The sequence below is a fragment of the Bos javanicus genome, chromosome 17 (assembly GCF_032452875.1).
Source record: "Bos javanicus breed banteng chromosome 17, ARS-OSU_banteng_1.0, whole genome shotgun sequence".
Taxonomy (NCBI): Eukaryota; Metazoa; Chordata; class Mammalia; order Artiodactyla; family Bovidae; genus Bos; species Bos javanicus.
Genome location: NC_083884.1, coordinates 45,125,361 through 45,230,983, shown reverse-complemented (window position 1 = coordinate 45,230,983; position 105,623 = coordinate 45,125,361). Strand labels below are relative to the sequence as shown.

Here is a 105,623-nt window from a genome sequence, read left to right as displayed (position 1 = left end):
ATATGACCGAACACCAGCTGGAGGCTGGCCTCCTGCCCACCGCTCAGCGGAGCCACTGGGCCTCTGCCAAGGGCGGCCCTGGCTCCTGTCCCCTCCCCTTTGCGATACAGCCTGGAAGGAGGACATAAGCCTCTGTTTGGACTTCAGCACCAAAACCTCCTGCTGAGCTATCTCAAGCCAGTCGCTTTGCCTCTCTGGCCCCCATCTTCAGCGTGAGATGGGAGCAGCGCGGCCAGCCATGGGGGCATCAAGAGAGCCGCGAGGTCGTGTGGATGAAGTGCCATAGAGCGCCTGCAGTCGGTCAGACGTTTCTGTTGTTATTCTGATGACCACCTGGTGTTAGATGTTTTCTCCTGGAACAAAGGCCATGTGGGGGGTTGCTATTGTTCAGTTTGTAAGTCGTGTCCAGCTCTTTGGGACCCCATGGACTGCAGCTTGCCAGACTTCCCTGTCCTCCTTTATCTCCCAGAATTTGCTCAGACTCATGTCCATCGAATCAGTGATACCATCCAACCATCTCATCCCCTATCATCCCCTTCTCCTCCTGCATTCAATCTTTCCCAGCATCAGGGTCTTTTCCAATGAGTCGACACTGCATCAGGTGGCCAAAGTATTGGAGCTTTAGCTTCAGCATAAGTCCTTCCAATGAATATTCAGGACTGGTTTCCTATAGGATGGACGGGTTTGATCTCCTTGCAGTCCAAGCGACTTTCAAGAGTGTTTTCTAACAACACACTTTGAAAGCATCAATTCTTTGGCACTCAGCCTTCTTTATGGCCCAGCTCTCACATCTGTGGGGGGTGAAGGAGGGGAAATACCTGTCGAGAGACAGGCCACACCCACGGAGACAGGCCACACCCACGGAGACAGAACCAGGTCCTACTTCCAGGCCCTGAGTAAGGAGCAAGATGCTGGGAGGGGGCCTGCACCCTTGAGAAGAAGAGGGTGGGAGGAGGGCTGGGCAGAGGAGGAAGTCCAGGGGAGTATAGCTCAGACACAGGAGCGATGTAACCACAAGCCAGAGACACCTGGAGCCACCAGCAGCTGGAAGAGGCAAGAAGGGTCCTTCCCTGGAGCCTCCAGAATGAAGGAGTATGGCCCAGCCCACACCTTGATTTCAGACTTCCAGCTTCCGGAATGGAAAGAGAATGCATTCCTGCTGTTTCCAGTCTGCAGTGCTTTGTCACAGCAGGCCCAGGAAACAAGTACAACACCCCAAACCTGCCCCTCCTACAGCGTCCCCCACTTGAGAAATGACTACTCTTTCCTGGTTGCTTAGGCCGATAGGAGAACCTTCTCACCTTCCCATGTTCTTGTCTTCCCATTCACATCCAGTTCATCGGCACGTGCTGGCATCTCGGGGCAAGTGCATTTGACCAGGAAGAGGACTCAGCCGGACGCACCTCCTCAGCCCCACCTCTGCTGCCCAGATTTGCAGTGGCCTCAGCTGGCCTCCTGCTTGTACTCAAGCATTCATTCATTCATTACAGGAATTGGCTCACGTGCTTCTGGAGGCTGGGAACCCACAACCTGCCATCTGCCACCCAGCAGCCCAGGTCAGTGGATCGAGTAAATCAGTCCGAGTTCTAAGCCCTGAAAACCAGAGCAGCTGATGGTGTGAACCCCAATCCAAGGGCAGGAGGAGCGGCAACGGATGTCCCCGGTCACCAGCGAAGCAGGAAAAAGAGGCACTCTGCACTTTGGGCTCTATTCAGGCCCCACTGGGTTAGAGGGGCCCCCACACCAGAGAGGTGTGTGCAGCAGAGGCCGCCACTCAAGATGCCAATCTCGCCCGGAAATGCCCTCACTGACCTGGAGCAGTGTTGCTTGTGGGAGCTGATGGCCAGGCAAGCTGACAGGCGTGGTAGCCACGACTGGCTCTGTCCCTGCCTCTCCTGCCTCCCGAGTCTCACGTCCTCCCCTGGAAGGTGGTATCACAGCAGTGACAGGCGACAGTCCCCGCCACATGCCCCAGAGCGGCCCCTCCAGCCTCTCCCCCCACCGCTGGCCCTGGGCAGCCCGTTCACCCCCGTCAGGTAAGGCACCTTTTCAGCCAGCCCCGCCCTGCCCTTTCGATACCTTTGTTCCCTACCCTCTTCCTGCCTTATTTCTCTGTCTGTGCCCGACAAGACACATAGCAGGCAGCTTCATGTAGCTGCACCCCAGGCCCAGAACACCAGCACGCAGCAGGTCCCCGAGCCGTGTCACCTGAGTGACTGAGAGCCGGAGCCTTAGCAGCCCCACACCACGTGATCACTGGATGTGTCCCCTGCCCCACCTGGCCCAGAGCATGGTGATGGGCCCCAGATAGCACTGTTGGCAGTTATAACTGTGAGTCTCTGCCTCGTGGAAGGATGTTGAGAGGCAGGCACTGCATTCTGACCCCTGCCATGGGACTCCTCAATCCGCTCCAGCCTCAGACCCTGAGAGATGCCCACAAAATCAAGCCAGCTCCACAGAGGGTGTAGAGTTAACCCCCCGCCCCAAACCCCAAACTGAGGGCTGGCCTGTGTCAGGCTCTGGGAGGGACCCCAGGTTCCGGTGTCCTATCTACTGGGAGGACTGTTTATGGGGCCAGGGCCCATCAGAGCCCCTGATGGGGTTCACAGCAGGGTCTTCTCCCTCTCCAGAGGGGTTGGAAACTGATGGCAACCATGTGGGCCCTGCAGCCCCGGTAAAGACTGGACGCCAAGGTAAGGTGCCCCTGGCTGGCAGCGCCCCATGAGTGCTGCCACACGCCAGGGCCGGGGAGTCAGCTCTGCCCACAGCCCCGCAGGAAGGACACCAGGGGCTCATGCTCGGGGGTCTCTTGGGTCTGCCCCGAGCCAGTCCTTTGGCTGATGATAATCCATGCCCCTTGCCTACAGCTAACCTGGACAGTGAGAACAGGGCCCTGAGGGGTCGGGGAGGCCTCCCAGGGGGTTGTCCAACTCGAGGGGATCTTGGGGACCTTGGACTTGCAGGTGGTGTCAGAACTGGGGGACTTGTGTGCCCTGGGCTCCCCCTAATTTTGAGGTTTGCTAACTCTCACAAAGGGCTTCCCTGGTGGCTCAGTGGTCTCCTGCCTGCCAATGCAGGAGACGCAGGTTCAATCCCTGGGTCGGGAAGATCCTCTGGAGAAGGAAATGCCAATAGTCCAGTATTCTTGCCTGGGAAATCCCATAGACAGAGGAGCCTGGTGGGCTACAGTCCATGGAGTTGCAAAAGAATCAGACATGACTTAGCAACTAAACAACAACAACTCTCATAGAATAAGCAGCACAACTGCTATCCAGACTCCTGTGGGGGAACCTTCTCTGCTTGGCCTCACTGCACTCTGGTGATGAGAAAGCACCCAGCACAGAGCAGGCGCTTCATCAATCAATACCACTTGGAATCAGTGAATTACCTGGCAGGATGTGAGTTTGGAGGAGAAACGGGGGCACCTTCCAGATTCCAGGGGTGCTGTCCGGGCCTAAGGAGCCGGGTACTGGGCCATGACATGGGCTGACCCCCTCTTCTGGCACCTGGTCCCTTGCTGCCTCCCTGGGAAAGTGCTGGCCCTGTGGGAGCTGAAGGTGACCTTCCATCACTTCCGTGTGCGCAGCGGGTCTTTCCTAGGCTGCCGGGGCTTCCTGCTCCTGCTCTGAGGGCTCCATCCCAGGCCTGGTGTGCCTTTGATGAGCCAAGGGTCCCTCAGTGCATGGGTCTGACCTTGACCCAGGCTACAGATCACACCCAGGGGACATAGGGGACATATGCTGGGCCCATGGGGTCCTGGACCGTCTGCTTGCACTCTCAGCCTCTGCTCCCAGCCTAGTGGTGACCACGTGTGCGTGTGCTGGTCCCACTGGCACAGCGGGACCACTCCTCGGGGCTTTACCCAAGTTTTTGCTTGAAGCCTCCCCGCCCCGGCCTCCTAAGCTTCCTGGACTCTGTCTTTGCCAGCCCTCACCATCGACTGTCAGCCATCCGACTCACTGTGTCTCGTTGGGGTGGGGGCTATGGCCTGACTTCAGGCGGCCCTCAATAGCGGGGTCCAGCTGGGTGCCTGAGTCCGTGGGGCAGACATCCTCCTGGGGCACCCTGCCAACCCCCGACCCCCATGAGACCCCAGGTTCCTGACCTCCAGACTGAGAAGTGCCTGTGTGGTGGCCCTCAGTTACAGCAGCCAGGAAACCACACACTGGGCGACAGTTGTGAGAGTACATCCACCCCACGGGCTTTGCCAAAATCAGTCTTGTTTAAACAACAACCCGAATTCACCCTCCGACAGAGCCCTGGAGGGGCTGTGAAGGGGCTGGGGGGGTGAATCAGATGGAAGCGGCTGTCACCAACAGCTGGTGGGTACCAGGAGCCTCCCTGGTTCCCCCCACCCCACAGCCCTGAGAGGCCCAGGGCTGTCCCCATCCAGCTGGCCCCAGTGCTTCCCTACTGCTCCTGGCCTGTGGTTGCTGGAGGCTGTGGGGTGGAGGATTGGATTTGTCAGATGAGTATCATCACTGATTAAATTTGCTGGGTTGGCTGTTGGCACACTGCCGCCGTCTCTCCCTGGTGGGCAGAGAATCTGTTTGAGGTCGTTAAAAAGACGGTAATTGAAACATCCTGAGGACTAGATCCAGCAATGTGAGAGCACAGCCTCTAAGGACAAAGTCCCCGCCCATCACTTAGGTTCCAGACCCCCAAGGTCGGGGGCGGGGAATTAAAGCCCAGGAATAGAAACAAGCATCCTAGCAGCTGGGGTCGGGGGGAGGGGGGAGGAAGTAGGGGGCAGCAGGTCACCCATCTGTGCTTTTCCTGGAATTTCTCTGCCCCAGCCTTCACCATCCTGCTCTGGGCCCGGAAAGGACAAGTCAGAGGCTCCCTGCTCTCTGACCACCACTGAGTCCAGCCACGGGAGCGCCAGGAGGAGAGCAGGGCCAGGGGCCAGAGAAAGAGGGCCCCTGACTGTGGCCCTCCACCTACCTGGACCACAGCTCCTGCAGGCGCCCTGCCCAATGGGATCCCCTCCTTTCTCCCTCTCATGTGTCTGTCCTGCTGTCTCTGCTTCTGCATCTGTCCCCTCCCCTCTGCCCTTCAGTCTCAGATGGGACCCTCCTTCCTGTCTCCTCCGGGGACACCCATGCCCCAAACACACCTGTGTCCCTGTGCAACACAGCAACTACACTTCTTGTTAAAAAAAAAAAAAAAGTTTAGCAGTTGCCCTAGAGTTTGCAATGTACATTCACAACCAATCCAAGTCCGTTTTCAATAACACGGCAAGCAGCACCTTTTCAATAACACTGGCTGGTTTCTGCCTCCTCTCTGGGGAACACTGCCTTGTTCATGTCCCCATGACCTTGTTCATATCCCCATGAACTATAATCACCCAATATACTCTGCTGGTATCATTTTGAAGAAACTGTTACCTGTAGGACAATTAGAATAAGAAAAAGCAAAAATTTTATTCTGCCTTCATTTATTCCTTCTCCAACCCTCTTTCCTTCTGCAGACCTGAGTTCTGACCTAAATTATTCTTTGTCTGCCTGAAGGCCATCGTCCAGCATTTCTTTTGAGGCCAGTTCGTGGTGCCTGTCTCTTTCTACACCTTCCTCAAAAGACCCAGGTAGAGAGTGCCTGATTGATTTTATTTCATTTAAACCTACAATTTTCAACAACTCTATGACATTGCTATTCAGTCCCTCAACCATGTCTGGCTCTTTGAGACCCCATGGACTGAAGCACAGCAGGCGTCCCTGTCCTTCACTAATTCCTGGAGTTTGCTCAAACATGTCCATAGAGTAGACGATGCCACCCAACCATCTCATCCTCTCACCCACTTCTCCTCCTGCCTTCAATCTTGCCCAGCATCAAGGTCTTTTACAATGAGTCAGCTCTTTGCATTAGGTGGCCAACATATTGGAGATTTAGCATCAGTCCTTCCAATCTGTTCAGGACTGATTTCCTTTAGGATTGAGTGGTTTGATCTCCTTCCTATCCAAGGGACTCTCAAGAGTCTTCTCCAGCACCACAATTCAAAAGCATCAATTCCTCAACGCTCAGCCTTCTGTATGGTCCAACTCTCACATCCATACATGGCTACTGGAAAAATCATAGCTTTGACTATACAGCCCTTTATTGGCAGTGATATTTCTGATTTTTAATACACTGTCTGGCTTTGTTATAGATTTTCTTCCAAGGAGCAAGTCTGTGAATTTCATGGCTGCAGTCACCATCCTCAGTGATTTTGGAGCCCAAGAAAATAAAGTATATCACTGTTTCCATTATTTCTCTATCTATTTGGCATGAAGTGATGAGATCAGATGCCATGATCTTAGTTTTTTGAATGTTGAGTTTTAAGACAGCTTTTTCGCTCTCCTCTCTCACCTTCATCATGTCCTACAGATAAGGAAACTGAGGCCCAGACTGCTGAGCGCACAGCATTTGCGGTCATTCACCCACACGATGTCATGCTGACTTCAAAGCCAGGCTCTGAGCCACTGCACCCGAGCCCAGGAGACCCTGCAGGATCAGGGAAGGTGAGCTGGTTCCAGCCCTGCCTGGCCCTCCGTGGAGTCCCAGGCCTCCTCCTGCCTGCTGGCAGCTGTGTCACCAATGCACGCCTGGAACGTGCCCTCAAGCCTGGCTCCCTCCCTCATCAGCATGCAGGACACGGCCTCACAGCCTCTAAGAGGCTCGTGAAGTGCCTGCTGAGCTGCCAGCTGGCCCAGCTGTTGCCATGGAAAAGCCCAGAGCATGTGGGCCTCCTGGCAGCCTGACACACCCGCTCCCCTGGGACCCCCCATCCAGGCTGCGGGCACAGCACCCAAAGTACACACGTGAAGGGGACCTGCTCCCAGCGGGCCTCAGTGAGAACAACTGGGGCCCTCCCTGGGAGGGGCTGAAGATGCCAAGCCCCACTGCATCTGTAAGAGCCAGGGGAACCCCATTGTGGGGGTGGAGCTCTTTCTGCCTGCCCACATCCATTCTTCCACTTTTCGCTAAAGTCACCTCAGCCTTCTTTGAAGAACAGCCTCCCCCTGTGAGTACAGTCTCAGGGGACCCACCCTCACCTTGGTCAAACGCAGATCTGATCTGTCAGCAGGTATCACTCCCCCTCCCTCTGCCCATGTCAAAGATTGGTCCAGGTCTGGGCAGATAACCTTAGTCAAACCACTGATACTCCTGGATCTGTGCCAACACTCAGCAAAGGTGAATGGCTGAACATAGAGTCAGGGACACCCAAGATATGTTGGCCTGGGTTGACCTCTTGATCAAGCCATACCTGAAACCAGTGTCCCTGGCATCTCCAATTGCCTGAGGTAGCACAGTTCCATTTTTATTCATGCCTCATTGGGTTGGGTTTCTGTCACTTTTGATGAGAGCCCTCCCTAATACTCTTTGGCTCCTAAAAAGATTCCTACAAATGGGCTATGTTCAGGCTCCACCCTAACCTACTCTGTGTGACTTTGAACATCTCCACCTAGGACCTTTGGTCTCTGTGTCATGGGAACTGGTGCCCACAGTGGCCCCTCGCTCTGAGAATCCCCCATTTCTGTGCCATCAGGGGGAACGCCAAAAGAATTTATTTGTGATGTCAGCCTTTCTCCATTTTCAGAAGTGTCAGGGCACACAGAGAACTAGGAAGGGCTGAGTGTCATCTCTTTAACGGAAGTTTAAGCCTCCTGAATTGCCGGGGCAAGGAGAGCCTTATCTGTGCATAGCCAGCCAAGAAGCTTTATCTTATGTCCACCCTTGTGTTCCAACTTGTGCCCAGCTGTTTGCCCTGGGACTCTTTCTTTGCCCAACCCTGACCCTGCAGATGGAGCCTTCTAGGCTGGCTTCTGCCTGGGCTCAGCCAGAGTGAGCCTTGGGTGGGAGCCAGGGTGTGTCCATCAGCCTGGATAGGTACTCATGGCCCTCAGCACTCCCTGTAAGGCCTGGTGTGGGTGTTCCAAGAGGGGTTTGAGGGACTGGGAAGAGGTTATCCCCACATCCAACTCTGCCTTCTTGTAGGAAAATTTCACAACTTAACCCAACTGTAGGCAAGTCCTCATGTCCCCCCAGCACACTGCATCTGTGAGAAGAGACCCCGCAGAGGTGAGCCTGAAGCCAATATATTGATCCTTCAGTAAAGGCTGGTCCTGGCTCTGATCTTTCCAATGTGCTCCCCTGACTCTCCCCATGCAGGCACACCCCACTCTTGCCTAACATCTGGGCTGGAGACCCTGGTGGCCAGAGAACTCTTCCCTGCATCCCTCACCACTGTCACCATCTCCATCTCCACTTTCAGTATTGGGGTGTTGATGATGGTGATGGTGACAGTGATGATGAGGAAGAGGAGGAGGAAGATGGTGAAATAGGTGATGAAAAGGTGAAGGTGATGATGGTGATGATGAAGGTGATGGTGGTGATCTGGGGTCAATAATACCTGGTTCAGGGCTTCCTTCATAGCTGAGTTGGTAAAGAATCTGCCTGCAATGCAGAAGACCCTGGTTCAATTCCTGGGTTGGGAAGATTCGCTGGAGAAGGGATAGGCTACCCACTCCAGTATTCTTGGGCTTCCCTGTGGCTCAGCCGATAAAGAATCTGCCTGCAATGTGAGAGATCTGGGTTCTATCCCTGATTTGGGAAGATCCCCTGGAGAAGGGAAAGGCTACCCATTCCAGTAATCTGGCCTGGAGAATTCCATGGGTTGTATAGTCCCTGGGGTTGCAAAGAGTTGGACACGACTGAGCACCTTTCAGTTTCACTCTGGCTGTTGATGAGCACTCAATAACTGCTAACTATTATTGTCAATGTCACCATCCCCCTAGTCACAGTGTTTGATCGTGGATAGGCAAATAACCCAAGTGAGTCCAATCAAAGTGAACCCTAGGATTTTACAAGGACCGTCTCACTGGGGTCACTGCCCTGGTAGAGTGTGATCAGGGAGCTTCCGTTTCAAGTGATTTTGCTCCCCATCCTGCCCCCTAGGGTGTGAGCCTGGCCAAGAACAGGGCCAACACAGGGGACAGCAGAGCTGATGGCGGGAGGTGGAATCCTGGTAGATTATCTGAAACCCGAGGTCAAGCTGTATCTGTCCTTTTCAGCTACAGGAATAAAATCCTTTCTTTCTATGTATGCCAGTTGGGTTGGGTTTAGGTCCTTCACAACAGAAAGAGCTCCAGTGGATTCTGTGAGTCTCTGCAGAGCCCCAAAGGCAATGGCAAGTGAAGGATGAGCCATGCAAGGTCTGAAGAGTGAGAGAAGGAGGGAAAAGAAGACCTGGCCATGGGCAGTGGCTTGAGCTTCCTCACAGCATGGTGGCCAAGTTCCAGAACTGGTTATCTCAGTCTGTTCCCTTTCCCACAGACCAGGGTCTCAGTGTACATCCACACAGGTTGTACACTGCACAACTCCAGGAGATGCCAACCTTCAGCACTCAGGCTTTCCAGTCTGTATTTGGAGTAAAATTGTTCAACCTGAATTTCTAAAGGTCAGCCAAAGTCAGGCCAAGTCATCAATTCTCTAGAACTATCTGACACTAGGCTTAAAGAGTAACTTGAACAAGCAGATAAGGAAATCCAGGGCAACAAATATCTGTGGAGACAGGCAGGAATCCGATGCATGAGGCATGTGGATAGAAGGGAATAGGGAATGGTGGGGATTGTAGCAGAGGAAGCTTGGACTCTGCCTAAAGGTGTTCAAATGCCTCGACCTTCCACCTGCCAAAAAAGTGAGCCCACAACAGAATTCAGATCAAATTTGGAATCTCTGAAATGGAGATGCTGTGCTTCAAGCAGGCATGGTGTCTTACGTCTCCCACAGAGAGCCTGGTGCAGAGTGGGTGCTCAGTAATAATGCTGACCTGGGTTAACCTGAGACTCCAGACCTCATGAGATCTATGAAGGACCAGAAAATAGGGCTTCTGCGTGTGAGTCCAGAGAGTTATAACAGCTGGTGCGTAGTGGCTCCTGTCTATACTCCAGTGCTAGTAAACACTGTTGGAGAAACATCTACTGCTTATAAATACCTGTGAGACCCTCTCACCCCAAGCCGCCTCTTGTGTTTTGGGGCCCCAAGTGTCTGTCTGCCCTGTGTGACTTCAGGGCCACCACATGATGAGTTGGCATTCCCTCTCAGCTCTCTTACATGACTGGGGCAACCAACAGTGTTCCGGGCAGCAGACCCTCCACCGGCCTTGGTCCCTGAATGATCACGTGGAGCAGGAATACGATATAGTGTGGACATCCCTGGAGGTCCAGTGGTTAAGAACCCACCAGCAAATGCAGGCAACATGGGTTCAACCCCTGGTCTGGGAAGATCCCACATGCCACAGGGCAACTGAGCCTGTGTGCCACAACTACTGAGCCTATGCCTAGAGCTTGTACTCCACCCGTGCATTGCAACAAAGAGTAGCCTCTGCTCGCCGCAACTAGAGAAAGCCCACACGCAGCAACAAAGACCCATCGCAGCCAAAAATAAATAAATAATTAATTAAAAAAAAAAAAGATATGGTGGTAAGCACTGCACTTCCAGAGCTCATCTTACACTGTAACCTAGCCTGTTGTGACTAAGGTCTAGTGTTTACAAAGAGCATGAGGTAGTAGAGAGGGAAGCAGCTCTGAGAGCAGCCACCACCCCTCGGAGCGTGGACGTGCGCCTGATTCCCCATTCCAGAGGCTCCTGAACACCCCACCCTACCCCCCATGTCCTCCATACACTCCTCCTGCCCAAGTCAGTAGAAGCTGAACTTGGGTGTCTGCCACTTGCAACAATAGCCAATTAAAATCTGACAAATCCAGCGCTGTCCTGCTCATCTCTGGGTTCTCCAGGCACGTGTGCTAAGTTGCTTCAATCATGTCTGGCTCTTTGTGACCCCATGGACTGTAGCCCACCAGGCTTCTCTGTCCATGGGATTCTCCAGGCAAGAATACTAGAGAGGGTTTTGCTATTTCCTCCTCCAAGAGATCTTCCCAACCCGATGATCGTACCCACGTCTCTTACATCTCCTGCACTAGTACGTGGGTTCTTTACCACTAGTACTACCTGTGAAGCGGGTTCTCCATAACTAAAGATAAACTCTGGAGTTCCAAGGAGCTCAAGAAACATTTGCTGGATAAACAAAGAAGCCAAGGGAAGCATGGTGTTTGAAGGCTGCTGAGAAGAGACACCTCAGGGGCCACTTCCTGCCTGAGGAGGTGGGGGGTGGCATCAGCCCTGACTGAGGGGTGCGTGGGCTCAGTAGTGGTGGCACGTGGCCTTTAGTTGCCCCAAAACATGTGGAATCTTCCCGGACCAAGGATCGAACCTGTGTCCCCTGCATTGGCAGGCAGATTCTTAAACACTGGACTACTAGGCAAGTCCCTTCATGGGCTTTTGACAGGTAACGAGGTCATTTCAGATGGGCACTTTCAGTAAGATGTGATTGTGGCAGAACCACAACTGGATTAAGCAAAAAAGAAATATACTGAGTCGTGTGTATGTGAAGTCCATGCATAGATACTGCTTCAGGTACAGCTGGATCTGAAGTTAAAAATGTCATTAGGTCATAGTCCCCTCAGTCTCCTTGCTCATCTGTCCTCCATGTGGGGTCCATTCTCTGGCAGGTGCTCCCCTTGGATGGCGAGACTCCAGCTGACACCTGCCTGCCTCTGAGACCTGAGGGAAAGAGGGAACCTCCCTTCCATGATTACCACCATGGTACTGGGTCATATGCCCACTCCCGGACCAATCACTGATGACAGAAATGGGTGGTTCCAACTGCAAAACATGACTGATACACTCACATCTGGAGTCAGAGATGGAGTTAACACTCCTTAATTTCATGGACTGAGTACAGAAGAGTAGGGATTTCCCAGAGGAAAATCAGGGTGCTATTACCAAAGACATGATGGACAATGTATGATGGGCTGTGCTCACTGTCCACCAAATAGCCATCCATGTCCCTCTTCCCAGCTCACAGAGCCCCACTTTGTCCCATAAGAAGCAGAAACCCTGGGACCACAGGAAAGTCAACCCCCTAACACAACCTTATAATGAATCATATTTGGTCACAGAAAGTTAGTAAATCCACCCCCTTTTCCAGATTTTCACTTTCCCAGCCTCCTTTATAACAATTAATGACTATGAAACACTATTCTGATAATGAGAACTCCAGGGATTGGTACCACTGTTTTTTTCCTCTCCTCCTGGAGTACTGGAGTGAGGGCATGATGGCTGGAGCTGCAGCAACCATATTGTATCAATAAAACATCAAGTAAGAGAAATAAAAGCCAATGCTATGATTAATATTTCTTTTCTTGACTGTTACACAAGTAACATGGAACACATAATATTTTGTAAGAATTCCCTGCGCTTTTCTGGCTGGGGACAATTAAGAATTGCAATTAAGAACTGGAAACCTGTAATAAGAACACCTACCAACTAAGAGTCTTGTGTTAGCTCAGCTAAGAAATTAAATAAGTTAACACAGGAAAAGTATTTGAAACCACATCTGATAGATAAGTTTTCCAAAAGTGATGGTTGTTAGTGTCTTCATCACCATCACTACTGCTGCACCACCGCATGTTGCTTCCTCCATGGGGAACTTCTCTTGGCCCCAGCTTCCTCTCTAGGTATGGTTTCCCCCTCCCATGTCCCCCTTCACTATCACGCTTATTGAAAGAGGTGCCTATGCTTCCTAACCCCACACCCCCAGCCAACTAGCTATGGCAGAACCGGGTAACTTGAGGTGTAATGACTTGCTAACTACCCACCTCCACTGCTGACTGCAGGCCCCAGCAGACGAGGGCTGTGTCTCTCAAAGTCACCCACCTCTGCTGCACAACTGTAGTTGTCCTGACAGTCACTGCAGAACCAACAGCTGGTTCCCACAGGCTGGCAGAGCAGAAATATTTCCCTGACTGCTGGGTTCATCACAGTTCCTGCCTGCCGCACCCAGCTGTGACTGAGTAGCTATGTGAGGTCTTTTCTGAGCTTGGGTTCAGATTCCACCCTCCTCATCCTTACCTGTATCAGTCAGCTAGTGCTGAGTAACACACAGCCCCAAGATCCCAGTTTCTTTGGACAATAAGTATTTATGGTTCATGTGTTTGGAAGTTGGCTGAACTGCTTCCTCTGAAGGCTCTGAAAAGATCGCCTCTTTGCTGTTGACCTGAATTTAGCAGCAGGAGGCTGCTGCACCCCTCTCTTCCCTAAGAGAAGCCAGCCTGAGTCCAGTCTGATCTGAGGCCCAGGAGCACATCTGAAGCTCCATAGCAGAGGAAGCCAGTCCAGATTTGGGTTTCTGATCCCTTCAAATGGAAAAGTCCAGAGGCCCCTGTGGCCCTGTCCTTCCTCCCACAGGCTGTCCCCTCACCTGTGGTGCACACCGCTCAAGGCCAGGTTGGGGACACAGGGACTGCTCAGACAGGACCTCACTGCCTTGCAAATGTCCCTTTCTTGCACAGGCCTCCCACTCCTCCTCGAAGGCTGGACCTGTTGGAAGACCTCTAAGGAGAGTCAGGAAGCCAGGACTCCTGGGTGCCTCAGACAAAGGACACTCAGGGGCCCAATGAATGCCATCACTGAGTTAGGCTCACAGCTGCTCTCCCGGAGCTGATGAGCCCATGAAGGAGAGAAGACCAAGAAGGCACCTGTACCTGGAGAGGCCTCAGGCCCAGAGAGATGCACTGTCTGTGTGATTGAGCACCGAAGCTGGGCCTTCCCCGATGGGCAGATGAGTTGGCAGAGACAGCTCTACCAGGTGTTGTCTGTGTGTCTCTAGGGTGGTCAGAAGGCCTGGTGGCATCCATACAGATGCAGAGTCTGGACACACCTGAGCTCCAGAGGGACCGCCCACAAAGCCAACCCTGCCTCAGGACTCTAGCGGGTGGCAGGAGATGCAGGAAGCCCCCGGGGCTGCAGAAGGAGCTGTCTGAGCCTTTCCGATCCATGCATGAGGGATGGTGGTAGACCGGGCACCTTTAGGGACCCTGGAGGAGAAATTAGCACTCTTGCTGTCACTTCTGCCTGCCAGAGCACACGAATTCTCACGTGGGCCATCCTGACCAGCCACACAATGAGGGGAATTCTGAGAAATGTTCCCACTCTCTGAGTCAACCCAACACGGAGCCGCCAACTGGACTTTGGGGAGAAGAGACATCTGAGTTAGGGCTGATGAAGAGAGGGGAAGTAGACAGAGCAGGCAGGTGGGGGTCAGCCCCCGGAGCAGCAGGGGGCTCAAAGCTCCAGCACAGAGAAGATCCTGAGGTGCAAGAATTAGGGGGAGGGCACACTTGGGATGCTGCTGCTGCTACTTCTAAGTCGCTTCAGTCGTGTCCGACTCTGTGCGACCCCAGAGACGGCAGCCCACCAGGCTCCTCCGTCCCTGGGATTCTCCAGGCAAGAACACTGGAGTGGGTTGCCATTTCCTTCTCCAATGCATGAAAGTGAAAAGTGAAAGTGAAGTCGCTCAGTCATGTCCGACTTCTAGCGACCCCATGGGCTGCAGCCTACCAGGCTCCTCTGCCCATGGGATTTTCCAGGCAAGAGTACTGGAGTGGGTTGCCATTGCCTTCTCCGACACTTGGGATGAGTATATCCCAAATTTCAATTCCTTGGATACCCAGCTTAAGACAGATTCTAGGGAATCTCCTGGCAGTCCAACGGTTAGGACTCTACACTTCCACTGCAGGGGGCACAGGTTCGATCCCTGGTCAGGGGGAATCAAGATAACACAAGCTGAGCAGCATGGCTCCCCCTTCCCCAAAAAAAGATTCTAATTTCGGCACAGGACATTGAATTGGTATGTGGGCCCTCTATTGTGACAAATGGGAATATAGTCCCCAGTCTTTACCTCCTCTCTGAAGCAAGACTCCACACCTACCCTCTGCCACATGACTACAATGCCACCCTCCCGCCTTCCCCACAATGGACTAGAAGGCATCAACTTCCTTCCCCATGGGTGACAGTCTTGGCCAAGTGACTTGCTTTGGACAGGATGCAAGCAGACACAATAGGCTTAAAGCACAGACTTCCATCCATTGTGCCTTGAAATATGGTTTGGCCCTGTGAGTTTTGCAAAGAAAATGCCTCAAGTAGCTCACCTCTTGCAGCCTGGGTCCCAGAGAGAGACCCTTGGAACAGACCTGAACCTGACCCACAGTCTGAAGCAGAGCCCTTCCAGGAACCTGCAGCCTTATCAGCAAAACAGAAATAGTTCATGTTCTAAGTCACAGACATTCTAGGGCTGTTTGTCACACAGCATTGTTGCAGAAACTAGGACACCTGCCTCTTTGGTTAGGAGAGAGAAAAGCTTGCAGTGAGCTGTCTGCCCCTCCCAGACCGCATCCACTGAAATAGGCTAAGTGTCCAAAGAACATTGAAGTGCTGCTGCCAGAAGGAGGTTGCATGGATACTGGAAAGGCTGAAACCAACATTTCTCACCATGGTGGAGCAAACAGCTGTTCACAGATGGTGCACTAGGGGCTGGTCTGTGAGCCAGAACTCATTTTCTGGCTGTCACCCGACAAACTGAAAGTGTGTTTGAACCCCGAAGGAGCAGCTGACTCTGATGATTTATAGGGCCTGAATGGATCTGTGAGGGCAAATTCAATTTTGAATACAATTCCATGTCAATTAACATTGCTCAGAGCCTGACAGAAGAGCAGTGACTCTAAAGCAAAGCCAAATAGCAAAGACTGATGGGGTTGAGCTCCAGGCCACCCTGGAAGCAGATAATTTTCATCAGTGCCTCTCAGAAATCTTCTGGGGAGGACGCTCGTGTGGTGACCAGGTGAGGACTTGACTCTGGGGGTGGGATCTGGTGAAGGCTGGGATTGAAATCACACAGCACTCGGCCAGCAGGCTGGGGGTGGGGCAAAGCTTCTTTTGGCAGTGTCTAGCCTGTAATCCCAGGGATGGGGGAACCTGGTGGGCTGCCGTCTATGGGATCGCACAGAGTTGGAAACGACTGAAGTGACTTAGCAGCAGCAGCAGCAGCCTGTGGGAAGGACCCATTTCCCCTATTGTACTGGAGGAAGGATGAGTCCTCAGGGATGGGATGAGGTGGAAGGAAAGACCTGGGCTGGCTGTAGCTGAGCCCCAAGGGCCCCAAGGGGGCTAGTGGGAAGGCAGAGAGGAAGGAGGAAACCTAGTTCATCAGGATCCAGGTCCAGAAGGCAAATACCTCTCTAGAGAGGTGGAGCAAGGGGCGAAGGCGCCCATTCTCTGGGACACTGGTAAACACGCAAACAAGAGGGGCTCACAACCTGTGGTCTGCAGACTCGCAGCCCCAGCTTGTTGGAAATGCAAATCTCAAACCCCAAGTAGGACCAGGAACAGAAAGGTCTCTGATATGTTGACAAAACCTGTGGCCCCTGAGTGATTCTAGGTGAATGTTCAGACCACCCACCACAGGAAGCATGTCATCAGCACCCCACCCCACCCCACTCCAGGTTTATGGAATGGACAGCTGAGGCAGAGAAGTTAGACCATCTGCTCACAGTCGGAAGAGAGGAGCTGAGGTTAGAGCTTAGGTTCTTGAACTGCTCTGGCCAGCATGGTAGCCACCAGTCACAGGGGTTATTTCATTTCAGATTGAAGTTAATAAATAAAATGCACAGTTGAGTTTTCTAGTTGCATGAGCCACATCTCAAGCTGGTGGTTTCTGGGCTGGACGGCATAGATCTAGAAAATACTACTAGTGTGGTCTTGAAGCTATCCCTTAGCCACTGTTGGTGTTTGCACTCCAAAAACCCCCCATCCTCCTCCAGGAAGAAGAGAACAAATGTGTGTGCAAGAACATATGGAAAGTGAGCAGAACAGCAGCCCTGCCACCCCTTATACCAGCAGGAAGTGGAGGTGTCAGCGCTTAGCTCTGCAAGCTCCTGCAAACCCTGAGGAGCAGGTTTGGAGCCCTGGGAGAGGTACCCCATGGACTCTAGCCTGCCAGGCTCCTCTGTCCATGGAATTCTCCTGGCAAGAATACTGGAGTGGGTCGCCATGCCCTTCTCCAGGGGATCTTCCCAACTCAGGGATTGAACCCAGGTCTTCTACATTGCAGGCAGGTTCTTTACCATTTGAGCCCCTATGATGTGCATAGGTGGGGGCAGGGGGGATGAGCACAAGGCAGGCAAGCAGGCTGCGGCCTCCTCCCACCCCACTCTGCCTCTCCCCTGAAGGGAGGTTTCCTGTGCCCAGGATCCTGTACCCAGGAGATGGCGGCTGGTCCCTAAGACACTGGCCAGCCACCTGGAAATGAATCGAAGGACGGAAAATCCCTGGGAGGCTTCTCCCCAGGAAAGCTAAGAAACCCAGAGAGGAGTCCCCACAGGGAGCCTACAGTGATCCCATCCTTCACCCTGAACACATCCAAGTGTCTTCAAGGGGAGATGAACAGACAGTCATTCCTACACTTGAAAACCTCAACGCCAAATCCTGGGCCTTCCCAAGCATTGTGCTAGAGGTAGGAAAGGGGTGACGAGAAAGGAAGCCCCCTGCAGTCCCCAAGATCAGCTCAGCAGAGCAGGCTGCAGGTCTCTGAGGACTCCGGGCCTCCGGAGCAAGTATGGGGCCTGGAAGCCCCACTGGGGATGGGCAGGCAGGCCCAAGGGCCTGTTTCCCAAACGAAATCCTTAAGTATTACCCCTGGGACCACCCCCACCTCCTGCCCCTGCAAATACAAATTTCAGGCCTTCCATCCTCAGAGGAGAATTAGGGTAGGAGGAATGCCCAGGAAGCTTTCCGTCTTTCTAACAAGGCTCTTAAAATCCAAAGGGGATGCTGGGGAAGTCAGAGTGATAATAAAGTCTGGAATGGGAAAGGGAGAGGGGGATCCTGCTCCCACCCCCAAGGAGACTAGGAGAGGGTGGAAGGAGGGCCCAGAGCAGAGAGAGCTGGACAGGATGGGCCTGGGTGAACTGGAGGCTGGCAGCTTTGGGGGCATCAGGATGTTTGGAGTACTGCCTTCCCCACTGTCCCCAGGGACAACCCTGTCAACAGCCTGTGACTACCCAGACCACACACCTCCCTGCCCTGCTCACACTGGGGCCCCGGGCTGGCTGGCTTCTCATCTGGCAGGTCTCAGCTCAAATTACCACTCCTCTGAGAGGCTTCCGGGACCACCCCATGCCCACTTCCTATGACAACTCCCTCTTCAGTCATCTTCAGGTTACTCTTCAACATTATGCTACTGGGCTCTGTGTTCAGGTTCTCACTCACTTCTAAAAGGGCCTTTTGTCTCATCCACTAGAGCAACACAGTGTCGGTTGCAGGGCATTTAGTAAATAGGTGTTAAATGAATTAATGATATTAAGATTTGAGGAAAACAGCGGTCCCTCCCCACCCGCAGTGGGTCCTTAACCGCAGTCTCCCATGGGTGAAAGAGGAAGTTCCTCCTTATATTTTTCAACTCTCCAGCTGCCCCCTCTCATCCGTTCCTGCCACCATGCTGCCCTGGAAGGGGAGCAGCCCCCGCAGCCCAAATTGCTGTCTCTATGCAAACGAGGCATCCCTGGGGGGCTTCCCACCCAGAGGGTGAGGTGGGGAACTTGACCCAGGAAAAGGTAGAGGGAATGCACTTCGTGTAGAACTTCTCCCTCCCCATAATAGAGCCCAGAGGTCAGGTGCCTGGGCAGGGGGCGGTGGAGAGCACGGGAAGCCATGGAAGGACAAGACCATCCTGCAGGAAGACCCCTTAACGAGAGGCAGGAGACACGTGAAGAAGTCCTAGACTGGGGCGCAGGATATGAGGGAGTGAATAATCCTCATCTTTAACATGCCCCCTCTCTGGGCTGAGATAGTCTGTCCTCCTTTTCGAACCGAATAAATCCCTTACCCGCCCCTGGATCTGAAAGGACGTCGAGGACTACCCACCCCTGGGCCTCCCATCGCGGGTGGGAACCTGGACTCCCCAACTCTGTTCACGCTCCCCCAGCTGCGGGGGCGGGGGAGGGCGCTGACGGTGAGCGTGCCCCTCCGCGCATATGTCTCGCTTGGCTGGAGAGGCCCCCCCCTTTTCCGCTTAAGAGCTCCCATTGATAGATTCTATCGGAACGAGGCCGCGGCTGGGGAGGCGCAGTGGTGAACCCCCCGCCCCTCCCAAAACAGGCAAACAGAAAGTCACGGTAGCACTTCAGCTCCCTACACCTCCCACGTGCTGGGACGCCTGCCCAGGTGCGTGCGGAGGGGCGGGAAGGGGCGCGGCCCCGCAGCTCCCTCCCCCAAGGGGCGAGGTAAGGGCGGGGCGGGCCTGTGGGGCGGAGCGGGCCTGTGGGGCGGAGCGGGGCTTGGGTGGGGCGGGACCGGAGGCGGGGCGGTGGGGTCAGGCTGTAGGGGCAAAGCGCGGCCTGGGCGGGGCCAGGAGGGGGCGGGGCGGGGCGGGGCTCGCGTCGGCTCCGCTGAAGCGCCCACTTCCTCTGGCGCCGGCTGCCTGGCGGAAGTACGTCAGTTGTTATCCGCTCGGGGCGCCGCTGCCACCGCCGCCTCACGAGCCCCGGCGCCTCAGCCCCGGTCAGCGCCCCGCCCGCCTGCCCGCCTGTCGGGCCTCAGCCCAGCTTTCGCCCGCCGCCAGTCGCGCATGGGGCGTGCCCTCGGGGCCGCGGCCCACGGCCGCTGAGCGCCGGCCGCCCCGCCGATGCGCGCGGCCTCCCGCGCCGGGGCGCCCAGGCCGCGCAGGGCCCGGGGCTGAGGCTACCCGCGCGGCATGTCCGGCCCGACCCGCCGCCCGCCGCCGCTCAGGGCCCGAGTCCGCGCGGACCGCAACAAGCCCGGCGGGGCCGAGTAGCGCAGCGGTAGCGGAGCGGGAGCCCGACGGCGCGGCCGCAAGGTCACCGCGCGCCATGGAGGCCAAGGTCCGTCAGAGCCGGCGCTCACGCGCGCAGCGGGACCGTGGCCGGCGCCGGGAGGCGGCCCGCGACGCCCGCGACCAGAGCGCGTCGTCGGGGGACGAGCCTGAGCCCGGGCCCGGCAAGGAGAACACGGGCCTGCCCCGCGCGCCCCCGCCCCGCGCCGCCGCCGCGCGCCCTCCGCGCCGCCGCCGCCGCGAGTCCAGCTCGCAGGAGGAAGAGGTCATCGACGGCTTCGCCATTGCCAGCTTCAGCACGCTGGAGGCCTTGGAGGTAGGTGGGCCCCCGCGAGCATGTTGCCGCGGAGTCGCGAAAAAGAAGCCCCTGGAGCATGGGCACACCCACCCCTTTAGGGCTCCCAGGGCTGCGTGGGCCCCACGCGCCTAGAGGGTTGCTCCGAGAGGACCCGGCCCCCCCGCGGGGGGTGCGGGCCTGTTGGTCTTTCAAGGAGCTGGGGAGAAAAATCTCTAAATTATATTGTCCAAACTAGGGGCTGCCTGGCTACTCAGTCTTTTTCAATTGTGTTTATGTTGCCAAAATATCACTTGATTCAGTTCAGGATGTGCTAGGGAGGTGAGCATTGCTGAACTTGCATGGAGGCCGTGATAAAATGGATACTTGAGGGTTCTTCCTGTTCTCCTCCTCCCTCTCCTCGAGGTTTCTGTTCACATGGGGAAAGGGAGGGTCATATTTTAGCCCCCTCTCTCTGCCACCGCTGTGTGCTGCGTGGTTATTAGGATGGCAGAAAATATTGCTTGTCTGGTTGAGTTATCGTGGACAATATTTGTTGAGCAAATAACGTCCCTTCTCGCTTGAAACCAAGTGAGTGGAGAAGGAAATGAATGCTGTCAGAGCTGGCAAGTGGACTGGTTGGGAGCTCTTGTCTCCTAGAACTGGCCTGGATAGGAATGGCGCCTGGCCTGGGAGTCCTGTGAACCCCAGTCAGCTAGCCAGCCCCTTCACCCTCCAGGGGCCCTAGACAGCACGTATTTTGGGGGACCAGCGTCTGTGGGGTTTGGGGTCCCAAGAAATGCTTAGTTAACAGCTCCCCTTTTCTGAGGAGTTGGGGGCCAGTGGCCTAGGACTCCCCAGTTTCAGAAGCTAAGCTTTGGGGGAGGGGAAGTCCCCACACTGCAGGTCTCTGCGGTAGTCCCCTTTCCAGGGGTGCCCCGCCTCTGTAGAGAGCCTCAGGGTCGGGTGCTGGCAGCCAGGGACAGGTGGCCCAGGAACAGGTTTGCCACTTTTTGTCTGGATGCGTGGATGCACCTGTGTCAGACCCTGTGCTAACACCCTCCCAGGTCCTCTGTTGTGCTCATCTGGGAAGCCTGGGATGGCTCCTGGGCCTAGGGGTCTTCAGCTAACACTCTCTGTCGGGGTGTGGTGGCGCAGGCCTAGGCTCTTATCCTGGGGAGAGGAGGCCCCAGGGCTGAGTTTTCAAGCCAGGTCCTGCCCTGCGGCCTCTGAGAGTGGATACACCAACCACCTTCCAGATGCGTAACCGCCCTGTCAGGTGGGGTAAAGACAAAAACGCTTACTTTGGCCTCCAGGGCCCTGCACCCCATCAGCTGGCCTCTGCCACCTGACATCCTCTTACACCAGCGTATCAGCCCCTTGCAGGTTCTGCCTCAGGGCCTCTGAACTTGCTGTTCCCTCTTTTGGGCTGTTCGGCGCCTTCATGTCTCAGCGCAAATGGCACTCAGAGACGCTGTCCCTGGGCATGGCCTGAAGCAGCATCCCTTCCCCCCAGCTGTGCATCTCCCCTTGTTATTTCACACACTCTCTTTGCCGCCAGTTCCCACTCTTTCTGAAGCTGTCTGCTGTTTTGACGCTCCAGAACTTGTAGTTGGAAGAGAGCAGGCACAGAGTCTGTGTGTTTCCACTGAGGATTATAGTGCCCCCATGTTCCTGGAGTGAACCAGTGAGAGGAGAAACGGAGGTTCAGGGAGGCTGCGCCTCGGGTCACTCAGCGCCCCACACACTGCCTGCAGTGGCTCTGGCTGTACCCTCCTGCCTCAGGGGATACGCAGTGTGAGGGGGCTTCTGCAGGCTCAGACCAGCCCCAGCCAGATCGTGGTGAGAACGAGCTGCTTTCTGCTTGGCATTCACGCAGCCGCCTCACGCAGGGCCGCTCTACACAGCTTTCTCTGCCCTTCTGAGCCAGGGAAGGGTCTGCCTGTCTTGGAAAGTACGGGGCTTCTGGACAAGTCAAAACTTCTGGATCAGCCTGCTTGTTTGGCCTCATTTCTTGCTAAAGTGTAGTGGTTTTCCCCCAGAGTTCAGATAATTCATAATGAGGCTGAGTGACAGCATGCAGCGAACGAGTGCTCCCTCTACCAGGTGCTGTTCTGAACCTGTTTGTCCCCACTGCACAAATGGGGACACTGAGGCCCGTCGCTTGCCGTGTCAGGACCTCAGCGTGCCCAGACTCAGAGTTCTGCCAAGCCCTCGTGAGTCTGTCTTATAGCCTCCATGTGGATGCAAGCTACCACCCTTGGAGCATAACCTAATGTCAGCTGTGGGGGCCTGTGCAGAGTGCCAGTGTCCCTCAGGGCCTCCTTACCTTTGTCCTGAGGATGCAGGCCCCCACTCCCAGTCCTCCTTGGGCTCCCTATCCCTCTATGTCCTGGGAAGGCCCCCTCCACCCTGAGTCCTGGGCGGGTCTCAGGCCCCCTCACCCTCTACCTGGTGTCCCTGTGTCTGCTCCAGAGGAAGGGTGACACAGGTGCCTGCCTCTGGGGCAGCTGAGAAGACCACTGGCCACCTCTGTTAAGTGCTGTGGACCCAGCAGGCCCTTCATAACGTGGTGGGGGTGTTGTCGACTGAGGAGGGGCCCCAAGTCTGTCTGGCTCAGGACGTGTACACAGTCCTGGGGGTAGGGTTATCTCCACTGGAATCCAGTGTCTGAGCTGAGGATGTGCAGAGGTCACGATCTGGGCGCGGGGTCGCACACCTAAGCCCTCGTCCCCTGTTGGCTTTCCAGTTTTCCATTTATCCAGGTGGGGACAATGAGCAGGTTGCCATGGGATAGGGGCCCTGTGGTTGGGGCGGCACAGGGCATCTTTTCCCCAGAGCTTTCCCTCAAGGCAGCCAGCCCTTGCCCTCCGTGTTCCTTCGTGTTTCTCCGGATCTGGAGAGAGCGTTTGGCAATAGAACCACTCTTCTGGTTTGGCATCCTTTGTTTGATTCTTTGTTCATTTGCTTTTCAAACAGCAGAACACTTTTACCTGGATCGAGTCAATTTTTATGAAAAGGTATATTTTGAAAAAAGTTAGCACCAGACTCAGTCTTCTTCAGTAACTACTGTCCCCAGCTCCTGGCCTTTTCAGAGCATGTTATGCAGCTATAAACACACTTGTAGTCTTGCGCCTCTCCATTTTGCAGAAGGAAAAGGTTATCTGCCGCATCTGTACATGTCTGGGACGTGTGTGTCCGGGAATAGAGATGGAAAGGAAAACACCCAAAATTATAGCTGTGCTCACAGGCGACTTCCTTTCTCTAATTCTCTGTTTCTTACGTTTCGATCAACATGTGTAGCTTTTATAATCCACAAAACGTACACCTGAAGCCGTACATGACCTGCTCCACTTAGAGTCACGCTTGAGAAACCCTGCTCCCGCCTCCGACACATCAGCAGGTGGACAGTGGTGTGTGGGCAGCTGGTTTTGGCCCGGCTCCGCTGCTCCCAGATTTTGGGGCCGTCCAGGGGCTCGCTGTATGTTTCCCCAAAAAATAATGGAACCCTTCCCAGCTTGGGATGTGAGCCTTATGCCCGCTGAGGGGTGGGTTTAGGCCTGGATGTGGCCCTGTGGGGGTGGGAGAGTCAGTGCAGGGTGCCAAGACACCCCCTTTCCTGGGCCACATTGGGGAGGGTCAGTAATGGTGATCCCTCTGCGATCCAGGTTCAGTCCCCGCTTGGGGCAGAGAGCTGGTGGTCTGTGCTAGCTCAGTGCTCAAGGCCAGGCGTGTGAGTTGGGATATAGCCCCCGCAGCCCATGGACAGAAGCCCATGCTGTCGGTTAACCTGGGGGGCCACGTGCTCAACCCAGTCCTCAGACAGGGACAGTCAGGGCTGAGAACACACAGATGATTGGGTGCTGTGAGGAGAGCCAGCAGCCAGAGAAGCCTTCAGCATGGAAAACGTCCAAGTCTCCAGGCCAGAGCACCTCCTCCAGGCTGCCTTTTGCTCTTCAGATGGGGAAACTGAGGCCTGTGGTGAGTGGGTGGGGCCTTGCCTGCAGTCATAGGCTGGAGTTTGGAACCTGCCTAGGATGTGTTAGGGTGCTCCCGCTGCCCCTGCTCCACAAGGGCCCACAGCTTGTTGTGAGGTGTGCAGCTTCCAAGGGGGACCCTGGCAGCCAGTGAAAGCACAGCCACCGCATGGACCCTCGGCCCACCTGAGTGTCCACCAGCCCAGGGCAGCACCGGTTTTGCTAATCGTGGGGTGGGAGGGGCTCTGGGCCCAGCCTCAGTCAGGCCTGGCGTCTCTGTACCATCACTGTCTCCTGTTGTGGGGGAGACGAGCTTTGTGGGAGCAGTTTTGACAATAGCAGCTGCTGAGCGCCTGTCTTGAGGACTTCCCTGTCCTCACACACCCACTTTGTAGAGAAGCAGATGAGGCCCGGGGAGGCCAGATCTTTACCCAAGATCTGCCCGCCGCCATCCCAGGCCACAGAAACTGCAGATCTTCCCCTGAACTTGGCTGCATTTTTCGGACACTCTTTGGGAAGAAGCTGAGCTTGAGCAGAGGGTGGTTCTGCCCAACATGTGAAGGGTCAGCCTTTTCGTGGGCTGCAGGAGCAATGCTGTGGCTGGGGCCGGCTGCCTGACCTCTGGGGAAGGGCCGACCCCCTGAGCACCGTGGGGATCTGCGCCGGACTGCAGAGCCTGAGGCTGCACTGGGCTCCGAGGGCTCAGCCGCATCCCCCAGTATCACCCTATGTCCATCTCGGGAAGTAGGGTCACAGGGAACACTCCGTGACACACAGCAGTGGTGGCAGCCGAAGTCCTGATGGACGGTGGCCTTGTCTATGCTGGCCAGCGTGTTACCCTCGCCTGCTCGCGAGCACAGGTGAGGGTCTTGAGCCCCTTGTTGGGCTGGGCCGTTTCCTGGGCTCCCTTACGCTGGCTCACTCCCTTGTTCCCCCGTGACTGGGGCTTGTGTGCATGGCATTTGTGGCCTCAGCACCTCAGGCTTCCCTGTCTGTCTCACCTACACTGTGCCCAGCCCCTGTGAAGGCCATGTGGAGCTGATGACAGAGAGAGTGGTGGGTACCTGGAGGCTGTGCTCTGCCTGGGGGAAGCATGGCAGAGAAGGGGTTCCACAGCCTGGAGCCTTCCCTTCCTGCTAGTCAAGTTTGCCTGGGATGAGCGGCAGCCTGGGCTGTGGGGCTCCTCCATGGCAGCTGCAGCGGCTTTCTCTCCGCCCTTGCTCTGGTTTCAGGGCCGTGTGTGCACGTATGTACAGTCGGGAGGGTGGGGGGTCCGCAGCCCAGGTATGTGTATGCAGCAAATTCTGTTCAGGTGGGCAGTTCGCTGCCTTCTGGAGGAAAGGTGCTGGAGTCTGGAAACTACACCCCCTCCATGGGTGTGGGGGTCACCGAGCTGGGGGCAGCCAGAGTGACAGCGGTGGCATACACTGAGACACCTTGAGCCACGTGGTTCTCGTGCTCTGTGAGGAGCCCTGGGAGTTGGAGACCCTGTGCAGATGGGGAGACTGAAGCATTCACCTGGCCTCTCGTCTGGGGCAGAAGTCCAGCTGGACGGGGGCCAGGCCCAGGTGCCTGCTGTGGTCACACTTCCTGGGCCATGCTCCCTGCCCACACCCCTCTGCCAGGAGTCCCTTTCTGCACATCTTCGGTGACTGGGAATCTGCCTCCCTGAGGAGACATCCCCAGGTTCAGTCTTCATGAGGCCTCTGGGGAGCCAGGCCACTGCCCGTACAGAGGTTTCCAACACTGTGAGTCGTGTCACTGAACCATGGGCCTCCCTCACTGGACTGTGCTTGGGATGGTCTCTCGCTGCTCTCAGTCACTGGGACCCAGGCAGTGGTGGCCCCGAGGCAGGCTGCGTGAGGCTCACGTGGGTCTCCCAGGCCTCTGGAAGTGACTGCTGGCCACCAGGGAGGGCTCTGAACCGTCCTGCCCTCCTGACTCATTGAGCACTGGCTGCATCTTGTGCCCCATGCCAGCTGTGGGCTTGGCTCCAGGCAGAGGAGGCGGACAGGTACCTAGACTCGCAAGAGACTGGAAGGAGGTGATGGGCTGTGATGACAGCATCTGCCATGAAGGCAAGGCAGGTGCTGGGGCAGGTGGGGCTTTCGGGTTAAGAGGCCGTGGAAGGTCTGTGAGGCCAGGATGACTGGTCACCGAGGTCACCTGAGACGCTTTCTCCTTCCGGGAGCTGGAATCTGAAACCTGAGTGGAATCGAGTGCTTTGGGGAATTAGGGCAAATGTGGTATTTGGTTCCACTTCAGTGTGGAGAATCTTCTAGGACCCTGATTTGCCACAGTAGTTCTGGAAAGAAGTCTCACTGAGTTTCCCCTTTTGTTCAGCTCACCAGGACTCCATGTGTGTGTGGGAGGAGAGCTGGTTTGGATCCTGGTGTGCACGTGGGGCTGGGGGGTGGGAGGCCGCTGTGCTGTGCATGTGCGTATGTGGGGAGGGACCTTGACCTGGGAAAGTGTCTCCAGTGGCCCCGGCTCTGCTTCTCCCTTGGAACACATGTTTAGGGCGGTCACCGCCCTCTGGACTCTGCACGGAGCTGCACATGTTGACCTGGCAGCTTGTGCTAGGGGAAGCAGAGCAGGCATCTGTGCCCGGCACCTGTGTGACCCTGTCAGGGGACCCCCACTTATGTGCCATTGCCAGGGAAGTACTAGGGGGCCAGAGCCCGGCCCAGTCAGTGGTGATACCGAAAATCACAGCGACAGGAACGACGACAGTCAGGGCCTTGGCTCACCTCATCCTCCCAGCAGCCCCTGCAGCAGGTGCGTGCTGCTCCCATTGTCCTCAGTTTTCCCCTCTGAAAACTCAGGAGTTAAGTCACTTCTTAAATCTGCATGGCTGGCAAGTAGCAGAGCAAGATGAGAACCAGGCACAGGACCTAGGTCTGTGCTGTACTGGGGAGGGGCAGGGGACGGTGGGTGGAGGCCATGTAACCAGAGAACGGCAGGGCCCCCACCTGTCCAGCCTGGGCTTCACCCCTCTGGCCCGGGGCTGCATGTCTGACCACCCTGCTTTTCCTGTCCTTTGGAGGGAGGGCCCTCACAGTTTCACACTGAGTCAAGAGTTGGCCCTGTGGGGATCAGGTGGGACCTCCAGACCAGCCACCACAGGAGCTCCAGCAATGTGTGGCCATCAGCCATGTCCTGATCCTCTCTCCCTGCCCTGTCCCACTGGTTGCTCCAAATCTGACATCTTTTGCCACCTTTGGTGCCTGGCAGTTGCCCCTCTCCCTGCAGACACTCTCCAGCCTTGGGGGAGGGCAGGGGTGTTCATGGTCCTGGCCTCAGGTCTCCCGCCTCTCATAAGAGCCAGTCCCCACAGGGACCCATAGGGTCTGCCACAATCCCATCACTTATCTGACCTCACATACCATAGCTATCCCCTCTGGCCCCCAGGCTCGGCGCTGTGTGCTAATCCTCAGACCCTGGCAGGCCCCTGGCCAATGCTTTTCCCACATACTGCTCAGCCTGCCCTCACCTCAGTCTTGGCTCCACCTGCAGCCCCAGTGAGGATTTGTCAGGCAGGAATGCTCATAGATTCATCTGGATAAAGCCAAGGGACCTTGACTCCTGGGATCACATCTCTGCCTGACCCAGATTCCCCAGGGATCCCCTGTCTGATGTCCATGGAATGAACCCATGTTCCGCTCGAAGCCTGGCCCTGCCTACCACCTCACCTCGGGCCCTGCACCCCAGGAGCTCCTGCGCGGGGCCCTGCCCAGCTCGCGTCATCACCCAGGACCTAGCTCAGGATGCTTCTTCCGAGGCCCTCCCATCAGTTGGGGCAGCCCTGTGCCTGCTCTGGGTCTCACTTTCCTCATCTAGGGGTGATAAGGTGGAAGTACCTACTAGTGGTCCTGTACCTCCCTATCTCTTCTCTGAGCTTGTTTTTCTTCATCCCCCACCCACACAGAACACGAGCATGAGATGGTTCAGCAGCAGCCGCCCTGGCTGCTCCCCTGCTGGGCCGGGCTGCAGCTGTGCAGATTCCAGGGCCAGAGGGGGAGCTCCCAGGACCACGAGCTTGAGAGGAACTGTGGCAGTCCTGGTTGAGCACTGGGTGCACTGTCTGGCTGTGGAGGAGCGGGCGCTGAGCCTCTCGGGTGGGGCTCATGGCCTGAGGGGCCCTGAACAGAGACCAACCTCATGTCATTGTCAGAACAGTGGTTTGTGACCATTAAATCCCAGTGTAGTGCAAGTCAAGGGTTGGCCTGGGTCACGGGGGGTACCCACGCATGGACATGGTGTTGGGTGGTGACTTAAGCAGATCCAGTGGGTGCAGACCTGAGCAGGTGGCTATCTTTGTCCACCGTCACACCTCCTTGTCCACCAGGCGCTTCCAGTTTCCCCAGACCTCTGTCTGCGTCGTCAGTCATCTGTCTGGCTTGTCTTTAGCCACAGGGTGGGTGGGTCTGCGTGTTCTGTTTCCAGGTGACTCTTCTCTGTCCTGATGGCAGAGGCTCAGTCAGTGGATATGGGAAGAGATGGGTACCTTCACAGGGCCTGGGAGGGGGCGTCCCTCTGGGAGGGGCTCCCTGCCCGTGTGCCAGGAGCTGGGGCCCGGGAGGCACTGGCCGAGGCTGCGGTCATCCTGCTGGAGCCGGGCTCCTAACTCCGTGCCCTTGCCCATCTGCCCTCCGGTCATGCCCACCTCACCAGGTGCTCAGTGCCCTGTGCGCACTGTGGGCGGGTGCTCGGGGTAGGCACTGAGGAGGAGCACAGTGGGACCAGGATGCAATGAGGCAGGTTCTGGAAGCTTCCAGAGCAGCAGAGGTGTCAGTGAGGACTTCAGGAAACAGCCCTCAAGGGCAAGGGGACCCTCAGGGAAGCCTTGCCTAGAGAGTCAGCGTACTGGGTGTGGGGCTGGAGCAGTGTGGGTGTGACATAGGCCGGGGACGGGTCAGAGAGGCAGTTCTGACCAGGTGGCGCGGCTGGAGGAGAGGCTGGACCTGGCCCCACAGAGCAGCCAGGCCAGCTCCCAGTTCAGCGTCTGAGCCCAGACAGGTCCCAGGCTGGGGGCTGAAGTGCCTGTGGCCTTCCTGCACCTGGAGCAGGGCCCAGGGCAGGGCTTAGGGCAGGCGGAGGACCTTCTCAGTCCCCCATCTGGCCCCCAGCCCCCTGTGTGGGCGGGGAGGGCCTCTAGCAAAGCCTGTCTAGATGGAGGCAGATTCTCTTGTGGTGGTTCACAGGGCTTTGCTTCCCTGTCTCTCTAGGACTTCCCTGACTTTGGCACTTAAGTCCCATGTCCCCAGAACCCTCTTAGTCCCAGGCAGACATGGAGAGTTGGTCCCTTGGGGGTTGGGAGCATCGGATGCTGGTGGTCAGTGCAGAAGCTACCTGCTTTCTGGCTGGGGGGAGGGGAAGGGGTTACCTCCTGGGGAAAGACTCTAGCAGTAAGCCACGGGCTCCCCCGTCACTGGGAGGAAGCACCTGCACGTGGAGTCTCTGCCCCAGCGTGTGAACCACAGCCTAGAGGAGCAGGGTGGAGGGGCTGCGGTTTTACTGAGGTAAGCGGGTGCGGGAGTGTTGAGCCAAACTTGCAGGTGAGGGGCAGCGAGCCATGTGCATGCCAGGGCAAAGGAAGCAGCTGGGCCAAAGCCCTGGGGCAGACAAGCTCTGATGGGAGATGACAGCCTGCCAGGTGAGCCGGGGGTGAGGCTCTGAAGGTAGAATGGGTGGGGCCCACACTCAGACTGCAGGCAGGTGGGATTTGACCTGAACTCCTGGAACCACAGAGAGCAGATGCCTGAACAGGAGTCGGAGAGTGCTGCTGGGGCCCTCGAGTCCAGGAGGTTCTGGGAGACAGGCAACCTCAGCCACCCTACAGCCCCCTGGCCCTGTCCCAGGGTGACATGGCCATCCCACAAGGCCTCCCTCCAGGAAGTGAAGGGGCAGGTGGGGTGGGAGGCAGTGGTGAGGTCTTGTGTGGGCCGTCCACTGGGGCCATCTGCGTTCTCACCCTGCTGAGGGGGCCGTGAGAGTTGCCCAAATTTGGTGAGGAGGGGTGAGCTCTGTGGGGTTGGGGTCCAGGTATTGGGGAACAGACCCCAACGTGGTTCACAGAATGTGGAAGGGGGCTCCTGCCCAGTTGGAGAGAGGTGGCCACGCCTTTGCCTGCAGAATCTGTGGCCTGGAAGGGCCTGATCCACGTGGGAGCAAGCAGCCTTGGCCCCCAGCGAGGGGAACAATTCTGAGTCTGTGTTTGCCAGTTTTAATTACTTTTATTTCTTCATGGTTGGTTTACTGAAGCACAGTTTGAAATTTTATTGGTGGTGCATAGTATTAATGTTTAGGGGAGTTAAAAGTATTCACATGAAATTGCCACAGGAAAACCTAATCTGTGATTTCATAGCAGCTTGCCCCCCACCCCAGTGGTCCGGGGAGGGTCCGAGGGCCTGGTCACTCAGGGGCTTCACTGCTGGTCCGTTGCCTCAGGCGGCCAGGGATTGTGCACCTCCGTGCCCCGCAGCGCCTGCTCTGAGGGCCCCCTGCGTTCGGGCGAGGGTGCCAGGGCCTGCATGGCCGCATCTGCCCGTGTGTGCTCGAGGATGCAGCCCGGAGGCTCCGTGCTGACGGAGGGCTACCTGGACACCCCTCTTGGGTCACCTCACTTGTCACCTCTGGTGATGGCAAGGGCTGGCCACTGCCCAGGCTGGCTAGAGGTTCCTGGGTCGCTGGTGGACATGACTGGAGACCCTGGAGCACTGGAGTTCGTCCTGGCTCACCCTGCATCGTCACAGCCTTGGCAGTGCCTCATTGCCCTGTTTGTACTCGGGAGCACTTGTAGTAGCATCATTGTGGGCCTGCAGTGTGGCTCCAGAAGCAGCTGTGGGTAAAACCCCTGTGCCTGGGCACAGCTGCTGCTCCAACCTCCAGATGAGGAAATTGAGGCCGGCAGGGCAGTGACCCTGCATGTGCCCAGGCATGGCTGAGCCTTTTAAAGGGGCCCAGACAACTCCCCCCCACCACCACCAGACTGGCCTCACAGGCGAGGGCAGCCCCAGCCTTGGATACCAGGGGCAGGGCTGGCTCGTGCTCACCAGCTGCACGCACAGAACAGAAGCCCGGGGAGCTCTGGGAGCGTTCTCGGGGCAGTGACTCGCTGTGGGAGCAGCGTCTGGACCCCGGTGAGCCCTGCTCCAGAGAAATCCTGCTGAGATGGTGCGTTTCCTTCCAGGAGAGGAAACTGGTGGGGCCGTTGGCTTAGAGTTCATACTCTCGAACCTTCAGGCGGGAAATGCTGTGGGCCTCTCTTAGAGCCAGGACGTGTGTGGCACGAGGCCGCCCGCCTGTGGAAGCCAGGGAGCCTCTGCACAGGGCCCACGCCGGGCGCATGGCAGCTTGGCCAGGGCAGGTGGCTTTCCTGCTCCCCCACTCCTTCCAGACGCAGAAGGTCCTGTCCTGGGGACCCACGTGCCACCATGGGCTGTGGCTGGGATGGAACTGGACTGAGTCCAGTCCTGGGGAGAGAGGCATGGGTGTTTCAAGTTTTCTGACAGTCTAGTTGTTTTTTAAAGAAAAATAACAGAAAAAGTGACAAGTTAGAACAATTCGTGATTGACATGTGTCTTTTTTAGCACCTGAATGATGCAGTGGCCCTATATGTCTGGAGAGATGACCTAGAGTTTTCCTGAGGCCCTGCCAGAACCTGCAGAGGGGCTGGGGCTAGTGGCAGAGGGAGGGAGGGGTCCCAGCCCGGGGGGGTGGGGTCCTGGAGGAGGTTCTATCTGCAGCGCCCACCACATAAGTTACTCCCATGCTTGCTTCCCTTCCCTGTCTGTCCAGCCCATTTTGTCTCCTTGGTTCACAAATGATTGTTAGAAAGACAGATCCCTGCCCCCGCCATGTGACCCCTTAGGGCAGGTTGCCCCTACAGGTTTCATGGTTAGTGGTGGACTGTCCACACATTCTCTCCCTTTGCTCAGACTTCCATCACAGACAGCCCTCTTCTCTTTCTGGGGCTCAGACGTGACAGCTCAGAGGTTATCCCCTGGACCGGAAACAGCCTTTGTGACTTTGGCCATGTAGGTCAAAAGTGGCCTTGGATGGCCCTAAGAAGGCCCTGAGGTGGGTACTTGCTCCTTCCTCCCTGTGAGAGCTCAGCCCACAGTGACGCGTGAGGTGCGCACCTCAGGATCAGGACACACGGGCAGGAGGCTTACTCTTTCCAGGATGAAATGGTCCACGGGAAGGTGGGGAGAGAAAGCTTGCCACTTCGTGTGGCAACAAGAAAGTCACAGTGCCTGTGTTGGGTAGGAGCGGGGCTCCAAAGGATGGGAGATTGGGCCCAGGGGCCTGGTCAGTGCAGCTGCAGTGTCCTGCGCGGAGACTCCGCCCCAGACTCCTGTCCAGGCTGCGGGGTCTGAGTGTGTGCACGCCTATGTGTGGGGGGGTTGGGGGGGAGATGCCTCAAAGCCCCGTCTCCTTATATCTGTGGGCCCACTTATATCTGTGGGCCCATTAGGTGGTGTCTGCCCATGCCTTCTGCGTTGGCGAGTGCCGCGTCAGCCTGGTCACAGGTGCTCGGTCAGATGGGAGCGTATGTGAACAAGCCTGCATTTCCGTCTGTAGACTGAGTGTGGCAGGCGGCTCCGTGCATGTGGGCCAGCCCAGTCCCGTCTGCCGAAGACCTACGTGGGACAAAAGCCTCTCCCTCCCCTGAGGAAGCCTTCTGAGTGGGGTTACGGCCTTTTCCACCTTCAGATGGGAGGCTGGGGGGAGGCGGGGACCCATGGGTGGTCAATGAGGTTCTGAGGGGACAGACCTGCAGCCTGGCGCCGGTGGACAGGTGGGGGTTCCGGGGGCCTCGCTGTTTTCCAGGGCCTGGGTGGGAACAGTTGAGTGACCAGGAATCTCTCTGGACTTCTCTGGGCCTTGGCCTCTGTCTGTAAAGGGGTTGGCATTCATGTGTCATGGGCACACCAGGAGTCCATATGTATTGAGTATCCTGCGTGTGGGAAGCAAGCTGCTGTGTTCACCAATGCTTTCTGTCAGTGGAGGCACAGCCTCAGTGTTGTTCCCCAGGGAAGCCCGTGGCCATATGCAGGGCCAGCTGCTAACTGCTGTCAGACGTCAGAGCCTCCTTTGGCCTCCCTCACATCCCCAGGAGACAGGCATGCACCTCTGAAGTGGCTCCTTCCCTTCCACTTGCTTGTCTGCATTAGCCTTCCCTCTTTTTGGGAGTCGTGACAACTTGCCTGATGGGCCCACTCCCTCCTGATCTGATCCCAGGTGCCTGGAGCCGAGCTGGCATACAGTCGGCGCTCACTGCCACTGTAATGAGTTGGCCTGATTCCTATGGGAGGGGCAGGCGCGGAGAGTCCTGGGATCAGCAGGGACTCTTGTCGGCAGGGCATGAGGTGGGGAGCAGCCCCTTCTGACTGAGACAAGCTGGTGCCCTGGGGGGTTCCAGAGGTGGCTGCAAAAGTGCAGGTGATCTGTGGGTGTCTCTGGGGTCCGATAGCCCAGAGTGTGAGCGTGGGAAAGGGCTGTTCTGCACCCAGCAAGTCTGGGTCCCCCTTGCTGCTCAGGCAGAATCTGCCTGTGGAACTTTGGTCAGATCCACAACTGTGGGCCTGGCAGGTCATCAGTGGGGACCTGAGTTCCAGGCTGGCAGGACTGCTGTGTGGCATGGTGTCTGACCTTACGGATGTCCCAGGACAGGTGCCCCACCTGTGGCCCCCACAGCTCAGCTGACCTTTAGGAGCCCCCATCCCCACTGGGACACCATCCTTGTCTCTTCCTGGTACTCCTGAGTTGACATTGAGGATAGGGCAGGGGGGTGCAGAAAGGTGAGCGTGCGAGCGCTTGGTGAGGGGGCAGGCGTCACAGGGTGCGACATGCTTCCTCTTGAGAGGCTATGGATGGCATTTCACTCCCCACATCCTGCTTAAGCTCCAGGTCTGCGTGCCTGTGGGTTTGGGCCTGGGAGAGGGGAGGGATCTGTCACCACTGCCGTGTGCAGCCGCGGAGCAGGGTGGTCAGTCAGCCTGCAGTTGGATGTGGTTGCTCCCAGGCCAGGCCACAGGCCACACCGGACAGGGCAGTCAGGGTGCCTGGAGGGACAACTCCCAGTCTGGTTGGCCTCATCGGCGCCCCTGGTGAATTCTGGAAAGTGTGGGCCCTGCTCACTGGGTGGGAAGAGGGACGTGGGGAGTCTTCTTGAGGTGGCTGCGGACCTTGAGTTGGAGGACCCCACCCGCAAGCACAGCACCTCCTGTTTCCTGTCTTCTGTCCAGGGGACCAGAGCAGACTGGGATTTCGTTCTTCCTGCCATCTGCTTAAGTGCCTGGGGACACTTCTTGCAGGGCCGTGGGATAAAGTCACCGTTGCGCTCATTCAGGCTTTCCTCCTCGTCTCTTCCCTGGACAGATGCTCTTGGAGTCTGCTGAGTCCCTTGTTGGCGTTTCCTTACCTCTCTCTTACGCAGCCCCGTGGTGCTGGAGCTGCCTCCAGCTTCCCTGTGGATGCCAGCGAGAGGCACCTCACCTGCTCAGTACATATCAATGCCAGGTCCTCCTGGGTTCTGGGCACATGGGCAGGGCTGTGTGTGTTGGGGACTGGGGGAGCGGGGCATCCAGACCTCTGCATAGTTGGAGCTGTGCAGGCAGTGCAGAGGCTTGATGGGATGGGAGACCACATTGTCGTTGTCAGCATTAGGGTAACACATGCTTGTTAAACACCCACTGTGCATCAGGCTCAGCTCTGGGTGCTAGGTACAGCTGTGAGCAGGGCTGGCCCACATCTCTGCTCTAGGGCTTGGTCTTGGGTCGCTGAAGCCCTGCACACCTGGCTGAGATGGAGACTGCTTTCCCAGGACGGTTCCCATCCGGTCAGGATGCCAAGCTGCAGGGGATTTGGGCTGATAGACCCACAGGTGGCTCAGGACCAGAGGAGGAGGCAGCTGGAGTTGCACCATCTCTGCCTTTGGCCAGCTACTGTGCTAATGGCCCTCAGCCCAGGGCTCACCCTGGTTTCAGACTGGGAATCTGAGGGCCACTCCCAGGACGGGCCATGTCTCACAGAGGCCAGCACAGCCACCAGTCTCAGTGCCTGCTTCCTGTGAGCTTGGTTGAGACGTCACACTGGGCCAAGAATCAGGGCACCCTGTTACTGGCTGGGCTCCTTGGGAAACACCCCAGTCATACTCCCCAAACCCCTAGTCCTGACAGGCCCGCCCATACTCATCTGACCCATGTATGCACTACCCGTCCCTTCATCTCCCTTCACTCCCCTCACGCGGCCCTCCCAGGATGGGAGGCTTCTTTGCAAGCTTAGAGTGGTAGGCTGACAGCCCGCTGTGGAGGGCGGCATGGGCTGCGGCCCCTCAGGTGGGCACTGGCACGTGCACAGGGCCCCACCTTTGGCACAGCATAGTCTCTCATGGTGCCACAGGTGGGATAGCTAACACTCCATGTGTCACCACCGATTAACTGGCTTTGTTCCTCCTCATCCCGCAGAAGGACATGGCCCTGAAGCCACACGAGCGGAAGGAGAAGTGGGAACGTCGCCTTGTCAAGAAGCCCCGGGAGGCAGAAAACTGCCCATCTGCAGAGCCAAGTGAGAACGGGCGGCCCCTGGAGGCAGGCAGCTCTGAGCAGGACCTGGAGACCCCCTGTGACCGAGGGAAGAAGAAGGTCCCTCTGCAGCCCACCAAGCAGGTGAGCCCCGGGCCCCTCCCACTCAGAGCCATGGGCTCTGTGCCTTCTGCCCCTGGGCAGCCTTGGGGCCACACCAGCACCTGGACACCACCCATCGGCAGCTGGGCCTCCCTGGCAACGTGCTCCATCGTTGTCGGGGGTGAGGTATGGGGCACATGTGGACTGGGGCCAGGGGCACCCGTCCGCTGGAAGTCTGAGGGTCCTGAATAGAGGCAAGAGGCACCTCGGGTGGGTCACAGCCAGAGAGAGGCCATGCCAGGCCAGGAACTGGGGGCGGGGGTGTCTCGGCTCAGGCGGGACGGGAGGGTGCACCGCTGATAGGCTGGCCCCGTTTCCTCATTGCGTCTGTCAGGCTCCGCCGACTACGGGGTGTCCAGCGTGTCTGTAATGCGTGGGGTCCAGGCTCATTGCTCCGTGCTCTCCATGTGCTAAACTTAGGCGAAGCGCAGTGTCTGCAAGATGGGGGGAGTCACATCACTTGTTTGGTGGCCCAGGCGCAAGGAGCAGCCCCGCTGAGAGCAGGCCCTCAGTGGGGGGTGATCCTTGCTGTCACCCAGAGCCCAGCTGGCATGGGGCAGGGAGACTGGGGCCAGGGGCTTATCTCCCAGAGCATAGGGTTCTGTCCTAGGTGTCGGCTCAGCACTGCAGCTGCTTTCCTCTCAGGGACTCACTGGTTTGCGCCTTCTGTTCAGAGAGGGGGTTCTTCTTGGTGTTTCACACTCCACTTTCAACTCCCTTGGGGATTGGAATGCTGGTGAGGGGGCAGCATGTCTCAGGGACCCGGGCTGGATGGGGGGTCTACAGACACACCTGCCCAGGTGGACACGTGCTCTTTCTTCCATGCAGGTGTGCTCCCCAGAAGGGGGGCCGCTCCCAGCCAACCACTGGGACCAGAACGGCCCGGCCCAGCGCCAGCAGCAGCTCCAGCCCAGCCAGCCCCAGGGGTCACTCCCAGCCCCGTGTCAGCGCTGCCAGCCCCGTCGGGCTTCCCCGGACCCCGGGCAGCCCTGCCAGCCCCAGCGGCCACTCCCGGGTCAGCGCAGCTGGCCCCAGCGGTCACTTCTGGGCCCAAGACAGCCCTGCCAGCCCCGGCGGTCACTTCTGGGCCCAGGTCAGCCCTGCCGGCCCCAGCAGCTGCTTCCAGCCCCAGATCAGCCCTGCCGGCCCCAGCGGTCACTCCCAGCTCAGCCCCACCAGCCGCGTTGGGCACTAGCCCCCAGGCAGCGCTTCCGGCGCCTGCGCTCCCTCCTGGCCCCGTGGCAGCGCTGCCGGCCCCTACGGTCCATCCTGGCCCCGTGTTACCTCTGTCGACCCCTACGGTCCATCCTGGCCCCGTGGCACCGCTGCCGGCCTCTGCGGTCCATCCTGGTCCCATGCCACGTCTGCCGGTCCCTGCTGGCCCTCTGGCACCGCTGCTGGCCCGTGAGGTCGTGGGTGGGCCCGTGTTTCCGTGGCCAGCCCAGCAGGGCATCCTCAGGACAGCGGTGCCGGCCCCTTCGGTCACTGCTAGCCCAGTGCCAGCGGTGTCAGCCCCCTCAGTCGCTCCTCATGCTGCGTCCACGTCGCCGGCCCACCAGCTCACCCTCAGGCCAGTGCTGCTGCCCCCGGCGGGCATTCCTAGCCCCATGCCAGCCCCGAAGATCCCTCCTGGGCCAGCCCAGCCGCCCCCGGCGGTCACTGCTTGGTCTCAATCAGCCCCAGCAGTTAGTTGAAGCCCCAGAGCAGCCTGGCCCCCCCAAACCTTCACTGCTGGGCCCTGGACAACCATGCCAACAAAAGCGGCCACTCATGGACCCAGAACAGCCTCACCCACCCAAGCGGCCACTCTTGGGCCCAGAACAGCCCTGCCGACGAAAGCGGCCACTCTTGGGCCCAGAACAGCCCTGCCAGCCCCTGCGGTCACTTTTGGGCCCAAGCCAGCCCTGCAAGCCCCAGCCGTTACTCCCCTTACCTGAGCGCCCTTCACTCCTGGGTCGGCCAACTCCACCCCGGCGGCCTCTCCTGGGGCCCCCGAGCCAGCCACGGCAGTCCCTGCTGAACCTGGCGCGGGCCCATCAGCCCCAGCTCTCCCTCCTGGCCCCAGGCCAACCCTGCCAGCCCCTGAGGTCACGACGGACTCGATCCTCCACCCCTGCGGTGGCCCGCCAGGCCCCGTCCGTGAGCCCTGGAGCCTGATGCCCGTTCTCCCAGACCACCCCAGGTGTGGCTCTGCTGAGCCAGGCCAAGGGCCCCCTCACCCTGCAGCCTGAGACGTGTTGTCAGACTGGTCAGAGGCCTTCTCCAAACAGGCCAGGCTGTTTGCGGTTGGAAGCTGAGGCTCAGCAGAGGTGGGAGCCCCCTGCAGGGCCACCACTAATCTGAGGCCCCCCTGCGTCAGGAAGAGAGGAGATGACCTCAGCACCTTCCCACCTTCCACAGGCTCACCCCCACTGTGCCCACTGCGTTGTGACATGCACGCCCCCAGGAGAGGGAACACAGCTACCCCCAAGGGCTCAGGCTTGGGGTTGGGGGGCGGTCCTTCAGCATCTCTCTGTGCCTCTAAAGTGCCCACGTGTCCTTCAGTGTTGAAGTTCCATGCCCAGGTGTACTGTTCAGAGAGAGAGTTTGTGTGTACATGTACACAGCGTGTGGTCTGCAAGTATGCGCGTGTCCATGGAAAGAGAGAGAGAGAGTGTGTGTCTGTGTGTGAGATTTTGGGAGGTGTGCCAGCTGTAGGCCTTGCTCTCCTTGAGCCCCTCTCCATCTGGCCAGTGTGCATTCCCTACGCCCCTCACCAGGCAGAATGTGGGCACAACCAGAGCCTGGCCTGGGCCCTTACTTGCCTGCCCTCTGGCAGAGGGTCACGTTTGTCCAGCTCCAGGGTCCTGTGACTGTGGAGAGAGGACCTGAAGGATGCTCAGGGCCGTCCATGGTTGAGTGGGTCTGCTGGTGCCAAGGAGGGTCCCCTCGGGAGTCTGTTTCCACCCTGATGGCTGGGCAGTGAGGCGGAGGGCAGTCTCCCACCCGCTTCCCGAGCTTTGGACCAAGAAAGCTTGCAGGGCCCAAGGCCATTCCCAGAATGTCTGCTCCCAGCCTCCCACTTGTCCCCTACAGCTTTCTGGCTCCCCGGCCCCCCAGGACGTCCCCTGTCAAGACAGACCTCACACTACAAGGCTTTCTCTGCTGCACCCCCACCCTGCTACCAGACCCACATCTGCACTCAAGGGTCATCCACCCCTTGCCCCTGGAGTCCCAGCACAGGTGGGAGAGCAGCATCGGCCACCAGGGCTCTGCTTTGTGCGCCCGTCTTACCCGGCTGTGATGGTCACTTCTAGTACTGACCTGGTTCACGGAGGCCACAGACACACACACCGCACCCCCACCCCACCCCACCCCACCCCACCCTACCCTGGTTTCCAGGCCCAAGCCTTCCTCCCTGCTTGGTCGTGAAGACCCTGACACTCCGGGGTCCTGACACCCAGGGCAGGGCCTGCAGATACCTGGTCTCCCTCCCAGAAACATGGGGCTTATTTTTCTGATTAAAGAAAATAAAAAGTGCTGTGCCATTATTTTTATAATAGCATCAGTGTTTGTAATTTAACAGTTTGTGTCGTATGGAAAGTGATTTATTCTAACAAGTGGTTTTCTGCACATCTGGACTTGCCTCTCGTTTATTCCATTTCAGCTGAGTTGCAGGAGAGCAGCCAGGGGAGAGGGTGCCCAGGCAGGGGGGCATCTGGCCCGGACATGGCTCACTGTGCCACATGGTGTGGGCCTGGGGGCATCAGCTCACCGTAATGACCCTCCACGCCCTCCTGGCAGCCTACTTAATGGACCGCTCCTCCTGTCCTGTTTCTTGGAGCCCCAGCTGTGGAAGGGGTCTTTTTCTCGATGCCACTGAAGGCGCTTCTCAAATCTTGTCATTGACTCCCACGTAGTGCCACTATCCCGGTGTTGTGCACAGAGGGTGGCAAGGCCACCCTCTCCCTCCCACTGCCCTGAACTCTCAACCCAGATGCAGTCTGAGCATCTCTGCCTCCAGGCCCTGTGCGTGCTCTTGTCTGGGCATGTCTCAGGCGGGGCAGGCCAGGACTGGACAGTTGGTCACCACCTTTCTAGGCCTTTGTGCTCTGGGAATGTTGGCTGCAGTACATGGGTGCCACTTAGTTGGGGAAACACAGCTCTTGGGGGCAGCATCTCTGATGGCAGGAGAGGGGCGGGGAAGAGGGCTGAGCCCACCCCGCTGTGGGTGAACTCCATGGTGAGTTGGGGTGGGGCTGTTCCTTGTGTGATCACTGCCGAAGAAAGGACTTAGGTTCCATCTGGACTTAGCAGGGCTTTTTAACCCCAACATGACTCTCTGTGGCCACAGCTGGCCTCAGGTCAAAGTGCCAGGACCCTGAGGGGTGTGCACTGGCCATAGAGGGGACTGGATCACATGCGTCGTGTCCTGGGGGACCCATGTGCATGAAAAAATACAGGTGGTCCAGTGTGACCAGATCAGTGTTTCTGAGAACAATGGGAAACCTGGGTTTTTCTGTGGATTCAGTGGGTTTTTTCAAACATTGGTGGCTAATTCTAATTTGATGACTCACCTTGCTGGCCAGAGGACACAGCTGTGTGGGCTTTGCATGGCCTGGTGGCAGAGGTTTGGGCCCTGGCAATTGTCCTGGCCCTGAAGCCAAGGGTGTGCGATGTGGCCCACCTCGTTGTGGGGAGAATGGGGCAGCCTGGCCCGATGGGCAGAGTTGGAGTCTTTGGAGGGGGGTATGCCTTGGGGGTCTAGGGTAGGCCCTGTGCTGCCCCAGGGAGCCCTTGGATGGAGACTGGAGCCTGGGTACAGTGCTCTACTGGGGCCTTTCTGGACCCTGCGGCCCACCTCCTCTTCTGCAGACTGGGCCATGGGGAGGGGACATGTGCCTTCTGTACAGGAGCCCCTGATGCAATGCCTGGTCACTATTAATCCTTTGCTGTGTGTTGGCTGTTGTGGTTTTACTGTCAGGTTGAGTAAGGGGTGACCAGGTGGTCTGTCCAAAAGCAACACAGAGATGAAACCTACCTACTAAACAGGACCCCCTTGGGATCCACCCAGTGGGTGGGGAGGGCCATGAGCACGGGTGACCCCGCTGAGTCCGCAGGTTCCCAGCCCTTTAAGGGGATCGCACGCCACCTTCAGCGTCCACCTGGGACACCTGTCCAAGCTGGTGGTTTCCGGGGGGAGATTGCTTGTCGGCTGCCATGCACAGGGCTTCCCTGCGTGTGTGTGCACAGCTGTCTTGAGCACAGAGGTGCTCCCCAGGTGAGCGCCTAGTCACTTCCCATGAGTTCTGCTCCTTCACGGGGGGGACACCCTGGGGAGGATGGGCCCCTGGACCAGCCACTCACTGCACGACGACTTTGTCAGCACCTAAGGCATCAGGCACACGATGCATCTTGACCAAGGCAGATCACCCCTGCCCCAGGGAGCCTCTGATGGGGCAGACATGGAATGTGACACAGTCCCTTAATGTATTAGAAGAGCCAGGCCTACATCTGTGTATAGAGACACTTGGCTGGGCAGGGAAGCTGGTGGCCCTCCTTCACCAGCCAGAGGCTGCACTGACCACAGAATATCCTTAGCAGTTCACCAGGTCGGGAGCTGGGGTGTCTGAGGAAGGTGATGTCCGTGTCCAGCCACCTGCTCCTGCCTGGGGGGCTGGACATGAAGCCTATCCCGGGGGTGGGACTAGAGGGCTTGAGACTGAGAGGGGCACCACCCAAACTCCTGGAGGGGTCCCAGGGGCCTTGTTAAAAGGCAGGTTCTAACCCTGCAGAAGCTTAGACTAGCTCTCTTTGCTGGGACTATGATGGGAGCCACATTAAAAACATAAAGAGTCAAAATTAGCCCTAACATATTTTAACTCTGTATACCATCAGCACCGTGTATCCACGGATATAGAGGGCTGACTGGGGCTGCATCATTTTATATAAAGGACTTGAGCATCCATGGAGTTCTGGTATCTGTAGGGGGCTCCTGGGGGGCTTCCCCAATGGCTCAGCGGTAAACAATGTGCCTGGAATCAACCTCCCATGGACACCAAGGGACAACTATATTCTAAATAGTATCATTTCAATATGTAGTCAGTGTGAAAATTAACAGTGGGATATTCTACTTTATTTTTGCACCACGTATCTTTCTCATGCAGCCCTTCTCAGTTGGCCTCAGACTGGTCCAGTGTGCTTCAGAGGCAGAAAGGTGTCTTTCCCAAGTTCACTGTCTCCTCACACTTGCCACTCTTGTTGGCTTTCTCATTCTTGCACTCAGCCAGCCCTTGGTTTGAACCCCTACCACTTGGGCAGCAAAGCCAAGCACCTGTCAGCCTAAAACCTCCCCTGTGAGCATCAGGTCCGTGTATCCAGGGCCAATACCCTCCACCTCAGAAGCCACAGCCCCCTCACTGAGCGAGAACGAGCCAACACAGCTCCAAACCTTCCTTCACCTCAGTGGGGAGCTTGGCTTCTGCCCCGGGGATTGGGCCAGGACCGGGGAGCCATCTTCCACTGCTCACTTCCCCACCCAGGCCAGCCCTTTGCTTCCACCTCCTAACTCTCCTTCTGAAAGGATTTCACTAGAAAATTAAAGTGGAAATAAGAATTCATCATACAGAATGCATCTCATAGGGTACAGCCAAAGCAGTGTTCAGAGTGAGACATCTAGCTTCGGTGCTCATGTTGGAAAAGAAGACGAGTTCAAGATGAGTGACCTGAAGAACTTACAAGAGCGGGGTGTCATATAGAAGAAAGGGAGGAATCCGAATGAGAGCGTAATTAACGAGCAAGAAAGCAAGCAATAGGAAAAGTGAACAAAATCGAAAACTGTTTCCTGGAAAGCATCAACAAAATTGAGAACTCCCCTGTACTTAGACTGATCAAGCGAAAAGGAACACAGATTACCAGTGTTAGGAACTAAAATGGAAATACCACTGCAGGTGCTACAGACATTGAAAGAATGGGGCATAAACAATTTTATCCCAGTAATTGAACAACTTAGCTGAAATGGACAAAGTTTTTGAAAAATACAACGTACCAAAACTGACTTAAGATGCAATTTCCCATCGTTTGCTCACTGAGTCGTGTCCGACTCTTTGTGACCCCATGAACTGTAGCCCACCAGGCTCCTCTGTCCTTCACTGTCTCCCAGAGTTTGCTCAAATTCATGTCCGTTTGATGCTGTCTAACCATCTCATCCTCTGCCATCCCCCTCCTCCTACCTTCAATCTTTCCCAGCATCAGGGTCTTTTCCCATGAGTCGGCTCTTCACATTAGGTAGTCAAAGTATTGGAGCTTCAGCATCAGTCCTTCAACGAATATTCAGGGTTGATTTCCTTTAGGATTGACTGATTTGATCTCCTTGCTCTTCAAGGGACTCTCAAGAGTCTTTTCAAGCACCACAGTTCGAAAGCATCAGTTCTTCAGTGCTCAGCCTTCTTTGTGTTAACTCTCACATCCATACATGACTACTGGAAAACTGTAGTTTTGATTATATGGACCTTTGTCGACAAAGTGATGTCTCTGCTTTTTAATCCAGTCTAGGTTTGTCATAGCTTTGCTTCCAAGGAGCAAGCGTCTTTAAATTTCATGGCTGCAGTCACCATCCACAGTGATTTTGCAGCCCAAGAAAATAAAATCTCTGCTTCCACTTTTTTCCATTCTATTTGCCATGAAGTGATGGGACCGGATGCCATGATCTTGGTTTTTTGAACATTGAGGTTCAAGCCACTCTCCTCTTTCACTCTCATCAAGAGGCCCGTTAGTTCCTTTTCACTTTCTTCCATTAGACTGGTATCATCTGCATATCTGAGGTTGTTGATATTTCTCCCAGCGATCTTCCTTCCAGCTTGTGATTCGTCAAGCCTGGCATTTCCCATGATGTACTCTGCATAGAAGTTAAATAAGCAGAGAGACAACATACAGCCTTATCATACTCTTTACCACTGAGCCACCAGGGAAGCCCTAAGATGAAATAGAAGATCTGAATAGTCATGTGTCTGTTAAACTGACTTTGTAAACTGGATGTCCGTGTCTACCCCTCACTGTTAGCCTGCCACCTCTTACCAGCAAAGAAAAGCTGACCTTTCACAGCCGGCCCAGGCACTGTCTCCAGTGACCACACCTGTGAGGCAGGATATTGCTAGTACCATTTTTCAGAGGAGGATACTGAAGCCAAAGAAAAAAAGCATCTGAGTAACTTGTCCGAGATAGGCAGGGAAAGTGATGGAGCCAGGGTTCAAACCAGGTGGCTCAGCTCCAGAATCTGTGCCCCTGACCCTGACCTTTGCCTGGAAGACAGCCAGCACCAGTTTTCCTGCCCATCTGCAGGTGGTGAGGTTCCTCTAAAGGGCCCATTTGAGCACGCCCTCCCCTTGCTGAAAGCACCCTGGAAGTTCCCCTCCACCCTCAGGAAGTCTTGGTTCCTGGACGTGCCCCATAAGGGCCTTTGTGGTCTGAGTTCTCCCTCCTCCCCAACCTTCCTGCCTTCCACCCCTCCTCTGCTCCCATGCCCCCTCTCTTGGGCACACCCCTCTGCGGTGTGGGGATTGCCCATTTCTTATCTGCACCCCCGAGCAGGCCTGATAACCCCAAGCCTGGCAGAGGGCTGGGCCCCAGACGCTTAGTCAACACAGGGAGTGAGACAGAGCGGGGCAGAGTTCTGGATGCGATCCACATGGCCTCTCGTGCTCCTCACCATCACATTGGTCTGCCGGGTCCATATTTGCCAGTGTAGGGGTTTTCTAATCACAGGTTTTCATACTGGCTTGGTGGAGTCCTTCCAGAATATTCCCTTGCTCTCTGGAAGATGAACCTCGTGGTGGGTGAACCCCTCGGTGCCTCAGTTGTCTCATCTGTACAGTGGGACAGGGGCACTCCCTCAGAGTTTTGTGTGGGTCAGTTAAAGTTCAAACCGCGCTGGGTCCTAGCTAGCCGCTACAGTGCCTGGCTCCCATTAACACAGACGGTTTCTCCCACTTCCCTCTCTTCTGAGGCCTGGGCTGCAGCTTGGGGGTGGCCGAGGTGGGCTTCCCTGGGACGCTCTGCATCCTCACCCCACCTCATTGTGAGGTCATCTTTGGCTCTGTGGTGGCCCCAGGCAAGTGCTCCTCCTTTCTGGGCCTATTTCCTCATGTGTAAAGTGGAGCTGTCAATACTGCACGCGTCTCGGGTCGTAGAGATGAAAAGCTGAGTTGACGTGCACAGTTCCTGCTAGATGGGCATGTATGCCGTTGTTACCGCAGTTACTGCTTTATCATTATCCCTTATAGAATGGTTTCTCCTGCTTCCTGGGCACGGCCTGGACAGGTGAGTCTCGTCTCCGGCCTCCTTGGCGGGCTCACCTGGTCCCCTTGGGGGCAGCCATCCTGGCAGGACCCATGGGCAGAGTGCTTGGCCATTCCCTGGCTTTGGCGCAGCCAGACGCCCACTCCAGATGTGGCCCTCACAGAAGCCTAACACGGGGGACTTGCAGGGGGCCCTGTTGGGAGAAGGGTGGAGGGGAGTGGGTGCCGAGGGCACGGCCCGCTTGGTGTGTGCTTCTCTGGGCTTTGTTGGTCCCTGTCTGGGCTCAGTGACTCAGACACCTGCTGGAAGTCCAGATGTGACACGAGTGGCGGGGGGATTGGGGTGACAACAGACCTGCCTGGAAACGAAAATGGGGCTGCTTTAGACCAGCGGATCGGGGAGGCCTCGCCTAGGAGGTGACCCACCTTGAGGCCTGAGGACAGCTGGCAAGGAGTGAGCTGACAGAACCCCGGGGCGGGGTTGGCGTGGGGCCTGGGCGAGCGTGGCCGCCACTCACTCGCAGAGGGGCCACTGGGGGTTTTAGGCTGTGCAGTGACTTGAGCTGGGGTATGTTTTTCAAAGCTCGCACTGGAGGGGGCCTGGGCACCTGCAGGGAGGTGCTTGTGGCTTGAATCAGCTGGACAGGTGGGGACAGCAGTGGCGCAAGCTGAGTGGCTCAGCTAGAGAGTAGAGGTCAGATGGAGCCCAGAGTCCACTGGCCTGACTGAGGGGCAGGACCTGGTGCACTGCCCCTGCTCCTCAGCCACAGGGACCACACTCGGGCATAGGCAGGGTGTCATGTCACTCACAAGGCACTTGCTCACGTACAGCTCGTGTCCCCAGAGCCTGCTGGCCGTGTGTCTCCTTGGGTTGTGGCCTCAGCTCAGCCAGCAGCCTCTGTACAGTGTGTTGTACGTCTCCATGCTTCACTCACCCAGCTGGCCACGCGGCCGAATCCCAGGGGAAGGATGTGGAGCAGTGGGAGGGGAGGGCCAGCCTCCTAGGGCAGCAGCTTGCTTCCTCACCCTGTGCTGGCTGTGGGACCCTTCCTCATTGTGCCAGGCCCCTGCCAGGTAGTGGGAACAAAGGACAGCCCCTACCTACTGGGCATTACCGTCCAGTGACCCTGCTTCACTCAGGGACACCTGGGGCCGTGGGAGCCTGAGGGGCCTCACCTGGCCTGATTGTCACAGGAATGGAGTGAGCATCGGAAAGGATTCCTGGGAGAAGTGGGGCCTAGAGCCACGGTCGCCTTACAGTGGACCCCATCCTTCTGGAACCTCCACCTGGAGTCACAGCCCTGAGAACTCCCTCTCACCCTCTGGTCACGAGGTGGCTGCAGTACCACACTTCACCAGCAGGTGCTGCTGTCGGTCGGGGGAAGCTGGTCTGCAGTGCTGTGCTTGGGGTACCATCCTCCACACTGACCTGGAGCGGTGCACTGAGAGCAAGCAAAGGAGAGGCCGTGCAGGTGGCCTCGTTGGGTGGGGAGGGGGCCCTGGCCTTCCTTGCACACCCCAGCATCTCACCTGACCACCAGCCCCCTCATGAGTGTCTTTGTATGGTCTGCGTAAAGGTTCCCCTCCCTGGGCCAGCCATGCTCTGTGGCCTTCTTCCGAAACCCAGGTTCTGCGCAGAGCTGGAGGCAGAGCACAGGCTTGGGGCTCAGGGTGGGGCTCTGTTGAACAGAGTAAAGTACGGGCTGTCCTCACGGCTGTCATGTGCTAGGGAGGGAGGTGGCGGGTGTGAGGTCGTGTGGGGGTGCAGGTTCAGTGGGGTCATGAGGTCCCACTGAGCATCAGGGAATGTTGGTGGACAGAGCAAGGGGCTTCCTGATCAGAGCCTCATTTATAGCCCTGGGGCGTTGAGGTACCAGGGTGACAGAGAGGCCAGGGGCTGGGGCACCCAAAGGGGAAGGGGGCCCCTATCCCCAGGACAGGCGGGGCCTCGGGCCCTGCTTCAGTCGGGGCTTCGGGTAGACAGGACAGTCTCTCACTTTGGAGCCTGTAGAACACACTGGACACCAGGGATCAGCTGGAATGAGCAGGGACCAGAGTGGGGGCGAGAAGAGTAACACGGTTCTCATGGATGAACACAGCTCATCCTCCCAGTCCAGCCGGCAGGGGCCCAGTCAGGGCCATGTGACCTATGGCTGCCCATTCACCTTTGGGGTGCACTCAGGAGTCACCTGGGGGGCCTAGGAAGGTCTCTGAGACCCTGACCCACAATGTTTGACCCCTGAGGAGGCCCAGTGGTTTTAAAGCACCCCAGTGGGGGCATTATTTGTGCAGGAGTCCCTGAAATAAGATTGGGGTGAAGAGGGAGGGGTCTCTGCCACAGGCCTGGGTTGCCATATGGCCCCAGGGCTGGGTCGCCAGGCGTGTGCACGTGCGTGTGTGTGTGTGTGTGTGTGTGTGTGAGTGGACATGGAATAGGGTGCCTTGGCCGTCGGGAGCCTGTGCTCGGTCTCTGTAGGGGCGTCGTGAGAGGAGTCTCATGACTCCCTTCTCACCGGGACAGCAGGCTGGCTGGCTGGCTGGGGGCTGAGGGGCGGGTACTGATGCTTAGTGGGTACCTGACGCTCGCCTCACCCTACCAGGCCATGTCCTCCCGCTGGTTTGAAGGAGACCGTGGGTGGCCTCAGCCACAGCCCCCTTCTCAGGGTTCCCCAGGGTCTGCAGCCAGGCCATCCCTGCCTCTTCCGCTCCCAGGCCTGTAGGTGTGGAGGCTAAGTGGGCCTCTCCTCATGCTGGAGGCCAGTACAGACTAGCCGTGGGTCAGAGGGCACCTCCCACCCCTGGGCTGGGCTGGTGGTGTTGGGGCGGAGGTGGGAGAGGCATGGGGCAGAGCCCAGCGCTCCTGAGAATGTGTGTGTGTGCTCGTGTGCATTCCTGAGAGCTCCATGGGATGACACTTGTCTGGGGGTGAAGCCATCTGGTGGGGCATGATCTCCTGCAGGGCCGCCACATATGGCTGTTCAGGTTGCGCACTGCACAACTCTAGGGCCACCACTCCCACTCTCGCCATGGATGGATGGCATGTGCATCTGCAGGTGTGCAGCAGTTGAGCATGCTGCACAGGGCGCCTCTGCTCCATCTGCGTGGCAGAGCTCTAAGGGTGGGGGAGCCTCTGCATCCTGCTTCAGGCGTGGGTCTCGGTAACCCACGTGGGTCTCGTGGTGAACGCACACATCATCGGACAGATATCAGGAGCAGGCAGGCGCAGTGTTGGGATGTGGGCAGAAGAGGCCTTGTTGAGTGCCTCGGGGCAGGGACTCCTGGTGCTCTTTTGTTTCTGTGTCCTGGTAGGAGCTGGTCTGTGAAGGGTCAGGAGTCCCAGTGAGTCTTCTCGCTGCTGGAGTGAGGGATTCTGGGGCCCCCGATTCAGCCCTGCGGTGTCTCGGGAGTTTCCTGTCCACCATAGGGGGAAGGCACCTGGTGGCATAGCCTGGGGACACTGCCAGGTCCCACCTCTTGGACCCTTTCCCAGCTACGCCTCCTGGACTGACTGACACTGTGCACACCCTGTGGGTCTGAGCATCAGGTGGAACCACATGCTGCCTGTTTGTGGCCCAGGGCACTTGGCAGCCCGCCTGGGAGGTGACACTTCCTCCCGGAATTGCTGCAGAACCTGGTTAGGGAGTTGCCTTGCCCAGGAAGGGTAGCAGGAAAGGGTTCCCTGTCACTGCCAGAAAGCCTAGGGCCCCAGGTGCTTCTGGGGTGCCTCAGTCTGAGGGTGGTGTCCCTCACCTTGCTGCTCCAATGGCAGTGCCCCAGCCATGCTGATCTAAGGGGAGGTCCTCTCCCTGCCCTTCTGAGGGCTGTGTCCTGACCCTGCCTGGTGGAGAGCAGGGCCCTATTTCCATATTTCCACCAGTCTCAAGGGGAGTCCTGCCCCCACCAGTCTGAGGAAATGTTTTTGTGGTATGCCACCTTGCACGAGCCAACTGTTACGTGTTCAGGAATTTTGCACAACTTGCAGAAACTGCCAGTGCTTATTAGGGCTCTCCTCTTCCCCAGGGAGCCTCGTTGCTCCGGCAGTGCCATCCCCCGACCCTTCCCAATAGCCTCATGACCTGCCTCATCACCTTTCAGAAGTGTCACCTTCTCAGTGAGACCCCTCCCTGGCGACCCCTTCTTTGCTCTTCTCTGCTGTTGTCCTTCCAGAGCACCTGTGGCCGTCTGCCAACCACACGCTCCATGTGCTGGCCTCTTTGTAGGCTTCAGGAGGGTGGGGACTTGGGTCTGTTTATGTTCATTGCCCAGAATAGGGCCGGTTCATAGGCAGGCATTCAGTAAGCCTTGGATGGGTAGGTGGATGATGGGTGGTGAATGGATGGGAAGATGGATAGGTGGATGGATGGATGAATGGATGGATGGTGGGCAGATGGGTGGTTAAGTGAACAAGTAGATGGGTAGAAGGGTGGATGGATGGATAAAGGATGAATGGGTGGATAAAGGATGGATGGATGGATAAAGGATGGTTGGGTGGGCATAGGGATAGACCACAAGGCCCAGATAGACCACAAGGCTCCCAGCTGCCCTCCTGGGACAATCAGGGCCCAGATCAGAATCTGATCTCTCCAGCTAAAAATGGAGGCATGGCATCCCTGGCCTTCTGGCATAGCTGGCCAGCAGCATTTCTGAGCCACTAGGAGGCAGTTGGGGCTACAGGACAGCCAGAGTCCAGCTTGGGGCTGGCTAAGGAAGAGAAGGTGACCAGCCATCCCAGTGCATCCAGGGTTGGGATGGTTCCCAGGGCACAGTACTGAGTTTTATGGGATTTTCTGGGAAACGGGGCTTTCAGAGCTGAAACCCACTGCCTGAGGAGGATGACAGACCCCAGCCTGTCCTCCCCCTGTGGGGCATCACCGAAGAGTCAAGATAAGGAATCCTCTCTGGGGTCCAGCTGAGAGAGGAGACCACTTGTGTGACTGAATGAAGTGGAATGTGGTATCCTCCCTTCTCACCTTTCAGCTGTGTGGGGTTATTCTTCAGCCCCCGCTTCCCCTCCCCCTTTGCCGGGTGTCCTTGTACAGTGAGCAGTCTGCACAACTGCGCCAGGCCTGTTCTGTCCTTGTAGTGTCTCTGGGTCCAGCCTTCTTCATGGGCAGGGACCCTGCTCCAAGCCCAACCTGAAATACTGTCCCCCAACAGTGAGGGGGGGTTCATGGGGGTGATTACTGAAGGTCAAAACCAAGAGTCTCAACTAGAGCCTTACCAGGATCCCCCAGAGGACCTGATGACACAGCGAGTCTGTAGTGGGGCCTGGAAGTGCTCATTTGTATTCCTGCCAAGCTCCCAGGTGCTGATGCTGCATGTCCAGGGACCCCACTTTGAAAACCACTGGATGAGGGCATTTGTTTTCTTGCAGAGGCTCCTTGCCAGCAAGGCAGTAAGGAAGTTCCCCCGGACCCCATATTCACTCCTTTTGGGGAGACCTGTCATGGAGTCCAGAGGCAAGAAAGACCTGTCTCCAACTGGTGACAACAGTGACACCTGGTGGCTTATTGGTGCTAGAGAGGGTTCAGGCTCACAAACAGAACTTCTTACCCCCATAGAGCCTGTGAAGGGCCCTGTCAACACCCCTACTTCACAGATGAGGAAACTGAGGCTCAAGGACAGTCAGAGAGCCAGGACTGGCCCAGGGTCTGTGCATTCACCACTCAACTATGCAGGATGGAGCTAGTGAGGCCAGAGACCTGTGGGCTCACAATGGGGGAGTTTCGCCTGGGCTGAGACTGGGGCCCCTCCCTGGGCCTGCCGTAGGATGGGAGGGTATTCCTGAGGGCTGGGCTTCCCCCTCGCTGTTCATGCTTCCCCAGAAGGGGGCCCTCCCCTGGGTCCTTGCACCCAGGCCTGGGCTGTGGATGAATGGCAGTTATGTTTTGTGATGACACTCTGCTAGCCACACTGTGCAGGGGCCTGTGGCTATGGGAGCTTGGACCCCATCTAGGGCTTAGGTTGGCCCTGGAGAGCAGGGGCTCTGAGGGGCAGCCTCAAGAGAGGGAGCCTACCATTGGGTCCACAGGAAGAAGGGCTCAGGCCTTGAGGGGATTTCCTGGGGACTTGAGAATATTCCAGAGCACAGCTGGTGCACCAGACTTTCCACCCTAGCTGAGGTCTCCAGGGCTGAAGGATGCTTACGACAAAATGCCTGGATGCAAAGGACTGGGCCTCCCTGCCCCTGGTTGTGGCGCAGGTTCTGAGCACGCCTGAGCTCTGAGAGCATATGCGCTGGGCGGGGAGGCCTGGGGGGTGGACAGGAGGCCACACGCTGCCCCGCAGGCACGTCGGCAGCGCCTGGAGCAGGGGTCATTGGGTGTTAGGCAGTGTGCTGGCTGGGAGCCGCGGCCTCTGTCTGTTGCTAGGAAACCTCTGATATACAGCCCAAACAGTTGAAGGTTTGGGCTGTCAGTGCACGTTCAGACAAAACCGTGGGAATGTTCCAGAACCAAGAAGCTGGAGCCACCTGGAGGTGGCGGGTCAGCCGAGCTCTGTGGGTCCTGCCAGAGAGTCCAGGAGGGCAGCTGGAAGCTGACAAGACCTGGATGGATGCTGGCACGATTGGGATGGTGACTTCCTGGGCCCAGAGGTCAAGGGTCAGGGGCTGTGATGGATGTTCCTACCCTGCAGCTTGGTGAGGTTTGAAACTATTTCCAAGTAAAAAGAACGCAGGCAGGTTTCTGGGTCCACTTTCCACACTGTCACTTAACCTCCCTAGTGGTTTATCAACTCCCTCCTTGATTTCCTCCTCTGTAAAGTGGGCACAGAGCGGCCAACCAGGGCTTTTGTGTGAGGAGCAAGGAGCTGAGGGCCTGCCGGGTCTACAGAGAGTCCGGCAGATACTTTGACCCAGCAGCAGCTGTTCCAGTGGGTACTACTTGCTTCGTTCTGCATATGACAGAACTGAGGCACAGAGAGGTTGAGTAATGACCCTAGGACACGCAGAGGGGAGTGGCTGGTCCACACCCAACTCTGCAGACCTTACAGCCCTGATGTGGGTTGTGCTGAGGACTGAAGGGGGCCCAGGAGTGGTGCACCTGCAGGGAATGGAGGTGAATTGCCACAGGCAGGCCTGTCTTGACACCTGATCATGGGCCCCTGGTGGAGTGGGAAAGGCCGGGGCCTCCCACTGGCCCGCTCCCCATCCAGGAGTCTTTAGTTGCCAGCTGGCCAGAGGAAAGGACAGAGCTGACAGTAGTTTAGGCCGTTGAGTGCTTATCCTTTGCTCTCTGGGCTCTTCTTTCCTGTTCTGGGTAGGAATGGAAAGTACTTACTGGGTTGTCAGTGGTTGGCTGTGCCCTGCCGCCCCCCTCCCCGGGTTTCAGCCCAGAGGGACTGGGTGGGGTTAGGGAGGAGCCTGAGCCTGGCTGTGCCCCAGCCCCACCCTGCAGGGTGTGTGTGCTGAGTCGGTCTCTCATCTCTCCCTGTCCCCAGATGAAGGTCGCAGTGTCCAGAGTGGGCGACCACAACAGTGACGGCGACAGCTTCCGAGAAGCCACCAGCTCCCGGAGGAGCAGTTCTCGGGACCAACTCAGTGATGTGAGTACCCCAGCTGCTCGCGGGAACACTTTCGAGTCCCTGGGGTGACGCCCGGCCAGCCTCCAACCTTCAGCGGACACTGCAAGCCGTTTGCTTAGGGGCCCAGAGTCTCAATCCAGGGTTTTATGCTCACAATTAGCATTTGCTTTCTTTAAAACATAACTGTCTACTAATTGGGGCTTCCCCATCAGGAGGGATTTAAATGAGAACCAACCATTAGGCACGGGCAGGGGTGAGTGGAGGCGACCATGCTGGGGTGCAGTCCCTATGTCCAGCTGGGGGTAGGCTCGGGGTCGGTGCCCAGCTGGCGGTGGGCAGGGCTATGGATGCCAGACAGCTCCCACAGATGTGTCTAAAGAAGGGTGGAGGCAGGGGGTACGTTTCTGGCCCGATGAGCTGCAAACACTCCTGCCTGCCCAGGCGGACCTGCCTGTCTTCTCTAGCTGGCAGCAGCACAGGGCATCCAGCAGTCCAGGTCTCTGCCACTGGGGGCCACGCGGAGAGGAGGGTGCCCCTCTGAGGCACAAGCTGGCCTGGGTCTGGGGACTCCTTTCGGTGTGTCCTGTCTAAAAGGTCCTTGAGCTCAGGTCCCAGGGGGCAGGGGAGAGGGGGTCTTAGGACCCAGTTTGGGGATGACCCAGGCAACACACAAGGGCACCCACTGGGACGTGGCCAGCAATGGGGGTGCAGGATATTCCTCCAGGGCTGCTGGGTCTCCCTAGACCTTGGAGAAGGGGGATGGGGCAGGTGTTGCAAGGGCTGGGAGTGGGGGTTGAGGGGCCCTGGGTTGAGGGGGCGATGAGGACTCAGGCGGAAGAGCCCCCCGCCATGGGAGGCAGCGCTCCTGGAAGAGGCCTTTGTCTTCTTGACCCCCAGCTGCAGGAGTGGCGGCCTAGCGGAGATGGGTTTTCTGCAGGGCTAAATGGAACGAGTCGTCTCTCATTATCATTTAAATGGGGGCTGGGGGAGGGCCGGCGCAGGAGGCCAGGAGGGGGGCCTAATTGCCCGGCTCCGATCTTGTTGCCACAAGATAGGAAAATAGGCTGGTAATTGTCTGGGGCCACGGGGGCTGCCCTAGTTCGAACTCCTCTAATTGCTGGCCAGGATGGGAGCAGGCGGATTGTAGGCACAGCACAGGCGGTGTGAGTGTGCAAGCCTGGGGGCAATTATGGCACCAGACCCCCCCACCCCCAGAGGCAGGGCTTGGTGCCTGAGCTACCCCAGGGGGTGAGGGACCCCCCCCCCCCGCCACACACACACAGACACACACACACACACGCTTGGCCTGGCAGACCCCCAGGAACTGGCCTGGGGCCCGGCCAGGGTCTGCCTGGGGAGGGGAGGGGTCCCCTGGCCCCAGCTGAGCTGAGCAGAGTGGTCCAGGCTGCAGTGGTCACCCATCCTTCGGAAGAATCTTGGCATCTGGACCTCAGTTGGTCTGGCCCCAGGTCCATGAGTCCCACACACCTCAGACAAGCTTGCCCTCGCCGGCCGTGTGAACACCCCCCCCCCAACCCCCACCTGCCGGGTCATCACGTCCTATCTCCCTGGGCCTTGGGGCTTAACCCTGGTGACCACCGCCTGCCCTGAGGAGCTGGTGAAGTGAACCTAACTGGTTTCTCCCGTCAGATCCTAACTGCCCATTTGAGCATTTGATCACCCTCACGGGACCTCTGGGGTGACTGTTGGCCTCTAGGCCACAGCTTACCCCCCCACCCCCATCTGACATCTGAGACCCCAGGATTACCTGCCCAGCTCCTTCTCAAGGAAACCTCCCAGACTTTCCCGCTGGACCCAGTGACCCTGGGAGGCTGGTGGGTGGTGAGGGAAAAGCCGACCTGAGCACAGAGAGGGGTTATCCCCTGGCCCAGAACCCCACATGGGAGAGGTGGGGAGCATCCTCTGGGAGGGGCTGAGCCCACCCCTGGGGAATGTGGGGGCTTTGCCGCCTCTCTGCCTGGAGACTTTGCTGGGCTGGACCATACCTCCAGGTCTGGGGGTGGAAGGTTCCTCTGTGGGTCCTTGAGCCCTGCCACAGGCTGATCAGTGTGGCCCCAGCCTGGGGGGTTCCAGCAAAGACCCAGGATGGGCTCTGCCTGCTCAGGTCCTCAAGGGAGAGGGTGGCCATCTGGGGCTGCAACCGGTTCCTGACTGTCCTTCTTCCTTCCCTGCAGAGCTCGGCGCAGGCAGTCTCAGGCAGAGGTTACTCCGTAAGTCTCCCACCCTCCTTCTGCTGTCTGCTCCCCACACACTAACCCCGATCCTCGACCCACGGGAGCCCCGACTGTACTGAATGCTGCCCCTAGGCTCGAAATGGAGTTTGAACAGGATGGGGATGAGCCAGAGTGGGCAGAGATTCAGAGGGAGTAGGACTCCGGGTCCTGCCCTGCAGAGGAGTGGGCAGTGGGCTGGACACCCTGGGTCCTGTGGGGCAGCGTTTGGTGTTGAGGTTCCTGCACGTGGAGCAATTGCAGCGTATGCCCTCCCCGCCCCGCCCCCTGCCCCCGTGCCCTGACACCCTCTCCCCAGCTGTGCTTGGCCCGGCCAAAGAGGCTGGACAGGGGTGTGAGGCCCCTGCTCTTAGCTGTCATCAGGGGCCCAGGGGCAGGAGGGGGGCCGGCCTGCTGCCACTTGATACTCCGGCCATGGCGGGGGCCACCCTCCCCATCCCCCAGCCCCCTCCCCACGACTTTATTTCATTTCCCCTTAAGTATCAGGAGGCCCGTTAATGACACCATAAAACCCAGAGCTCCATAAAAGCCGTTTCTGCAAATTTACGGCCGTTTCGGCTCATTGGAGGGCAGGGGCCTGGGCTCCGCCCGCCTCATCCTGCAGCTCCTGATTAACTGCGAGTTCCAGAGTTCCAGGGTCTGACAGGCAGGCTCTCTAAATCACAGCGGCTTTTTATAGGGTGTGTAATTAACCCATTAATTCCCCGGGTGGCAGGGACAGCCGAGGGTCCCTGGCCCTCCCCTCCCCCAGGTCCGCGATCCCCAGGTCTGCCAGCCCAGGCAGCTCTGCCTTCTGCCTCAAATCCTGGGCCAGGCTGTAGCATCTTTGAGCCTCTGACCGGGGCTGCTGTACACTTCTGGGCAGTGGTCCCAGGTGCCACCCAAGGGGTGCTTTCCTGGGAAGGCCTCTGCCCTCCTCGGGCAGCCTTTGTGCTCTCATCTGTTGTTGGAGTCATGGTTGGCGGCCCCAGGCTGCTCCTTCCTCCCATGGGCCTGGGTGGTCTTGATGCGCCAACCGCTCCTGACCATGTTGATGGGGGTGGTCGGCCAGGCCTGGACAGGACCTGCACTCTGGGAGGTGCCATATGGTCCAGGTTGGCACCAGGGCAACCTGGGGCAGTGATGGGGAGAGTTGGGGGCAAGACGCAGAACGCCCACCGGCCTGCACCTGTCCTGGAGGGTTGGGAGCCCCGAGAGGCTGGGCCCAGAGATGCTCCATGTGGAGCCTCCTGAGATGCCTGCGGGCTGCTGGGGTCTCCCTGCCAGAGCCTCTGGGCAGCCCTCTGCTTCCAAACCACCTTGTGTCATTTGTGGTCTTCTCTGCAAAATGCTGCTTTGAATGTTTCCTGGAGAAGAAGTTGTAATTAACATGCCAACTGCTTGCAGCTTAGCCCCCACTGAGGCTGCACATGAGTGACAGATGGTGGGGGGTCAGCGGCCCAGCCTGCTGCTCAGCCCTGGGGGTTCCTGAACCATGTCTGCAGACACACTGGTGTGTGTGCACCAGGCCCTGGCGTGAGCAAGTGTGCCCACAGGTCCCTGAGGTGTGCTGGGCAGCACTGCAGGGCTTGTATGGTCAACCCTGCTGGCCCTTTTGTCCAGTTGGCATGGTGGCAGCCTCCCCTGAGGCTGGAGGAGTAGGCCGGGGCTTAGAGGACCCTTGCCCAGCAGGCCGAGGCTGGGGGCTGGCAGGTGACCCTGCCGGGAGCCGGAGGGTGAGGCTTGGAGGCCGGCTGGGACCCTGCCTCTAGATCCAGAGTTCACCATGGAGCCCTCTGGCACAAGGGTGACACTCAGGCTGAGAGCCCTGTTTGTGTATGACTCTCAGTGCAAGGGAAGTGTGTGTTGTGTAACCCTGTATGTTCACATGTGTCTATCTCTCCCATGTGCCCATGAGGTGGTATCTCTGTGTGGCAGTGGCAGGGCTCCCCAGCTGCACCTGGAAGCATTCCATGTTTCTCTGTGGCCATTTCTGTGTGAGTCTGTGTCTTGTCCTCTCAAGAGTCTGGAGGCGCCCATGTGTGTCTATGGATGCAGCAGGTGTGTGTGTGTGTGTGCCACACTGCATGTAAGTGTCCATCTGGGAGCCTGTGTCTGGACATGGCGCCGATGTGCCCATATGTATGACTGTGGTCATGCAGTATGTGTGTGACCTGTAGCCATGTGTCATTATGCGTAGGTGTATATGTTTGCACACACCTTGCTGTTTGTGTGTCTGCATTTAGGGCCTCAGGCTCAGGAGGGGTCACGCTTGTCCTTGCCTCTCCCCACAGCATCCCCTTGCTAGGTGACACAGGGCATTTGTTGTCTGACCTGGATTATAGACTGTACTTAGAAGTTTAATTTGCCAAGATTTATCCCCAGCAAATCCCCAATTATTGCCCGTCCTCAACAATGTTATGTCCCGAAAGCTTGGTGCAGCGTCCCCAGCACGCCGCCAGAGGTTCGTTAGTGCCATAAAATTAGTTAGAAAGTAATTTTCTTAATTTGACTGCTTGCAGCCAAGGACACAAGGATCCATCATCTCCGGCCGAAGCAGGGGACTTGGGAGTTTCCTTTATTAAAGAGAAATGAGGACCTAGACGCCTCACAGGCAGGAGGCTGCCCTGCCCCCACCCTGAGTGTGTAGCCTGGGGACAGGGCCTTGGACCCCGGTGATCCGGTGTCCTGGCAGGTGTCCTCAGGGTGGGTGTGGTCAGGGAGGGGGCAGAGAACCCGCTGCAGCCCCCACTGTTGGGAGGGGCCTCCGCTCAGGGCCACACTCCCAGTTCACCCTGGCTTTCCCCACCAATTCCTCCCATCCAGTCCCCTGCTCAGGCCCCTCTCTGTCACCCTCTGAAGGAAGCCTGCCCCCTGCAGCTCGCGGCACCAGAATGCAGCCAGCCGCTGGCCTCCAGGCTCCTCTCCCGCCCTCACCAGCCGATCTCAGCCTGAGCTGCCGTCCTCCCACCCTCCCTGGGCTGGGGTACAGCTCTCACCTCCAGGTCCCTCCTCCCCTCGACAAACATTTACTGAGTATCACCACCACTGGAAGGAACCAAACAGCCAGTGTCCCTGTCCCCGGGGAGGTGGTGAGTGCTATGGAGAAGTTTGAGTAGCCTGGCAAGAAGACCTCCCAACCCCGTCCTGACACAGGGCTGGGGAGCAGCCGGGCAAAGGCCCTGCGGTGGGAGGAGGTACCACCGTCAGGAACAGCAGGAGGGCGGGCTGGGATGTGAGGCTCTAACTGTGGGTTCCAAGCAGAGCCGCGGTGGGATCAGGAGAAGGGAGCGCCCGCCTACACCCCAGCCAGGCAGCCTGGAGGTGGCAGGAGGCAGCTTCCACACCAGGTGCGAAGGGCCCAGGGTGCTCACCAGAGTCGGGTGGGGCCCCACCTGCCAAACTGCCAGGGTAGCCCCGCCCACACACATACAAACACACGAGGCATAATTAGCTGATTGACTTGATTGCCTTCAGGGGATTTCTGGAAATTTGGCTTGTTGGTTGGGCTGCTGACAGCTAATTTCCCAGAGAGCCTGCTAATCTCCCATTACCTCCCCTTGCAGCACCTCCCATCCCCAGTCTCAGGCAGGCACACTTTGGGCTCCTGGCACAGTTGAGTTTCATCTTTTCTCAGGGCCATGAGAGCCTAATGCAGCCTAGCACACCCCTGGCCAGTCCCTTCCCCTGGGAGCCTGGGCAGTTGGACAGAGTGGAAGCTAGCTGCTGGCGTGGCCCAGGCAAAGCTGACATGAGGGCTGGCGGGGCCCAGGCTGCTGCTGTGCCAGACAAGCAGTTGCTGAGGAAGTCTAGGAGGGGTGGGCGCTCATTTCAGAAACACCTAGACATCTGGGGGGTGGGGTCATGAAAGGCTCTTGACGTCTGGAGCTTGATACCAGCTCATGGTCAGCGGCCTCTGTTCCCACGACACGGGGCCTACCTCCACGGGCTGGTTGGGCTTCCTTACAGCATGGCGGCGGGTTACCAGGGTCCCGAGAGCCAGGAGGAAGCAGTAGCAGTGGTGTGGCATGGCTTCCTGGTGCTCTGTTATCACAGCCTCCCCACCTCTATTCATGGGGAGAGGCTGTGGACCCCTCCTGTCTGTAGGAGGGGTGTCAGCAACTCGTGAGAGGGGTACAGGTGCATGGCAGCCTGAGGTACAGGCCACCACCCGGAGCCCCTGCCGGTCCTGACAGGGCCTGTCACACTCGGTGGGGCACAGCAGCTGCTACTGGGGAAGACAAGCATGCACACATGTGTGTAACAGCTTGCAGCAGCCCACACACATCTGCCGAGCACCTGCGGTGGCCAGGCCCTGTCCAGTGTGGTGATGGATGAGGCCAGTCAAGCTCTCACCACAACAGCAGGGCTGTGTGTCTCATGGGCTCTGAGTGCCCGTGTGTGTTGACACGTGTGTGCATGCACTGGAAATGGTAGCTGTGGCTCTTGGATCTGGTTTCTTACCCCGCCACCCTCACCCACTGGCAGAAGGGGCACAGTCTTGCCTTCTGGGAACCGAGGCGCTGGGGCTTGGGAGGGCAGGCAGGGAGACTCCTGGGGATGGGGTACCTGGTCGGCCGCATGTGGGTCACTTGCCAGCTTTGCTCCATGAGCCAGGGGCAATTGTGGTTGAAGAGGAGGCACAGCACGTGGGGGACTCGGCTCTAGTGAGCGTCCAAGGGCAGGAAGGCTGGTGGACATGTGCCCGGGGGGCCCCTGAGCCACCTTGAGACCTGCCTGCCCCATGCCCACCCAGGAACAGTTCAGCCCCCCTGACAGCAGAGCTTGCTCTGGCCAGCGCGGGCCTCCCCTAACCCACCCCGCACACAGCCATGTAGTGCAGGCTCCGTCTTTACGAGGCAGGTTTATGACATCCATTACCCTGCTCCTTGGGCCACTTCCGAGCAGCCGTAATTTGTACAAAAGCAATAAAAGCCCGTCAGGCTCTCCCCAGAGTTGGGAGCTGAATGCTCCTCTCGCCTCTGAGCACAGGACAGCCCTTCAGCCACTGCTGGGAAGTGGCTGCTGCTCAGAGGCCACCAGGGACGGCTGGAGTGGGGTGGGCAGTGTCCTCACCTGTGGTGCACCCCCAGCCCGTGTCTGGCCTGCCTCTTGTCAGAGGAGCCACTGTCCACACACCCACTCATCTGTCTAGTCCTGTGGCAGCAGAAAGAGTGTGGCCTTGGGGGCCTCTGTTCAGCTTCCTGTGGGCAGGCTCTGCGCAGTGGGGGGCTCTCCAGGCAACTGGGCAGCAGGTTCTTCCTAAAGGGAGAATAAGATAAATAGACCTGCAAGGAGATCAAAGCAGTCAGTCCCAAAGGAAATCAACCCCGAATCTTCATTGGGAAGGACAGATGCTCAAGCTGAAGTGCCAATACTTTGGCCACCTGATGTGAAGAGCCGACTCATTGGAAAAGACCCTAATGCTGGAAAAGATGGAGGGCAGGAGAAGGGGTCAACAGAGGATGAGATGGTTAGATAACATCACCAACCCAGTGGACATGAATTTGAGCAAACGTGGGGAGATAGTGGAAGACAGGGAAGCCTAGTGTAATGCAGTCCATGACGTAGCAGAGTCAGACACGACTTAGTGACTGAACAGAAGGTGAGCAGGTGGCCTGCACAGTGCTGTAAGACGGTGGTGGTGCAGGCAGAGGGGTGCTGGTAGGGAGGGATGGGTGCTAGATTTAGTGAGGTGCTGGTAAAGAGGCAGAAGAACTCAAGGACTTGGGACTTGGTATGAGCGGTTCCGAGTGGTGCTGCAGGTGTCTGACAGCTCTGCCTGCTGGGGCTGTCATGTATGCATGCTCTGGGCCCCTCTGTGGCCATCCTCTGCAGGCAACTGGGTCCTTGGCACTTCCTCTGCTGTCCCACAGAGGTCAGCCTGGCCAGGGCGGGGTGAGCACCAGGCAGGCCAGGGCAGCACGCCATCCCCCTCAGGGCTCTAGCATCTGAATTCCAGGGGTCCTGAGGACCCACCTTCCTGGCCAGGAAACTTCTGGTGGCTACCTTATGTCCTGCTGGACGCTAGGGTGGGAGAAAGATGCGTCCTGTGCTCCCTGGGGGTCCCCGACCTGCTCCTGTGTTCCGCTTTCCCTCTCATGAGATAGCACCCCAGCATGTGCTGGGGGGAGGCCATCCAAGTGCCCACACATGTCACAGGTTGGGCTGGCGCAGACCTGGACAGCCACTTGCCCCTGTGAGCCCTGGGCACCCCGCCGCTTGGACTCCGGGCGCTTGTCCCAGCAGGCTGGCTCAGCCCTCTGGGTTAGTGAATTTTCTGACTCCTGACTCTGCTCTATCAGGAACACACCAAAGCCTCCGAAGGTCATGCGTGGCCCCCAGGTGTCACATGAGCAGGGGAGGGGCAGGGATGGCGGAGCCAGAGGCACTAGCTAGCCCCTGCCCACTGGGCAGCTGCACCACAGGTCCAAGGCTCTGCAAAGCCCCAGGGGATGAGGGGCCCACTGGGCAGGGCTGAGCAGCATCTTGGGTCAGGAAAGGAGGGGAAGCCGCCACTGGGTGCCACCCAGTTCCCCAGTCGTCTGATCTGTAAGAGGGAGGAGCCACGGTACCCAACCCACAGGGCTGTGGGGAGAATAAACGAGCCTGCCAGGCTCCCACTGTTACTCTCTGTGCTGTGGGGCAGGCCAGTGTCACATTCCACGTGTCTGTCCAGGGCATCACTGAGGCCTGTGGCCTCTGTTCCACTGGGGGCACAGCAGAGCAAGTCCTGGGGTCCCTGCTCTGATGGGGAGTTGGTGGATGCAGTGGGTGCTTCTCAAGAGTGCTGGGCACTGCCGGGGTTTCTGCGGACAGCTGTGCCAGCGGTCAGGGGCAGCAGGGAAGTCAGGCCAAGGGCAAATGCGTGGTGGGGTGCAGGCATGCCAGGGCCCCGAGAGGAAGAGGGGAGGGGCCTGCCAACCCACAGCTTCAGCAGGCTGGTCCCAGCCACCCAAGCCATCTGACGTTGGCACTCCTCTGGGCGAGGCACCCCATGGGAGCTTTAGAGAGCAGTCAGCCAGGCAGACTGGAGCTGGGAGGCCCTCTGCTCAAGCTGGGGGCCTGAAGCTTCAGGCTGGTTAACCATCGGTTGTTAAGTGACCAATTGCACTGACTTAGTTACTTAGGACACCTGCATTCATCCTAACAGTTTCTGAGGGCCGAGCATTCAGGAGTGTGTGGCTCTGGAATTCTCTAGAGGACAGCTTGTTAGGGAGTGAGAGGCCAAGCTGTGGACAGCAGGGTCGCTCTACAGTGAACTCTGAGAGAGCTTGTGGGGGCCACCACAGCCCCCTTACCGTGCTGGGTCTTCGCCAGCTTCCTCCCCGACCAGTCAGGAGACAGCTTCTGCCCCTGGACTCACCTCTCCCACCCCTACCTCGGCTGTTGCCACCCTCCAGGGCAGCTGTAGCGGTGGAGGGGTATGGGGGGGTGGGGATGGGTACATTCCTCTCCTGGCCCAGCCTGGGGTGCAGGCAGATCCCAGCCCCTCAGATTAGCACAGAGCAGTTCAGGTCTCCTGGAGGCCCCAGCTGCCCTTGCCCCTTCAGATAGCATGACCTGAAGGATTCCAGTCCAGTCAGGGCCTGTCCCAGGAGGCTGGACACAGACGCTCTGGGCAAGCCTGCGGGACCCCTCAAGGCTGTGGCCACATGTGTCAGGAACCATGGCTGGAGGGACAGTCATTCTGGGGAGCGGGTGGGTGACGGGCCTGGCCAGGCCGCTGGGAGCTGAAATTCAATTATGCAGAACAGGCGGGGCTGCTGGGACCCTGAAGGTTAGGGATTCATGTTAACACCGTTCTGGTTAAGACTTTTTCTGTTGATAAATAATTCATAAGGCAGTTAGTGCTTTGAGTCTGACAACAGGAGAATATATTAATACAGTCGACTCCAGAAAGGTCAGCGGCGGGTGGCAGGGCCGGGGGCCATCTTTTATTCATTCCTGACAGGGGCTCATTCATTATTCCAGCCCAGCAAGGGCTGATCGAGCAAAGGGAAAGCCGGCTTGGTGTGACACAGTGTCCGCGGTGTGCGGGAAGGACTGGACCCAGGCCCTGGAAAGGCCCCTGAGGTGGAGCCCAGGGCTGCGGGGTCTTCTGAGGGATGCCATCTGTCCCCCTCCAGCTCGGGCGGGGCTGGGAGTGGTTGGAAAGTAAGTCCTAAAGTGGCGACTATTGGCTGTCCCCAAGTCTTTGTGGCCCCCTCACTGTGGGTCACCTGCCACTCCAGGACCCAAGGTCAGAGGATTGAAGAGAACCCAGAGATGCCCGCTCTCATAGGTGCCATGGAGGGAGGCGCCGATGGGCAAGAAGGGAAGCGGGTGCATGAAGGGGATGACAGAGGAGGGGAGAGGATGTAGAGGGGCCCCCTGAGGCTCAGGGTCCAGGAGTGCCATCTGAGGGGAGGCCCATCCTCTCGGGCTACCTGGGGGATGGGCGTTTCTCAGGGAAACAGCACACACTGGACCCTGCCCATCATGTGAGTGTTTGTGTGTCGGTGAGTGTGTGTATATGGCACTGTGAGTGCATGTGCTTGCGTGCAGGTGTAATTACAGTGTGGCCGGCCAGTTGTGGGAGCAGGTTGTGACCCTTGAGGCCTGTGGAGATTTGGATACACGTTTGCCCTAGGAATGAGGCGGATATCGGCCGCAGCACTGAGCAGTCATGGGAAAGAAGTTTATGGGGCAAAATGACTCATTCACGCTGTGAGTGCCAGGCCCAGGTTCCAGCGTGGGTCCTTGGAGCAGAGGCTGTGGGGTGCTCCCAGCACATGCTCTTGGCAAAGTCACCCACAGGACCATGCCCCAGTTCTCCTTGTAGTCTGTGGGAACTGCACCCAGAGAAAATGAAACATAACTGTGTTTTTCATAGCAGTTACAGTCAAGGCTCCAGTGATTAGTAGGTTTTCAGCTTCAGGAACTTTGTCTGACAGAACATTCCAGAACTGTGTGAGATACGAGGCAGTGTTGTGGGGCTGGCCCCCACCACAGGCAGCAACCCCACTCTATGTGACACCCAAAGCCCCCTCTGGGTTCCATCCCCTGGAGGCCCCATGAGGGGAGGAGGAGAGTGGGACTGGTCAGTGGTCAGAGCAGAATCATCCATGTGTTCCTTCCTTCATTCATTCCCTGCCTCCACTGTCCAGGGTCTGTATGTACCCACCTGAGTCATTCATTCATTCATTCCCTGCTCCCAGTGTCTGGAGTCTGTGTGTACCCGCCTTAGTCATTAATTCAGTTGCTCACTCCCAACCTGCTCTGGACTGCAGGAATGAGATCTTTGTTCTAAGGGAACTTGGGTTTCAGTAGAAGGAGGCTGATGTTAAATAAATTAGCAACTAGTTTGAAGATTGGCTGCAGGGTGAGGTCCGGACTCTGGACTAGCGCTGTGTGGGGTGCTGCTCCACACAGAGCTCAGGGAAGGGCGAGGAAGGCAGCCTGGCAGGGGTAGGGGGTGTGGCCGCCGGTGGGTCACGACGGCCAGGCGTGACAAAGCCCAGAGTTGTATTCCAGGTTGGGGGGATTGGCTTTTTCTGTGCCGGCCTCCCCTCTCACCAGGCACCAGCTACACTCAGACTCTGCTCTCTGAGGACAGGCCACACACTGGCCACTCAACATCCTAGGCTCAGGGCCTGAGATGTTTCCGGGCTTCCACCAAGCCTTGTACTGTCTCCATGGGCTTCCCTCCGAGGCTGCTGTCAGCCACATGAGAACATGCAGGAAGAGACCCTGGAGGCAGGAGCAGGGTCACCAGCCTCTTGTCCCTCAGGCCCTATGAAACCCACTGCCCTGGTGGCCATCTCTTCTCAGCCAGGCTTGGTGGCCTCTGGGGCCCCAGAACTCTGCTACTGCCCTCCATGAGCTCCGAATCAGCTGAGGCACAGCTGGATGGATGGGTTAGTGGGGCTTGCTGTCCTGGCCCCGAGGGGCCGTGGGGAAGGCAGGTGGGCAGGCAGTATGGAAGGGGCACCTGCCCTGGGCAGACTTGGGCCCCTCTGTCCTCGCTGCCCCTACCTGTGACGGATGGCATTTCCCCCCAGTGCATCCCTGCTCGGTAGCCTCCTCCCCACCTTCTCTGCTCACAGAGGAAGCTGCGCCCTGGCCATTAGGATGCAGTAACTTAATTGCTCATTAATTGGGTAATTAGTGCTTTGTTTTGCTTTGAAGCCTAAACAGTCATAAAAAGTGAATTAGCTGAGTAAATAAGAATAGAGTTTTCAGGATCCACCATCCAGATCTCCTGTCTAATTAGGAGTTCCTGGGTTGAGGTGGCCAGGGGCAGGACAGGGATCTCTGTCTAGTCTCAGCTGCCACGAGTGAGTCACTGGCATGGGGCCCTGACCACATGGGCCAGGTTAAGACCATGGCTTTAGGAGCCTGCTCACCCACCCTCCATCCATGCCCTGGGAGGGCTTCCAGGCACCCTGCCTCAGTTTCCCCATCCGTAAGCAGGTGGATCTGTGGTGGGGACTTGAGAAGTGTGGAGAAGCAACCCCAGTGAGCATCAGCCCAAGCCCTGTTGTCTTCTAGGCCCCTACCTTTCTCCTGCCCCCACTCCTGCCAACCTCATAGCCCCAGGGCTTGCCTGTGGGAGGATGGATAGTGGCACAAGGCCTTTTGGGGCTTGGACTCAGCTTGGGCCCCTGCTCACTGGCCACGTGGCCGGAAGTAAATCCCTTTACCCTTTGAGCCTCTGCCTTCTCATCTCATGAAGTGGGCCTATACCACAGAGGGCATGGGTGGCTGCAGCCTTCTCCAGCCGTGTGCCTGACTCCCGCCGCTGTACCGCCCCGCATTTCAGACCTGGCCACCCGACGACCACGGCTGCCCTGGTCCATAGATGGGATAACGAAGGCCCCAGCACTGCCCTGGCCACCCCCACTCCCGAGAGCCCCCAGGGTCTCCTTCTGACAGGGCCGGGGAGCCTGGCTGAAACTCTCAGCTGCAGTGCTCACTCCTAAGGTGGAGGTGAGCATACAGGATGAACAGCAGCCTTGCAGCCCACTCTGGGTGGTAACCAGACAGCGCAGCCTCCGCCCAGGCTGCTGCCCACCTGGGGTTCACGCTCCTCATCTGGCTCTGTATTTTCGCTGAATCGCTTAGCTGGAATGTGTTCTGCCTCCCCGCGGAGCGTTTGCAACAAAAATGAAGGTGACACCTCCACCTTTATCAGCGGAGAAGGATGGATTTCCACTCAGGGTGGGTGTGGCGTTCCTCTGCTCCCTAGAGGGTGAGGGCCTGCTCTTCTCTCCCAGTTCTTCCAAGGCAGCTCCAGCAAGCAGGATGTTTAATAAGCTGGGGCTGATGTGCAGGGCCACAGGAGGCCAGGAGCCCTGAGGACAGACGTGTCCTGCCCACATGGATACTGCTCCTGGGCCCCACACACACGTGGCACCATGTGGCCCCACGGCAGGTCGTCTGACTCTTCAGGTGCCATGCATTCACTGGGGCATCTGGCAAGATACCCTCGGGTAGAGTGCCCACTGGACTGATGCCAGGTGCTCACGTCTGAGAAGCCTCAGAGCACGACTTCCCATGTCTCGGCACATACACGAGAACACACCCAGTGAGCACTGCCTGCACCAAGGACCGGTGTCACCTGAGCTTTCCCAGGTGTCCGCCAGCACACCTCCAGCCTCATGGCTGCGGCCCAGGGCAGGGGTCAACACCACTGTGCAGTGGCTCAGATCTTCCTCCCCTCATACCCGGGTGGGCTCAACAGAAGGTCCTGTTGCCTTCCACTCACACGCAGACCACAGATCCTGCCGACTTTCCCGGTTGGCAGCTGCTCAGGCCTTTGCAGGTGACCGTGCCCACGGCGAGCCCAGCCCAGGCTGAGGGGTGTGCGGCCCCCCTCTGCCCCCTGGCAGGTCTGCAGGCAGGGCCTCCGGGGCCTTTGCACAGCATAGGCCCTGCCGCTGGGACAGGGACCCGGCCCACCTTCCCCTCCTCCCCAAGCACCAGGCCACACTGCCCCTCGGCCCTCTCTGACCTCTGGACGGAGGCTGGGTTAGGGGTGGCCTTAAACACCCTCCCCCCAGGGCAGACCCTCTGTCTCCATCGCACATGGAGGGACCCTACTTGTCCCCACAGGTGACTCTGGGCCAGCCCTGGATTCTAGAACGTCTGGTGGGAGCACAGGCTCAGCAGTGAGGTCTTCTTGCCCATGAATTTTTCATGCCTTTGTTTGAGGAGTGAGAGACCCGCAGCCTTCCTCGCGCTGCTGTGACACGGTAATTAACGTTCACGCTGAGAGAACAAGGCCAGTCTCTGTGGCTGCTGAATGACCGTGTCAATTTGTGGAGGGTGATGATTTCTGGAAGGGACTCGGTGATGGAGGCTAAGCCCCGCAGACCTCCTGTGCGGTGCCCTAGGGGAGCAGTCACTGTCAGGTGAGGGAGTCTGTGTGCAGGCCCCGAGCAGGACTCGGGTGCCTCCAAGGGCTGGTCGGATAACATGAGGAAGGGGCTGGGGCAGACTGTGGTGATGGTGAAGGTGACAAGGGTGATGATGGAGATGACGGTGATGATGAAAGCGACCGTGGCGATGGTGATGACACTGACAGGTGATGAAGGTGAAGTTCATTCAGTGACAACAAAGGAGGTGATACGGCTGTGGCAGCAGCTCACAGTTAGAGAGCCCAGCCTGCCAGTCAGCTGCTGTTCTGAGCGCTCCAGCACAGTGACTGGTTGAACCCCAAGCCCACCCCACTGTGGAACCTCTCACCCCCTTCTCTACAGATGAGGAGACTGAGGCTCCAAGAAGTGAAATGAGTGGCCAACATGACTAAGTGGAGGAGTCAGGACAGAGCCCCTGGATCGGGCTCTAGAAGCCTCTGTGTGGCCATGTTCCTAGCATGTGACAAGGACCAGCACTCTGGCCCTCGACGTCAGGAGAGGCAGGGTGGGGGTCACAGTGGGGCCCCGCTAGCACTGGGCAGAGCTGTCATCTGAGCATGTGGCTCCCATTCTCAGTAAGAGGCAGGATTTCGTGAGGAGTCTCCAGACTTTTAAATGTTGGCAGCAATTCTTTTTTAAACATTAGGACAACGGAAGCCTCATCTAGCTTTTGGCTTCTTAAGCCTTGTCTCAAGGCCTGTCCACCCGTGGATGGGGATCAGGGAAGGCTGTCAGTTAAGCTTGGGGGCTACCACGTGTCCCTTGTTATATCACCTCCGTGAACATGGGCGACACACAACGACCTCAGACATCACAGGTCACATCTGTTCGCAGAGTGACGCGGTGGCCTGGGGCGTGGAGGAGCTGAGCTCGGCGGCTCTGTGATGCAGGACCCTGAGCTCACATGTGTCTGACCTACACTGGGTGGTCATGAGCTCCCAGCAGGGCACCTCCCCCCAGCCACTCTTTAGAGTCACCTGGGTCCCAGGCATTCGGGCTGACATAGCCTGAGGTCGCCGGGTGAGCTGAGGTGCACTCGGGACTAACCCTGGGCTGACTGACAGATGGGCAGAGGGGATGGCCCTGGACGAGTGGCCCTACTGCTTCGTTGTTTGCTGGCTTGACTAGGCTGGGAGGAACTGGTAGGCCAGTAGAGGGGTGTGGTTCCTGCTGAGTGGGATTGGAATTAGGGGCAAGCAGGGAAGGTTGGGGTTGACGTTGGGCTCTCATGTGGGCCAAATAGGGCTCCCTGTCTAGCCACCAGCCATTATGGTGAGGAACACGAGCCAGCACTTCCAAGGCTGGGAGACACCTCCTAGAAACTCCCTAGGTTAGGGCCTTCAGCCATTCCAAAGGGGAGGGAAGCCCTCATTCTCATCCTTTTTGGAAGACAGCAGTAATTATATTGAGTGGTGGTGGTGATAGTGATGATGGTAACGGTGGTGGTGGTGAAATATAGCATTTCACTGTATATAGTAATGAGTATGTGCCCAGCCCTAGAGCTTTGTACATATTCACTCATATAAACCTTACAACAGTTCTGTAGGTGGGCCATTGACTGTTTTCCAGAAGCATACTTGAGGAACAGAGAGGTCATGGCACTTGCCCAAGGCTGCACAGCGGCGGTGGCAGCACAGCGTCAGAGCAGGCATCTGCCCCAAAGCCGTGTCTTGTGCTCCCTGCACACCCAACACTTGCCTAGGGTCTGTCGCCTTCTCTGTGGGCTCCCTGCCTGGACCCCCACCCACCCCAGGGTGACAGTTTCCAGGGCCGCCCAGCCTAGCCCTGTGAAGGTCGCCTCGCTCAGGCAGCTCCCGCAAGACAGATGTGGCTCTCTTTCCCTCCTTGTCCTGATTAATTGCCTCATTCAATTCTGACTCTATTGCAGTTAAACATTAATTCAGTAGGACTTAATAACGTGAATTCATTTACGACGCAGCCTGTGCTGGCTGAAAACGGTGAGCTGTTTGGTTAATTACAGGCTCCATGCGCTCGCTGGCAGGCACCCTCACCCCCCTCCTCAATGTCACATCATTTAGCTGTCACCAGGGGCCTCTTCCAAAGGTGCAGGAGGGCTGTGAAACCGGGCCTGGGGCTGCTTCCCGGGGAGCCGAGGGACAGGTGTGCTGTGCCCGAGACCCAGCCTTCTGACGACTTGATGGGATCACAGTTTCCACTTCAGGGGCTCCGTGCCACTAATTAGGCATAAAGAGGCCTGATTGGGGGTCTCCGGCAGCTCCGCTATTTCTGCAGGATCAGAGACATGCCAGCCCTTCTCCAGGCCCCGCTCCCCACAGGCCACGACCCCTTAGTCCCTTCACCCCTCTCTCCTGAAGTGCCAGTCACATGGTTGCACACTTAAGAGCACAGTCCGGGCTCTGCACGTGAAGCTCTGTGTGTTCAGGCTGCTCACCTTTCCAGCTTCACCCCACACACTCCCCTCCTCACCTTCCTGCTTTGCCTCCCAGGTGTCAGCCACCCCGCTAGAGCTGGTCAGCCCCGAGGGGCAGGGGCCTCTTGCCATGGTTGTCCAGCGAGGAAACTGGGCCCACAGCCCCTTCTGCGTTTTGTGAAGGGACCCCCCACCCCCCAGAGGTCTCGGATCAGGCCCTGCAGGGTGCACATCAAAGCTGGGAGGCAGAGGGTACATGCAGCTGCTCTCAGCTTCAGGAAGATCCCCCCAAATACCAATCCCTGTTGCCACAGGTTCCAGGTTGGGGTTCCCACCATCCCCAGGGTCACTTTCCCACCGCGGTGAAGCCCAAGGCAGGCTGGCACAACTCTGTGAACTCTCACTGTACCACTCTAGCCCTTAGCCCAGGGCATGGAGGGTGTGTGCCCCGTTGCTGAGTGGGTCTGGGGTGGGCTCCCCCCCAGAAGCAGCATGTGTCTGGGGAACACCCCCACATGTCTGCCAGGGTCCCATCAGCCTCCTGTGAGTTCCAGGGAGATTTATTTTCAGCGGTATAATTCACTTGACACAAACATGTCACAATTACAGCTGCTGGGAAGAGCTTCTTTTTCCTTTATATTCTTTTAGGGGGAAAATTGCTGTAGTCTAGAGCAGCCTTTCTTTTTAGAGCTCTGTGCTTACTGGGAACTGAAAACAAAGATGTGTTTACACGATTGTCACAATCTTTCCTTAACCAGCTGCTCTCACATGTGTAGCGGTTTCTACTGGGGCGTCTGCAGGGGCCGGGCAGTAGGAGCTGGCGTCCCGGGCGCCCCCACCCTGCCCCCGCCCTCCTGTTGCTCCGAGGCTGGGCTTTTGCGTCTCCCTCAGCTGAGCCCTGGTCCATGGGCCTCATAGCCACTCAGGAGCCCCTCTTATCTCACCGACCCCCACTGCCAGGGAGCTCAGCACCTGAGAGAGGACCAGAGGGGAGTGGGGTTTACTCCATGTGTTTCCTGGGGTTACCTGGTGGCTCTGGGCCAGCTTGGGCCTGGGGCAGTGGCTGGTCTGTGTCTCCCCGGTCACGTGTCCTCCTTTGTCTCACCTCTGCCTCGCCTACACCTGTGCCCTTCCCCCGCACCAGGGTCTCAATGGAGCTCTGACCCAGAGCTTGCCAGGGGCCCCCAGATCCCTCCCAGCTCCTGGTACCTGGGCCCCTGGCTGGGGCCACCCTCACCCCAGACCCAAGGCCCCGAGTCAGGGTGGGGGTCTGCCAGAGCCACCGCCTCTGGCCCTCCCTACCCCCAGCCCACATTTTCACCGTCTCACCCACTAGTGGCCAGCTTGCCTGCAGGACACTGACTCCCCTCTCTCTCTCTCCCTTTGCAGTGCGACAGCGAGAGCGACGGGGATGACAAGGTAAGCCACACCCCCACACACACTTCACCTGCCCATCCTGCTGACCTGGCCTCCTGGCAGGCTGGGCCCCAGAGACCAGGCAGAAAGGTTGTGGTTCTCCTGTGGGGCATGTGGGGGGTGGGGGTGGCCTCCCGGGTGTGGAGGTGCCAGCCTGTCCTGGCTGAGGATGCCAAGGACGTCATGCTGAGGTGCTGCTCAGGCTCCCTGGGACTGCAGGACCGTACCCCAGCTCCTGGCCTGTCTGCAGCTGTCAGTCCAGGGTTCCCTGGAATCGGGGCACCATGGGCAGAGCAGGGGCCACGCTCTGTTGGGCCAAGTGCAGCCCCCAGTGTTTCCAAGCTAGGGGTTGTAAACATCACCCCCAAACAGACACTTCTGCTAATAGCAGCAGTGCCTGGTCCCTCACAATCCCCCCAGTCCCTGATTTTCAGGAACAGTGAAGTTTCCACTGTCTCAGGCTTTATGAAGTTAGCACAGGGACAGCGAGGGGCCCTCCCACAGTGCCTGGCCCTTACTCAAAGCACTATGGGGCAGGACCCGCCACTACCCGATGCAGATGTGGCGACTAAGGCACAGAGAGGGTAAGAAAGCTGCCCCAGGCCACACAGCTGGAACCCAGGCAGTCTGGCTGCACCATCTTTGGTGAACAAGTGAACAGCCCACCTGAAGAATCTTAGATGGTGAGACTGGCAGGAGGTGGCCGCACCGACGCGATGGAGCCCCTGGTCCTCGGGGTGGGGCCCGGGGGCTGGCGCTGAGCACCGTGGAGGACGAGTGTCCAGGCAGTGAGGGCAGTGCACATAAGGCACTTTGTGAGAGGCGGGTGGGAGGGCTGTTGAGCGCTGTTTGCGCAAGGTTTTGTGAACTGGAGCGTGGTTCCATCAGAGGGTCTGTGCGGTGTGTGGTCATCAGTGCTACCTCCCTGGTGTGTCCTGGCCTGCCTGGACTGGAGCTGTGGATGGACAGATGGCCAGCCCCTCTCCTGCAGGCTTCACGCTTTAACACAGCTCAGCCTGTGAGCAGGTGAGCAAGCGTGGAAAGGATTCAAAAAGGCTGCCTGGCAGGGTGAGCAGGGTCAGGGCAGGCCTGTAGCGCACACCTGGGGTCCAGATGACAAGTTTCATGGCAGGAGTACTGGTCTGGGCCGGGTGAGTGGTAGCAGTGGGAATCACATGGTGGATAGAGGAGGTGTGGGTGTGGCCACGGGGGAGGTCAAGGATGTGCTGTCCAAAGTGAGTTGGCCCAGATGCCCTGTGGGGTCGCTGTGGTCTAGACCATCCTAGGAAGGTGACAAGAGGGCCGGGCAGCTGGGAAGTGTCTCTGGTCCTGGGTACCCTCCCCTCAGCTGTCCTGTGAGCAGACAGGGCATGGTGGGTGCCGGCGAGGTGAACCCCGGGCCAGGTGCCGCATTGCCACAGGCGCTGTCACTCCTGATGCCTTTAATGAATTAGATTATAGCACCTGGGAGAGGGCCATGCTGGCCCTCAGCATGTTGCCCTCAGCACCTCCTTTCATTTAAAACCAACATGCAGGAAAAGTGCTCTGAAGCCGAGGGCTGCTCTGAGGGAGGGTGTGGGAAGGGGGTTTCTGAGACCCTGAGGCTCCTGACTGCGCCTTCCAGAGCTGCCTGGTCAGCGCTGGCCCTGGCAGCGTTCTCCCTCCACCCTTTGGTCCACCGTCCTGCAGGAGGCAGGACCCTGGGAGTGGAGACCAGGGGCTGGAAGGGCAGAGGCAGGGCCCAGCCGCACACAGTTTCTGCCCCGAGCACGCACACCGAGAACTGCACGGGGCCATCGGCTCCGAGCATCAAGGCCAGCGGGCTGTGACCGAGGGTGCTTGGGGGACCGTGGCTTTGACTTCCTCTACAGTCACACCCACCCTCGAGCTGGCCCAGAAGCTCACTCTGGCCAAGTCTGGGGGTGGTCTGGAACCCGTGATTCTTTCTGGTGATTCCCTGTGCAGCCTGAGGGAAGAACTCCTCTCTGGGGGGTCTCTGAGAAGTCCATGGTCCGAGTCCCAGAGCCCTCTGCTGGGAGGAATTGGCTGGGTTCTGTGTTGGGGCCTCAGGGGCTCCTGAGGAGGAAGGGCTGAGTCCAGCCTTCCTCACGCTGACTGGGCCGGGGCCACAGTGGCGGGCCCTGAGTGGGCTGCATGGGTGATGTGGGGACACACCCAGTCCCGAGTGTGACAGCCCATGGCTCCGTTGCAGGGCTGGCCAAGGTCAGAGGAGGGAGAGAGAAGCCGTCCACTCTCCATGCCCCCGTGTCCCCACCTGCTCCATGACTGATGGGGGCTACAGTGAGCGAGTTAGCACAGAGTGAGTAAGCCTGTCTGCTGCTGTTTGTTTGTAAGGAGACATGTCCGCAGAAGTGGACAGAGCCAAGTCATGCTTTAGAAAGCCCCTTGGCTGGTAAGCCAGGGAAAGGTACAGGTTTCCTCCCAGGTCACCCAAGTTTGCCTTCTCCATGAGCGTGTGGGTCTCCTGTGACACTTGAGTGTGTCCCTGGGAAGCTTGAGTTGGAGGCCAGAGGCCAGGGCTGAGATTCCATGCAGCTGACAGTGGTGCCACTCAGCCTAGGCCGGAGGGGTCCTGGACAGAGCCCCATGAGCTGCCTGATGGAGGGGAGGTCGTGGGGCTTCGCAGAGCGGTCACCTAGGACAGGGGCTCACTTTAGGGCCCAGGGTATTCACCAACCACCATGGCTGAATCTTGGTATTTCTGCCGCTGGGACAGGGATGTGCATGGTCAGAACTGACTGGGCCCCGGATCAGTTAGGAAATGCAGTTTACTTCTGTAATGGAAACTGGACTTAACAGTGGCTTAGTAGTTTCTTTTTCTCACCTAAAGGCCTGGATGTCGGCCTTCTAGGTTGGCATGGCCTGTCTGCGGTCATCAGGTTCCTCTTTCTGCTTGGCATTCTTGGCAAATGGCTTCTTCCTCATGAAAGTGTTAGTCGATCAGCCATGTCCAACTCTTGGTGACCCCATGGACTGTAGCCCACCAGACTCCTCTGTCCATGGAATTCTCCAGGCAACAGTACTGGAATGGGTTGCCATTCCACTTTCCAGAGAATCTTCCCGACCCAGGGATCATCAAACCCAGGTCTCCTGCATTGCAGGCAGATTCTTTACCATCTGAGCCACAAGGGAAGCCCTTCCTCATAGTCACCACTTTAATCCCCGGGGGCAGTTCTAACACCAGCCATCTCATCTGCATTCCCTCTTCTCACATCATTGATCTTACAAAGTGACTGATCACTCCATGGTGAGGAAGGGATGATGTTGGTGCAAAGTGTCCAGTGGAGCTGAAGCAGAAGGAGGGAGGGGATGAGCTTAGAGGGGTCACGATGTAAAAAATAATCATGGCAAGAAGTTCAGCTTTTGTTCCAAGCCCTGTGGGGAACCACCATCCTGGGAGGTCCCTGCCACACAGCCTTACCCTGGCAGTGCTCCCTGGGGACACTAATTATGCACCAAGGGTATCAACTGTGGTTCAGACTTCTTAGTTTCCTCTGTGGCAGGGACACCCGGTTACTCAAGGCTGTTTGGTTCTGAGTCGAGGTGGTGAGTATGGAGAGTTTGGATAACCAGAGAGACCTGAGTGCCTTCTGTCCTTTGCCCGAGCTGGGTTTCTGGATGATGAGTAACTTCCTCTGGGCCCATAAGAAAGCAGGCGCAGGTCAGAGGGCCCTGGCAGACACTTGCCTGGGACTTCAGCCAAAGTGACCATTCGCCTCCCCACCTCAGTTTGGCTGGCCTGTGGCACGGCCCCCTCCTGAGAGCAGAGAGAAGCCCTCTGCCCCTGGCAGTGCTCCAACTGCCTTCCTCCAGGAGCAGAGCCAGTAGGAGCTAGACGGGAGGAGGGCCACGTGTCTCCATAGCATGTCCAGGATGGCCAAAGTCCTGCCTTTAGGAGACCGCCAGAGCATGGGCGGGACGGAGGACAGCATCCACTTACAGCAGCGCCCTGGCCTCCCCCGGAGCCTGGCAGCCAACGGGCCAGGGGCAGCTCCCTGCACACCCATGGGTGTGCCTCCCAGGACAAGTTGGAACAAGCTTGACCTGTCACCTTCCTTGGTGCAGAGCAGATTTAAAGCAGCTGGTTGGAAGCCACCTGGGCTGCTCTGGAAGGAGGGGGTCAGTGAAGGAGAAGCAAGCTGGGCGTGCAGGTGGGGCGGGAGAGTGAGAAGCTGCAGCTGATGGGGTCTGTCCACGCTGACTCACCCACGTGCTGGGTGCTGGCGATGCCATGGCAGGCAGGGAGGGTGGGACGCTAGGAAGGTCCAGGGCCCATCTCTCCTGGCCAGTTTGCTCCAGTATCTGAGGCCAGATGGACCTGTCCCTCCTACCTTGCCCCCAACTCCAGGCTCCTGCCAGCCCACCTGCCCCTCCTCACCAGCCTTGAGCTCTGCCTCTGGCTCCAGGTGCAAACACAATGAGGACATTGTGCCTCCCAGATACAGACAATCAGAGACCAGCCCAGCCCCTGAGGCTGACACCCAGACAGACAGATGGAAAACCTCTCCACCGCCTTTCCTTCTGAGGGATGAGGCCCTGCCCTGGGGGCAGCCCACGCCCCGGGCTGCAGGCCCCCCTCACCACCCCAAAACATGTGGCTCCCCCCCCCACATAATCCCCCCCACATGCTTCCCCACGCTGCCCCCAAGTCCTGCTCTGGGCACCCGACTGCTGGCGGGGAAGGCGGCTGTGCTGCCAGGAGGCTCCAGAGCCCGGCAGCCAGATGGCTGTGGTTGGAGTCTAACTGCTTTTTTATTGGAAAAATATGGGGTGAAAAATTGTGTGGGGCTCATTAGGCAACCCGCTGGCCTGGCCAGCTGCCGTCTGCCTGAGCGGCCCAGCGAGGTGGCTGGCTGGCCAGCACCTAGCTCTCTCTGGAGGGCTGTCTGTCTGTCTGGCCTGTCTGCCAGGCTCAGCCCCCATCCCCGACTCCACCAGGACATGCTCCCCGTGCTGGGCTGCAGGAACAGGGCCTGGGAGGGGGCAGTCAGGCAGCTGGCTGGAGGGCCTGGGGCCCTCTTGAGGGCCAGACTCCCACAGCCAGCCCTCCACCCCCTGAGCCTCGGCTCTCTGCTAATGTTGTGAACTAGGGGTCATGGTGGTTCCTGCAGCTTGGGGTGGAGGCAGGGATTCCAGGGGTTGGTGCTGGCTGCTGAGGTGGTCTGGCCAGCTTCTCAGCCCCAGCCCCACTCTCAGCCCCACTTCAACCCCCACCCCTTTTCCCACCCCAGCACATCCTCTTCCAAAGCCCCAGGTCAACCTTGCTGCTTCTAAGCTCTCAGTCCACAGTGAGCACAGACCCCAGTCCAGGCACAGCCTTCTCTGAAACCCCATGTTTTCATCTCTGAAATGAGGCTTAGCAGGTCTACCCCTTAGGTCCCCTGTGACGACAAGGAAGGGGCACACAGACATGACAGACAGCAGTCAGACCACCTGGCATGCGTCCCTGCTGCCATCACGGGGCACGCCCCTCTGGCCCTGCCACTACCACCACGGCCATTCCCGCTGACACCCTCTGAGAAATGCTCAGCACCCAATCCCTGCTTGCCCTTGGAGCGCCCCTGCTCACAGAGGTTTTCCTCCATGTGCCCGGCCCAGCCCCAGTCCTGAGAACACCTGCCGGAGTCTGTAGGAGGCTCACCCATCCTCCTCTCTCCTAGCCGCTGCCCCTCTCCCAGGCCGGATGTTGTGGAGACAGAAGCGCCTGGAGCTAGTGCTCCTCGGGTGCCCCCACCTCAGCTGGAGCAGGGCGACCTCACGGGTGTCCTCACAAGGGTTGGGAGGGGCTGTGCACTGGGACCTGGGGCTGCTCTGCCCAGAGAGTCTTCCCACGGGTCTGCCCAAGGACGAGCCTTTGGCAGTTTGCTCTCTGAGGGTCTTGGGCTGGTACTGGGGGCAGTGCATAGATCCCAGCAAGGACTGTGATCTGGTGACTAAAATGTAGCCCATACCTCCTGGGCCCTGCCCACGTCGGTTAATTCTGCCCCAGCTAACCCTCTGAAGTGACGTCTGTCCTGCAGCCTAACCCACAGCGAGGAGCCTGAGGGACCGAGTGAGGATCTGCCAGGACTGGAGTCCCCAGGGAGAGTCAGGCACTGTCAGGCTACTGCAAGGATCCTAGCAGGCAATGGCGAGGCCTGGGCTAGAGATGCAGGGGTGGGGGTGGTCCTCGTGTCCTATAGCTGCTACAACAAACCACCAGTGACCTAAAGCAGCTCAAGTTTATAGTTCAAGAGGTCAGAAGTCCAAAATGGGTCTCCTTAGGCTAAAATCCAGAGACCCGGGGCCCTTCAGATCACCGCACCTGCCCTGCTAGCCTCAAAGGAGGCCTGACTGGGCTGGGGGCACCCAGGGCCTGGTGCAGACATGCAAGGTGGGTGGTCTCTCTACCTTGCGGCAGGTGGGAAGGCTGATGGGAACCATGGGATTCATCAGGACACAGGAAAGACCAAGCGCACAAAACAAGTGGATGCTTTCAGACATAGTCAGCTTGAGAACAAATAGGGTGGATGGGGCAGGGGTTAGAGGTAGACCGGGACAGCCCATCCCGTCCCCCCAGACTCGAGGCCTTTCCCCGCACGCCCCGACCCTGCCACAGCGGAGAGTTCGATTAGGGTCCACAAGAGGCCTCCGCCCTGTGAGTCCCGTTCCCTACCCCCATCCCACCTCCACCCCTCAGTAGGACCAGAGGCATCGCCCTACTTGATGCCTCCCACCCCAATAAGGGACCTGCAGACCAGACCCTAGTCCCCAGTCCCAAAAGAAAGGGCTTTGCAGTTATTCTGGCTGAAAGGAGCCAAGCCTGCCTCCCGCCTCCACCACTTCCTCCTGATACCCAGAGCTCATGGCTCCTGCTTCAGACACTGGCTGAGAACGCACTGCCCTCAGGGATGGGCTGGTCAGGGTGCCCCCCTCACGCTCACTGGACTTAAGCACCACACACTGGGCGGGTCAATCCACAGCAAGTTACACTCTCAGGTTTCCGGTTCCGGAGACTCGGGGCCTAGAATCAAGGTGTGGGCAGGGCTGTACTCCCTCCGGAGGAGCCTTCCTGCCTCTGGTGGCCTCAGGCTTCCTGAGCTGGTGGAATGGCTCCCATCTCTGCGTCTGCGGTCATGCGGGCCCTCACACCCCCATGACTGTGTCTCCTCTGTGCAGAAGAAGGCAGTCATAGGACTTGGGCGCCCAGTCTAGGATGCTTACCTGCAGATCCTGGATCCTACTTGCCAAGACCCTCATTCCAAATATGGCCCCATTCTGAGGTCCTGGGTGTGCGTGTCTCTGGGGGCCACACTCAGCCCAAGGCAGGCTGCCCTGTCCTCCTGCCCGCAGCCACCTCGTGGACAGCATGAACCGCAGAGGGCTGTTGTGGCCACAGTGCCGAGGATGGCAGAGGGGCCGCTGCCTTAAAAGCTCTGCTGTGCATCCCCTCAGCTGTACTCCCAAGCCCATCACCAAGCTCCCTCCTCCAGGGCTTTCCGAAGGGTCTTCTCGATTGCATGAAATCTCACATCTCTGGCACAATCTGCATTTACCCCCTTGTAGCTGTTTTGCACTGGATTTCCTTTTTCTGGTCAGTGTGGAGGGCAAGCCAGCAATGAGTGGGATCTTAGTGACCTTCTGTTGTTCAGTCACTATGTTGTGTCCGACTCTTCGGACCCCATGAACTGCAGCCCACCAGACTTCCCTGTCCTCCACCATCTCCTGGAATTTGCTCGAGTTCATGTCCATTGTGTCAGTGATGCCCTCCAACCCTCTCATCCTCTGCTGCCCCCTTCTCCTTTTGCCTTCAGTCTTTCCCAGCATCAGGGAAGTGTTGAAGCTTCAGCGTCAGTCCTTCCAATGAATATTTAGGGTTGATCACTTTAAGATTGACTGGCTTGATGTCCAGGGGACTCTCAAGAGTCTTTTCCAGCATCATAGTTCAAAAGCATCAATTCTTCGGCACTCAGCCTTCTTTATGGTCCAACTGTCACATCCATACATTACTGGAAAAACCATAGCTTTGACTACATACACCTTTGTCGGCAAAGTGAGGTCTCTGCTTGTTCATATGTTTTATAGGTCTGTCATAGCTTTCCTTCCATGGAGCAAGCTTCTTTTAATTTCATGGCTAGAGTCACGGTCTGCAGTGATTTTGGGGCCCAAGAAAATAGTCTGTCACTGCTTTCACTTTTTCCCCTTCTGTTCGCCATGAAGTGATGGGACTGGACACCATGATCTTAGTTTTTTGAATGTTGAGTTTCAAGCCAGCTTTTTCACTCTCCTCTTTTAGCTTCATCAAGAGGCTGTTTAGTTCCTCTTCATTTTTCTGCCATTAGAGTGGAATCATCTGCATATCTGAGGTTATTATTTTCTCCCAGCAATCTTGACTCCAGCTTGTGATTCATCCAACTCACATTTCCCATGATGTACTCTGGAAGTTAAATAAGCAAGGTGACAATATACAACCTTGACATATTCCTTTTCCAGTTTTGAGCAAGTCAGTTGTTCATGTCTGGTTCTAATTGTTAAGTTCACCCGCATACAGATTTATCAGGAGGCAGGTCAGGTGATCTGGTATTCCCATTTCTTAAGAATTTTCCACAGTTTGTTGTGATTCACACAGTCAAAGGCTTTAGCATAGTACATGAAGCAGAAGTAGATGTTTTTCTGGAACTTCTTTGCTTTTTCGATGATCCAGAAAATGCTGGCAGTTTGATCTCTGGTTCCTTTTAGTGAGCATTTGTAGATCTTTCTGGCCCTTGCGTCTTTCCCAACACTGGATGACTGACATGCCCAGCTAGCGTGGACCCTCAGCACTCTGCCCCGCCCTCCATGCCCTCCCCTCAGCTGAGCCTGCCAGCCTGGCTGAGAGGATCCAGGTTCCAGTCCACGCCCATGAGCTCCCTCTATGTGAGGCCACCCAGCTCCTTGGCAAGAACTAACCAAGGCAGAGAAGCTGGGCCCAGGAAGCCTGTCCCCCCTCCCCTCAACCCACAAGCCACACTGGCTTCTCACATATATAGCGCCCTGTCTTGGCAGATGTTCCTGTCACATGGCCCATGGGCCTTCATCTGTAGCCCCTGCATCTACCTGCCCCACTGAGAGAGCCACGAGGCAGCGGCTGGCTGTCACCATCTTAGCCTAGCAGAGGGGAGCCCAGTGACTGACTGACTGGCAGTGGGGTGGGTACTCCTAGTGCCTCCCAGCTGTGGGTGGAACACCCTGCATGGACCCCGTGACGCCGCCTCCGCTTGCTCTGTGTAAGGACAACACAGAACATTGGTTGCTGACCCCGGAACCCCGGGTAACCATGCTGCTGACCACAGGCCGCGAGTGGATTACCTCTGTCTGGCCTGAAGGTCCGAGAGACGTCCCTGTGCTCTCCAACGGCTGCCTTCATTCTTCCTGCTAATCTAGTCCCACTCCATTTCTTTCTAGATTTCTAACCTCATTAGGTCTTCTCAGATCACACCACTCTCCTTTCTAAAGGGACTTAAAGATTGTCCTGCCTAAAGTCTGGTTTTCCTCCCAAACCAGAGGATGGGGCCAGGATTGCAGCCTTTCCAAGGGCTCAGTGCCCATGTTGGACTTAAGAATGACATTCGACATGAAGCCATATCATTACAGGAAGATGGGGTCTCCTCCAAGGCCTGAAGCAGTGGTAGTAGAGGCCCCAAGACAGGGGCCAAGGGGGGGGACATTGAGACCTTGGTCAGACTCAAGAGCTTGTTCTACCAGGGTGATGAGGCTGGGCTAGGGCTGGCCAGTCTCCCAGCTGCTCCCACTGGTTCCTGGCACCAGCCCAGCCCTCAGTTCCCACCCGCTCTCCGCACCTCCACCCTGGCTCCTAGAACCTGTTAGAGCCAGGGGTGGGGTTTCCAGGTAGCTGGAGAGGCTGGGTGCAGCCTGGCTGCTCATCTGTAGGACACATGGCAACGGAACACCTTTGGGGGCCCAGAGGATTCAGCTGCTCAGTTGGGGATGGCGCCTGACCTGGTGCACCAAGGCCACCACCTCGGAGCTCTAAGCTCTGTCACCAGCTACTGGTTGACGTCTCCCATGGAACAGTCCCTGTCCCCGCGTCTGGAGGGGTCCCACCCCTTTTCATCCCCACACCTGCTTGTCACGGCAGCTCCTAGCCCAGCTCCTTGCACCCCACCCAGCCCTGTGGTGGCTCCTACAGCAGGGCCTTCTTAATGACCTCATCATGTCTGTCTGCCTCAGACGCCACACACACCTCTTCCTGTCACTCAACACAAATGCCTGAGCTCCGTCATGGCCTCGAGGCCCTGCGCCCCAACGCCACCTCTATGGAAGGCCCTGCCAGGTTGTTCCTGCCTCAGGGACTTTTGCACTGGCTGTGGCCGCCCCAGAGGACTCTTCCACAGACCTCCCCTCGGCTTGGCCCTTCTCCTCTTTCAGGTGTCAGCTCAAATGCCCCTCATGGGAAGTCTCCCCCAGCTGCCATTCAGATCATGTCACCCTTTACTGCCTGCCCACCCCGTCTGACTCATTGCCTGTTTCCCCGCGTATTGCCCACCGCTCCCACTAGGCTGAGGCTGACTTAGGCCTGCTGATGGCACATCTGGGCAGCTCTGGAGGCCCAAGGGCTCGTTCTTCTGCATACCATCCCCTCATCGGGGTCCTCGATGTGAGGATAGCTGCTATGACAGATTATCACGAACTTGGTGGCTGAGTACTACACTGTTATCTTTCAGTCTGTGGGAGTCAAGTGGACTGGGCTGGTCCCTCTGCAGCTCCAGGAGAATCCATCTGTGGTGTTTCAGAGCTTGGAGAGGAGCCCACACTCCTGGCCCCTTCTTTCATCTTCACAGCCAGCAGGCTAGCGTCTTCCCACCTCCCCCTCCCACTAGTAAGGACCCTGTGATTAAACTGTGCTCATGGGGTCATCATTACGGATGTGAATGTTGGACCATAATTCAGACTGTGTGCTGAAGAATTGATGCTTTTGAACTGTGGTGCTGGAGAAGACTCTTGAGAGTCCCTTGGACTGCAAGGAGATCAAACCAGTCAATCCTAAAGGAAATCAACCCTGAATATTCATTGGAAAGACTGATGCTGAAGCTGAAACTCCAATTCTTGGGCTACCTGATGTGAAGAGCTGACTCATTGGAAAAGACCCTGATGCTGGGAAAGATTGAGGGCAGGAGGAGAAGGGGATGATAGAGGATGAGATGGTTGGAGGGAATCATTGACTCAATGGACATGAGTTGGACCAAACTCCAAGAGAGAGTGAAGGACAGGGAAGCCTGGCCGTGGGGTCACAGAGTCAGACACGACTTAGTGACTGAACAAAAACAACATGGGGTCATCTCCCCATCTCACAGTTAATGGATGACCAGCCTTAATGCCACTTTGCTATGTAAGGTTCACAGATTCACAGGCTTAAGGCCCGTTTGCCGCTGACCCCAGAGGGGTACATAGGGACACCCCACTGCATGAATATCTTCCCCTTTGCTACCAGAGGCCTTGGAGCTGGGCCGAGTACTAGAGCTCAGCTGGGTCATGGTGCAGTGGGCACAGGAGCATACAGGCCCACAGACCTCCCAACCCCCAGCCTGAGAGTCAGGATTCTCCCACCAGAATCCCAAGTCCTAGGTCCAGCCCCTTTTGCCTTCCTGGAGGCAGAGCATGCTTTGGCTAAGCTCACAGACCCCACGGTCAGACTGCCAGGGTTCAGATCCCAATTTTGCCACATACCAGCTGTATGGCCTCCAGCAAGTCACCTCACTTCTCTGTTTCCTCATCAACAAAATGGGGATGACTATAGTATGTCCTCAAAGATAAGCATGAGGGCCCAGTGATTTCATGGTTGGAAGCCATTCAGCACAGTGCTGCTTGACACACAGCAAGGGCCACATATATGCTATTTTTATGGCCAGAAACTGAGTTTGGAGGTCTGGTGTTTTCGGGGAAGGGTAAGGGTAAATTGGTACATGTGAATAGTAATTCAACAGAGCAAGAGGACCTGGAAGCCCCACCTAGAGGCTGGCACCATTAGCCATATGTTCTGCAAGGTTGGAGATTTCTTGTAGGCTGTGCAAGTGCATGTGTTTGCCAGTGTTTTGCCACCTTTTGGAAAGGGGGCTCTGGCCCATCCTGCACAGCTCTGGAACTGGTTCCCATGGTCCCAGCTGAATGACTACGCTTTTCTGTCCTGAAAGGACCCACCTCTGATCGTTCAGCCTGGGGCAGGTAGGTATATGCAGGCCCTGAACTTGGGCTGTAAGCTGTGGGTCCCTGGATGCCTCACCAGAACTGACACCCTAGTGCCCCCAGTCCCACAGCAGCTTAGAGGTGGGGCTCCCAAACTCCTTCCACAGCCATTCCATCCCATTACTCTTCATGGATTTTTTTTTTTAACAGCAAGTTTCTTGATTGGGAGTTGTGCTGCTGATGTCCAGGTGTTGCATCTGTGTGCTGTGGAGTGGAAGGTGCTGCCCCATGAACCTGGATCCATCTGGGGCATTGTTGTGTTGTTGTTTGGTTGCTTAAGTCGTGTCTGATTCTTGTGACCCCGTGGACTGTTGCCCACCAGGCTGCTTTGTCCATGGGATTTCCCAGGCAAGAATACTGGTGTAGATTGCTATTTCCTTCCCCAGGGGATCTTCCCAACCTAGGGATGGACCTGTGAATCTCCTGTGTCTCCTGTATTGGCAAGTGGATTCTTTACCACTGAGCCACCAGGGAATGGCAACCAGTCACTCCAGTATTCTTGCCTGGAAAATTCCATGGACAGAGGGGCCTGGTGGGCTACATATAGTCCATGGGGTCGCAAACAGTTGGACAGGACTGAGTGACTAACATACGTGTACTCGACTTTCTAAAGGGGCAGTTGTTCCCCCTGGATCTCAATTCTTTTGGTCCACGGAGTGGCTAGGTGGCCCCGGAATAGTGGTCAGGGTGGCGTATTCCGTGCATTTCGCAATTACAGTAACTACTGGGACCTGTTCTCCCACTTTGCACCCCCATTTCGCCGATGGTGAAACGGAGGGCAGAGCTTACGTCAGACAGATGTGGGGGGGCTCTGTTCTTCCTTCAAGTCTCAGCTGCTCGACCTCACGACTTTGAGTTTTCTCCTCTGTAAACTGGGCGTAGGAACCGTCCATATTCGTTACTGTGAGCATCGGAGTTGTCAGCCCTTACATAGTTCGGTATAGCTGGCACCGCGCCCTGACCTGGTGGCGGGGATGGCACGGCGATTGCTTGAACCCAAACCTGCTGCCCAGCGCGGGCAGATCCACGCCTCGGGGCTGGATTAGTCGGGCCTGCCCGCGCCCCGCCCCCGCTCCGCCCCGCCGCGCTCCCTGGCCGCCGCCTGCGCGCCCGCCAGCAGTGCGCCCGCCGCCGCTGCCGACGTCTCCGGTTCCCGTGCCGCGCCCGACGGCGCCCGGGACTCCAGTGCGCACTGCGAGCATCCTGGAGCACGACAAGTCGGCGTGGGGGTCATGCGTGGCCCGTGCGCCCCCGTCCTGGGTTCCGGCTAGGCAGGGCGCGACGGGAGAGGGGCCACCTCGACGGTCCAAGGCTGGCAGGGGCCCGCGCTCGGCCTCCGGCGTCCATGCCGCCCAGCTTCGCCTCTGGCTCTGGTCCGAGGACTAGCGGCGATCGTCGGCAGAGCGCGCGGGACCAGGGGCGCGCGCGCGGTGAGTGAGAGCTGGTGACTCTGGGGAGGCACTCGGGACTTTGGAGGCCGGGATTGAGGGAGCCGCCGCCCCCTCTAGAGGACCGAGAGAGGCCCCCGGCGCTCAGCTCATTCCGACTCTCAGGAGCCAGGCGCGCGGAGACCCCCAAGTACCTCCGCCTGCGTCCGTGGGGCGCACGTGGAGGCAGACCCGCAGAGGGTCCCGGGCCTCGGCCAGGGCGCAGGGGAGCTCGGGGCGTAGGCTGGGCAGGGCGTTGGGCAGGTGGGGGGGCGCGCGCCTTTGTCTGCGCCCCGGCGCGGGCTCGGCCACCCGGGTTCCCGGCGCCCGTCGCGCTCACCTGCCAGGAGTTGGAGCTCTTTGTCTGGGGCGGGGCGCGACCAGAGGAGGTTGTGCCGCGTGTCTGGGCCGAGGCTGCCCCACAGGTCGGGTCCTCGCAGACAAAGCGCGCCTTGACCTCCGCCCGCAGCTGGGATTGCCTGCCTCTGGGGAGTGAGTGCTGGCCCTGACGCTCTTGGTACCGAGCTTGCCCGCTCCACGGGGACCTCTAACCTGTACTCTGGCCGAAGTGACCCTTTCCTTCCACCCCTACACGGGGTCAGTGCTAGGGCGGGAGGATACCCGCGCTGCCTGGGGTCATGTCCCTGTAGCTAATCCACGGGAAGTTATTAGCACGGGTGTAGTGGTTGCGGTGGGACTGCTAGCCTGCCTTGGGTCAGCTAGCCAGCTCCACACCCCTTGTCCTGGAAGGAAAGTCACCGAAGGACCTCGACCTGGGACATGCCTCAGCAATGGTTGGCTTTGTACCTGTGCTGGCAAGGGGGCTGTAGCCTAGGCCGCGGCCCCAGATATCCTGGGGCCTGAGGATTCCTGTGTTTGTTGAGAGCCTTCTCCAATGGGCGTGGTTGTGCCTAGACAGGTGTCCCGGCCCTTGCCGTGTGGTGGAAGCCTGCTAGGTCTCTGCCCGTGACGCCTGTGGGGACTTGGATCCCTCAACTTCCCTGACCAAACTTCAACTTGAGCAGTGTGGTGTGGGGACCAGATAGGGAGGGGAGAATGGCCGGGCCCACTGCCTCGCCTTTGCCTGGGCAGCATCCCAGGGGTCTCCAGGGCTAGAGAAGACCCTCCCCCCTTGCTGCTGCTCGCCCCTTCCTCCACGCCCCACTCTTTTGCTCCCTTGACTTTCCCAGGGTCTGGGGCGCCACCTCCTGGCTCTGGAAGCTGGTGCTCCAGCCTGGGGCCTTGAAGTGAACCGGAACTGGCTTGGCTGGGCCTCCTCCTGGGCTGGACAAGGGCACCTGCAGCCTTAACTGAACTTGCTGCTCACCCATTCATCCCTAGTCTGGGACCTAGGATAGTCGTGCCCCACAGAAACAAACTCGTTTTCTCAGAGTGATGCCTCTGCTGTTTCCTTCCCATACTATCAGCCTTGGTGGGATGGAGATGCCCCGCTATATTGGAGGTGGGGGTTCCAGGGAGGGCTGGCACAGAGGGTGCAGCTGAGGCACCACCTGCCAGGAGGTAGCCCCCCTTCCCCATCCTGGTGGCCCAACGACCACACCCTTGGAAGGTAATGGTAGCTTTGAGACTGAGCTCTTTAGCTCATTTGTTTCACCTGCTGAGGGCATGTGTTCAGGCACCCCAGGAGGTGCTGGGGACCCCTGTGGGCTGCTTGCACGGGGCCAGGCTCAGGGGGGCTGTCAGGGCCGCAGGTAACAAAGACCTTCACGAGGGTGTCCTCGGCAGAGCCTAGAGGCAGCTCCTGCTCCTGTTCCTCTCATCTGGGGGGTGCCGAGTGCCCACTTATGCCCTTCTCCCGCTGGTGCAGGGCAGCAAGCAGAGAGGATTTAAACCTGCACCAGCAAGGGAGGCACCCTCAGACTGAGGGAGTCTGGAAAGGCCCAGGGGACTTGACCGAAGTCCCTGGGTCAGGGCTCAGGCAGGCCAGCTGGTCACAGCCTTTGGGGGCTGGGGGAGAAATGCACACTGTAGTTTGGGGCCGTAGGATGGTGCTGGACTGTTTTCAGTCCCGGGGTGACTTTTTCTGCTTTGGCTTTGAAAGATACTCTTGGCTGCTAATTTGGAGACTGCTAATGTGGAGAGCTAATTTGTGAGACTGTTCATGAGACCACATATTAATAATAATTACAGCAGCTGTATGGCCTCAAGTGCGGGTGACACCGGGACCCCCTCTTGGGGTCATGGTGAGGGTCCAGTCCTCTGAGGCTGAGGCCCTGGGGGGTCTTTGGGTGGGCCCTGGGAGTGCAGGAGGGTAGGTGGCTCATGGGCCCGGGGGCACCTGACCTTATGCCTGGACATGTGCTCACGGCTCCCAGCAGAGCTGGGGCCATGCCTGGTGCCGAGCGAGTGGTCATGAGGTGTCCGCATCCAGGCCCTGAGGGGTGGGTGGCAACACCGCTGACCCTGCCATCCTGCCCCTCAGAGCCCCTGCTCAGGTGGATTGCTCACCCCTGTGGGGTCTCCTCGAGTAAGGCGCCGATCCAGGCGTTCTGACAGCTGCTGCTCACCACGCGGGGTGCCTTGGGAACCCATGGGAAGAACTCAACAGCCACAGCCGCTCTGTTGCCCCCTGAGCTCCGGTGGGGGAGGCAAACCCTTGCAACCACCCTCCCCGCCGGGGCCTCCCAGGGGGTGGGGGGGGCAGGTTGGCAGCCTTCCATCTGGTCCAGTGCCAGTCCAGCCTGAGGCTCAGTGAGCCTGTTTTCGGGCTGTTTGCCACCTGTTTTCTTTCGGATGTGGGGTTTCTGGGCACCGTTAGGAAGGTGACCCACCCTAGCACGAAGTGTGAAGGGGCACAGCATTCACATGAAGGTGTCACGGTTCACTCTGCACATTTCCATCAGCAGGTCTGGGGTGACCCTGGCCCAGGGAGCTTCTTCGAGCAGCTCCCACCCTTTCCCTGCAGACCTGGGCTCCAGCCTGCGTGGGGCCTCACTCTGCCTGGACTCTTGTATCTCTTTGTTCACCTGTCATGTCTGTTCTTGCTTTCAATTCTTTGGACAGATGCCCACAAGTGGGATTGCCGTATCACATGGTAGTTCTGTGATTAGTTTCCTGAGGAGCCTCCATACCGCTTGCCACAGTGGCTGAACCATTTTCCATTCCCACCAGCAATGCACAAGGCTTCCAGTTTCTCCACACCCTCACCAAGCCAGGGGTTTTCTGTCTTTTCTGATGGTGGCCATTATGGGGGGGTCTCATGCGCCTCGGTACTCAGTCACCCCACCTGCTTTCTCCCCATGGAAGTCCAGGACGGGGCATCCACAGACACTGGGAGCAGGGTAGCAGTGCCCAGGGCTAGGGGAGATGGGAGGATTGGGGTGAAAGCAGAAGAGCATGTGGTTTCTTTTTGGGGTGCAGAAAGTCTTCTAAAACAGGTTGTGGTGAGGGTATGTTGTATGGTGTGTGAATCATTCCAGTAAAACTGTTTTAAAAAACCACCAACTAGGGAGACAAGATCTGCTAAGAACAGCCTTACAGGCCTCTGCCTGTGAACCAGCGTGAGGGCCACGTCCTCATCCTGAGTGTCCTCACCCCTCACCAAGGTGCTGTGCACACGGGCCTCTCCCTAGGAGGGGAGAGGCTGAGCAGGGTCAGGGGGCCCGCCAGAAATTGCCATGTTCCTTCCTGAAGCAGGTTGGCCCCCACTCAGAGAACCCACTCCACCCTGGACACTCGGTGCATTATGGTGGCTGTGGTCCCCAGACCTGTGACTCTGGCTGTCTGAGGCCTGGCGGGTGGTGGGCTGCAGCCTAGGGGCAGGGGGCATCCCCACTCTGTTCCCCCTACCCTGCTGCCTCCAGTGCCAGGCCCAGGGGTGCCTTCAGGTTCCTGATGCTGGGTCTGCAGGGAGGCACCCAGATTCCCCAATCCTGGCTCCCCACCAGCAGGGCCACTGAGCCCCCACATCCCTGCTGAGGGGGTATCCTTGGGTCCCTGATCACAGGCCGAGTGACCTGTGTCCAAGTCTGCTGGACCTGGGTGTGGTCACGCTCCTACATGGGGGCGATGGGCACAGAAAGATGTATTCTGCCAGGCTGGGCAGCCCTCACGTGCACTGAGCTTGCCCAGACCTGTTCCCTGGGTGCCAGGGGCAGGAGGTCAGGGCCAGGTTCACCCAAGCCTTGTAGGTCCCTTTGACCTGACCCTCCTCTCTTTTTTCCAGGCATCTGTGGGCTCCGAGAAGCTCTTTGCCCCAGCAGCCGATAAAGGTAAGTGTGTCTCTGGACTCCAGGCTTCTAGAAAAGCACAGGACACACTCCTGAAATGAACTGGAGGCGCCATGTTAGCTCTGTCTTGAATTTCAGGTGCAGAGCCTGAGGCCAGAGTTAGGTGTTCCCATTTACTGAGGGATACAAACCACATCCCCAGAAACAGCCACAAGGAAACGGGGAGCTGAGAGGAGGACCAGTGTGCCTCAGCCAGAGCCACACAGATCTGGAGCGGTGGTTCCCCAAGGGGGGGCGGTCCCTGTACCTCCTGGGGACCATTAGGAATGTACTTTCCCAGGCCCTTCCCAGGTTCATGGAGTACATGCTCTAGGGATGGACAGCAGCTCCTGGCTCGTGAAGCGTCCCTGCCACAGTGTGGACTGGCCCCTGTGGCTGCCACCACACGTGTGGCTGTTTATATTAACATGAGACAGACTAGACTCACTCCTCAGCCACACCCAGGCCCTAGCCAGTGAACGAGTGGGATGGCACAGGTGCCTGGCATCCCATCATCACAGAAAGCTCTTCTGGCCGGCACCATCCATCGAGGCCAGGATAGCCCTTTGTAGCCCAGCCTGTTGGTCGTGGCTGTGGCCCAGAGCGGGTGTCGCTGGACCCAGCACAGAGAAGGAGTCTTTTTGCTTGGGAGGCTCCCTTAGGACATGACTACACAGAACAGGCCTTGGGGTACCCAGTGCACCACAGGTCCTGCTGGCCTGGTAGCTGGGCATGGCCTGTACGTGCCTTTAGCTCAGGAAGCCCTTTCCTCAAGTCAGGCATTGCAGCAGAGCCGATGCCTGCTGAAGAATCCAGGTAAGGAGGCCCACCAGAGGCTCCTTGGAGCCAGGCATGCTCAGCTGACATTTCAGACGGAATTAATGTAGGGTGTTACCAGTTTCAACAAATGATCACAAACCGTGTGGCTTGAAACAACAGGCTCGTAGTTCCAGAGACTAGAAGTTTGGAGTCAGGTGTGTGCAGGGTTGTGCTCCCTCCAGAGGCTCCAGGGGAGGAGTCCCTGCTGCCTCTTCAGCTCCTGATACTGCCTGCAAATGTGGGCATCCCCAGGCTTCTGGCTGCATCCTTGCCATCTCTGCCTCTGTCTTCATGTTGCCCCTTCCTCTTTTTGTCTCTTGTAAGGACACCGTCACTGGATTTAGGCACCCTCAACCCCTGATTCCCAGCTGATTGCACCTGGAGATTCTTAGCTTGATTATGGCTACCAAGACCCTTTTTCCAAATAAGGTCACAGTCCCAGGTTCTGGAGGTTATGATTCAGCAGAGTTCAGGGAACTGGCAGGGCTTTGAGTGTCCAGAGAGGTGCAGAGTTGGAGTGGGGTGATCAGTAGCAGTGCTCATGGTTTTGTCAGTGGCAGGAGGCTCTAGAGACTCCAGGACTCTCAGAAGAGCTTGAGCATTAGTGGCAGGCCTGGGGTCATGTCCAAGTCTGCATGGCCCATGCCTGCCTCTTTCTGTTCTGATAGTTGCTCTCACTTTGCAAGAGCCTTGTGTGTGGAGAACTGAGAGAGACAGGAGGGGAGAGAGGGCCGGCCTCCCCGGGCAGTGAGCACGTGGGCTGACAGCTTCCTGTCCTCCTTGCAGGAGTGGTGGCAGTGGCCTCTTCCTCAGGTCTGTTCCTAAGCAAACAGGCCCAAGGCAGGGAGGTGTTGCCCTAGCAGAGGAGACATCTCTGTGCCAGCCTGGGTTACGGGTTACACTGCCCTGCAGCCACAGGGGAGGCTGTGGCCAGTGCATCACTCTGCATGGCTGCCGCCTGCATGGGCCCCTGGGCCCGGAGAAGGAAGTGGAGTCAACCAACAGGCCAGATGAAGCAACCACATTCAGTAACCTGAATTTCCACTCCTCCTGGAAAACTGGGATGTCATCCCCTGAAGGCAGAGCTGCTCCGATGGGTGGTGGTGCCTCCCCTGGCCTGGACACATGCTTTCCACCAGGCCCCTGGGCATGTGACCTGAGGCCTCGCTCAGAGCAGTTTCAAAAGGAGGGTTTGGAATGAGCAAGCAGGCTTGCTGATGGCCCAAAGGCAGGCCTGGAACTCAGGAGCAGAGGCTCTGGGTGGTGGTGAGTTGAGGCAGCCACTTTCTCCCAACAGACTAGGCAAGGCTGGTTGTCCAGAAAGTCTCCCCCAGGGTGAGGACCCAAAAAAGAGCTTTAGGCCCTGGATCAGTCAGGTGGGTCAAGAAAGAGCAGCCATTCACTCAAGTGACACTACCGTGGTGGGAGATAGGGCGGCAGAGCTTGGAGCCCAGCGCCCAGATTGAGCTGGCTCTCTCATGCATTTGAGTCTCCCTCCATAAAACGGGGCCATAAGAGCCCCTGCAGTGAGATGGCCTCAAGCAGGTAGCTCCCCAGGGAGCAAGGGGTGGGTTATACCAAGGTGTTGTGGGCAGGGGCTTTGTGCCACCTAGTTCCCTTTCGGAAATGATCCTGAACCCCAGACTCACCCCTGCCACTCTCTCCGCAGGCCACACGCTGGGCGAGAAGTCCGAGGCCAAGACCGGGGCAGCACCCAAGGTCTCGGGTCTCGAGCGCAGCCGTGAGCTGAGCACCGAGCCACCCTTCCTGGCCCCCGTGCGCAGCCCCGCGCCGGTCCTGCCCTCCGCCAGCACTGCGGCCAGCCCGCTGGTCAAGAAGGAAGCCCCGGCGCTGCCCCGCCTTGCCCCGCAGCTGCCACCCGCGTCCTCGCAGCCCCGGGCCCCGCTCCTGACGCACGTGCCTCTTCCTCAGGGCGTCTTCCCGGGCCCCGGCCCGGCCGCGCACAACGGCCTGCACAGCCTCAGGTGGGCACAGCCTCAGGTGGGCGTGGGGCCGAGCCTGCGCGGCCTCGGGCGGGCGCGGGGCGGCGCGGAGGCGGGGCGCGCGGCCGGGCACTGAGCGCCCCTCCCTGCAGCAGGAGCAGCAGCGCCAGCAGCGGTGCCAGCCTGGGGCTCGCGAAGCACGCGTCCCTGTCGCCTCACGGGCCGGGCCCCCACCTCTCTACCTCACACTTGGCGCTCCGCTCGCAGGCCCAGCACCAGCACCACGCGGCGGCCATGTTCGCCGCGCCCCCGACACTGCCCCCGCCCCCGGCGCTGCCGGCCAACAGCCTGGTCATCCCAGGACACCCCGCCGGTAGGTCTGGGTGCCATCGGTGGGGCCAGGGTCACTGTCTGTTCCCTCTCCACTCTGGGCTCCTCATCCCTGGCCAGGGGGGGACATGGCCCTTGGGGAGGCAGGGTTGGCCTCCGAGATAAAGACTTCTCTCCTACCTGCTCCTCCAGACCACTCCCAGCAGGATAGCAGCGCCCTAGCAGACCATCAATGCAGGGCAGAGGAAGTTTCCTACCAAGGCCTCAGTGTGCACACACACAGATACATGGGTGCACACACGTATACATGGGTGCACACACGTGTACATGGACACACACTCCCTGCTCCATTCTGAACCCTTGCCAAGCCTAGTAGGGCAGTTGGGAGCCGGGAGTTGGTTATAACTTGGAGCTGCTCAGTTGTCACTGCGATGAGGGCTCCCAGGGCCTGCTGTGTGTCTCTTCCCATCCCTCTGTCCCTAGGCTGCTGGGGGGCAGGGGTGGATAGGGCTGAATTGTGGGGTAGAGGGGCCCCAGATGAACTGCAGCTAGCCTGACCTCTCCCTCGCTGCTTGATTCCAGCAAGTACCCCCTCATGGCCAAATTTTAGGTCACTAAGGATTTTTCCATGGGTCTCCAATTTTTTTTCTAAAAGTCTGAGCCCAGCTCAGTTGGGGGCACCTCAGTACCCCAGACTGGGACCAAGACAATGGTCTGGGGGAGGCTGGGATGGGCAGGGCTCCCCGACAGGGCTGTCTTGGGCTCCCAGGGTGGCTCACCGTGTTCTCTCTTGCCTTTAGATGCCAGCCTGTTGATCTCATTCAGCCAGCCAATCATGTATTGCCAGCCTCATTCGGGGATTCTGATTGGTACTTGGTCACAGGCACCTCTCTTACCTCCACCCTGGGGCCCGCACGTAGCGAGCGGCCACCACGGCTTGGCCTGCCGAAACCGGGAGTGCCAGGTGACTATCCGCCTCGCCCCGCCGGGAGCCCGCGGCCGACGTGCCTCTCTGTCTCTCTCTTTTTCTCTTGTAGATCACGAGCTGCTCAGGCAAGAGCTGAACGCGCGTTTTCTGGTCCAGAGCGCCCCCCTGGGCCCGGGAGCTCTGCTGCGGGCGGAGTTCCACCAGCACCAACACACACACCAGCACACACACCAGCACCAACACACATTCGCCCCCTTCCCTGCCGGGCCGCCCCCGCCGCCGCTCCTGCCACACGCCGCACCCCCGCCGGTGCGTAGGCCGCGCGCCGGCAGGCGGGAGGGGGCGGCCCGGGCGCGGGACACGCAGCAGGCACACGCAGACGCTCTCTGCACGCATGCAGCTGACACCGTTCCGCGCGGTCCGTCTGTCCGTCCGTCCAGCCCCTCTGGTTCCCCCCACCCCCCGCTCCCAGGGCATCCCATGACGCTCCCTGCCCTGGGCCGTTCTCTTGGGCTTGGGTGAACACCCCCGTCCACATGACCATGGGCCAGTTGTACCCATGTGGGGTCCTCAGTGTCTCAGTTGGCAGCATGGCAGCAGGTCAGGAGGACCAGGACTAGGGGCCATGCAGATCAGGACTCTTCCCATGTTCCTGAGCCTCAAGATCTCATCCCCAAGCCAGCTGCTGTAGGCAGAGTCCCCTCCCAGCTTTGCTGTGGCACTGGGCAGTGAGCAGTGGCCTCAGTGTACCCTGCAGCTTGACCATCAGCCCTGGGCTCCAGGCCCTACCCTCCCAGTCATGGCTGCAGACACCCAGGTGGGCGAGTCTGCACCTCCTATGGTGAGGTCACTAGAACAGGGAAGGGCCATGGGCCAGCACCCTCAGGGAGCCTGGAGGATAGCTGGCTGGGGGCCGCCAGCCTCATTCTGGCCGCTGCCCGGCCTGGCGGTGTGGGTGGGCGCTTGGCCAATGGAGGCATCAGCAAGGCTGGGAGGCCTCACTCTCTGCCTCCTTCCCTTCCAGTTTGACAAGTACACGCCCAAGCTGGACAGCCCCTACTTCCGACATTCCCACGTGAGTGTCCCTGCGTGCCCTGGGGTCACCAGGCAGGGTGGGGGGTGGGGGTCAGGCTGCGCCTTGTCTGTGTAGCCTCCCACCTAGTGCAGGCGTGGCAGGGTGGGGGCCAGAGGGCCAGGCCCAGTGCCCCTGCCCAGGATGTCCGAGTGCCCGGCGAGGCCCCTGGAACACCCCTCCCGCCTTCTCTTGCAGTTTTTCCCGCCCTTCCCTCCTGCCGTCCCAGGACTGCCCGCCCTGCTCCCACACCCAGGCCCCTTTGGATCCCTGCAGGGTGCTTTTCAGCCCAAGGTACCAGCTGCTCCCGGGAGGGTGTGGGCACGGTGGGCAGGGGCTGCAGGACCGCCCCCCCCCCCCATAATCCAGCATCTCTCAGGGCAGTCATGATCCCAGGTGGCACCTGAAGGGCCTTCACCCGAGTGCAGAATATCTTGACCTTCGGGGCCAGGAGAGCCTTGCTTCACTTGTTCTCTCCTCAGCTGGGAGCACTGGGGTTGGGGGGTGGGAGGAGCAGTGCAGAGGAGCAGAGGTAGAGTGTGGACAGCAGCCATCCATGGCTGTCCACACTGCCGGAGGCCCAGGCACCAGGGAGCTGGCTTGCTCTGCTCACCTTCCCTGCAGCGGGCTGCCTTCACACAGCACAGCGATCAGAGCCTTCTCCTGCCGCCTTTTCAGAAACCTCCGGATGGAGGATGTGGTGGGGCCAGACCATCCTGGGTGACAGCGTGCAGGGCCTCACAGGGCAAGGCAGACACCGGTGCCCTGGGGGGGTTTGGTGCCACCTGGGCACGGAGCCTGCACAGTGGTCTCGTGTGGTGTCCCTCTCTCCCCTCAGACTTCAAACCCACTCGAGTTAACAGGCCGGGCCAGTGTGGTTCACACCCTCCTGCAGAAAGCCCCCGGGGTAGGTGGCAGTGGTGTTCTTGCGTCTCTCCTTCCCGGGTGGGCGTCCAGCCAGCATGGCTCCATGAGGCTCACATAGTGCCCCCTCCCCAACCCCTCTGGGCTTGACTGCTTGCAGAGCCTGGGTCTAACACTTCCTCCTCTGTTGACAGCAGGTGTCCGACCCGTACCGGACAGCAATCAGGGTGAGTGTGTGCGTGCTTGCATGTGTAAGGTCTGTGTGTGTGCCTGTGTGTGTCTCGCCTTGGGAGGAAGGGGCCCGGTGGGACCTTCCGGGAGGGTCTGAGGCCAGGGAGGACTCTCTTGGGTGGCACAGGGGTGCCCTGTGACAGCAGGGATCTGGGGGTGGGGAGTGAGGAGACGGTTCTGGCCGCGAGGCTGAGCCCATCCCCCCGTCGCAGAAGCCGGGGAAGTGGTGCGCTGTGCACGTGCAGATCGCCTGGCAGATCTACCACCATCAGCAGAAGATAAAGGTGAGCTGGACTGCTCGTCCTGCCAGCCAGGCCTGCGGCTCAGAGAGCGCCCTTCTTGGGCCAGGCCCTCCCCAGCGTCCACACATGTGCGCATGTGCCCCTCGCCCCAGCGCTGGGCCGGGCCAGCAGGGGTCGGAGCTGGGGAGCAGGACAGAAGTGTATGGGGAGCTCAAAGTCACTTCCACCTGTCACCCGGGATGACCCAGGCAGGGTTAGAGAGGAGCTGACCCTGTGAGCCTCCCTGCTGTCAGTCAAGCCCTCCCAGGGGGCCTTTGGCCTGGTCCCCCCTTCCCCCCAAGTGTTTATTAAGTGTCTGCTGTGGGCCATGGACAAAGATGAACCTAAGTGGTCACGGAGCCTGCATGCTCCTGGGGGGGACAGGTGGTGAAGAGGAACCCAGCTTGAGGCCATCCTCCCCGCAATGGGTGATGCCAGATGCCCTGGCTGAGCAATTCAGGGAAGAGGCAGCCCTGGGAATCCTGGGGACTTGCAGCCAGGGGCAGTGGGCTGGGGCGCTGAGGGAGGCCAGAAAGGGACCCCACACCCTGTATCACAGAAGAGTCTCCACACTTTTTGTGTGTCATCTCAGGTAACACATTACCCTTATTCAAGGTATTTTTAAATCATCACGCCATACTGCTACTGCTAAGTCACTTCAGTCGTGTCCGACTCTGCGACCCCATAGACAGCAGCCCACCAGGCTCCCCCGTCCCTGGGATTCTCCAGGCAAGAACACTGGAGTGGGTTGCCATTTCCTTCTCCAATGCATGAAAGTGAAAAGTGAAAGTGAAGTTGCTTAGTCATGTCCAACTCTTAGCGACCCCATGGACTACAGCCCACCAGGCTCCTCCGCCCATGGGATTTTCCAGGCAAGAGTACTGGAGTGGGGTGCCATTGCCTTCTCCTTATCACGCCCTGAGTGGGTTACAAAGGACAAGTCACAGAAAGGGATTTATGATGGATTAACAGGCAGACACTCAGGCAGGGTGCCTGGAAGGTGCAGTGGAGGAGGCAGGGTGGGGGGCAACCCTCTGTTGTCACCACAGCAGGAAGAACTAGGACAGACTCGGCCCACCCCGTGCCTCCCGTGGCCCTATGACCCAGGGACTGGCATCTTAGTTTTATTTAATACATTTAAATTTTAATACTCTTGGTAAACTTAGCCATTAGAAAACTGGAAAGACTCGGGTATGCGCATGTACTTTTCCAACTCAACTTTACAAAATCTAAACAGTATTTCTAATGAAAATGTAGCATCCAAATTGAGATGAGTTTTAAGTGTAAAACACCAGCTTTCAAAGACCATATAAACAGGAGCGAAACGCTGCAATCGGGAACCTCCTATATCGACCGCACGTGACGACGTTTCGGTTACCCCACATCGCTGACACATGGTCAGGATGACTCTTACCTGTCTCTCCGCCCACTGAGCGAGGCCAGCGGAGCAGGGGGCATCACACCTTGTTGTCCAGCTCATCGGCAGCCTGGTGGCGAGCAGGACAGAGGCCCGGCCTCCGGCCCCTATACACGCTCTGTCCCGGCAGATGCAGCTGGAGCCCCACAAGCTGGACGTGGGCACCAAGCTGGACTTGTTCAGCAGACCCCCCGCCCCGGGCGTGTTCGCCGGATTCCACTACCCACAGGACCTGGCCCGGCCCCTCTTCTCCAGCTCGGGTAAGGCGGCCTGGCCCAGGGGAGCTGGCGGCCCCTGCCAGCGTGCAGGCCTGGGGATGGCCCAGCAGACGCGGTCTCGCCTTTCTCCTCTGGCTGGTGTGGGCTCAGGAGGGCTCCGGCTGCTTGGGCGGCGCTTTTGTTTCTCCAGCTGTAGCAGGTGGGGTCTGGCAGTCCTGCCTGCCTCAGGCTTCTCCCTCGCCCCCTGGAGGTGTCCCCACAGCTGACCTGACCCCGCCCATGCTCTGGCCCGTGTTCGGCTGTTGTCCGAATGGTGGGAACCTGCTCCAGAGCCTCTGTCCCGTGTTCACCTCCGCCAGCAGCCACACCACAGCCTCACTGTGTTGGGTCCCTAGGACTACCCCTAGGCTTGCGGCACTCCCAGGACTCGGCCTACGTCTCACACACCCCCAGCCGTATGCCTTGCAGCCAAGGGACACGCATCTGTCGGCAAGGAAGGGGAGGAGGGTGGAAGTCGGGTGTCTCCTGAGCACTGCCTGAGGAGCCCCAGGATGCACTTTATTCCCCGGAAAGGAGCCCTGACAACAGGGCAAGAGGCTGTCTCCCAAGGAAGCTTGTGGGGACCCAGCACCCCGGCTTCTTACTGGGGGCCAGTCATGTAGGCACCTGTGTCTGCCTGGACCAAAACCCAGACTCCCGGAAGGAAAGCGAGTGCTCAGCACAAACCACACTGTTTGCACAAACAATCTGAGCACATGTGAGTGAGGTATTCCTATCAGAGGAAGGTGAGGAACCTCCTGAAACCCAGGTTCCCAGATGCCGACGCAGGGCAACCATGCAGCAGTCCTCAGGTTGATGGTCTGGAGCCCACAGGGCTGCTGCTGCCTCTTCCCCAGCTGTCAGGCCCTTGAAGGATGTCACCTCCTCAGAGGACCTTCCCTGACCACTCTGTACATCCACCCCGCTCACACCCTGCCACAAGCTCATGCTTGCTCACCCCCACCCGCTGTCAGTCTGTGCAGGCAGCCCGTTAGTGCACCGGTGTGATGGGATCATGCCGGCTGGCCTGTGAGCTGGCCGGCTCTTCCCAGCCCCCACTCCACCACCCTCATGGCCTCCAGTCCCCAGCCAGGGCAGAGGCATCTCCCAGGTGTCTGGTTCCTCAGAAAGCAGAGCGCCTCCCATCTGGGCCTCAGCCCTGGCAGCCAGCAGACTTCTTAGGCCTTATCCTACAGACTGTGGCCTGGGCCCCCCATGCTTCCCTCCACCCACGGCCTCATCCTGCTGTGCGTCCACTTGCCCCAGCACATGCCCCACCTAGACCAGGGCCCTGCTGTCCCTGCCTGACGCCTGGTCGCCCACCCCCCCATCTGGTGTGAGTGTTTCTTCCATCTGTGTGCATGTTGCCATCCTCTTTCCCAGGGAGTATCAGCTCGTTGGCCTTTTCTTGAGGTGTAGCTTTGTAAGGCAGCACATTTCCCTGACTGCCCTCCAAGTGCTCTTATAGCATCCTTTTCAGCACTGGGACCAGCTGTTTCCTAACTTCTGGTTCGATCTCTTCATAAGGTCACTTAGAAATGAGATCACGTTTCTAGGTGGAAGCTCTCTGGGAACTAAACCTGTGTTTGTCTGGGTGGAGGAGCCCACCTGTGACACCCACAGCAGGCAGACGGAGCACTCCATTGTTAGGGTCCCCTAACAGGTGGAGGGAGCTGGAGAGACAGGAGGGGGCGCCCCTCTCACAGGTCTCACCAGAAATTCGCCTCTAGACAGAAGGTGGGACACCCTAAGCAGCAGGGTCTGCCCTTGACCCAGCAGCCCCTTCTCGGAGCCAGGCCCACTTGGCTGCCCTCCACATTCGGTTCTGGAGGCGTTGGGGGAGCGGGGCTGATTCCGCACTGATGCTTGTGGGCTGTGGCCAGCAGCCAGGGGACACCACCGGAGGGGCTGCCATCTTCAGGCCATTGTTCGTCTGGACCAAGCCACACCCACTGTCAAACGACCAGGATTGTTTGTTAGCTCTGGTTAGGACCTCGGAGGGTAGCTGGCTGCGGGAGTAGCCCCTCAAGAAGGCTCAACCTCAGGCCTTCTCTCTGCCCTTCTCCGCTGGGGGCTCACTACTATCAGCACCTTCCTCCCTGCTCCCCTGCGTCGTGGCCTTCCAGATTCAGGGAGATGAAAGCCTACCTCCTAGCTGGTCCTGAGTTTGGATGGGGAGGTGGAGCAGCCAGGGTGCACCACCCTGGGAAGGAGGCACAGATGGAGCCCCAGGTGCACCCACGCCTCCAACAGTCTTCCCCCCTCTCCAGGTGCCACCCATCCCGCCGCCAACCCATTCGGACCCTCAGCGCATCCTGGCAGCTTCCTGCCCACTGGTCACTTGACAGGTAGGTGTCCCTGAGGTCTGTGCAGTCTGGCTGGCCTGTGCTGACCCCCAAGAGCCAGGGCACCCTCAGATTGTGCAGGTGGTACCTGCCAGGTTCTGGAGCCCCGGGGTAGGGGAGGGCTTGGTGCACACAGAAATTCCTGAGTGCTTGTTGCACCCACAGACCCTTTCAGCAGATCAAGCACCTTCGGGGGCCTGGGGAGCCTGGGCAGCAACGCCTTCGGAGGCCTTGGCAGCCACGCGCTGAGTGAGTGACCCTGCCGCCTTCTCTCCCTTCACACGGGCACGGGCGTGCATCAGGGCTACAGGGACACCGGGCGGACTGTTGGCCCTCGTCTCCTCAGGGTCTGGGGTTGGGCATCTCCCTGTGTGTGCTCCTCCCTGGCCCCCTGGCCTCACCCTCTGCTGCCAACCCCTTCCCCAGCTCCCGGCGGCGGCAGCATCTTTGCCCCCAAGGAGGGCCCCACGCTGCATGGCCTGCCCAGCCCCCACGAGGCCTGGAACCGGCTGCACCGAGCGCCACCCTCCTTCCCCACGCCACCCCCGTGGCCCAAGCCTTTAGATGCCGAGCGGGTCTCAGCCCTGACCAACCACAGCCGGGAGCTGGACAAGGGCAAGGAGGGGCGGGACCGGTGAGTTGGGGCCCCTCCACCCACCCGTTCTGCCAGCTCCCTGCCGCCCCGACTTTGGCCCCCCCCAGCACCTGCAGCCCCAAGCCACCTCTCCTGAACCCAAGAGGGCACACGGAAATCTTCTGTGGGAGGACGCGAAGACTGCGTCTTTGGGGTAGGAAAGACCAGGGGAGGGGAACCCCCGAGTCCACATACTCTCCACCTTGTTGCCACAGAAGACTCTTGCTGGGGCACGATCTGGGCAGGTACCATCCGGGATAAGGGTCACTTCCACCAAGGCCCTGGCAGGGATGGTGGGCTTCTGGACATGGTAGGTCTAGAGGTAGCTCAGACCTGCAGGGCAGTGCCGGAGGGGGGCTGCTGAACCACCAGAGGGTGCCAGGTCTGGGAGGTAGACCTGCGGGGAGCCCTTGAGCTGGAGGATGGGGGCTGAGGTGGTGTGTTCCCCCTCCTCACCCCACGGGCAGCAGAGCTAGGCCAGGGCAGGGCAGGAGGGAGCCTGCATTAACGGGAGCAGCAGAGTCCGGGACTTGGTTCTGGAGGAGTCATGGGCCAGCCATGCAGACAGGAGCAGGGGAAGGCTCCCTGGCCAGCCCTTCCGGCCAGGTCTGGGCATTGCTGCAAGCTAGGTGTTGGGCAGAGCCTGAGAGGACAGTGAGGGAGGGGGTGATCTAGAAGATGAGGGGGACATTTGTCACAGGCCCCAGGAAGGGTGCCGGGGAGCACCCCAGGGCCTGCTCACATCCTACAACCATCACTGTCACCGCAGAGGGTCAGGAGCCCAGGGAACTGCAGCCCCCCGCAGGGACATCAGGGTCAAGAGGGCGGGCTGCAAGTGCAGTAAGGGTAGCCAGGTGCAGCAGTGAGGTTGGGGGGACCTGGGCACCTGATGTGCTCAAGCTCAGCTGCCCTCCCAGCCCCACATCAGGGTGGAGGTCATGCCCCCCTTGCTCCCAGCCTCAGGGCCAAAGGGCTAAAACGTCCAGAGTGGCACCTCATGGGTGAGAACCGGACTGGGATGGGGTGGGTGGAACTCTGGTGAGCCCCAGCTGGGCCACACACACCCACCAGAAGGGGATTTCAGAACCCCATCCCTCCAGATCAGTGGATCAGTGGGTCTGAGGCGGGTGGAACTTCCCAAAGTTCTCTGGGTTCTGGTGAAGTCTGTGCTTCTGTTGCAAAGTTGGGCTCCAGAGTTGCCCGTGTGGGGGAGGCAGGTATGGGGATGCCCTTGTGGGGGTGTGGGTTATGATCACCATGTGTGTGTTGATGGGTGCCACTAGCAGTGATTGCACAGGAACCTAGCGTGCAATCACACGTGGACACACACCCACACACACAAGGACCCTGAGGTCACTTCAGTGGATGGTGATGGTGCCACATTAGGTGGGAACTTGGTGGCAGAGGAACTCGCTGCAGGGTGTCCCGTCAGGCTGAGCGGGGGTGTGTGTGTGTTGTCGCTCCCAGGGACCTCCTGGAAAAGACACGCCTGCTGAGCCGGGCCTCTCCAGCGGCGCCCGTGGGCCACCCAGGCAGTGGCCTCGTGCTCCGGGGCCAGGGCGATCCGGGCCGGCCCGGGATCCCCGCCGAACGCGAGGCTGAGCTCCGCATCAAGGAGAGCCACTCCCCGGCCAGGGAGGATGGCCCCAAGCCCAGCAAGATGGCCCTGGGGGAGGGCCTGCGCCTGGCCGGTCTCCTGGGCCGCGAGCCTGGGAAGCCGCAAGAGGCGCTGGCCGAGCAGCCCCAGAGCGACGTGAAGGTCAAGGAGGAGCGCGGTGAGGATGGCGACGTGCCCCCACAGCCTGGCCCGGGCCCCGCGGGCCGCGAGCGCCCGGCCTTCGCGTGGGAGCCGCCGCGCGACGCCTACCGCGGCCCGGAGCTGCCCCGCCGCGCCCCGCCGGGACCGGGCCCCGCCGCCCTCCTCGAGCCGCCCGAGCGCCCCTACCGGGACCGCGAACCGCACGACTACAGCCCCGAGCGCCTGCGGGAGGCGCGCCGCGACGAGCTAGAGCGCGCCCGGGCCGCGCACCTGGACGGCGCGACGCTGCTGCCGGCGCTGGGCGCCCTGCACTACCCGCGCCTCGCGCCCGCCGCGCTGCACAACAGTCTCCTGGCGCGGACCCCGCCCACTGCCGCTGCCGCGCTTGGCGCGCCGCCGCCGCTGGTGGCCGCAGGCGGGCCCCCCACGCCCCCGGGGCAGCCGCGGAGCAGGACTACGCCGCTGGGGGCTCGCGCGCCGGGCGAGGCCCGCGACTACTCCCCGTCCCGCAACCCCCAGGAGGTGGAGGCGCGGTAGTGGCCGCGGGCCCACTCCCACCGCGCGTGCGGGTCCCCTCCAGGAACGCACTGCTGTCCACTTTTCTAAACGTCCGTTTCTAGAACCTAAGCACAGTTCCATCGGCCCTGGGGTGGCGACGCTCACTTTTCCACTCGCAGCGTCGGGGGTGTCACACACAGCTTTTCTGGGGGTGATCTTTTGTTTTCCGAGCTTGAGATTAGGCTACTGGAAAAAAAAAAAATTCAAGTTTGTACCTTTTTTCCCACAGGTGAGAAGCATTTTTAATAGATTTGTATTTTTTTCAACTTTGTGCTCTTTAGACACTTAAGAGAAACGAAAGACACTTTTGCTTTTTTACTTTTAGTTTGGTTTTGCAATTTAATGGCCTCAGATCTGTCTCCAGAGCCCCTGGGGTTTTTTTTGTCTTATTTATGGTGGAAAAAAACGGTCATTTTGTCCAATGCACTGTGAGGCCCCCACTCAGGCCTGGCCCTGACCCTCCCTTGGTACTTGGAACCGAAGTTACAGATATATATTAAGATAATAATGTACAAAGCTTTTTTTGCCTTATTATGCAGAAGTGTAAAAGGGTTTCTTTTTCGGTTTGTTTTTTTAAAAAGAAAAATGAAACTGTAAATAGTCTGTTAATATAAATATATGATGTTATTAAATTCTTAACCTAGGTAGACTTTATAAAAACAGTTTCTAGAAATTTCTCTGGTTGTTTGTTTAAGGTGGTCACAACAACCCACCCGCTGTCAGTTGGAACTGCCCTCAGACGTTTAATGGCAGCAACATCCTTCAACTATGCAAGCGCTTGAGCGGCCAGGCCGCTGGGGGACTGCGGAGTGGCCCTGGGATGTGCGTGCACCTCGGGCTGGTTGTGCGGTGGCCTGGGGATCCACCCCAGATGAGTAGGGATTGGGAGGTAAAGAGGCTCAAGGCTGATCACAAAAGAAATAACCTGTGTTTCTTCTCCACGGAGGCCATCAGAAGACATCGGTCTCATGTTCTCCCACCGGCCAAGGCTTTGGCATGATTTCCTTTCGGTTTCAGTCTTACTTTCATAACCCCATGATGTCACTGTACCCTCTTGTCAGTATCCCTTCTTTCCTGACGTCCACACCTGTTTCCTGAGCGTTGGAGCCTCGGTTTGGCCATCCTTGGCTGTTTGCTTTATTCCGTTCTGTATTTTCAACCCCATGTTTTCACGGTAGACCCCGGTTATTTTAAACAGTCTGTTCTCACATCAACCAATGAAGGTAAATACAGCCTTGATTTTGGATGAAAAGGTGGTTGAGTGTTTTGTGGGGCTTTGTGGCAGGTGGGGATCATGTACCTGCCCTCAGTTCCTTCCGCCAACCCCTGGCTCCCACCCACCAGGGCTGCCCTGCCTGCCCTGGGCTTGCTCCCCCAAGTGGTTCCCTCTGCCAAGGCTCCTCCCTCTGGCCTTTGCTGGCATCTCCATCTTGCCTTCAACTGCTGTGGTCCCACAGTCCCCACCCTGTCACCTGCTGCATCATCCCTGCCCCGAACTTGTTCTCTGGGTTGTTTTTCTCTGTGCACTGGGGGTCAGGGTGCATGTCCTCGGGAGGGCTGGCCTCGCCCCCTGCTACCCTAGCAGAGCAGGTAACCATTGTTGGAGAGGGGAGATCTCCGCAAGGAAGGGCGCAGGGGCAGAGCTGCTGCCCTGACCTGCTGGAGGAAACAGGCGTGGGGGTGCCCGCCCTGCAGTGGGGACCTCAGCTGCTTGTGCTTAGCACTCGGCCTATACCCCTACCCTGGCATGGTTTGGAAATGGGGCCTTGGCATTGTAGTCTAGTTGGATTGGCTTCCTAGGGTAAGAAGCCTGGCTCAGAACTGCCTGGAGCCTAAGCCCATTGGAGTCCCCATGGAGAGCTGGGGGTGCCCTTCAACCCCAGGGAGACGCTCCTGGTCACTTGCGGCCAAAGCATCCTCCAGGGCCTTCTCCACAGGAGTTTGGTTCCCAGGCACTAGCCCCAGCCGACCGGAGTGCCTCTCTCCTGCACGTCTTGGTTTTCCTTTGTCTCATTGGTAGCCTCCACAGCAGAGCGTCAGGAGCGACCTGTCACCGTGCCCTGCTGACGGACCTTGGGAGGCTGGTGACCACACTCACCCTGGGCCACAGCCACAGTGCTGCAGGGTCCCTGTGGAGCAGACACTGAGAAGCAGAGGCCCAGCCAGCTCGGCACGAAGGCCCTGGGGCCCCAGCTATAGGTGTAGTTGGAGGATGGATGCCATTCAGGGACTGCCCTTGACTGAGACCACTTGGGAGTCCAGGGATATCACATGAAGGGATTAAATATTTGAGTTACAGCCAAATGACACAGTCTGCATTGAACCACAGGGACACGGGGAGTAGGCCTGTGCTTCTTGCCTGGTTTTGGAGGAGGGCCCCTGGCAGCACGTCGCTTGCAGGGTAGGGTTGGTATCTGCCCTGGGGCAGGCCGTCCCTAAGGCACCTCGTTTTCAAGAGGTCATGTTCTCTTATGGAGTGTCTTCCCAAAGGGCATGATTTTTCATGGAACAAAATCACTAGTGGAATTCTTCCCACTGGGGGGCGCCCTCCATGCTGGCACATTTCTGAACAACCGTAACCTACAGTAAGTGGCCCATAGGGACTGTGGTCTGTCAGGCGGCACCAGCCTCCAGGAACCCGCAGTCCACACTGGAGCGCCATCTCCAGGAAACGTCTATGAAGTTAAATGACTGTCAAATAAAATGTTTCAATAAAAGCATTGAAAGAATTTGTAAAATCCCCTAGAAAGTAAAACAAAAAGATAGTGAGTTGAAAATGTGAGAAAAGCTGAACAACCTCCCAGGATGTCCATCCTCCAATTAATAGAATTTAGGGAAGAATAAAAGCTAAGTGGAGTGCGACATCTTAGAGTAGCAATTTTAAAACATCCCGGTCAAATACCAGCCAAAAAAGACATTTCAGGCATGCGAGGATTCAAACATACATTCATTCACTGCATCTTTTCTTTGGGAGCTGCTGGAGGAGATACTGCGGTAAAATAAGGGTGTAAACCAAGAGAAACGGGGTGCTGAGGAGGACGCCCTTAGGACCCAGGAAGGAGGCCTTGGGGGAGGTGGTCGCCGCCAGTCTTGCAGGTTTTCTCCATGTGAACTTCAGAGTTAGCTTCTCAAATTCTACTAGTTTTGTCCTCTGGCCATTATATTGGGATAGCATTGGATTTATAGATAAATTTGGGAGGAACTGACACCTTTTCAATGTTGATTCTTCCTGGTCCATCACAGAACTCTCACTAATGTACTTGTTTCCTTTTCTCTCACTTGGTAAAGGTTTTAATTCCCTTCAGCTGTCTCACAGCTTATGTGTATTGCTAGGTGTCTTATGCTTTCAGTGGGCTTCCCTGGTAGCTCAGTTGGTA

General features: G+C 58.2%; 1 protein-coding gene across 23 annotated transcripts; it reads left to right on the top strand.

The window, feature by feature from the left end:
- The first annotated feature begins 19,288 nt into the window (after positions 1-19,288).
- On the top strand, positions 19,289-103,498 carry FBRSL1 (fibrosin like 1). 23 transcript variants are annotated; one of them, XM_061384428.1, is made up of 20 exons: positions 19,353-20,042; positions 35,452-35,652; positions 52,386-52,490; positions 54,665-54,700; positions 70,883-70,912; positions 88,766-88,811; positions 91,297-91,612; positions 91,726-91,943; positions 92,701-92,769; positions 92,938-93,137; positions 93,853-93,903; positions 94,099-94,194; positions 94,739-94,807; positions 94,959-94,991; positions 95,208-95,279; positions 96,824-96,953; positions 99,221-99,298; positions 99,461-99,544; positions 99,722-99,929; positions 101,397-103,498. In XM_061384428.1, exons 1-20 carry the CDS (start codon positions 19,764-19,766, stop codon positions 102,223-102,225), a joined length of 3,150 nt encoding a protein of 1,049 aa, XP_061240412.1. In that variant the 5' UTR covers positions 19,353-19,763; the 3' UTR covers positions 102,226-103,498. The 23 variants fall into 23 exon arrangements, with proteins under 23 accessions (XP_061240431.1, XP_061240412.1, XP_061240414.1 ...); XM_061384430.1 differs by having other exon boundaries at positions 91,723-91,943; positions 94,962-94,991; positions 95,211-95,279; XM_061384427.1 differs by having other exon boundaries at positions 91,723-91,943; positions 94,962-94,991.
- Positions 103,499-105,623: the final 2,125 nt, after the last annotated feature.

What these genes read in the sequence shown, in the direction of transcription:
- FBRSL1 (XM_061384425.1), top strand. Translation starts at nt 19,764, where the DNA reads ATGGAGGCCAAGGTCCGTCAGAGCCGGCGCTCACGCGCGCAGCGGGAC. An exon ending in CTCGGGACCAACTCAGTGAT is followed by an intron (nt 52,491 to 54,664) that starts GTGAGTACCCCA and finishes CCTTCCCTGCAG; the next exon opens with AGCTCGGCGCAGGCAGTCTC. An exon ending in CCTACTTCCGACATTCCCAC is followed by an intron (nt 93,904 to 94,098) that starts GTGAGTGTCCCT and finishes CTTCTCTTGCAG; the next exon opens with TTTTTCCCGCCCTTCCCTCC.